The 144,179-nt window shown below is 39.1% G+C and overlaps 3 protein-coding genes, 1 non-coding gene and 1 pseudogene across 11 annotated transcripts; 2 read left to right on the top strand and 3 right to left on the bottom strand.

Annotated features, from left to right (window-relative positions):
- Window positions 1–21,865: 21,865 nt before the first annotated feature.
- On the bottom strand, window positions 21,866–21,970 carry LOC133243571 (U6 spliceosomal RNA). Its single transcript, XR_009735126.1, has one exon. It is a non-coding gene; the product is annotated as a U6 spliceosomal RNA (small nuclear RNA).
- A 10,972-nt stretch (window positions 21,971–32,942) lies between these two features.
- Window positions 32,943–35,386, top strand: LOC133242703 (uncharacterized). The gene is made up of 3 exons (XM_061408843.1): window positions 32,943–33,146; window positions 33,426–33,775; window positions 35,097–35,386. Exons 1-3 carry the CDS (start codon window positions 32,943–32,945, stop codon window positions 35,203–35,205), a joined length of 663 nt encoding a protein of 220 aa, XP_061264827.1. The 3' UTR covers window positions 35,206–35,386.
- A 6,286-nt stretch (window positions 35,387–41,672) lies between these two features.
- On the top strand, window positions 41,673–82,459 carry ZFX (zinc finger protein X-linked). 8 transcript variants are annotated; one of them, XM_061407822.1, is made up of 8 exons: window positions 41,673–42,126; window positions 58,709–58,797; window positions 61,982–62,551; window positions 74,071–74,220; window positions 74,439–74,582; window positions 75,034–75,186; window positions 75,716–75,856; window positions 76,702–82,459. In XM_061407822.1, the coding sequence occupies exons 2-8, from the start codon at window positions 58,737–58,739 to the stop codon at window positions 77,883–77,885; spliced, it is 2,403 nt and encodes an 800-aa protein (XP_061263806.1). In that variant the 5' UTR covers window positions 41,673–42,126; window positions 58,709–58,736; the 3' UTR covers window positions 77,886–82,459. The 8 variants fall into 8 exon arrangements, with proteins under 8 accessions (XP_061263806.1, XP_061263805.1, XP_061263809.1 ...); XM_061407821.1 differs by lacking the exon at window positions 41,673–42,126 and adding an exon at window positions 42,266–42,676; XM_061407825.1 differs by lacking the exon at window positions 41,673–42,126 and adding an exon at window positions 42,570–42,676 and having other exon boundaries at window positions 62,051–62,551.
- LOC133242702 (basic salivary proline-rich protein 2-like) lies at window positions 42,709–43,470 on the bottom strand. Its single transcript, XM_061408841.1, has one exon. The coding sequence runs from the start codon at window positions 43,468–43,470 to the stop codon at window positions 42,709–42,711; it is 762 nt and encodes a 253-aa protein (XP_061264825.1).
- Window positions 82,460–114,792: 32,333 nt separating the features above from the next.
- Window positions 114,793–125,064, bottom strand: LOC133242701 (ferritin light chain-like; annotated as a pseudogene).
- Window positions 125,065–144,179: the final 19,115 nt, after the last annotated feature.

Raw genomic sequence — 144,179 nt, 5'->3', positions numbered from 1 at the left:
TGTATGTATCACATCTTTCTGTTTTAGAAAACGCATTTTTTTATTTTTTATTAAAACTAATTTTTCCTGGAGGATAGTTGATTTACAGTGTGTTAGTTTCAGGTGTTCAACAAAGTAAATCGGTTATATATATTCAATAATCCACTCTTTTTAAGGTTCTTTTCCCAAATAGGTCATTACAAAATATTGAGTAGAGTTCCCTGTGCTATTCAGTAGGTTTGTATTAGTTATCTACTTTATTTATAGTGGTGTATATATGTCAATCCCAAGCTCCCATTTTATCCCTCACTACCCCCCACCCCCTGCACGCTTTCCTCTTTGCTAACCATAAGTTTGTTTTCTACATATGTGACTCTATTTCTGTTTTATAAATAAGTTCGTTTGTACCATTTTTTAGATTCCACATATAAGCAGTATCATACGATATTTGTCTTTGTCTGACTTCACTCTGAATAACAGTCTCTATGTCCAAGCAACCACATCTTATTTATCCATTATCTGTTGATGGGCACTTAGATCACTTCCATATCTTGGCTATTGTAAATAATGCTGCAGTGAACATGGGGATGCATGTATCTTTTCTAGTTAGTGTTTTTGTTTTCTTCAGATAAATATGCAGGATAGAAATTGCTAGATTGTATGATAGCTCTAGTTTCAATTTCTTGAGAAATCTCCATCTGTTTTCCATAGTGGCTGCACAAATTTACATTCTCATCAACAGTGCAGGAAGTTTCCTTTTTCTCCACATCCTTGCCAACACTTGTTACTTGTCTTTTTCATGATGGCCATTCTGACAGGTGTGAGGTGGTATCTCACTGTGGTTTCGATTTGCATTTCCCTGATGATTAGTAATGTTGAGCATCTTTTCATGTGCCTGTTGGCAATCTGTATGTCTTCTTTGGAAAAACGTCTTTTCAACTCCTGCCCATTTTTAAAATCGGGTTATTTGATTTTCTAATTTTCACATGTTGCTCTTGTATTCTGTGGTCATCATTTATTCTAATCTTTTTTGTGTGAATTCCTTGGGATTTTCTACAAATAGGATCATATCATTTGCAAATAAAGACAGGATTACATCTTCTTTTCCGTTTTGGTTACCTTTAATTTTTTTCTTCTTTTTCATGCTGGATAGAATATCTACATCAGTGTTGAATAGAAGTGACAATAACAGACATCTTTGTTTTGTTCCTGGTCTTAAGAGAGAAAGCATTCAGTCCATCAACATTAAGTATGATGTTCATTTCAGTTCAGTTCAGTCGCTCAGTCGTGTCCGACTGTTTGCGACCCCATGGACTGCAGCATGCCAGGCCTCCCTGTCCATCACCAACTCCCAGAGTTCACTCAAACTCATGTCTATTGAGTCAGTGATGCCACCCAACCATTTCATCCTCTGTCGTCCCCTTCTCCTCCTGCCTTCAATCTTTTCCAGCATCAGGGTCTTTTCAAATTAGTCAGTTCTTCATATCAGGTGGCCAAAGTATTGGAGTTTCAGCTTTAGCATCAGTCCTTCCAATGAATATTCAGGACTGATATCCTTTAGGATGGACTGGTTGGATCTCCTTGCAGTCCAAGGGACTCTCAAGAGTCTTCTCCAACACCGCAGTTCAAAAGCATCAATTCTTTAGCACTCAGCTTTCTTTATAGTCCAACTCTCAGATCTATACATGACCACTGGAAAAAACATAGCTTTGACTAGACAGACCTTTGTTGGCAGAGTAATGTCTCTGCTTTTTAATATGCTGTCTAGGTTGGTCATAGCTTTTCTTCCAAGGAGCAAGCATCTTTTAATTTCATGGCTTCAGTCACCATCTGCAGTGATTTTGGAGCCCCCAAAAATAAAGTCAGCCACTGTTTCCACTGTTTCCCCATCTATTTGCCATGAAGTGATAGGACCAGATGCCATGATTTTAGTTTTCTGAATGCTGAGTTTTAAGCCAACTTTTTAACTCTCCTCTTTCACTTTCATCAAGAGGCTCTTTAGTTCTTCACTTTCTACCATAAGGGTGGTGTCATCTGCATATCTAAGGTTATTGATTTTTCTCCCAGCAATCTTCATGCCAGCTTGTGCTTCATCCAGCCCAGCATTCCTCATGATGTACTCTGAATATAAGTTAAATAAGCCGGGTGACAATATACAGCCTTGATGTACTCCTTTCCTGATTTGGAACGAGTCTGTTCCATGTCCAGTTCTAACTGTTGCTTCCTGACCTGCATACAGATTTCTCAAGAGGTAGGTCAGGTGGTCTGGTATTCCCATCTCTTCCAGAATTTTCCACAGTTTATTGTGATCCACACAGTCAAAGGCTTTGGCACAGTCAATACAGCAGAAATAGATGTTTTTCTGGAATTCTTTTGCTTTTTTGATAATCCAGCGAATGTTAGCTCTGGGTTTTTTTCAAGTTGAGGAATTTCCTCTTGATTCCTTGTTCATTGACAGTGTTTATCATGGATGCATGATGAATTTTGTGAAATGTTTTTTCTGCATGTATTGAGATGAATGTGTGTCTTTTTGTCATTTATTCTTTTTAAACACAGTGTATTACATTAATTTTTGGATGTTACATCAGCCTTGTATTCCCAGGTTAAATCTCATGTGGTTATAGTGTATGATCCTTTTTATATGTTGCTTAATTCAGTTGGTTTATATTTTGTTAAGGATTCTTGCATTTATGTTAATGAGGAATATTGATTTTTAGTTTTCTTGTGATGGCTTTGTTTGGTACGTACCAAGCAATGGATGGAGAAGGCAATGGCACCCCACTCCAGTACTCCTGCCTGGAAAATCCCATGGACCGAGGAGCCTGGTGGGCTGCAGTCCATTGGGTCGCTAAGAGTCGGATACGACTGAGTGACTTCACTTTCACTTTTCACTTTCATGCATTGGAGAAGGAAATGGCAACCCACTCCAGTGTTCTTGCCTGGAGAATCCCAGGGACGGGGGAGCCTGGTGGTCTGCCGTCTATGGGGTCGCACAGAGTCGGACACGACACAAGCAACTTAGCAGCAGCAAGCAATGGACAGGGAGGCCTGGCATGCTGCGATTCATGGGTTCGCAAAGAGTCGGACACAACTGAGCGACTGAACTGAACTGAACTGAAGCAATGATAATGCTAGTCTCTTAGAATTAATTGGTCAATGTTCTCAGCTCCTCTATTTTCTGAAAGAATTTGAGAAGGATTGTTAATACTTCTTTAAATATTCAATAGAATATTGATTTGAAATATTCTTTTCTCACATAGACATTTAGAGCTATAAATTTCCCTCTCAGCACTATTTTCTCTGTATCCCATCCTATTTTTAATAGTAAACTTTCTACTATGAGATAATTGTGAATTCACATTCTGTTCTAAGAAATCATGCAGAGAAGTAACCAGATACCCTTTATCCAGTGTCCTCTGATGGTGCATGCATGCATGCTAAATCGCATCAGTCGTGTCCGACTCTTGGCGACCATATGGACTGTAGGACTGTAGCCCTTCAGGCTCTTCTGTCCATGAGAGTTCCCAGGCAAGAATTCTGGAGTGGGTTACTGTGCCCTCCTCCAGGGGATCTTTCCAACCCATAGATCAAACCGCATTATGTCTACCTGCATTGGCAGGCGGATTCTTTACCACCAGTGCCACCTGGGAAGCCCATCCCCTGATGGTAAAATTTTATGAAACTATAGTACCATGTCACAACCAACATATGGACATTGATACAGTCAAGATACTGGATTTCTCCATCACCAAAGATCTCTCATATTGCCCTCATCCAGTCATACCTGCTTTTTTCTTGTTCTCCCTCAGTTCTTAAGCCCTGGTGACCACTAGTGTGTTCTCCATTTTCATAATTTTGTCATTTCAAGTATGTTATATAAATGGAATCATATCTTAGAGTACTGGCTTTTTTTTTTTTTAACTCTTCTTAGTTCTCTGGAGATTGATCCAAGTTGTGTGTATCAATAGTTCACTCCTTTTTATTATTGAATAGTATTTTGTGGTATGGATGTACCATAGTTTAACTGTTTACCCATTGAAGGACACTGGTTGTTTCTGGTTATTGCCTATTCCAGTTAAAGCTGCTGTAAATATTCATGTACAGTCTTTGTGTGAACTTAAGTTTTTAGTCCTCTGGAATAAATGCCTAAGAGTGCAATTGCTGAATCATGTGGTAGTGGCATGTTTAGTTTTTCAAAAACCTGCCAAACTCTTTTCCAGAATGATTATACTTTTTTACTTTCCCATCAGTCAGGTAGCCAGTTTTTGCATATCCTCACCAGCATTTGATGCTGTCACTTTTTTATTTTAGCCATTTTGGTAAGTGTATAGTGATATCTCGTTTTAATTTGTATCTCTTATGGTAATGATATTGAACATCTGTTCATGGGCTTATTTGCCATCTGTATATCCTCTTTGGTGAAATGTCTGCTCATGTTTTTTCCTCATTTTGTAATTGGATTATTTACTTTCCTACAGTTGAGTTCCATGTATGGATGTGAGAGTTGGACTGTGAAGAAAGCTGAGTGCTGAAGAATTGATGGTTTTGAACTGTGGTGTTGGAGAAGACTTGAGAGAGCCTTGGACTGCAAGGAGATCCAACCAGTCCATCCTAAAGGAGACCAGTCCTGGGTGTTCATTGGAAGGACTGATGCTGAGGCTGAAACTCCAATACTTTGGCCACCTCACGCGAAGACTTGACTCATTGGAAAAGACTGATGCTGGGAGGGATTGAGAGCAGGAGGAGAAGGGGACAACAGAGGATGAGATGGCTAGATGGCATCACCGATTCGATGCACATGAATTTGGGTGAACTCCGGGAGTTGGTGATGGACAGGGAGGCCTGGCGTGCTGCGATTCAGGGGGTTGCAGAGTCGGACATGACTGAGCAACTGAACAAACTGAACAGTTGAGTTAGAAATACTAATCCTTTGTCAGATGTGTGCTTTGCAAATATTTTCTCCCAGTCTGTAGCTTGACTTTTCATCTTGTAGTTAAAGTTTTTCACAGAGAAAAATTTTACATATTGACAAAATTCAACTTAACCCGTTTTTCCTTGTATGGTGATTTTAGTGTTAAGTCTGTGAACACTATGTGACCCTAAGTCCTAAAGATTTTCTCCTGTGTTTTTTTCCTGAAAGTTTTATGTTTTATATTTAAGTCCACAGTCCATTTTGAGTTAATTTTTGTATTAATATAAGATAATGAGGTTTAGGTTGAGGTTCATATTTTTGCCTCAGTGTTCGGTTGATCAAGCGGCATTTGATTAAAAGGCTCTCCTACCTCCACTGAATTCTTCTAGCACCTTTGTCAAAAATCATTTGGGCATATTTGTGTGGGTGTGTTTCTGGGTTCTCTATTTTGTTTATTGATCTATGTCTGTTGTGTTAGTTGCTCAGTCATGTCTGACTCTTCGACACCATGGGCTGTAGCCCACCAGGATCCTCTGTGCGTGAGATTTCCCAGGCAAGAATACTGGAATGGGTTGCCATTTCCTCCTCTAGGGGATCTTCCCGACCCAGGGATCAAACCCAGGTCTCCCGTATTGCAAGCAGATTCTTTACCGTTTGAGCCACCAGGGATTTCCTTGATCTATGTCTATCTGCAAATATCACACAATCTGGATTGCTGTAGCTATTCATTAAGTCAAGAAGCCATGTAGACTGATTCATTCTATTGTATTCCTCTTTTCCCAAATTAATTTAGCCGTTACAGTTCCTTTTTCTTTTTTTGTTCTAATCTTAGATTTTATTTTATTAAATGTATTGAAAGAATACCTTTAGACATACTTAGACATATATGTTTTATCAAACCATATTTCATCAAATCTAAAATACCATCTGTCTTAAGATGTGTCCTGATTCAGAGGTTTGTATTTGTTTTTAATGTGTATCTTTTATTTTCCATATAAATTCTAGAATAAACTTGGTTATATCTATAAAAAATATTGCTGGGATTTTGATGGGAATTGCATTAAACTTGTACCTGAACTGGGGGAGAACTGACATCTTTTCTGTTAAATCTTCCAATCCATGAACACAGAATGTCTCTCCATTTATTTGTCTTTTCTTTCTTTCATCAGTGCTGTGTCATTTTCAGTATACAAGTCCTATATACGTTTTGTTAGACTTACACCTAAGCATTTCAATTTTTTTGGACAGATTATAAGTCATATTGTCTTTTAAGTTTTGGTGTCCATGTATTCATTGCTAACATAGAAATGCAGTTGATTTTATACATTTATTTTGTCTCCTACATCTTTGCTGGACTCATAAGTTCAAGGAGTTCTTCTGTAGATTGTTTTTACATAGACATTTATGTCATCTGCAAATAGGGACAGTTTTATTTCTTCCTGTACAAACAAGTTGCCTTTTTTTTCTTTTTGTCTTGTTGCACTGACTAGGGCTTCTAGTACTGTGTTGAGTAAGGTGATTAGAGCAGATGTCTTTGCCTTGTTCCTGTTCTTAGTGAGAAAGCCGTCTTTCACCAATAAGTATGCTGCTGCTACTGCTAAGTTGCTTCAGTCGTGTCCGACTCTGTGCGACCCCATAGACGGCATCCCACCAGGCTCCCCTGTCCCTGGGATTCTCCAGGCAAGAACACTGGAGTAGGTTGCCATTTCCTTCTCCAGTGTATGAAAGTGAAAAGTGAAAGTGAAGTCGCTCAGTCGTGTCCGACTGGTAGTGACCCCATGAACTGCAGCCCACCAGGCCCCTCCGTCCATAGGATTTTCCAGGCAAGAGTACTGGAGTGGGTTGCCATTGCCTTCTCCGACCAATAAGTATAGTGGTAGCTATAAGTGTTTTTTGTAGATTTTCTTTATCAAGTTGAAGACGTTACCTTCTATACCTAGGTTTCTGAAATTTGCTAATGAGAAATGGGTGTTGACTTTTGTCAAATACTTTTTCTGCATCAATTGATATGGTTATGTGACTTCTCGTGTTTAGTTTGTTGATGTGATGTTTGAATATTAAACTAGATTTGCATCTAGAGAATAAACCTCACTTAGTCATGGTGTATGATTCTTTTGTTGTTAAAAGTTATTATGGCAAAATACACATAGCATACAATTTACCATTGTAGCCATCTAAAAGTGTATGACTAATTGTTGCTAAGAACATTCCCAGTGTTGTGCAGCCATCACCACTGTCTAATTCCAGAACATTTCATCACCTCGAAAGGAAACCTCATTCTCATTAAGCAATCACTTCCATTCCCATTTCCTCTAGTCCCTGGCAACCACTAATCTGCTTTTTGTTTCTATGGATTTGCCAACTCTGCATAATTCATATAAATGGAATTATACAATATGTGGCCTTTTGTGTCTGGTTTCTTTCACTTAGCATAATGTTTTCAAGGTTCATCCATGTCATAGCATGTGTCAGTACTTCATTCCTTTCTATGACTGAATAATATGCCATATTTTGTTTATCCATTCATCTGTTGATGGATATTTGAGTTGTTTCCATCTTTTGGCTATTGTGAAGAGTGGTGCTGTGAACTTTCATGTACAAATTTTTGTTTGAACACCTGTTTTCAATTCTTTTGGGTATATACCTAGAAGTGGAATTACTGGGTCATATGGCAATTCAATATTTTAAGTTTTTGAGGAGCTGCCAAACTCTTTTCTAAAGTGGCTATACCATTTTGCATTCCCAGCAGGAATATACGAGGGAGGGTTCAAGTTTCTTCACATCCTCATCAATACTTGTTATTTGATGTTTTGCCCTTGTTCTTATGGCCACCCTAATAGGTGTGAAGTGATTTTGGTGAGACCCTAATGGTGTCTCATTGTGATTTTGATTTGCATTTCTTTATTGTTAATGATGTTGAGCATTTTGTCATATGCTTGTTAGCTATGTTTATATCTTTGGAAAAATGTCTGTTACAGTCCTTTGTTCATTTTTTAAGTGGGTCTTCTGTTGTTGAGTTATAGAAGGTTTTTAAATATAATCTAATTACAGAACTTACATAATTCTTTTTATACATTGCAAAGTATTGTTAGTGACTTTACATCTGTATTCATGAGAGATATTGGCAGTAGTTTTCATTTTTTTGTATTGTCTCTCTGGTTTTGGTCAGGGAAATACTAGTTTCATAACATGAAATGGGAAATGTTCCCTGTTTTGTTTTCTGGAAAAGATTGTGTGTAGTTGATCTTAAGTCTTCTTTAAAAGTTTGGTATAATTCTCTAATGGAAGCCATCTGGACCTTGAGATTTCTTTTGGGGGATTTTTAAGATTAAAAATTCAATTTTTAAAGACTTATAGGACTATTAAAATTATATATTTCATATAGGGTGCATTGGGGTAATTTGTGTTTTTTAAGGAATTGGTGCAGTTGCTCTTAGTTGTCAAGTTCTTGTGTATAGAAATATTTGTAATATTCCCTTATCATCCGAATTTCTATGTCATCTGAGCCATCAGGGAAGTTGTTCATAGTATTACCATATGTTATTAAAAATATCTGCTATTACTTTTTGTTATACTTTCTTTTCTAATACTGTTTTTTTTTTTTTTCTCGTCTCTCTCTCTGATGAGCAGACTTCCTGGAGATTTTTTTATGTAGTATTTTGTTACAGAACAACATTTTAGTTTTATTGTTTACCATTTTGTTTTCTATCATTAATTTCTGTTCTTACATGTATTTTTTTTTCTTTTTTTTTCCCCCTGGTTCCCTGACCAGGGACTGAACCTGTGCCCTCAGCAGTGAAAGTGCAGAGTCCTAACCAGGAAGCAGGGAACTTATATTTTTATACTTACTTTTCTACTTTTGGGGGGTTTACTTTCTTCACCCCAGGGTCCTGAACTGAATATGGAATTCATTTATTCTTAGGCTTTCCTGTTTTCTTCAACTTTTTTTTTCTTAAATCAAGCTCCTTGCCCAGGAGCAGCCACAAGAACTGTCTTGTCCTTAAGGCTCAGGGTGTTTATTCTTACTGAAATATAGTTCACATATTGTTAAACTCATTCATTTAAAGTGTGTGATTCAGTGGGTCCTAGTATATTCAAGAAGTTGTGTAACCAGCACCACTTCTCATTCCCAAACCTGAAGCCCCATACCCCATATCCATTAGGCAGCCATTTCCTGCCTCAACCCTTGGCAACCACTAATCTACTTTCTGTTTCTATGAATTTGCCTGTTCTAGACTTTTAGCATATATGGAATCATATCATATATGGCCTTTTATACTTGACTTTAATTTAGTGTAATGTTTTCAAGATTTGTTCATGCTATAGCGTGTATCAGTACTAGTGTTAGCGTCCTAGGGCTGACATAACAAATTACCACAAAATGGATGACTTAACAGAAATTTATTGTGTCATGATTCCAGAGGCTAGAGGTCTGAGATGAGGGTGTCAGCAGGAATGGTTCCTCCAGAAGGCTGTGAAGGAGAATCTGTTCCAGGCTGCTTGCCACGCTTCTTGTAGTCAGGTGACAATTTTTGATGTTCCTTGACTTGTAGGAGGAAAGCACTTAATCTTTGTACACCAAGTATTTGTTACCTAGGTGTTCTCAGTGCTACCTCTCCATTATAAAATTCCCCTTTCACCTCTCATCTAGAGGTTTTAACCTCTACTGATAACTAGAATGTAAATACATAATTTCATTAGAGGTGGCAAAATGTTGATTTTCTAATTCTCTTATTCTTATTGGCCAGTGGGGCCCCTTCACAGTGACTCCTGTGCTCTCCTGGTAGCATCCTTGCAAGTTGTCCCAGGCTTACCTCATAGATTTCTTTCCCAGATTTGGAATCAGCCATTTTGGAATTTTCCTTTCTTATTTAAAATTAACCCATTTAAGAATCAAAAAGTTATCTCAAAATACTAATTTTGCTAAACCCTGTACATTTTGGTGTGTAGTAATTAAATTCTAATTCAGCTATAAATACTTTATAATTTTAAAAATTAAGTCTTTTTAAAAAAACATGGAGAAGGAAATGGCAACCCACTCCAGTATTCTTGCCTGGGAAATCTCATGGAGAGAGGAGCCTGGTGGGCTACAGTTCACAGCATTGCAAAGAGTTGGATACAGCTTAGCAACTGAACAACACCACCACACAATCAGGCAGATTGTGATTTGGGGAAATAGTTCTTGATGGAAATGTGGCATAAAATGGAGAGTGAAGTGACCTAGTGATATGGAATATAGAGCTTTGTAGGAAATTAAAATTTGTGTATAGAATAATGATTTCAAATATTCAAACAATAAAGTCGGGCTAAAGGAAAAAAACAGCTTTATTGAGATATAGTTCACATACAATACAATTCACCCATTTAAAATGTACAATTCAGTGGTTTTTAGTATATTCACAGAAATGTGCAACCATCAACCACAGTAAATTTTAGAACATTTGAATCGCCTCAAAAAGAAACCCCATACTCTTTACCTATCACCCACCCACTCCCATTCCCTTGTTCTTCAACTTTCTAGCAATAATAACTGCTGATCTCCTTTCTGGAGCTATAGATTTTTCCATTCTAGACATTCATGTGAATGGAATTATAAGTAGTCTTTTGTGTCTGGCTTCTTTCACTTAGCATATGTTTGAGATTCATCCATGTTGTAGCATGTATCAATACTTCTCTTTAAAAAACTGCTTTATTGAAGATATAATTCATGTACCATACAGTTTACCCATTTACAGTATACAATTTGGTGGTTTTTAATATATTCATACATATATGCAATCATTACCACGGTAAATATTAGAACCTTTTCATCACTTCATAAAGAAACCCTGTACCCTCTAGCTATATCATCCTCTCCTCCTGATAGGTCCCTCCCCGCCATCTCCTGCCACAGTACTAAGTAACCACTAATGGACTTGCTGTTCTATAGATTTCCATATTCTAAACTTTCATATGACTAGAGTCATAATATGTGGACTTTGGTGACCAACTTCTTTCATTTAGCATGTTTTCAAGGTCATCCATGTTGTAGTACCTATCAGTAAGTACTTAACTCCTCTTTATTGTTGAATAACTTCCTGTTGTATGAACATGACACATTTTGTTTATTCATTCATCTGTTGATGGACATTTGGGTTTCCACCTTCTGGCTCACTTGAACAATGTTGCTATAAACTTGTATGCAAGTTTTTGTGCAGACATATGTTTTTGTTTGTCTTCAGTATATACCTAGGTATGGAATTACTGGGTCATAATTTTACATTGTTTACAACAGGTTGGTTTTAACTGAAGTCTATGCTTTATGATTGGAGAAGGCAATGGCACCCCACTCCAGCACTCTTGCCTGGAAAATCCCGTGGACGGAGGAGCCTGGTGGGCTGCATTCCATGGAGTCGCTAGGAGTCGGACATGACTGAGTGACTTCACTTTCACTTTTCACTTTCATGCATTGGAGAAGGAAATGGCAACCCACTCCAGTGTTTTTGCCTGGAGAATCCCAAGGATGGCAGAGCCTGGTGGGCTGCCGTCTATGGGGTCGCACAGAGTCGGACACGACTGAAGCGACTTAGCAGCAGCAGCAGCATGCTTTATGACTCACTCTTTTTGTTATACATTATATGGGTTTTGACAATTGTATAATTACATATATCTGCCGTTATGCTATCATACAGAATAGTTTACTACCCTAAAAATCCCCTTGCTCCACTACTCATTCTTCTTTTCCTCTGTCCCCTCCATCCCCTGGCAACCACTGATCTTTTTACACTCTCCATAGTTTTGCCTTTTCTAGAATGTCATAGTTGGAATAGTACAGTATATAACTTTTTCAGGTTAGCATCCTTCACTTCAGCAATATGTATTTAAAGTTCCTCCATGTCTTCCTGGCTTGATAGATTATTTCTTTTTATCACTGAATAATATTCCATTGTGTGAATGTAACACTTTGTTTATTCATTCATTTATTGAAGGATGTCTTGATTGTTTCCAGATTTTGGCAATTATGAATAAAACTGCTGTGGATACTCATGTGCAGATTTTTTGTGTGTGAGCATAAGTTTTTGATTAATTTGGGTAAATACTGAGGAGAGAAATTGCTGGATCGTATGGTAAGAGTGTGTTTAGTTTTGTATGAAACTGCCAAAGTGTCTTCCAGAGTGACTGTGCGTTTTACATTCTCACCTGCAATGAATGAGAGAGTTCCTGTAGCTTGTTAAGGCTTTTTGATTCTAGTGATCCTGGTGGGTGAGAAGTGGTATCCCAGTTTTGTTTTGATTTGCATTCCCTCATGGCTAATGATGTTGAACTTTTTTTTCATGCTATTCTTTACTGAGGTAACATTGGTTTATAACATTATATGAGTTTCATGTATACATTATATTTCAACTTCTGTATACACTATAGTGTACTCACTACCAAAAATTTAGTTTTCTTTCATCACCATATAGTTGACCCCCTTTATCCATCTCGTCCTTACACTCTTCCCCTTCGGTCAACAATACTCTGTTCTCCGTATCTATGTGTTTGTTTTTGTTTGGTTTGTTCATTTATTTAGTTTTTTTTTTTTTTATTCCACATGTCTGAAATCATGTGGTATTTGTCTTTCTCCATCTGACTTATTTCACTTTGCATGATACCCTCAAGGTCCATCCATGTTCTCGCATATAGCAAGATTTCATACTTTTATGGCTGAGGAGTATTCCACTGTCATATATGTGTGTGTGTATCATGTCGTTTGTCCATTGATGGGTGCTTAGGTTGTTTTCATATCTTGACTATTGTAAATAATGCTGTGATGTACATAGGGGTTCATATATCTTTTCAAATTAGTATTCTTGTATTCTTTGGATAAATAACCAGAAGTTGGATAGCCAGATCATGTGATAGTCCTATTCTTAATTTTTTGAGCAATCTCCATCTTTTTTTCCATAGTGGCAGTGCCAGTCTACATTCTTACTAACAGTGTACATGGGCTCCTTTTTCCTAACACCTTTGCTAGTACTTATTGTTTCTTGCCATTCTGATAGATGTGAGATGATATCTCATTGTGGTTTTGATCTGCATTTCTGTAATAATTGATGATGGTGAACATCATTTCATGGGCCTATTAGCCATCTATACGTCCTCTTTGGAAAAATGTCTGTTCAGCTCCTCTACCCATTTTTGTTTGTTTTATTTATTTTTTCATTGGAGGAAACTTGCTTTACAATATTATGTTGGTTTCTGCCATATAACAATGCGAATCAGTCATATATATATATATCCCCTCCTTGTTGAGCCTCCCTCCCCTCCCCCTATCCTACCCATCTAGGTTATCACAGAGAACCAGGCTGGGCTCCCTGTGTTATACAGCAATTTCCCACTGTTTTACACATGATAGTGTATATATGTCAATGCTACCTTCTCAATTCATCCCATCCTAACTTCCCCCACTGTGTCCACAAGTCCTTTCTCTACTAGGTTCATCAGTACCATTTTTCTAGATTCCATATATATGCATTAATATACGGTACTTGTTTTTCTCTTTCTGACTTACTTCACCCTGTGTCAGAGGCCCTAGTTCATCTACCTCACTATAATTTACTCAAATTCGTTCCTTTTTATGGCTGAGTAATATTCCTTTGTGTACCACATCTTCTTTATCCATTCATCTGTTGATAGACATCTAGCTTGCTTCCATGTCCTGGCTATTGTAAATAGTGCTGCAGTGAACACTGAGGTGCATGTGTCTTTTAGAATTGTGGTTTTTTTCAGGGTATATGCCCAGTAAGTGGGATTGCTGGGTCATATGGTAGATTTATCCCTAGTTTTTTAAAGAACCTCCATAATGGTCTCCATAATGGCTGTATCAATTTTCATTCCCACCAACCTTGCAGGAGGGTTCCCTTTTCTCCACATCCTCTCCAGTATTTATTTGTTGTAGATTTTTGATGATGGCCATTCTGACTGGTGTGAGCTGATACCTCATTGTAGTTTTGATTTGCATTTCTCTAATAATGAGTGATGTTGAGCATCTTTTCGTATATTTATTGGCCATTTGTATATCTTCCTTAGAGAAATGTCTATTCATATCATTTGCTCATTTTAAAAAGTGGATTGTCTTCATATTATTGTGTTGTAATAGTTCTTTATATAGTCTGGTTACAAAGCTCTTATCAGATTTATGATTTGCAAATACATTCTCCCATTCTTTGAGTTTTTGCATTTTCTTGATGGTATCTTTTGAAGCATAAAAGGTTTTCATTTTCATAAAGTCCAGTTTATCTGTTCTCTTTTGTTGCTCATGGTTCTGCTGTCATACCTAAGAATCCTTTGCCAAATCAAGATTTACTGTTAAACCTATGAGTCATTTAGCAGCACTGTAGCATTCTAAACATTTTTTCAGCTTAATTGAGTTATAATTGGCTAAATTTTTTTTTGACTTCTAAATTTTTTAAAATTTCTTTTTATAGTTGTTTTCCATCAGAGTTAAGGCTAATACTGATGCTTTGAAATTTGTTGAGACTTCATTTGTCATTTATATCTGATCATTCTTTATAAATGTTCTATATGTAATAGAGAAGAATGAACAGAATTTTTTGTTGGTCAGTTTATCTTGTTGTGGGTTTTTCCTTATCTTTATATATTTATGTCTTTCTCCAAATCTGGAGAATTTTCAACCATTATTTCTTCAAATATTTTTTCTGTACTAATCTCTTTCTGCTTTTCTGGGACTCCAGTGGTACAAGTGGTATACACACACTCTTTGGTATTTTTTCACAGTTCTGAAGTTCTGTTAAATTTCTTCAGTTTTCTTTCTTTCCATTTTTTTGATTGGATAATTTCTGTTAGTCTATTGTCAATCTCACTAATTGTTTCCTTTGCCATCTGTAATGGTTACTTTTATGTGTCAACTTGGCTAGGTTATGGTACCCAGTGTTTGGTCAAAAACTGGTTTAGATGTTGCTGTGAAGATATTTTAAAATATGTTAACATTTAAATAAGCAGACTCTGAATAAAGTAGGTTATCCTTTATTATGTGGGTGGGCTTTATTTAATTAGTTGAAGGCCTCAAGAGAAAAGATTTCCCTCTCTTAAGGAGAAAGAATTCTGCTTCTAGACTGCTTTTGGACTCAAGACTGTGACATCAATTTTTCCTTGGGTCTCCAGCCTCCTCTTGTGCTCTGAAGATTTTGGTTTTCGCAGCCTCCACTATTACATTGGGCTTCCCAGGCAGTGCAGATGGTAAAGAATCCACCTGCCAGTGCAGGAGACATGGTTTCAATCCTTGAGTCGGGAAGATCCCATAGAGGAGGAAATGGCAACCCACTTCAGTGTTCTTGCTTGGAAATTTCCACAGACAGAAGCCTGGCAGGTTTTAGTCCATGGGGTTGAAAAGAGCAGAAAATGACTGAGCACACACACACACTAATGCATTAGCCAGTTCTTTAAAATCAATCGTTCTCTCACCATATATATATATATATCTTTATCACTAATGTTTTGCAGTTTGATGCCAACGTATCAAAAAAAGAAAAAGTACCCACTAACTTCCAAAATGACCCCTAGAGGGCAGTATTGCCCCCATTGAGCCCATAGCACTTTTGAGGTAATTGCTATCTCATTTGATTGAGGTTGCTGTTTGGCCAGAGACTGGCTGGGTTGTGAGATCTGGGCTGTAGATCTCCAATTTCTCATGTGCTCAAAGACTAGACTAATCCCCTTTTTATAGACAAAACAATATGGATTCCAAAACTTTAAAGTAAGAATATATCCCATATAATCCTCATTTTATATGAACATAATGCACGAGATGAGCTCAATAGAAGTAAATATGTGATTATATATATAAAATGACTTTATACATATATATATTATATAATATATGTATTACACATTTACTTCTATTAAACTTATCCTGTGAATTTTTAATTTCATATATTGTATTTTTGTCATCTAAAATTTCCAATGGTTAGTTTTTATAGTTTCTTTTTACTGTGCTGTGAACTATCTTTTTATTTATTTGAAGGGTGTGTTTACCTCACAGAGCATAATTATAACAGCTTTAAAGTTTTTGTCAATTTCAACATCTGAATCATCTTGGATTTGTCAACCGTTGAATGTCTTTTCCCTTGGCAATTAGTCACATTTTCTTAATTCTTAGTATGTCAAGTAATTTTGGATTGTATACTGAATATTTTGAACCTAAAGTAACAATCTGGGTCCTGTTAAAGTCCTCTGATGGGTGAGAATTTTTTACAGTGATTCCTTCTACAGTCTCCAGCTTTGAGGGGCACATTTTCTCAGACCTCTGGCCCAAACTATGGGGTTCCTTGGATTTTTTTTTTCTCCTTGTACTGTCTATGGTAGCTCTGCTAGAGACTTTCCTTCTGATCAGTGTTGGGACAGAATGTAGGTAAAAATTTGGTAACTCACCCCTGTATGAGTCACTTCCTAAAGTTTTTAGTTCTTTTCTCAATTCACCTCCTTTGCTTACTTTTCAGGATTCTCAAGTAGTTGCTTGTTGTGTTCTGTTTTTACCCCCAGAAATTTTAGTTGTTTCAAGTGGAAGAGAGAGATTTTTGTGGGCATACTCTTTTCTTGTCTGGTACCAGAAATTGGTACATCCACAGTGTTTCTTTTAGTGAAAGCCTGTGAGTGGTAAATTACTTCTTTGTATGTCTGTAAATGTCTCTATTTCGCCTTTACAATGGTAATTTACCTAGGTATAAAATCCTACATTACTAATAATTTCCCTTTTTCAGTTTGAAAATATAATGCCACTGTCTTCTGGTATCAGTTGTTGGCTGATACAAAGTCTTCTGGTATTCTGATTTTCATTTCTTAGTGGTTTTTTTTTCTCTTGTGACTTTTAAGATCCCCTTTATCATTAATGTTTTGCATCTTCACTTCAATGTGTCAAGAAAAAATACCCACAAACTTCCAAAATTCTCCCTAGAGGGCAGTATTGCCCCTGTTAAACCTGTGCTCTTTTGCGATCATTGTCACTTGACAGAGGTTGTTGTTGGCCAGACACTGGCTAGGTTGTGAGATCTGGGCTGTGGATTGTGGTCTCAAAGGCTAGACTAATTCCCCTTTTATAGATAAAATAACATGGATTCCAAAATTTCAGAGTAAGAGTTGTATCTATAGACCACATAATCCTCATTTCTGGGTTTATAGCCTATTAATCCCTATTTAACTGACTCATGGAAATCTGCAGCTTTCACTAAGGTTTTGGCTAGCTTCCTTCAGTCCTTGTTTTGTATTTCTTTATCCCTTTTAAGGTGTTTAAATATATTTCAGAGTAACTTAAAGTCATTTAAGGCCATCTCATTGGATCATTTGCCTGCCTTCCTTCCTTCCCCCAACTATCCATTCATTTATGTAATGTTAATTAAGTTAATATGCCAGTTTCTATACCAGACTAGGGAACAGAGATAAGTAAAACCCATACCCTTTTCTCAAGGTTAGCCTCTTCAGTTAGTTCAGTTTAGTTGCTCAATCGCGTCTGACTCTTTGCAACTCCAGGGACTACTACATGCTAGGCTTCCCTGTCCATCACCAACTCCTGGAACTTGCTCAAACTCGTGTCCATTGAGTCGGTGATACCATCCAACCATCTCATCTTCTGTCATCTCCTTCTCCTCCTGCCTTCAATCATTCCCAGCATCAGGGTCTTTTCTAAGGAGTCAGTTCTTCACATCAGGTAGCCAAAGTATTGGAGTTTCAGCTTTAGCCTCTTCAGTGCATTATTAATCCAGATAAAAATTTCATGATGTAAAAGAGTGTTTTAAGGAACATGTGAAGCTGTGCCAGAAAGGTCTTTGATTTAAATAACAATTTTTTTCTTGGTGGGTATGGTATTTTTAGTCAGGAGAAACTTGTTCCTCAAGCTTTTATAAAGCCAGTACTGCTACTTTATTTAAAATATGTTATAGTAATATTGATCTGTGTGCCAAGTGGTTGTGAGATATTTTACAATATTTGCTGTCAATTTTATTCAGCAGAGAAATTGTTACTGGAAATAGTACTTTTGGGAAATGTTATTTTGTCAGGATGAATTATTCTATAACATATTGTGTTGAACCTGAAAGTAATCGACAAGTATTCAAAATGAATCCAAAAGACATTTGCTCCTTGGAAGAAAAGCAATGACAAACCTAGATTAAAAAAAAAAAAAAGCAGAGACATTACTTTGCCTACAAGGTCATAGAGTCAAAGCTATGGTTTTTCCAATAGTCATGCACAGATGTGAGAGCTGAACAATAAAAAAGGCTGAGCACCAAAGAATTGATGCCTTTGAACTGTAGTGCTGGAGAAGACTCTTGAGAGTCCCTTGGACAGCAAGGAGATCCAACCAGTCAATCATAAAGGAAATCACCCCTGAATATTCATTGGAAAGGCTGATGCTGAAGCTGAAACTCCAATATTTTGGCCACCTGATGCAAAGAGCCAACTCATTAGAAAAGACCCTGATGCTGGGAAAGATTGAAGGCAGGAGGAGAAGGGGATGACAGAGGATGACATGGTTGGATGGCATCACCCACTCAATGGACATGAGTTTGAACAAATTCCGGGAGATAGTGAAGGACAGGGAAGGCTGGCGTTCTGCAGTCCATGGGGTTGCAAAGAGTTGGACACGACTGAGTGACTGAACAATAACAACAAATAACATCATTTCAAGAAGACATTTGACAGCATTTAATTTTTGAGCAAAAATAATAGAAATATAAATGTGCTTGTATAATTTTATGAATTAAGTATTTGTTACTAAATATTCCAAGAAAGAAGTGATTGGTTTAGATTAGGGACCTCTTTATTTATCATAAGTATTTGTTCAGAGTTTGGACTTTGAATTTTTATTTAATATGTGAGTTAAAAATATGAAGAATCAAACAGTGTATTAATTGTTAAAACTCTGTTTTTTGAAGAGAAGATATACCTTGTTTGGGGAAATAAACATCGTTAGGGAGAAGTAGATAATTTGTATGATAATTTTACCTAAATCAAATGGCTGTTAATTGAATGCTATTCCAAAATTTATTATAGAAACTTATACATGAGCAAATTTGTTTTAAACCATAAAGTACTATATTTACAGGAAATATTATAATTTGTAGTAACAATTTAAAGGAATCCCAGGGCTAAAAGTATTAGTTTACTTGATGAGTAAGGCCATAAGAAAAAAAATATGAGTGAATAAATTTTCCCATTGGAAGAAAGGAAGAATGGAAAGGAGATCCCTCATTTTCAGTTTTTCATTCACAATTTAGTGTGCAGTCCTCCAGAGGATAGGACTAGTGGTTCCATTATTGGTAAAAATATTAGGATAAAATCCAAGAAATTGAGGAAAACATTGAGATATTAAAATGGAATTGAAAATATTCATGTATATCCATGATTAAATAGTGTGCTAGTTATCTATTATACATAACAATATTTCCACCAACTTAGAGGCTTAATGCAAGATACATTTATTATATTACACTTTCTGTGGGTCAGGAGTCTGGGCATAGCTTAGTTAGATGCCCTGCTTCAGGGACTAAAAAGCTGCAATCGAGGTGTCAGCCAGGGCTGCGGTCACATCTGCTTCCAACCTCACATGTTTGTTGGCAGCCTTTCATTCTTTGTAGGCTGCTGGACTGAGGGCCTCAGTTTCTTGCTGGCTCTCAGCCAAAGGCTGTTCTTAGTTCCTTACCCAAGTGGCCTTCTCCATAAGCAGCTCACAACATGGCAGCTGGCTTCTTTAAAACCAGCAAGGGAGATAGTGTCCTTGCAAGACTGGTGTTAGTCATACATACTATAGTCATATATGTATATATATATGATCATGTGCATCCTTTCACCTTTGGCACCTACTACTGACCAGAAGCAAGTCATAGTTCTTCCCACTTTTCGGAGAAGGTAGCTACATAAAGGTATGAACACCAGAAGACAGGGATCACAGTGGCACCATAAAGTCTGTCTGCCACAATTATGTATTTTTTTTTTAGCTCTGTCCATTAAAATGACCTAAAAGCAATGTCTCCTCAGTACTAATGAACACTCCCTCGTGCTCAGGTTGTAGCTTCTGAAGACCATTCCCCTTAAAGGGAAGCTGGGTCCTTTTGGAGAAAGAGCTTACTGCAGGGCTGGGACAGGGAAAGTACAAGGAGATCTAGGGACATCTTTTATGCTCACAATCCATAATGTTCTCAAAAATCAGTGGGGTTATGTCCCACTGGCCACAGTCATAACATTCAGAACATTATGAAGACTAATGGTGGCAATTAATGGAAACAAATGAGTTCTGTGAAAACCCATGATTTGATAATGATGTTCAAAATAGAGAAACTAAACAAACTCAGAAGGTGGCAGGTTGCTCTGAACAACTGTAGGACCATCTCTTCAATAGTCAACATCATAACAAAAGATACCTAAAAATTAAATGCTGTGGGTGGTCCTTGAACAGATCATGATTTGGATGAAACAACTGATTTTTTGTTTTTTATGTTATTTGGGAAATTTTTAATATGGTTTAGGTATTTGATGAAATGGAAAGATGGAGTTTGTTGACTTAAAAAAGGAGGTTATAAAATAGCGTGCACACTGTGATACATCCTTGCAAAAAGTACACACACACATACACATAATAATGTAGGAAAATCTCTTCAAGTACAGGCACTGAGGTGTTAACAGTGGTGGATCTCTGTGACGGCTGGCAGGGGGTGTTTATGAATTTCTTCTTATTTCTGAAACAAATTAGTAGCTTAAAACAATACAAACTTATTCTCTTGTAGGTTTATGAGGCCTTCTGATTCCCCTCCTTCCCTTTTCTAAGAATCCTTGTGATTACATTGAGTGCACATGGATCATTCAGGGTAATCTCTCCATTTCAAGATCTTTCACTTATGGTGGGGGTAGAGTGGGAGGGAGGCTCAAGGGGGAGGGAATTTATGTACGCATATAGCTGATTCATGTTGTTGTATAGCAGAAATCAACCAAAATTGCAAAGCAATTATCCTCTGATTAAAAAAAAATCCTTCACTTAGTCACATCTGCAGAATCCCTTTTGCCATGTAAATGGTTCCAGGGATAAGGTCAGGGACATCTTTGAGGAGGGCCATTATTCTGTTTGCCACAGAGTATGATGTTTTTACTTTTTATTTTTTTGTCTAGATTTTGTAATTTTATATAACATGTGTGTGTTACTTAAAATGTGTAAGTTAAAGGACTTACCTGGTGGTCCAGGGGTTAAGACTCCATGCTCCCAAGCAGAGGATGCAAGTTAGACACCTGGTGGAGAAACTAAGACCCCACATGCACCACAGTGCAGCCGAAAAAAGAAACAAAACTAAAAAAAAATATGTAAGTTAAAAGTAGAAAAATGTTAGTTTAATTTCAAGTGACACGAATGTGGTTATTTATAAACTTTACCTGGCTGCATGTGAAGTTTGAGCTTTGCATCCATTTATTTTCTTACTTTTTATTTATACCAAATCATAAAATTCAAGTTCACAATTCCATGTTGCTAGAAATTGCAGCAAGTGTTTGGTAGCTGGGTCAGAGACTTCTGTATATCGGACTGAACAAGGAGCCATGAATCGAGAAGTCATTTCTTTCATTTGTTGTCTCCCCCAGCCACTAAGGGATGAAGTATCAAACTCAAATTCTGTAAGGATGAATGTTTCGCCTTAGGAGAGTGGGTCTCCCCGGGGGCAGTGCCATCAAGGGTATACTTTGAAAACACATGGGGCTATTTTGGTTGTTACAGTGATTGACAGGAATCCCCTGGCAGGGATCTCCTGGCAGTTAGAGGGCAGGAGCCAAGAATGTCATGTGTCCTTCAGTGTCTGTGACATTTGTACAGGGATGAATGTTCCTCCGTTTTACATAATTTTTGAATGTCCCTCTAGCCATCCATTTGTATGAAAAACCTATCTGTGGTTGTCCAAGCCTAAGCCTAACCTTATTTACATGTAAAGTTAAAGTACTTTTTTTCTAAAATTTACTTTTAAAAATATGGGATGCTTTCACAAATGTGCATGTCATTCTGTGCAGGGGCCATGCTTATCCTCTCTGTATAATTTTAATCTTAGTATACTGCTGCTGAAGCGAGCATAACTCAAAGTATTTTTTGAGCAGTTTTAATATCCTGGAATTTTCCAGGAACGGAACTACTGTGTAAATTGAAAGGAGTATGTGTTGTTTTGTTTGGAACCTTACCAAGAATGGTTTAATGTTTTAGAAAATCACACCAATGACATCAATGCCATTTATGGGCTGTGCTGGATATCTTCCATTGCCCTTCCAGATTCACTCCGCCCTCTCTGCCTCTGCTGTACCCTGGGAAGGGATTGGATCAATAGATTTCCTTGCTCTCTGGCTTCTGCGTAGGTTCACTCATTCGAGAGCATGGACAGGAGATTTGGAAGGCAAAAGGAGAGTGAGATATGGCACTTGAAAGGACCACTAGAAACGAGATGTTATCTAATCCATGGAAGCATAAAGTTGGATATGACACCAGTATTCTGTTTGAAAATGATAATGTTATATATACGATTGAGTCCAGGCTAGTCAGAAGGCACCAGTAAACTGCCTGGAGAGGTGTCTTAAACTCCTATGGTACTTGATCCTATCAATTCATTTCTCACTTAATCCACATTTATGGCTTCCCGAGAGTTCTCTATGACTGGTTAACAGAGAAAAAGCACAGGCCTGGTTTTTGCAGTTTGCTGCCCAGCCAAAGGCAGAAGGTATTTCTAGGGGCAAAACTGTGGGCAGTACGTCTTACTGTTCACTTCAAGTGGGAGGAGAGATGGCCTCTTTTCTCTCTGGGCATAGTATAATTGGGAGATACAATCTGACACAGCCCAGAGTGTCCCTGCTTATTCTTGCTGTATGTGCCAAGAATGCAAGGCCCTGACCACTTTACCTGACTCATTTCTCTGGGCTGTATGTGCAAGGAGCTGCCTTGAGGGGGGAGGTGATATTTCCTTCTGGGGTAAAGAGCAAGCTTGCTATATAAGATGTCAATTCCCCACGGCCGGTGTCCTTTGGCTGTGATGCAGACATGCGTTGTGTACATAGTATGACCACCTGGCCCCTCTGCATGGCCTCTTTTTGGGCTTAGGGCTGTGGGGAACCCACACAAATATGCTGATGGTGCTGCTACTGCTTACTGTGCTGCTGGCATCCAGGAAATGTTAACAGGCTAATTTGTTAGCTTGTAAATAGGAGAAAATCCCATACCCTGACAAATATTTGTTAAATGCTTTGCAGTTGGTTTTATAAACCTTTTGCAGATTATGTGACATGAACCTGATTTTGCATTGAGTGTTGCAATTCAGAGTTCTTCCTCTGTGGCTTTGGTGCCTTAGGGGAAAATGTTGCCACTTCTACATTTGAATGTCTTATTTTTTTCTCTATTCAGGCAAAACTCCCTTGGCAGAAGTGTCACTGCATATCTGTTGGAAAAAGAACAGGTACATTTTAATGACTTCATGAAACCATTTGACAAAGTTTCATAGCAAACAATACTAAGGACGAGGAGTGAATGGATTGCCAATATTGTAAATCAGAAATTCAAATATTTGTTGTTAGGTTTTTTCTATTTACACCGTAGATAGATAACATTATATGTTCCTATTCCAATTGTTTGTAATTCTGTTTTGCCCCTTTCTTTTCCATAGTAAGTTTAATCTTCTTAGAATTGTCCTTATTTCTCATAGTTCTAAATAATGAAATTTCAGCATTTAGTCTGAAAAAATCATAGGCCCTCCTAACTGCTGTTGTAAGAAATCCCAGCAACAGAATAAGAAGACAATATTCTGGTTTCTTAAGATGTCCTTAAAATGTTATGTCTAACAAAGGGGTCTTGTAAGACATCTGGAACTGAGAACTTATGGCTTATTCTGTGAAAGTAACCGTGGCCTTAAAAGCCTGGTTTTTTTGTTTGTTTGTATTATTTAGTAATATGTTTCCCTGGTAATGCTATTTAAATCTACATCTCCATGTCCTAAAAGCTATGAATACCTATGAGTTGGTTTTAATAGTCAAGTGAAATGAATATTTATGTACACACACAAACGTGTATGCAAATATTTATAGCATCATTATCAAACACTGGAAACAACCAGATGTCCTTCTGCAGGTGAATGGATAAACAAACTGATTGCTGCTGCTGTTTAGTTGCTAAGTCATGTCTGCCTCTTTGTGACCGCATGGACTGTAGCCCATCAGGTTCTTCTGTTCATGGGATTTCCCAGGCAAGAATACTGGAGTGGGTTGCCATTTCCTTCTGCAGGGGATCTTTCCGACCCAGGGATCAAACCCATGTCTCCTGCTTGGCTGACAGATTGTTTACCACTTTGGCCACCTGGGAAACCCATAAACAAACTGGTGCATGCATACAATGGAATACTAGTCAGTAATAAGAAGGAAAGATCTATTGATTCACTCAACAAAATGAATGAATCTTTCTTTTTGTGGTAAAGTATGTATAATATAAACATTGGTGAATCTTAAATTCATTTTGCCAAGCAAAAGAAGCCAGACTCCAAAGACCCAAAAGTACTGTATGATTCTATTGATATGGCTTTTTTTTTTTTTTTTTGGTTGCACTGGGTCTTTGTTGCTGTTCAAGGGTTTTTTTCTATAACTGTGGAGAGTGGAGGCTACTCCCCAGTTGTGAAGCATGGGCTTCTCACGGCAGTGGCCTCTTCTGTTGCAAAGCATGGGTGCCAGGGCATACAGGCTTCCATAGTTGCAGCACTTGGGCTCAGCAGTTATGGTTCACGGCTTAGTTGCCCCATGGCATGTAGGATCTTCCCGGACAGGTCTCCAACCCATGTCCCCTGCATTGGCAGGCGGATGCCCATCCACTGTACTACCAGGGAAGTCCTCATATGGCATTTTGAAAAAGGCAAAACTAAAGATAGGTGTATTAGTTTCCTATTGCTGCTACAAAAATTTAACACAAATTTATTCTCTTACAATTCTGGAGGCCAGAAATTTGAAATCAGTTTCACTAGGCTAAATAAAGTCAAGGTGTTGTAGGGCTGGTTTCTTCTTGAACCTCTAGAGAAGAATTCATTTTCCATGACTTTTCTAGCTTCCGGAGGCAGCCTGTTTTCCTCAGCTTGTGACTCCTTCCTCACATCACTCCAACCCTTTGCTTCCATTCTCAGGTCTCCTACTATCTCCTTTGACTTTCTTGCTGCCCTCTTTAAGGACCCTTGTGATTACATTTAGGACCCACCTGGATAATCCAGGGTAGTCTCTCAATCACGAGATTTTTAATTTAGTCACATCTGCAAAATCCCTGTGGGGATTAGGACATGGATGTCTTTCCATATCGCTGTTTTATTTATGTATTTATTGCTGTGCTGGGTCTTCGTTGCTGCACACAGGCTTTCTCTAGTTGTGGCAAGCGGGGCCACTCTTTGTTGCATTGCACGGGTTTCTTATTGAGGTAGCTTCTCTTGTTGTGGAGCATGGGCTCTAGGGCTCAGGCTTCAGTAGCTGTGGGACCTGGTCTCAGTAGTTGTGTCTCACAGGCTCTAGAGTAGTTGTGGCGCACAGACTTACTTGCCTTGTGGCATGTGGAACCTCCCCAGACCAGGGATCAAACCCATGTCCCCTGCACTGGCAGGCAGATTTTTTACCACTGAGCCGCCAAGGAAGCCCAATCTATTAATGTATTTTTATCTTTGATTTCTCTTAATTTGCATTTGTTTTATATATTTCCACTTCATTTACATGAATCATTTTGTGCTTCATTTAACAATAGTTCAGTACTATATTTCATATTTGAAAGTTGCTAAGAGAGTCGATCTTAAAAGTTCTCATCACAAGAAAAAAGATTCTGTAATTATGTATAGTGATGGATGTTAACTAGACTTATTGTGGGAATCATTTTGCAATATATACTTATATTGAGTCATTATGTTACATACCTGAAACTAGTATAATAATGTTTGTCAATATATTGTTTTTAAAAGCCCATGTTTTAACTAATGTAAGACTGTCAACAAAAAGAGCTATACATAAATATTGTACTCCAGTTGGTAAATAGATACAGAAATATAGATAGGTCTATAAATATCAGATAGTATACTTAGATATATTTTCTGGCTCTGGCTGCTGAAATGGCCTAGAAACAGTTACACCCCAAAAGTAGGAAGCACACCTCTCATCCAGATCTTTGTTTCTAAACACCATTCTCCCATAAATGGAATCAGGGCTCCTTGAAGAAATGGCTGATTCTAGGCACTGGGGCAGGAAGATACAAAATGAGTACAAAACATCTGGTGGGACCAGAGGGGGAAAAACAATGGAACCCTACACTTGTTCTTTCTAGACCCCTGCTATGAATCATACACTGTGATGTATTTTTTAATATTTATTTTTATTTATTTATCTGGCTGTGCCAGGTCTTAGTTGCAGCATTTGGGATCTTTAGTTGCAGCATTCAAACTCTTAGTTGTAGCATGTGGGATCTAGTTCCCTGACCAGGGATTGAATCTGGACCCCATGCATTGGGAGTGTGGAATCTTAGCCACTGGACCACCAGAGAAGTCCCTGTGATGTATATTTTGACTTTCATACCCTTGCTATACAGAGTGTGTGCTTTCCCTGTAATAAACTGTACATTTTTAAGTTTTTCTCATTTTAGGGTCCTATGATTACAGGACACGAAGTGATGCAGTTTTTTTTCAGGTTGTATTCCATTACAAGTATTACAAGGTTTTGAATATGATTCCCTGTTGTTTAGTTACTAAGTCATGTCCAACTCTTTTGCCGCCCCGTGGACTGTAGCCTACAAGGCTCCTCTGTCCTCGGAATTTTCCAGGTGGGAATACTGGAGTGGGTTGCCATTTCCTCCTCAAAATATTGCTGCAAATGGCAATATTTTATTCTTTTTTATGCCTGTTATACTCCATTGTCTGTATATACCGCACGTTAAGCCAATCATCTGTTGATTGGCACTTGAGTTGTTTCCATGTCCTGGATATTATAAATTGTGCTGCTATGAACATTGGGGTACATATATCTTTTTGAATTAGAGTTTTCATTTTTTTCAGATATATATTCAAGAGTGGGATTGCTAGATGATATGCTAGCTCAATTTTTAGTTTATTAAGAAACCTCCATTCTGTTTTCTTTTACTGACTGCACCAGTTTATATTCCCACTAACAGTGTAGGAAGTTTCCTTTTTCTCCACACCCTCTTCAGCATTTATTTATTTGTAGACCTTTTAATGGTGGCTATTCTGACTGGTGTGAGGTGATACCTCATTGTAGTTTTGATTTGCATCTCTCTAATGATTAGCAATGTTGAACACCTTTTCATGTGCCTGTTGGCCATCTCTGTGTCTTTTGAGAAATGTCTATTTAAGTCTTCTGCTGATTTTTTGACTGGGTTGTTTGATTTTTTTGACATTGAACTGTATGAACTATTCATTTATTTTGTATAGTAACTCCTTGTCAAAAGCATTGTTTGCAAATACTTTCTCCCATTCCACAAGTTGTCTTTTCATTTCGTTGATCGTTTCCTTTGCTATGCTAAAGCTTTTAAGTTTGGTTAGATCCCATTTTGGAGAAGGCAATGGCAACCCACTCCAGTACTCTTGCCTGGAAAATCCCATGGACGGAGGAGCCTGGTAGGCTGCAGTCCATGGGGTCACACAGAGTCGGACATGACTGAATCGACTTAGCAGTAGCAGATCCCATTTATTTTTGCTTTTGTTTCTTTTGCCTTGAGAGACAGATCTAAGAAAATACTGCTATGATTTATGTCAGAGAATGTTTTGCCTATGTTCTTTTCTAGGAGTTTGATGTAGTCATGTCTTATACGTAGGTTTTTAAACCATTTTGAGTTTATATTTGTATATGGTATAAGGGAGTATTCTAATTTCTTTATTTTCATGTAGCTGTCCAGCTTTCTCAGCACCACTTGTTTTAGAGGTTCTCTTTTCTCCATTGTATAGTCTTGACTTCTTTGTCATAGATTAATTAATTGTAGGGATGTGGGTTTATTTCTAGGCTCTCTATTCTGTTCCATTGATCTATATGTCTGCTTTTTTCCAAGACCACACTATTTGGTTACTGTAGTTTTGTAATATAGTCTAAAGTCTGGGAGGGTTATGCCTCCAGCTTTGTTCTGTTTTGGTGGGGAACAGGCACTGCACAGTGTGGCATGCAAGATCTTAGTTCCCTGACCAGGGATCGAACCCATGCCCCCTGCAGTGGAAGGGCGGAGTCTTAACCACTGGACTGCCAGGGAAGTCCTCAACTTTGTTCTTTTTCCTCCGACTTGCTTTGGCAATTCTGGGCATTTTGTGGTTCCATATAACTTTAAGGAGTAGTTTTTCTATTTCTTTGGAAAATGTCATGAGTATTTTGACATGGATTGCATTACATCTGTAGATTGCTTGGAGGTAGTGTGACCATTTTAACAGTATTAATTCTTCCAATCCAAGAGCATGGGGTTGCTTTCAATTTCTTTGAATCATCTTCCGTTTCCTTTATCAGTGTTTTATCTTTTTAAGTGTAGAAGTCTTTCACCTCCTTGGTTAAGTTTATTGGTAGGTATTTGATTTTTTTTTAATGTGATTTTAAATTTGATTTTTTTTACTTTCTTTTTGACACTTCATTATTTGTATAAAGAAATGCAGCAGATTTCTGTGAATTAATTTTTTATCCTGCTCTCTTGCTAAATTCATTTGTTAGCTCTAATAGATTTTGTGTGGAGACTTTAGGGTTCTCTCTACATATATCATGGCATCTGCAAATAGTGACAAGTTTTACCTCTAACCTTCCAATTTGGATACCTGTAGTTTCTTTTCTGATTATTGTAGCTGGAACTTCCAATACTATGCTGAATAGAAGTGGCAAGAGTGGGCATCCTTGTGTTGTTCCTGAACTTAGAAGGAAGGCTTTCAGCTTTTCACTGCTGAGTATTATGTTGGCTGGGGGTTTGTTGTAAACGGCTTTCCTTATGTTCCTTCTATACCCATTTTGGTGAGAATTTTTATCAGGAATGGATATTCAATTTTGTCAAATGCTTTTTCTGCATCTGTTGAGATGATTATTTGGTTTTTGTCTTTCCTTTTGTTAATGTGCTATATCACGTTGTTGAATTCATTTTGCTAATATTTTTGAGGATTTTTACATCTGTATTCGTAAAAGATACTGGCCTATAATTTTTTTTTTTTTTTTTTTGTAGTGTGTTTGTCTGATTTTGGTATCAGAGTGATGTTGTCTTCATAATATGAATTTGGCACTGTTTCCCACTCTTCAGTTATTTTGCAATCATTTGATAAAGGTAGGTATAAGTTGTTCTCTGTATGTTTGGTAGAATTCCTCAGTGAAGCTGTCTGTCTTGGACTTTTGTTTGCAGGGTAGTAATCATATTGTTTAGTGTTTCTCTATCCTTCTATGTATAAATTTCTTTTTAAATTTCAGTGTCATTTTTTATTTTTTTTATTTCTTTTTTTTTCCTTTTTTTTTTTTATTCTTCCAATTTTATTTTATTTTTAAACTTTACATAATTGTATTAGTTTTGCCAAATATCAAAATGAATCCGCCACAGGTATACATGTGTTCCCCATCCCGAACCCTCCTCCCTCCTCCCTCCCCATACCATCCCTCTGGGCCGTCCCAGTGCACCAGCCCCAAGCATCCAGCATCATGCATCGAACCTGGACTGGCAACTCGTTTCCTACATGATATTTTACATGTTTCATTGCCATTCTCCCAAATCTTCCCACCCTCTCCCTCTCCCACAGAGTCCATAAGACTGTTCTATACATCAGTGTCTCTTTTGCTGTCTCGTACACCAGGTTATTGTTACCATCTTTCTAAATTCCATATATATACGTTAGTATACTGTATTTATGTTTTTCCTTCTGGCTTACTTCACTCTGTATAATAGGCTCCAGTTTCATCCACCTCATTAGAACTGATTCAAATGTATTCTTTTTAATGGCTGAGTAATACTCCATTGTGTATATGTACCACAGCTTTCTTATCCATTCATCTGCTGATGGACATCTAGGTTGCTTCCATGTCTTGGCTATTATAAACAGTGCTGCGATGAACATTGGGGTACACGTGTCTCTTTCCCTTCTGGTTTCCTCAGTGTGTATGCCCAGCAGTGGGGTTGCTGGATCATAAGGCAGTTCTATTTCCAGTTTTTTAAGGAATCTCCACACTGTTCTCCATAGTGGCTGTACTAGTTTGCATTCCCACCAACAGTGTAAGAGGGTTCCCTTTTCTCCACACCCTCTCCAGCATTTATTATTTGTAGACTTTTGGATCGCAGCCATTCTGACTGGTGTGAAATGGTACCTCATCAGTGTCATTTTTTAAATGTCAAATTCTACTAATATTTTTCATATTAGATTTCTCTTAATTTGTATTTGTTTATATATTTCCTCTTCCTTTACATTAATCTTTTTGTTTCATCTTGTGCTTCATTTAAATTATATAAAATTGAACTTTAATTCAATTTGTGAATACTAATTTTTAATAAGGGAGTAGATTCCATTTATATTTATCATGATCACTAATACATTTGTTTTATTATTCATTTCATTTTTCTATGCTACTTTGTTTTCTCATCATTTTTTGGTGGCACAGTGGTAAAGAATCCACCTGTCAATGCAGGAGACATAGGAGATGTGAGTTCAATCCCTGGGTCGGAAAGATCCCCTAGAGAAGGAAATGGCAACCCACCCTAGTGTTCTTGCCTGGAAAACCCCATGGACAGGGGAGATTGGCAGGCTACAGTCCACGAGGTCACAAAGAGCTGGACATGACTTAGTGATTGAGCATGTGCGTGATCATTTTTTATTTGCTTTGTGGTTTTTACATTTATTTTTCTCTTTTGAGTGTTTACTTTTATCTTCTTTGTTTCTTTGGAAGTCCTATGTGTTCCTTTTGATACTGGTAAGCTTGACTTTTTTTTTTTTTTGGTGGCACCATGTAGCTTGTGAGATCTTAGTTCTCTGACCACAGATTGAACCCTGGGTCCTCAACAGTGAGACTGTGGAGTCCTAACCACTTGACCGCCAGGGAATTCCCTGGTAACTATGACTTTTAAGTTTTTCAGAAGCATTCTGTGGGTCTATGGAATGTCGTGTACCCTGTATTGTAATAGCAAGAAAGTTCTCTGTGACTGTTAGTGTCACTTCAGAAGAAATCTGAAGGCAACTTTTTAAAGCAGTTCTTTGTAGCCAAGAATAATTTGGGATAATTTGAACATCAGTAAAAGTAATTGCATCAGGGAATTCCCTCACAGTCTAGTGGTTAGGACTCTGAACTCTCACTGTGTTCAATCCCTGGTCAGGGAACTAAGATCCTGCAGCCTAGGTGCTGCTGCTGCTAAGTCGCTTCAGTCGTGTCCGACTCTGTGCAACCCCATAGACGGCAGCCCACGAGGCTCCTCTGTCCCTGGGATTCTCCAGGCAAGAATACTGAAGTGGGTTGCCATTTCCTTCTCCAATGCATGAAAGTGAAAAGTGAAAGTGAAGTCGCTCAGTCCTGTCCGACTCTTCTCGACCCCGTGGACTGAAGCCTACCAGGCTCCTCCGTCCATGGGATTTTCCAGGCAAGAGTACTGGAGTGGGGTGCCATTGCCTTCTCCGGCAGCCTAGGTGCAGCATAGCTTAAAAAAACAAATAATTGCAGTGAATTGAGACACACTGAATATGTTTGAATCACGAATATAAGACTACCAAGAAAACTTATTTTTGCCTTAAAAAAAAAACCTGATTATGGTAGTTGACTTTTAAAATAGTGGGATAAAGAGGTCAGGAGATACTCTCCTCAATGAAATAACCATTTAACTGGTAAAAATTATTTTAAAAAGTCAATCATTTTAAGTATCTGGAATTTGTTTTAAGGACATACAGCAAATAGAGAAGCATTTATTCAAGAAAATCTACAGACCTTAGTGATGGACCGGGAAGCCTGGTGTACTGTAGTTCATGGGGTTGCAAAGAGTCAGACACGACTGAGCAACTGAACTGAACTGAACTGAAGAACAATGGGAGTCAGTAGAATTTAAGCCAAGGACTGCTTCCCATCCCCCAGCTCAGTATGATGGAGGCTCTGCTCTTAGAACTCTTAGAAAATAGAACCAGAAAGATGAGGCCCCATTCCCTTACATCTCCTGGTCTAGAGCTTTGGTTTCACTCCAGGGAGGCAGGCCAACACCACCTCTCATCACAGCCAGCTCTGTGTTGCAGAAGGTATATATCCAGGCAGGGGCAGGGCAGATGACTGGCGATCTCTCCCCTGCCCAGGTTTCACGGTAGGACGGAAGGTCTGCACACGTGCGGTAGGCTGTGTAGTACTGGGTTCCATCATTCCTGCTCCTGTTTGCTCAGAGGGCAAAGGTTCCATATCAGGAAGAGCGAGATGATAAGACGAGGGGCTACAATCCCTGCCCACTTACCCTCCTCCAGAGCAGACGTGTCACTCTGGGAGAAGTGGGCCACCAGCCTCCTCTTCCCTCAGCTCAAGCAGAGGAATACAGAGGTCCCCTTAGAACTTAGAACAGTGCCTGTCACACAGTGTGAGTGTGTGTGTGTGTGTGTGTGAGAGAGAGAGAGAGAGAGAGAGAGAAAGACAGTTTGGCAGAGCACACAGATCTTTTCAGTTACAGTCTTTTTCCCCCAAAAGTTGGCCTGTTGCTTCATTTTCTTCTGAAAACCAATATTGTAGAGAAGTCTGAAATCAAACTGGCTTTGTTGCCTTCGAGCACAGTGGTTAAGAGCTCTGGTCAGACCGCCTCGCTTTGTGGCGCTCTGACCAGAGCTCTTTGACTTGCCCCGTGATGTGTGACCTTGAGCAAAGTGACTTGACCTCTCTGATCCTCTCTGATCCTTACTGTTGTCCTTTGTAAAGTGGGGCAGCTCCTAGACCTCCCTGTCATGGACCCTTTGGATCTGTTAGCCAGACCAGCCTTCCTCTCTTTTCTTTGTCTGTTTCTTCTCGCTCTAACCTTTTAGTTCTGGTGGGACTTCTAGTCATAGTACCCTCAGCCCCTGCTTGAATATCTCACTCCATCCTCTTGCCCACCGTCATGGATCCAAGGGTGAGCACAGAACATAAACAACCGGTGTCCTTCTGTGGGGAAACCAGAAGAGGGACTCTGTCTTCTTTTGGGGCAGCTGAGTTGGGACACTGTGAGCCCAGAGCTGCAAGTGCATCTGGGGGAAGCCTGCCTGCTCCCAAGCGCAATGAGAGAGCTGAGGCAGCTGGAGGGCAGAGGGATCCTGACAAGATGGTCCCAGTCGCTGAATCCAGTCCACTTAACAGCCAGCACCACCATTTTATTGGAAGGCTATGAGGGTTAAATGAGAGAATTCATGGAAAGTACCATGTGGCGTGTGGAACTCAAGCCCTCCATTAATGATGACTTGTTTTCTCCTCCCAGAATGATGGCAGGGCTTCCCCCACCCCACTCCCCACCCCCGCCTGCCCCTTATTAAACATTGTTGCCAAATATCTCTGTGGGCAGGTACTTAATTTCCTGTGAACCGTGGTGAGTTCTTTCAGTCCACAGATACAGATCTTCCTCCAGCTTAGGAAGACCTTCTCTAAGCTTTCATCCTACGCCTTGGTGGGAACAGCGAGTCCCTGGGTGCTGGGGCTGACGCTCTGTTCTTCCTATCTTTATCTTTGTCCTCCTCTGCCTGATGAGTTCCTGGAGGCGAGGACGTGGTCGGCAGTGTTAATCTCAATAGCTATTGACTTCTTCCTTGTTCTACCCCCAACTCCCCAGGCCACAGAAGGTCCAGGTGGCAGAACTCCTTGCTTACAGAAAGCCAGCTCCTTTATGCTGGGTGGTTGTGGAGAAGGCTTCAGCTGTTTCCCGGGCCAGGGCTGCTGTCTTTCTAGCAGCAGTACCAGCAGGTACCTGCCATACACTACTTCTCAGTGATAGACTTCAGGCAAAGTTATGGGGACAAGGGCAACTATGCAGGTTCCACAGACCCTTGATGTGCAGGCCTAGCCTGGGCGCTAGTAAGAAATGCAGAATCTCAGGCCCCAAACTGGACTCACTGCGTCACAGGGAGCCTTTCTGACAACATTCCCAGGCAATTTGTGTACCCATTTGAGAAGCTTGGCTCCAGAGCACAGGCCACTTTAACCCTTTTATTCATAGTCCTTTTTTTTGGAGTGGGGAGATCTACTCACATGTCATTTTTCATAGCAAAATCCTTCCCAGACTCCTCACCAGACCACATCATGTCATGTTCTTTTTACTGCTTACTTCATCTTCATGTGAAATTTCCCTTAATGTCACTACCATAAAGTGGGGGCTCTATTACCAAGGACTAGGAATCTTATATGCACAATTCACACTTTATTGAAACTTTAATTTTACTAGGTCAGATTTCTGCTGTGTCTTTGGCTCGCCTCACCTTTTGGAGAATTACGAAACTTGCCACATTTCTGCCAGATGCTTCTTCCTGTTTTGTTCTCAGTTTGGGCTGTTTGTTTCTATTTGCTTGATGTTTGTATGCAAAAACAATCAAAAAACATTTGTGGTTTATGTAAACACTGAGCACAATTCAAATTTGTTCCATGTGAGAGTCTCTGACTAATAATTCTAATGTCCTGTAGTTGCTCTAAGGTTAAGGTTGAATTATCATTTCTTTTTAGCATATTTATTGAATGTGTTTTCGGGTGAAAAGCCGTTATGTCATTAAAAAGAAGTCTTTGTTCAAAATGTGGAAAATTTTTCAAGAGCTGCTTTAACAAATGTTGCTAGCTGAAAGGTCATTCTGTAAGATAGTTATGTTCTTGGCAAAAATTGAAAAGCACAAGCACATTAAGAGTTGGCCAAGGAATGGGGAACTGGGAATTCTCTTCTGCTGGAGGGAATGTATATTAGTACAGTCATTTTGGAAAGTAATACTGAAAATGTGCCACATCTAGCAATTTTACTTCTTTGATACTCAAAGAGAAAGTTTTTATAAATGTGGGCAAAGAGGTATTAAAGGATGTACTAGAATTTCTTAAAGTGCTATTGGTGTGTGGGCCACTTGTTTATGTATCACCTGGGCTCCTGGATAAACTGCAAATTCCTCAGCTGTGTACTGTACCTACTAAAAATAAGAATTTCTAGGAACTGAGGCCCAGGAATTCACATCTTTAACAATGTGTTCCCTTCCAAATTTGAAAGGCATTGCTGTTTTCCTAATATGTAGTCTAATTTTATTTCTTTTAGTGCTTATTCTTATTGTTTTGAAAAGAAGTGGTATTATATGGTCCACAGAAAAGTGAGAAAAGAAACAACTAGTATCTGTAATGCTTGCCCTTCTCCAAAGATTCTTTGAAATTTGAAGGTAATTTTTTTCCTTCTATGCTTATATATGTTTGTTTTTTAAACTTGCTACGGAAAATTTCAAATATATACACAAAGAGAATAATGCATCAAGCACCCATGTGCGTATCCTACAGCTTCAACGATTGTCTGCTCAATTGCAATCTTCTTTCAATTCTATCTACCACTCAGCCTCAACCTCTTTTCCACTCACCCTCTTTGAAGGCCATCTCTGACAGCATATCATTTTATCTGTAAATATTTTGACAATGTATCTCTAAAAGATAAGGACTCAAACATATGATCACACCATCTTTACACTTAAACCAGATTAACAATAGTTTATGTCAGCATTTATCTGGTTAGTGTCGATAGCAATCCAGTCAGTGTTCACATTTCTCTAATTGTCTGATTTTTTTAATACTTAACTTGACTTAAGATTCGGATGAAGTTCATACAGTTCAATTGACTGAGATATCTTTTGTTGCTTTTCTCATCTGTTGGTTTCCCCTCCAATGTTTTTCGCCTTATAATTTATTTATTGAAGAAAGAAGATCCCATAGTGTTTCCCACCATCTAGATTTTATCAATTACATCCCTGTTGTTTCATTGATATGTTTCTCTGTTCTTTTATTTCCTGTAAATTGGCAGAGAGAGCTAGTGGGTTGATTAGGTTCAGGTTTCATTTTTTTCCATCAATGCACTATGTATTTCCATCATGAGGCATATGTCTGCTTGTTACTCTGGTTAGCAGCTATTGATGATCATTGTTCAGATCCATTGATTTATTAGTGGTTGAAAAATGGTGATATTCTATCAAGTCTTCTTCATATATTGTAGGGATGCTTCTTCAGTTCAGTTCAGTCCAGTTCAGTCCCTCAGTCATGTCCAACTCTTTGTGACCCCATGGACTACAGCATGCCAGGCCTCCCTGTCCATCACCAACTCCTGGAGTTTACTCAAGCTCATGTCCATTGAGTGGGTGATGCCATCCAACCATCTTATCCTCTGTCGTCCCCTTCTGCTCCCACCTTCAATTTTTCCCAGCATCAGGGTCTTTTCAAATGAGTCAGTTGTTCGCATCAGGTGGCCAAAGTATTGGAGTTTCAGCTTCAGCATCAGTCCTTCCAATGAATATTCAGGACTGGTTTCCTTTAGGATGGACTGGTTGGATCTCCTTGCAGTCCTAGGGACTCTCAAGAGTCTTCTCCAACACCACAGTTCAAAAGCATCAATTCTTTGGCGTTCAGCCTTCTTCACAGTCCAACTCTCACATCCATACATGACTACTGGAAAAACCATAGCTTTGACTAGACAGACCTTTGTTGGCAAAATAATGTCTCTGCTTTTTAATATGCTGTCCAGGTTGGTCATAACTTTTCTTCCAAGGAGTAAGCGTCTTTTAATTTCATGGCTGCAGTCACCATCTGCAGTGATTTTGGAGCCCAAAAAATAGTCTCTCACTGATTCCATTGTTTCCGCATCTATTTCCCATGAAGTGATAGGACCAGAAGGCATGATCTTAGTTTTCTGAATGTTGAGTTTTAAGCCAACTTTTTCACTCTCCTCTTTCACTTTCATCAAGAGGCTCTTTAGTTCTTCTTCACTTTCTGCCATAAGGGTGGTGTCATCTGCATATCTGAGGTTATTGATATTTCTCCCAACAATCTTGATTCCAGCTTGTGCTTCATCCAGCCCAGCATTTCTCATGATGTACTCTGCATATAAGTTAAATAAGCAGGGTGACAATATACAGCCTTGATGTACTCCTTTCCCAATTTGGAACCAGTCGGTTGTTCCATGTCCAGTTCTAATTATTGCTTCCTGGCCTGCATACAGATTTCTCAAGAGGTAGGTCAGGTGGTCTGGTATTCCCATCTCTTGAAGAATTTTCCACAGTTTCTGGTGATCCACACAGTCAAAGGCTTTGGCATAGTCAATAAAGCAGAAGTAGATGTTTTTCTGGAACTGTCTTGCTTTTTTGATGATCCAACAGATGTTGGCAATTTGATCTCTGGTTCCTCTTCCTTTTCTAAATCCACCTTGAACATCTGGAAGTTCACAGTTCATGTACTGTTGAAGCCTGGCTTGGAGAATTTTGAGCGTTGCTTTGCTAGCATGTGAGATGAGTGCAATTGTGCAGTAGTTTGAACATTCTTTGGCACTGCCTTTCTTTGGGATTGAAATGAAAATTGACCTTTTCCAGTCCTGTGGCCACTGCTGAGTTTTCCAAATTTGCTGGCATATTGCGTGCAGCACTTTCACAGCATCATCTTTTAGGATTTGAAATAGCTCAACTGGAATTCCATCACCTCCACTAGCTTTGTTCGTAGTGATGCTTCCTAAGGCCCACGTGACTTCGCATTCCAGGATGTGTGGCTCTAGGTGAGTGATCACACCATCGTGATTATCTGGGTTGAGAAGATCTTTTTTATATAGTTCTTCTGTGTATTCTTGCTGCCTCTTCTTAATATCTTCTGTTAGTTCCATACCATTTCTGTCCTTTATTGTGCTCATCTTTGCATGAAATGTTCCCTTGTTATCTCTAGTTTTCTTGAAGAGATCTCCAGTCTTTCCCATTCTACTGTTTTCCTCTTTTTCTTTACATTAATCAATGAGGAAGGCTTTCTTATCTCTCCTTGCTATTCTTTGGAACTCTGCATTAACATGGTCCACTGGAGAAGGGATACTTCTATTAAAAGAATATTCCCTTCATCAACTATTTTTTTTAACTTATAGTTCATACAGGGCTTCCCTAATAGCTTATTTGGTAAAGAATCTGCCTGCAATTCAGGAGACCCCAGTTTGATTCCTGGGTTGCAAAGATCTGTTGGAGAAGGGATGGGCTACCCACTCCAGTATTCTTGGGCTTCCCTTGTGGCTCAGCTGGTCAAGAGTCCACTTGCAATTTGGGAGACCTGGGTTCAATCCCTGGGTGGGGAAAATCTCCTGGAGAAGGGAAAGGCTACCCACTCCAGTATTCTGGCTATTTCAGTATAGTTTATACAGGATAAATACTTGATCTTTCCCTTTACTAGTTTTTAAAATAATGGTTGGTTCTCTGCATGGCTGTGTGCTAAGTTGTTTTAGTCGTGTCCGACTCTTTGCGACCCTATGGACTGTAGCCCACGAGGCTCCTCTAACCATGGGATTCTCCAGGCAAGAATACTGGAGTGGGCTGCCATGCTGTCCTCCAGGGGATCTTCCCAACCCAGGGATCAAACCCATGTCTCTTGCTTCTTCTGCATTGGCAGGTGTGTTCTTTACCACTAGTGCCACTTGGGAAGTCTGGTTGGTTCTCTAGTATTCTCCAAAGGTGATCATATTTTAGATGTCAGGATATAGTTCACATGCTATAAAATTCACTAGTCTCTAGTATATTCACAAAGTTGTGCAACCATCACCATTAGGTGATCATTTTTAAAAGCCTCAGTATAAACTGAGGGACATATTTGATGTATTTTGATCCAAAGCAATTATTCTTTTAACATTCAATTGTTTTTCATCTTTAGCCAGCTGGAGCCTCTTTAAAACTGGCTCCTGAGACCTTCTGACACTTTCTTTTTTTGCTTTCTTTTATGAGAAGATATCGCTGGTTCATCTTGTACTGTTCTGCTCCAGCCCAGGAATCAGTCATTTCTCCCAGAAACCCTGGTCCTGTAGTGGGAAATTATATATAGAGATCCCAGTCTGGGTGCCTGGGGTGCTCATTATTACTGGTTATTGTTTCTAGACCTCATATATTAATTTTTACCTCTTCATTGGGGCTAATCTGTTTGCTTTGTCCTGTGATTTATAATCCATGAGGTAGAATTTAGCTATTAGTAATTCTCAGGAATTAAACTGTCTTATTCAACTAATGATTTGTGTGAAAAATACTGTTTGAAAACCACCTAATTGTCAGTCAGTGTTTATTTTAAAATTATTTCCCTTGGGTAGGGTGGTTTAAAGATTCAGAGTAAAAATTCTTACTTGGCATTAATTATAGTCAGCTGAATTCCAACGTGACGCAACGTGTTCATATTAAGTATAACAAGTATCAAGTACCAGATAAATGATAAATTTTTATAGGGCATGCTTAGTTCAGTAAAACTAGGTTCTTGCTACGGGAAAGTAAATGCTTTTTTAACCTTTGGGATATAATATAATGAATTACCACAACTTTATTCAAGAAGGTCTATATTTCTCATAAGCTAGTAATTTATTGTTTCTTATTTGGATTTCTGTCAGTGATGAGAAATGAAAAGCAACAGCTTCTTTTTTTCTTTTTTTTAACAGCTTCTTTTCTGAATAATCTTTTTCTGAAGAGATGATTGAAAGGCCTTGTATTATTCCTGGCTCAAGGACCCATAAACATGTCAGGGATTTTTAGTTAAGTTATTAAAACACTGTCAAAACCTTGAGTAGTTGCTTTTAACTATCTGATATACATTAACAGCCCTGAAGGAACAAATAAATTTTAGCACATAACCAAAATCCCTTTGACTGCTTTGAAACCATCTAGTTTGTATTCACAGCATATGCCTTTGAAATGTTCTGCTCTCAATCTCCCTAAATAAAATTTCACTTTATTGTGTGTTTATTTAAGTGAGAAAATGAAAGCACTTAAGAATGTTTGTATTCAGCCATACACAGGCTCCTTATTCTTAGTTCCCCAAGGGCAAGCACCATCTTTTTACTCCCTGTGTCCAGAATTCTCTAGGTCCCTAATACTAAAACAACAAAAAAAAGTATCAGTGCAAGAGAGGCTGTAGTAGGTCCCTTAAATGCAAGGTCTCAGGTGCTTAATCACTTAGTGCTTGATTATCAAATGCTTTCAGTGATTTTAGGTGTCTTCAGGGTCCTACTGTGAATATTTTCACAACCTGTAAATTGTGTTTTATACAATATGGAACAATCTCCTTTTTAAAAAATATATTTCTTTTTTTCGGCTGTGCTGGGTCTTAGTTGTGGCATGTGGGATCTAGTTCCCCGATCCTGGGCCCCCTGCATTGGGAGCATGGAGTCTTAGCCACTGGGCCAATATCGAACCATTGAACAATTTCTGATCTCTGCTGTTCATACTTCCTTTGCGACTTCACTTTTATAACATGAGAATTTTGTATTAAATGTAGTTCCAGTGAAATTTTTATCATATACTGTTTCTTACAGCTTTCCATAAATGGATTTGAAATACCTTTTTAAAAAACGCAAAAAAAAAAAAGATTATAGCTGACCTCATCTGTACAATCATCCATAGACTAATCTTTGTTGGACTTCAATAATGGTTTGTTAAATATAATTAATAGGACTCGGCCATCCTTTCCTTGTTTCCCATCAAAGTTAACAGTCTTTTAAAAAATATATTTATTTTTGGTTGTGCTAGGTCTTAGTTGCAGGCATGTGGGATCTAGTTCCCTGACCAGGGATTGAACCCATTCCTCCACATCTGGAGCAGGGAGTCTTAGCCACTGGGACCACCAGGGAAGTCCCCTAACAGTCTTTAAAAGTGTCTGTACCTAAACTGCTTTTGGCTTTTTAAATTGAACAAACATCTTTTTTATGTTCCTTGACACTTTTTCCTCAAGTGCTAGTGGACTTAGAAGTATTGGAGGGTAATTATGGAAGAACTAGAACAAGAATATTGACATTAGGTTTTGTCCTATGTTGCTTAGTTACATGATTGATGAGACCCATTCTTGACATGTCATAGCATTAAAAGGAGGCCCTTGGAAAGTACCTATTAAATGCTGGTTACCAATATTTTGAAATCATATTAGTGTGGGTATACAAGCTATTTTTCACTTTTTTTTTAAACTTGAAAAAATATTAGTTTTATTTACCTTTCTGTGAATAGTCAGTATCTCAGCCCAGTGGAATTTTCTATAAATGATGACATGTCATCTATCATTTAATTGCTTGAAAAAAATCAAGCTTAAAGCCTTGAGAGGAAATTTACCATCAAGTACATTTTCAGAGAGTACTTCTTACTGTACCTTTGCTTTTCCTTTTTGAAAGCAACTTTATAGTTTTAAGAGGTCTGAAGGAAAGGACAAATTGCATTCTGGGAGTTTTAAAAAATCATCACGGGATACTAAAATAGAAGGCCTCTATATTTGAAGAGATTTCACACTAATATGCTGTTTGCTTTATAACTTTTGTGTTCTTTACTGTTTAGAAATATCTTTAACATTTAGTGAGCTGAACAAAGAAATAAAGCATATCAGATTCGAATTAATGTAAAGGCTACATTATTTAGCATTTAACTAGGAAGTTTTAAACATAGTTTGGGTTCACTATGAAAAAAGCATACCAATTTCAGTAGCGAAATTGCAAAATACACATTTTTGGAGTTGATAAATGTTTTATTTACTCAAATACATATTTTACTAAGTCTCTTTAAACTTTGAAAGGCTTAAGGACTTTGTAAAAAACACCCATATCGCCATTCTGCTGCTCCTTCTGTATTTATTAAAGAATGTGAAAAATTCTTTATGAAACAATCACACAAGACATATATTTCAGACTCCCCAACCGTAAAACACAGATATAGAGAAAATATACGTTACAAATTCCTGTTCGTTGCAATGTGCGAAACAAGTTTCAAAATGTAACACGTAACACTTTTTATTTTTTCTGCCGTAAACTAATCAATTAGGTTCTCTGAACGTTTATTAAAAAGAAAAAATTAAACGGTTGTTACGTGCTCTAGGATAACCCTTCTCCCCCTCCTTTTGGCCACACACCCATTTAGACTGGCAAGTCTATTTTCATTTTATTTCAAAGTTGCTTTTTTTGTTTTTTTTTAAGCGAAGGCAGGGGATAGTGGGGGTTGCTAAATTTATCTTCTTCTCCAGCCACAGGGATGAAGAAAACACATTTACTGCGGGCGGGGGTCTGAGGGCCTGCAAACAACTCAAGCAGGCGCCTGGGCCAGGACCGGCGCGGAGAGGCGGTAGGTCTCCGGGGAGGGCCCGGGGGCCGGCCGCGGCCCTCGGGAGATGGTGGGGGGCGGCCGGGCCGGTTGCGGGCCGCTTGCCTCGCCACGGGGTCGGCAGACCACGGCCCCGCGCGGGCTTTTACGGCCCAGACGGCGGCAGCGGCGCGTGTGTAGCGGCGGCGGCGGGCGGGAGCGCGGAGGAGGTGGAAAGAAGGGGGGCGCTGTCACGGAGACTGCGGCCGCCGGAGACCCCGCCGCAGCGAGGCCACTGGGCTCCCCGGTCGCGGAGCGTGAGCGCGCCGACCGGGGCGCCAGGGGGACACACCGGGCAAAGGAGGGGGCCTATCTATCCTTCCGCATTTTCCTGGGTCTCTCTCCCGGGCGGTGACGTGACGTGCTGACGGCGGGCCCGTGCCGGGGAGCTGGGCCGCTTTTTGTCAGCTCCGAACTCGGCCCCTCCTCCCTCCCTCCGCCCGCCCCACCAGCCGGAGCCCGGCCCAGTGCTCCAGAGAAAGGCCGGCCTGCAGCACCCGCCACCGTCGCCGACCGCCCGCACGCCCGTCCGGTGAGTTCCGGGCGCCGCCGCGGCCGTAGGGCCTAGCCTGCGCGCAGGGGCCTGGTCCCGGCCTGGTCGGCGGCCCGCGTGGCGCCCTTCCGCGCTAGGCCGGGCGGTGTGGCGCGCGGCGCCGAGCAGGCCCCAAGGAGGCCGCAGTTAGGCCCGGGGAGGAGCCCGGCTGCCTTGAGCGGCGGCGGAGGCGCGCTCCGCAAACGGGCGGGCGTTGGGGGAGGGTTGCCCGGTGGCCCTGGAGATGGCCGAGGGGCCCCGGGTCGGTGTCGCGGCCGGCCTGGGGCATCGCGCGGGGGTGAGGCCTGGCAAGGAGGCGAAGGCTGCAGGCGTGAGGTGAAGGCCGCAGGCCGGCCGGGCCGATTTTCGCTATGTAAATATCGACGGGGGGGGGGAGGGACGGGGGACAAGATGGCGGCACCTCGGCGCTTGCTACTGGGGACGGTTGAGGGGGTTGCCGGGAGGGGGAGCCGCCATCTTGAAGGCGGCGTCTGAAGAGAAAATTCCGCTACAGCCCGTGAGGGGGGGTCGGAGAGCGGGCGGCGGCGGCTGCGGCTCCGGTGACGGGTCCCGGAGGCCCGGCACGGCAGCGTGTGCGTGCGGAGGGGGCGTGCTCGCTCCCCACAGCGGCCATTGCCCTCGCCGCCATGATGGGCGCTCGGGCTCCAGGCGCTCGGCGGCAGCGCCACCTTCCTGCCCTGCCTCCCGCAGCCCCGTGACTGGCTCCTGCTTCCGCTGTATTTTAACTGAGCTGCCGCAGGCGGCCATAGCTGGCGCCCGGGTGCCGGTGCCATCTCGTCCCTCAGGTCCCTTCCCCCGCGCTGGTAGTCATTTGAGGGTCGTCCGGACGGATGGCCGCCGAGGCATGTGGACTCATCACGCAAAAGAGACCCCAAGACATTTTTTAATTTTTACCACATCGAAGTCACACGTGACTGTTAGGGTGCCCTAGATGCAGTTGTTTTCCAACAATCACCGTCTTCTCGAGTAAAAAAATTAAGGAGTTAAAAAAAAAAAATTGATAGGTAAGAAGTTCTTAACCACTTTTATGCTATAAGGGAAAAATGCAAATTGCACAGCACGCAAACGGAGGAATGAAAAATCTTACGGAGTCATTTGAATTTCATTAATTCGGCAACAGCTTTCTAGAAAAGATACATTTAAGCTCTTAGCGATCTGTTGGTAGCATTTTTTTTTCCGCCAGGAGTAAGAAAAGGGCAGAAGTTTTATATTCTTACTAAAGGACAGCATAAAGTGATGCAGTGCTGTTCCTGTGCCTGGTATGGTATTCAGTTTCTCTATTTGATGTGAAAAACTCTACGGTGCAGTTCCACCTTGTAAGTAGTTTTGATTGCATACTCTACTCTCCCGTGAACTCGGAGCCCAGTGCCAGGTGGTGCTCCGAAAGAGTAAAAAGATTCTTGTAGTGCAGACGGCGACTCCAAGAAGTTCGTTGTTCAGAGGCAGATGAGGTGAGATGGACTGAGGTGGTGCGGGGAAGGTACAACCAGTTATTGGGGTTTCAGAGGAAAGCAAAGTTAGGTCACATTTTGAGGTTACTGAAGGATGGGTAGGACTTTGTTTGATGGGGGTGGGGAAAGGGCGTTTCAAGGGTGAACGCTTCCTACAGAAAACAGCGAGTGTGTATAATTTGGCTGGTGGGAGTGGTGGCTAAGGTAGATCGAGCTTGCTTTGCAGGTAGAGAGGCTTATACTTGATGGGAAAAGCCCAGAGAGCCCTCAAGTATCAAGAGTGATGACGCACCTGAGCCCGGCTTTATAGTCTCTTGGACCTTCCGGTGGCCTCAGAAGAGTTTCAAAGTTGAGATATGAGAGTAGCAAGTTAACCTTGAAAAGCAGTGTTTCACTACAGGAATGATTATCAAGAATGTTCGAAAGTAAAGCCAATTTTGCTACTTTTAAAAAATAATCTGTAAAAGATAACTGCTCCTTTTTCTTGTCCTAATTTCTCACTTCAAGTAACCTTTTGTTCAAGAGTTGCTATAATTTCTGTAATAAACCAATGGGGAGGGACTTCTAGCTTTTCATTTACCGTGGTTGAACATTACAGGATCAGTGCTGTGGGTTACTTTACCAAAAGGAGGAATGAACCTGTAAGTATCCCCATGGTAATTTTTAAAGAAGTCAGTTTTAATGATGATTAAAAAGGCAGCAGCCTTCAGATGGCTTTTTTGGAATCCCTATTTTTCTGCTTGTAAGAGGAACCACCTTTTTGATTAAGAGGGTAACTAAGGCTGTTCGCTAAACTAAGCCTTCTCATGTTTTGATTAATATTTGAACTGGTCTAGATGCACATTTTGGGAATGTGTCTCCTAGAATTTTATGATAACGTAAATTTATAGGTAGCATAAATATTTATTAGAAAGTTGTTTCACTTTTTCCATTTTTTTTTAAAGAGTCTCATGTTGATTGTAAAGGGCCATGGGTTAGAAACGTTTGAGACAGTGCGTTGTAGGAGGCTGACTCTTAAGCAAGATACTAGGGTGGGCTGTGGTTGTTGGGATGGTAAAGGTAAACGTAAACTTGAAAGAACCAGTTGCTTTGTATCTTGACAACTGGGAAATACATAGAACTCTAAAAGAATTGTTATTGCTGCACATGCAGTGCAGCAGCAGTGGATGTTCCAGTACAGCAAGAGTGGATGAATAAGATTCAGAGTTAGACTCAAGTTGTATAGTTAAGAGGACAGACATCTATGGTTTAAAACTGGTGGAACACTGGCCATCTTGGATAAACGAGGTGTTGATTTTCAATTTGTGTATCTTTCAGATAGATGCAAGTTTGCCTTTTTTAAAAAGCATGCGCATAATGCATTGAAGAAAAACTTTTCTTTCGCATTGCTGTTTGTAAATGCTTCTTTTCTAAACCCATCTAGACTTTTATTGCCACTGATGTCCTTGTTTATATCATTTGTGTTTGTGTACACTGGCAATTCCAGACTTTTCTTTTTTACTTTTTAACTCCTAAACCTGTCCTTGAAACCACTCAGCCTCAGCAGAGATTACCTAATCGTTTACTTAGGCCAGAAAGATAGACGACTATCAGATATAAGCAATTGAATTTCCTTCCTGCCACTTCAAGCTCTTCCTTTGTCTCTCCCTAGGCTGTCCTCCTGTTCTTCGCTTGCAGGAAGAATTGGCCTCCTTCAGGCCCAGACGCTCTGCCTGTGGGATCCACTGGTCCCAAAGGATGGAGCTCTCTGTCAGTGTGGTTCTGCCACTTGCATCATTGCCTTCTAACTGCTGGTGCCTTTCCCTGTCCTTAAAAACATTCCTGGGTTTGCTCATCTTAAAAAAACTTCAGCTGTTTTTCCTTTCACCAGCACGTTTATTTCTGTTCATCCCACTTTTCTAGATCCGATACTTCCCAAATTGGGAAACTTTCCCACAGCATGTCAGCAGGTGTATCTCGTAAAAGTATTCTGTGTTTCAGAAACTCTGTGCTTCTCTGTCTTTTGGCATGGGATTTTCCTCCAGGTCAGTCATCTATGCTGTTTTCTTGAATCTTCTCCCGTGGTTTTGGTGCCATTTACGATGTCCACCCTCTTTTCTAGTTTCTCATCTAGCATTTCCAGTTGCCTATTAACCACCTCTATTCAGGTGTCTAACATGGCCGAAACCAAATTTATCTGGAACATAGTAGATGCCCAGTACTGTTTATTTGGGGGGAAATTGCTCTTTAAACCCAGAGCCCCTAAAATAACTCCTGCTTCTAGCTTGTTTTCTTTCTTTTATGGCACCATCATTTTTCCAGGTTTATTCTTCTGTCTCATATAGCAGTGTCGGTATGTTTTAATTTAGCATTTAACCTATTCTGTTTTAGCTGTGTATTTATATTTTTGTTATCTTTTCTAAACCTGTAGAGACAGGTTCTCATTTATCCTTGTCCCAGAGCATTACCTGGCACATAGTAAAGACAGTTACCTAAAAACAATTATCTCAATTATTGGGTGCAGAGAATTGTATGTAGTTGGATAGTTTTCAACTATTAAAGTATCTGTCTAGTCACCGTGTTCTTTGACCAAGGGGTGTATGTAGTAAGACATACCACATAAGCTGAGTAACCCCCACTGCTTAAACTTGGGGTTAATATAGCCAGTCTCCTCTTATTCCTGTCAAATTATTTTCCAAAGAACTTTTTTTTTTATAAAATCCAGGAATCTTGTAACTATAATTTACTCAAAGGGAGGTACATTTTGAGGAAGCTACACGATCTTGAAAATACAACCATTAGGATTGAAAAAATATTTAAAATTTTAAAATTATGAAATATCTCCGAATTGCTAAAAAACAAGTGTCGCTCAGATTTAACAGATCTTAAATATCTTACACTTATTTGTTTCATAACTTGCTCTGTGTTTAAAGAAAACATCACAGATTATAAAGAGTGCCTCCCTATCCCGTTCCTGTCTTTTCTTTGCCAGAAATAACCACTGTCTTAATCCGTATGTACCAGAAACAATATCAAGTACTGCTTTGTGTGTTTTAACTTTACATATATGGTATCGTACTGTGTTTATCATTTTACATATGTTTTTTCACTTAGTAAAGTGTTTTTTGAGATTTTTTTTATGCTTGTATGTGAATCCGGTTTAGCGATTCTCAGAGTGCTCCAGGAATTCCCAGGGATCCTTGAGATTCTTCCAGCCTCATTCTTTTGTGCACTGCACAAGTACTGTACAAAGGCGCCACGAAACATGATGTCATGATAGATGGAACACAGACGCAGTTATGGGAATCCAGCTGTCCTCTATTAAGCCTGTCTTTGAAGAGATTTGCAGAAATGTAAAACAGTGCTACTCTTTTCACAATTTTTTTGTTTTGAAAAATAGTTATTTAAAAATCAGTGTTCATGTTTACATACAGTGGGTTGATTTTCTATGAACTAATAAATCTTTTTAAGATGTCTCGGATTTAATTTTTAACATAAACATGTCTAGATAGAACCCACATAAACAAAAACTCTTTGAGGTCTTCAATTTTTAAGAGTGTAAAGAAAAAAAAAAAGTGTAAAGAGGTCCTGAGTCCAAGAAATTTGAAAACCACTGATCTACCTCATTCATTTTACTTATATTTTAATGTGTAAATATACTGCAGTTTATTTATCTGTTCGTAGGGAGGGGCCCTTAGATTGTTAGCAGTTTTCTGCAATTTCAAACAACGTGGCCCTGAGCATCCTAATAGGGGGTTCTTCTCTCTTGAGATTGTAGAAGTCGAGTGGCTACGTTCAAGAGTCAGTGCATTTGTCAGTTTTATTGGGAATTGTCGACTTGTGCTCCATTTGACATCCCCACCAACTGTATATGAGCCTCTATTTCTCCAGACCACTGCCAAAAGATTAGACTTTGCAGTTTTCTCCAGTCTTTGGGTAAAAATGGTACCTCATTGCTGTTTTCATTTTGCATTTCTTAGATTACTCATGTTGTTGAACTTTTTTTCCCATGTATTTATTGGCTGTATGAATTTTCTGTGACTTACATGTGCCTAACCTTGGTCCATTTTTTATTGGATTGTTGCCTTTTCCTCATTGGTTTATGGTTATTCTTTTTATATTCTGAATATTAATGATGTGTAGTTTTACACACTGAAAATACCATTTTCTAGCCTGTGGCTAATCTTTTAGTTTTGTTTGTGGAATGTTTTTTGTGTGGGACTTCTTGATGTGAAAGTAGTCAGTTTTCTCAGTTTTTTTTTTTTTTTTTAAATACATGTCTTATGTTTTCTCATATCAGCAAGAAATTATTCCCTTGCCCCAAGGTCATAAATGATATTGTACTTTTTTCATATTTAGGTCATTGATTCATCTGGAATTTTTTCCCTATTGTGTGATGTAGGGATCTAATTTTATCTTTTTAATATGAATTTGCTGAGTAGTTTGGCCTTTCTCCTCACTAATTTGTAACACTACTCTTGAAGTTTATCGTGTACTCATATATATATCTGTTTCTACTTTTTTCTGATTTCATTGGTCTGTTTGACTATAATACCTTTACCACTCTGATTTAACAATGATAGCTTTATAATTAAATCTTTTTTAATATAAATTTATTGGAGGTTAATTACAATATTGTATTGGTTTTGCCATACATCAACATGAATCTGCCACAGGTATACACATGTTCCCCATCCCGAACCCCTCTCCCTCCTCCCTAATTAAATCTTAATAAGTGTTCTTTTTCAGAGTTTTAAAGCTGTTTTCCTTCCTTTATTTTCGGGTCAGTTTGTTGGTTTGTATGAAAAACTATTGGATTTCTATTGTATTTTCATCAAATTTACAGAATAATACATAGATAAATACAGATATATGCTAAATAGTGGAGCTGGGATTTGAGTCTTGGTTGTATTCTACTGCTTTTCATAAAGCTCTTGCACAGCTTTTATTAGATTTTTTGCTAGAAAAAATTTGTATAATTTTTGTTATTGTGAATATTTTTTAGATATTGTTTCTATTTATTGCTGATATATAGGGAGTACTATGGACTTAATGTATTGATAGTGTAACCTTGTTGAACTTGCATATTACTATATTTCATAGATTCTGAAGTACATTCCCCCCCCCTCCATTACATCTTACATCTCTCCCCCTCAGAGAGTCACATAGATCTTCAGTTGATAGTGTTCTTTAATCATGGTTGTCCATGTCTTGATGTTATCGTCTTTATATGCATCACTTAAATGAGTATGTGGATTGTTGTTTTGTAATTTCTTGCTCAGCAATACAACTGAAGGCAGAGGAATTGTGAAGTGAGTGTCTTTACCTGAAAGAAAATCCCATAGATAATAATGGAATATTTTGCGAAATGCTGTATCACCAATACTCTTGTTGGTAGAGGAAAGTATTGTTAGAAAAAATTGAAGAGCTTTAAGTAGAAGAGCATTCCAGAGTAGGACCCTGAATGTGAAGTTTTAGGAGTACTCCTCTATCAATTTCTTTTGCTTCTATTTTTTTCTTCTGTATATGCACAGGCTATGATGGAAATACATCTAAATCAGTCTAAAAGAATTGTCTTGATAAGTCTAAAATGAAATTTCTAGATGTTAAAGTGTAGTATCAGTTTAATTGACAGTGTATTTTCCTTAGTTGTAGGTAGAACAAGGATGCATCTTAAAACAGGTGGTATTTTTGGATTCAGTGAAATGTGGGAGTTTATAATTCGTTTGTATTTTCTAAATACATAAGTGTACGTGAATAAAGATGTTTCATTTCTTCTTTTGATTCCTTTTTGCCTCTGTTTTTTGTTTTCTTTTTCTTCTACTTCATTGACTAATGCCTCTAGCACAGACTTGTATGAAAACATTGATAACAGGCATTGTTGTCTAGGTACTTTAATGTTTAATGGAGTGCTTCTAATATTTTATCATTAAAAATGATATTTTGGTGGGGTTTTTTTTTTTTTTTTTGGAGGGGGGATATATTGAGTATTTCTTCCTGAAACAAGTTGTGTTTAATAGAGATGATCTGTTTCTAGAAAGTTAGAATTCATCTGTGAAATTGTCTTTGCCTGGTGTCTTTTTTTTTCTGAATTGTTTTTTGATTAATAGTTTTTTTCATAATGATAAGTCTTTTGGTTTTTCTTGAGTTTTCTTTATACAAAATAAAGTATTCTAGAAAGATATAACATTTCAAATATATTGGTATAAATATATAGTCTTCTCTAATGACTTTAAAATGTCTAACTTCATTAATTTGTTCCTTTTTTGTACTGCCAATAACTTGCCTATATTAAATACTGCCAATAACTTGACTATATTAAGGCTTTTAAAATAGTTCTTTTTATTGACCCTTTTTGTTTCTGCTCATATGGTTAATATTTCTATCTTATTTGCATCTATTCTGACATTTTAAAAGTTTAATTTGAAGTTTAGCTCATTAGTTTTTAATCTCTACTGTTAAATGCCTTTAAAACTATAAAATTTATTCTGAACTGTAACTGGATACTGTGAATTTGATATGAATTGATTTTTTGTTATTTCTAAATGTATTGTGATTTTTATAATTTTCCTATTGCCCATTGAATTACTGAGACTTTCAAATTTATGGGAATTTTTTTGGGGGGTGTTATTATCTCTGTGACATTTATTTCTGTTTTTACTACTTTATAGTTGGGGGACATTGATTAATACACAAAAATTAATTGTATTTCTCTATACTAACAACAAACAATTTGAAAATCAGATTTAAAAGCCAGTACAGTTGATTGATTGTTTGATATTTTTGTTTTAAAAGCCAGTAGTACAATTTATAATAATATCACAAAGCATTCAATACCTTCAAATAAACCCAGCACAACTTACTAAGACCTTTAGTTAAAAAGCATTACTGAGAGGAAATGAAAGACGAGCTAATAAATGTAGAGAGACACAATGTTCATGGATCATAAGTGTCCATATTATAAATATGTCAATTTTGACATACAGATTCAATGAAGTCCCAATCAAAACCCTAACAGGTTTTTTTTTTTTTTTTATAGACCATATCAGATTTATATGGAAATGAAAAGGGCCTGGAATAGCAAAGCCAGTCTTGAAAAAAAAGTTGGAAAACTTACACTACCATATATCAAAGCTTATTATAAAGTTATAATGATTAATATAGTGGGTGCAAGGCCGAATTGGTCAGTGGAACAGAATAGTCTGAAAGTAGACCTACATATATAAGGTCAGTTGATTTACAACAAAAGTGTGTTGGAATTTTAACTGAATGTAGTAATCAAAGAGAATTAATATTACTGATCCAATATATTGAAGAGCAAGATTGATTTTTCTTTGTATTTGTATTTTTTTAAAAAATCCTTTAGTAGAGTTTTCAGTTATTCTTATCAGTGCTATTTTACATTTTTAACTATGGCATAAACAAGCTTTTGTCTTAAAAAAGAAAAACCTTTGCCTTCAAGTATATTAATTTTGTATCAGCACACTTCATGAATTCATTCTGAAATTAAGATTTTAGTTGATTCTCTTGAATTTCCTCGGTAAGTCATATGTAAATAAATATAATTTCTTTCAAATAATAATTATATCTTGCATTTCATTATCTTACTGCTATGGCTATCAGTTCCCATACAATCTTAAGTAATATAGTGGGCATCCTTGTCTTAAGTTTGACTTGAGAAGAAATACTTCTAGTGTTTCATCTAAGTTTTAATATATTTCTTTTTGTTATAAAGTGATACTGATATCAGTCTCCTATCTAAAAATACATATTGTAACATGAACTAGTTTTTGATTTGCGTGTACTTGTGTGTTTTTTTAAACAACTTTATTGAGAGAAAGCTGTTACAAAATACACCCTTCAAAACTGTACACTTCAGTGAATTTTTTGTAGATTGAGTTGTCCTCCTATCACCTGTAATTTTAGAACATTTTTATCACCTCAGAAAGCCTGTACCCAGTTAGCAATCAGTTTCCACCCCCTGCCCCTGCCAGTCTACTTTCTGTCTGTATGGATTTGCCTTTTCTTCCCATTTCATGTTAGTGGAATCCTGTTGTTGTCTTCCTGTTCTTCCTTTTTCTCTTCACCACCTCCTTCTTCATAGTAAGAACACTTAACATATGATCTACCCTTTTAGGAAATTTTAAGTGTACACTACAGTATTGTTAGCTATAGACACTATGCCATATAGAGGATTTGCAGAACTCTCTATCCTTTACCATTATCTCTCCAACATCTCCTCCATTTAACCCCGGGGAACCACCATTCTACTCTCTGCTTCTCTGAGTCTGACTGATGGGATTTTGAGACTGAATACTATCCCACTGTATTTATATATTACATTTTCTTTATCCATTCATCTGTTAGTGGACGTTTAGGTATTAATATTTTGGCAACTCTTAATCTGAACATGAATAGGGGCTTTGGAAAAATAAGATTTTAGGAAGACTTGTCATTTTTAGGTCTAATTTTTTTTTCCCGTTTAAAAGCTTTTTTTAAAGAAAAATTTTTTAATTGAAGTATAGTTAATAGGCAGTGTTGTGTTAGTTTTAGGACAAAATTTTAATAGATTTTGAAAGTTTGAACTCTTAGACTTTAACCAAAAAACCTTGAAATGACTGATTGGCACAAATGGTTTTATGGGAAAAATTATAATCTGTAACAACTTGGCATTAAATTTTTGAGCAAAATGTACAGAATTCTGAGTAGGACAGGACAAGGAAGGACAGGCTCTGACATTTACAACAGGAAGCATTTTTTTTTCCTCTTAACACAGAGGGTGGCAAGGTTGTTTAGAATATTCTGTTAGTGGAATTTGAATTAAACCTTTTAGCTTAATATTACTTATATATATTTTTACTTATTTTTTGAGTGTTTGATCTGTCAGGTGTTGATAAAAGTTGTAAGTTTTTACTACTATTGATTTTTTTGGTTCCGTTTCTATCTCATAGTTTTCTTTCTTTTTCCTTTTACATATTTCCATGCTGTTTTATTTGACACATACAAATTAATAATGACTTGAAGGTAGACTAGAGAACACACATTTATTTTTACTTTCTTTTGAAATCACATTGAGGAAGAAGTATACAAATTCAAAGAAAAAAGAAAACCTGAGGGATATGCCACTTGTAGTCCAGAATATGATGAATTTCTGGTTGCATAAAGCAATTGGGAATCAATGACAAGGCCCTAGAGAGCTTAGCTTAATGAAATGTATCCCTATTTGAAAAACTGGAAGGACCGTCCCCAAATTGTCATTTTGTGTTATCCCCAGTGTCAGAAGTGGGGACATCCTAGGAAAAAGAGCAAGCCATGGGCACAACCAGATAATTAAAGTTATGGAAAGCCAAGCCATTTACTTATCCGTATAGATGTCTCTAGTAGTTGTCCTTCTGAGCTAATGCCAGAAATTTGGCTTTTTGAATTGCAAATTCATCCATAGGAAATTCCAATGTGAGTATTGTGGGGAGAAAGCTAAAAGGGCAGTGCTTTAGGTAGCTTATAGCTATCCTGAGGATATTGGACCTCCAGTACCTGCGCTATGGGATACTCATCCACCATAAAGGAAAGTCTGGCTAATTACATGGTTCCTTTCTCTCCCTTGGCCTTATTCTGGACAGGACTCCTTTGGTCAGAACTTGGGTTCATTGCTAGGCAACCAGGGATTCTCACTTGGGCTGAGAAAATACAGAATATAGCCCAGCTATCAGAATGTAGTCTAGACCCTCATCCACAAATATACGTGGAGAACCTGTAAGAACAATGCTTTTGAGGAATACCATTTGTCTGAAAGAGAGGCACCAAATTCAACGTATTGAATAATGAAACAGCAGAGGGAACAGTTTAATATAGAGTACAGAATAAATTCTCAGAGATATTTGAGAAGATGCAGTATCCACTGAAAAAAGGTTACTGTGAAAAAGAAAACTAAGTTTATTTTGAAATTAAAACTTTTTAAAAAAGCTTTTTGGCCATGTTACTTGGCGTGCTGAATATTAGTTCCCTGACCAGGGATCAAACTCATGCCCCCTGCATTGAAAGCACAGAGTCCTAGCCTCTGGACCGCCAGAGAAGTCCCAAAACATATTTTAAGTAAAAATCAGTGGATGGGGTGAAGATCAAATAGCTAGTTTAGAAGAAAGGGTTTAAGGATTCTGAGAATGTAATAGAAAAGGATAGAAAATACAGGAGAAAAGGTTAAAGCAATGTGGAAGCTAGATTTAGGAGTTCTAGCATTCTGTAATAGAAATTCTAATAAGAATGAACAGAGAAAATGGAAGAAGTGTAGAAACAGAAGAAAATTTCTTCAATTCAAAAAGGGCTCAGACTTTTGATTGGAAGATTGCCACTGGGTTCTGGAGGAAGCCCACCAGAGCTTGTTAGAGTGGTAGCGATGAAAATAAAGGGAACATGATGAATTTAAGACTGGCTGGCTGTGAGACAAATTTAAGGGCTGAATTGGTGAGAGAAGTGAAATAGCATTCCAGATTTGAAAGTTAGATATCTGAAGAAATGATAGCTACATATCCCACATTGAAAAATATGGGAAAGAATTGGTAAAGAAATGTAGCTTAAGAGAGAACATATTAGGCTTTAAATGTAAATTTTAAGCAGTTTCATTTTCTTTTTAAGAAAAATTCTGTTACAGATGGGTCTGCTTTTGTTTGTGTTTCCTGTGACTTGAGCGGTTGCATCTAATATGTATAATACAGTTTGAGTCTCTGAGCATGTCTTAGGGAGAGGAACTAGAGTTATATCATGAAATTAAAAGGCACTGAGTTTTTGGAAGACCAGAAGCAGACAAGTGATTCTTGTATGCTTATGACAAAAAGCAGAGGGAATACATAAGTACCCTGTTAATCTGCCTGAGAGGAAGACTGTGAAAGTGTCTAGGTATCACAAGATATAAAACAAATAAATTATATTCTTTATCCCTAATTTAAGACATAAATGCCACCGCTATACTTATTAACTTGGCATGGTATTTTTATTGCTTTATTTTAAAGGATGGAAGAAAGTTATTTGAATTTCCTGAGTTTAGCTCAATCCATTATTTCTCTTAAAATGGTATGTTTTTCTGCTGTGAATTCTTGCATAGCATTTTTAAGATCATGCATCCAGGAAGGGAATATTTTACTGAGCTTAAGGTGACAGTGGGGTCCTGGAATTATTTTGAGGGCATTTGATAGACTAAAACTATGTGTTCACCCAAATCGTTGGGTTCTTGGTTCTCTGAACCATTCTGCTGATTTGTCTTCAGATTCAGCTGGTCCCTGGACATGGTTCTTGCAGCAAAAGTAGGGGCACTTTCAGTTACATTATCAGTGTGCGCCCCCTACCACCCCGACTTTGTCACAATCCATAGAGGTGTCCTAGTCCCATTCTAAGAACATTGGTTTCAGTCTGATGATCAGAGAGGTTTCTAACCCAGAGGGGTTACAAAGTACAGTAACCTCTGCCTGGAAGTTCAAAACATGTTTTTTTCCTGATTTGAGTTTTTATAATGACAAAATAGAAGGAAAAATAACCAGTCAAAACTGTTGAACAGTTACTGCTTACCTGAGTCAAAATAAGGTGAGTGGACAGACACCCTCCATTTGGACCAGAGTATCTGAGGAAATGGATATGATGTGAAATATAGAGAATAATAGCAAATAAGTTTAATATGGTAACTTGGGTTAATATTTTAGAGCACCCTGAGTTTTGGGGAACTGCTGGAGCTTTCTGAGCAGGGAGTGCCTTGAACAAAACAGTACTTCTGAAAATTAGTCTGCCCACAGATGGCAGGAATGCCCTGGCAGTTGGCACCAGCCCTTACTTGGAGGTTCCTGGTCATTTGTTGTGGGAGTGGCAGAAAGTGAAAGGCCAGTTGAGAGGCTATTTTTGTCCCTTGGGGATCAGGAAATGTGAAACCGAGAGTGAATGGTGACACTAGAAATAAAAAGGGACAGATTCCAGGGAACCTGTGGAGAAGGAAGGGACACAGTATGACAACCTGGTGGAATATAAGCAGGGAAGAAGGAAAAGGCCTTAGTGGTCATATCGGGAGAAAGCAGGATTTTCTCCTGATGAAAATCTTCAGCAGACAGCCTGGTGGAAGTGTTAGGAACTACCCTGAGTATTGGATTTGGGGAATTATCTTTGTGTAAATCGTAATTGAAACTCTGGAATAAAGAGAAAGAAGAGAATAGGGCTAAGTGTCCTATCCTGGGCATGACTGAAGTAAGGGGAGAGGGCCAGCAGAGTAGACAGAAGCTGGGAAGATAGGGAGAGACAAGAGTGTCACTTAAACTGAGGAAGGAGAGAATGAGGGGATTAGCTGTCAAACTCTTTAATAGAAAAGCTGAGAAAAGGGGTTACTGTGCAGATGGAAAATTCTTAGAGCTGATGGGTTTGGGTTTATGTAGGGAAATTGGGGAGAGGAACCTTAATACCTTAAGGAACCCTATTTATTACCTTCTAAATTGGCTTAGTTTCATGTTTTAAGACTATGTCATTATGCTTAGAAAATTAGCTTACATTTATAATTTTGTAGTTACATTTTTAAAACGGGAGAATGGACTATGGCCAGAGGTGATTTTGTTGGGGAGAGAGCAGTGACAATTTATTCAGAGCATTTATGTTTTACTTTTTTTTTCTTTTTCACATTTTTTTATAGTTGAAATATTTTTGTTTTTGGTCCGTTTAATTTGAACAACTTCAAATAAATAGCATGAAACATTCACTTTCCTGAAAATGGATAGAATACATCTCAGAATTGACAAACTGAAAATCTGTTTATTAATGTTACTTGAGTTTCTCATGGATATTTCATTAAGGATTATATATGTGTATATAAATGCAAGTTTAGCATCTGAAAATAATCATAATTTACAGCAAACAAGTACAGTCAGAAAAAGGGAAAAAGGATAAAATGCTGTAGAAATTCAGAGGAGGGGGGATATTATTTTCATCTTTTTCTTTTTTGGGTGTGGGGAAGGGGGTTTGGGGGAAGGTGTTCCTGGTAGAAGAAATTCTGAGCCAAGTATAGAATTTGGATCTTATGTGCATATTGAGCATTTTTGTTTGGTTGAAGTGTGTGAATGTGGTGTTCGGGGATGTTGCTTGAAGGAGAGAGACTTAGGAAGATAATGAGAAAAAGATAATTTGCAACTGGCACTTAGAAGATGGCAGAAGTTTCATCTTTATTTGAAGGAAACAGGGAGCCATTAAACATTTTTTGAACAGAGGCCTGATATCACCTAGCTGATGCTTTAAAAAAAATGACTCTTGTTTCTGTTGTTTGAAATTTTAGCAAGCTCCTGTGGCACTTTTATCATCAGCAAAAGATGATAAAAGTAAAAGAAAGATGTGTTTAATACTACCATTTAGGTTGGATTAGAAAGTGAGAAAGTAGAGATAAGGAAACCAGTGAGGGAGGAAGTTTATGTAATACTTGTAACATGAGTAAGCCCTAATCCCTGATGTCTGCTCTTTTGAAGCAGTGATTAGTATTAAGTAGTATATTATTTGATTGGTTAATTTTTTTGTTGTAAATTTTTGGCTTAAGTAGAAAAGGGAGCATTAAGGTCATTGGGGTGGCTTGCAAAACTCAAGGCAGACTGTAGCTGGACCTCAGAAAGATCTAGAACCAGGAGCTAAAAAGCTATAATTGGTAAGCTTCCCTTCCCTGCTCCCTTTTCTCTATTTCTCAAGGTATTCACTGGATTCTTTTTGTTTTTTATTTGTAAACTTTTATCTCACTAGTCTAAGCTGAAGTTGGTAAATAGTCTTCCTCACCTCCTATGTTCCAGCCATGAGGAGAGGAGAGAGAGAATGATAGACTGAGTGACTTTTGCTCATGGTTCAATTCTAGGGATAGGACTTTGATTTTATTGTGCTCAAAGATGAACTTATTTGTACTGTTTTATAGTTAGTGCCAATCAGCTATGGCCAGGAGAGTATAAATTCACTGTGGGAATTTACTTCTCTAGACTGGAGGGTTAGTTAAGAGGTCATTTTAAGTTAGGCAGAGATCCTAAAGGGTGTTTGCTACACACACTTTGAATTTTTAACTGTTGTTTAATGTATTGGTTGGAAGATAGCAGACTGCGTTAAATTTAGAGAAGCAGTAAGAAAATTGTGCAGGAATTTCCTCCCAGTAAGCTACAGATTGAGTCTTAATAAAGCCAGTTGACCTTGTGTGAGTGAGGAATATTACAGACTGAGAGGAGACAAGAGTGCTGGGATGCTGGAAATGTTCTCTATCTTGATGTGGGTAGAATAGTGATTACCCAGATTTATGCATGTGTCAGAACATCAGGATGTTTGCTGTATGTATGATGTATGTAAGTAGTATCTCAGAAAGTCTAGGCAAAGTTGATTTTTTGATTTATCTACCTTTGCTTGTCATATAGATGCCTATATATCATTATGGTTTTGGCAATTTAATTTTAACTTTTTTATTTCACCTAGATACATTTTTGATAGATATTCATTTGTCACATAATTTTGAGTGTTTCAGAAGTGTAAATATTATATGATATTTTTAATACATGATATAAAACACCTAATGCTTGGTTTACTTTCTCCCCTAATTTAGGAGCTGTGACTGATGAAAATTAAAGGCCATGGATGAAGATGGACTTGAATTACAACCACAAGAACCAAACTCATTTTTTGATACAACAGGTATAACTATTTGGATTGTTCCGCTTCCCAACTACCAGATTTGGAGTTGGTTGTCAGATGGACAAATTGCTAGATGCTCTCATTGATATTCACATTTAGGTATCTTATTATCCTGTCAAACCTACAGATGTTGAAGTGAGTACATTATTATTTCCCTGCCTAAAAATATGGCTCCCTCTTAACCATCACTCATATTCTTGTCAGTAACAGCATGGAGAAGGCAATGGCACCCCACTCCAGTACTCTTGCCTGGAAAATCCCATGGACGGAGGGCCTGGTAGGCTGTAGTCCTTGGGGTCGCTAAGAGTCGGACACGACTGAGCGACTTCACTTTCACTTTTCACTTTCACGCATTGGAGAAGGCAATGGCAACCCGCTCCAGTGTTCTTGCCTGGAGAATCCCAGGGACGGGGGAGCCTGGTGGGCTGCCGTCTATGGGGTCGCACAGAGTCAGACACGACTGAAGCGACTTAGCAGCAGCAGCAGGAGCAGCAACAGCAATAGGATCAAAACCTTAGTGTATAGTTCAATTATAGCATTAAGTTCTATTAAAGTTCTTCCTTTGAAGATATTCCTTGTTTACATCTCTTCATTCTACTTTCTTCCACATAGACGAACTCTATCATCTCATTCTTAGTCTTCAGTAACTTTTAAATTCTTTTCCTTCCCATTAGTCTTTTTTGCCTAGCCCAGCAGAGTACTCATCATAAAATAACATGTGGATCTTGTCATTTCTCTGTTTCCCATTATCCAGCAGGTAAAGTATAAACCTAAGGCAGTCTGTTTTCTGACACCATCCTACTTTTAAAATCCTCTCTCTCACAAGGTAACAAAAGGAGCCATTTGCTTCAGGAAGATGGAGTCTTACCTCACTCCCCAAACTGTTCAAGAAAAATTAAATTTATGAATTTCTAAAAATAGAAGAAAAAAAGTATTCACAATTTTTAATTACTCATGGTTCCCATTATATAACATAGTGAAGTTATTATGCTAGGTTTTGTAATGTAAAATGGTTTTATATAACATTAACTAGGAATCCTTATAAATAAAATGTTAATGAGTTTTCCATTGGACTTGAAATGACTATTACAGTATATTAAGGAAATAGTAATTAACTATCAGGAAATTAAATATTAATGATATTTAATTTTAACTTTTCTTTAATCTCTAAATCTAATGGGGGTTTGTGTATTTTTCTTAACAATATGGGATAGTCTTTTGATTCACCTTTGGTAATTTCAGCTTGATAATGATAAATGCAAAGTTATGATTCTTTCTTCTTTAGAACATGAAGTATAATTAATGTGCTTGAAGGAGAGACTAAGCTCTTTGAGAAAAACGCACGCTATTTACTAGCTTAATCTTGCTGCATGCAAGCCTAGATCATGGGCTGAGGGGTAAATTGAAGGGCTGTTGCATTTTAGCCCTGATTGTTAACACTTATGGTGTTTGTTTATCTTTGAGCAAGTCACTTAATCTGCCAGGGCCTCCATTTCCATATGTCCTAATAATAATGAAACCTTTCATTACAGTTTTTCAGAACACTTCCCATATATTCCCATTTGATCATCACAACAGTCCTGTGAGGTATGCATGGCAGATACTACTGTCCTCATTTTACTGATGAGGAAACCTAAACTCAGAGGTTAAATGACTTGCCCAAGGTCACAAAACTAATAAGTGTCCAAATCCTGCCCTGTGGTTTAGATTTTTTAACCGGTACTCTTGCCACTAAATGCTTTCATCTTCATGCCTGCAAAATGGAGATTACAGTGCTCTATTACTTGATGTTACATTGAGAATATTGAAAACAGTATAAAACATTTTGTGTGAGTTCTATGGGAATTAAAGCAAACACTTTGTTATTTCTAGGAATAATTAAAATTTAAATGAATATTAACTGGCTTTAAGATGTCTTACATTTTTAAAGGTTCTTTGGCCCTTGTTGATTATTTGTGTTTGTTAAAAAGTTTTTTTAAAAAGCCCTGTGTGTCTCTGTGGGCCTGGCCATTGATACAGTCATTGAGTTAGGCAGCTGCTTGGACTCAGCTTGGTCTGAGTCACATCCAGAAGTGCTAATCGACTGAATAGCTTTTTAGGTAAGACTTTTATAAAATATGTTTGCTTTTTTCTGGATCAGGAGCCAAGATACTGGATTTGTTTTGTCTTACATTATGTTTTGGCAAGGATATCTGATTTTGATTCTCATTTGTGGCATTCATTCAGAGTAATATTTACTGAGCACCATAATCTGTGCAAACTGTGTGATCTTGGTGAAGTCATTTAATCTCACTGGGCTTCAAATGATTCAACCCTCTACCTTCATTCGTTAACTGCAGAGTGGACTAGAATAGGGTTTCTTATATTCTTAAGAACTGCCTGGGGGATTGGGATATGGGAAGATGGGAGGAAGCTGGATGGAGGCAGACTACCCTGGTGAAGTTGGATCAGGCCCTGCTCCAACTAACTTTACCCTCCACTGCTGCAGAGCAGCTACACTTCTATTCATCTTACCTTTCCACAGAGGCTCCTTAACCAATTGTCTTTCCTCTATAACTGTGGCCTTCTAGCCCTGGTTTTATTTATGGCCCAATCCTTTTTATATTCTAGATTCAGAAGATAGTTTCTGAATTTCCATAGTCATAAATGGAGGATATTGGTGGGATATTGTCCTCAAACAAAACAGGAGAAAGGGGAAAAAATGGAAGGGAAGTAAAAGAAAACATGGGAGAGATGAAAAGAAGAAAAAACATGAGAGAGACATGGAGCAAGAAGGGAAAGAAGTGAAAAACATATAATGAGGGAAATGGTATATTTACCTCCTGAAGTTGCTTTACTTACTAATTTTTATAATCATAATCATCCCTCAAGTACCTATACATGTGGGTTTAATCTTAGCCTAGGAAATTACTTTCATGAATATATTTTTTTGTGTGACTGTCTCAATTTTTCTATTATTTCCTTATCAGTTGATTTGGGATGAGTATAAAAATTCTTGTGTTAAGAATTTCTAATTTGATTCAAAAATAGAGTTCCTCTTTATTTCTTTAATCTGTCTTAATGTTTGAGACAACTGAGGCGCTCTAGACTGTTTTCCTGGTAGAACTTAAGTAACATTTGTATTAATTGAGGTAGTCATGCAGGTCTACCTGAAATTTGTGATTTTAATTTTTGTTTTTTTAAGGAGCTGATGCTACACACATGGATGGTGATCAAATTGTTGTGGAAGTACAAGAAACTGTTTTTGTTTCAGATGTTGTGGATTCAGACATAACTGTGCATAACTTTGTTCCCGATGACCCAGACTCAGTTGTAATCCAAGATGTTATCGAGGACGTTGTTATAGAAGATGTTCAGTGTCCAGATATCATGGAAGAAGCAGATGTATCTGAAACAGTCATCATTCCTGAGCAAGTGCTGGACTCAGATGTAACAGAAGAAGTGTCTTTAGCACATTGCACAGTCCCAGATGACGTCTTAGCTTCTGATATTACTTCAGCCTCAATGTCTATGCCAGAACACGTCTTGACGAGTGAGTCCATACACGTGTCTGACATTGGACACGTTGAACACGTTGTTCATGATAGCGTAGTAGAGGCAGAAATCGTCACTGATCCTCTGACAGCCGATGTAGTGTCAGAAGAAGTATTGGTAGCAGATTGTGCCTCAGAAGCAGTCATAGATGCCAACGGGATCCCTGTGGACCAGCAGGAGGATGACAAAGGCAACTGTGAGGACTACCTTATGATTTCCTGTAAGTCTTGTGGTACAGTGATTGTCAAAGGTGTTTTCAAAGGTTGTCTTTCCTAACTTAGGTTGGGAGGATATTTTCTTGACTTCTATAAAGTTAAATTAAATCTCATTGACCTTTCTTCATTGTTGTTTCAGTCTGGACCCTGTAAGATAACTCAAAATTAAGAAAACTGAAATGATACAGGATAGAGTCATTTCTTTTTAAGGACACAATAGAAGGATGAAATTTCTTTCGTCTAGAAAGACAAAGGTGGAAAGGAATAGAACTGAACTTTGAAATCATGAAGGATGTGATTAGGCTGTTACAAGCCTTTATTAGAATTAGGAACCCTCTTGAAACTTAAAAGAAAAATGTGTAATCAAACTACTTATATTCTTGTATATGGATGTACTACTTACATAATACTTATTTACTTGCTGCTGCTGCTAAGTCGCTTCAGTCGTGTCTGACTCTGTGCGACCCCATAGACGGCAGCCCACCAGGCTCCCCGTCCCTGGGATTCTCCAGGCAGGAACACTGGAGTGGGTTGCCATTTCCTTCTCCAGTGCATGAAAGTGAAAAGTGAAAGTGAAGTCGCTCAGTCGTGACCAGCTCTTAGCGACCCCATGGAGTGCAGCCCACCAGGCTCCTCGGTCCATGGGATTTTCCAGGCAAGAGTACTGGAGTGGGGTGCCATTGCCTTCTCCGACTTATGTACTTATACAGTATGTAAAGTGCTGTTTATTATAACAGCATGGAAAAGAGCTCTGGCATAGTATTTAAACAAATGATTCCAAAACATGATTTCAAATGTGACAGACTCATACTAGATTATCGAAGAAAAGTAACTGTTTTGGAACACACCTCTAACATCTGGGAGGACAGCTGTGTCGTCTTACAATCTGTTTCTTCGTGCCTCTGTCAGAGATAAAATCCACAGTTGAATAGACCACAGTTCTGACCCAGTCTGGAAATTCCCATGCCTTTAGGAACTAAATTCAAACAAGACTCACAGACTGTTTGCTCATACAAATTTACAAGACTGTTTGCTTTGCTTGAATACCTGTTACAGTTAATTTAATAGAACATGTTGGAGTCCACCAGCATTTTAGGAAATAACCTTTTAAAAGTTCTTAAGATTTTGGAAATCAGAGAATTGTTTGTGAAAAGAAGAAAAATGCCTTCACTCCAACACGTTTATTGTGCCTCTACTGTGTTTCAGAAATTTGTGTAGATAGTGCAAATATAGACTATAGCCTGCCAGGCTCCTCTGTGCATGGGATTTCCCAGGCCAAATTACTGGAGTGGGTTGCCGTTTTTTCTCCAGGGGATCTTCCCAACCCAGGGATCAAACCCGCATCTCTTGTGTCTCCTGCATTGGCAGGTGGATTCTTTACCACTGCACCACCTGGGAAACCCAAGAATATGGATATATGCTAAATAAAAAAACACAAAAAACCATTGTTCTTGGAGAGCTTGCAGTCTACAATGGGAGAGAAAGATAGGTCACACTATGATGTAGAGGTATGACTAAATTAATCTGGAGACAGAATGGAGTTGCTGACCTTTGAACTCAACGATGAGTTCCTAGTTTAACAAGATGAAGAAGGTCATGGATGAGGAGGAGCCATTCCAGGAAAATGGTATAGTATGTCAAAAAGAGTCTTGGCCTCTTCTGAGAATCATGGGAACTTTAGGATGTACTTGTATCTTTGTGCACTTTCTGTTTAATTACTTAGAATGCATTCCTAGAACTAGTATTGATGGATCAAAGGGTACACATATTTACAAGTCTGGTTATATTTGCCTTGATAGTTTGCCTAATCCTAGTATTAACTCCACCCACCAAGTTTATGAGAATGTCCATTTCCCTACATTCTGACCAGCGTAGGACATTGTTTCCCCTTTTAATTTTTGCCACTCTGACAAGGAAAAATATTAATACCCTGTTTGAAACTTGGATTTATTTTAGGAAGATAATCCTAGTAGTAATATGGAGTAAGAATAGGTGAGGAGAGTTAGTGATAGAGAGTAGTCGAAATGGTTCCTAGATGAGACAAAGAAGATCTGAGTACCTACATAATAGTGGGAGTATAGAAGGGGAGTTCAATTTAAGAGAGTTTAGGAAGTAAAATGAATGTGATTTGGTGATAGATTTAGGGGTAGGGATTTAAGGAAGAAAGAATTCAAGGAGGACCCTAAGGTATTCTACCTTGGGAGATGACTGCCTGGTTATGCTGTTACCTGGGAGGAGAAATAAATTCAGTGGAAAGAAAGTGATTTAGGACCTGTTTAAAGTTTGGGTTGTTTGCTGGGAACAATCTGGTGGATGTTTCTGTGGAAGTTAAAAATATGAATTTGGTGCTTTTGAGAGAGTTTGTGACTAGAGAGGAAGAAATTTGGGACAAGAGGTTGTATAGCTGGTATCCTGTCCTATCTGGAAATGGATGGTGGGCCCCAGAAAGTGCTTATCAAATAAGAATGTCAAGTATTGATCCTTTGGGAATTTAAGAAGTAGGCAGAGAAGAGCCCATGAAAATCAGAAAGGTTTAGGAAAAAGAGGAAGAGAAAAATCTTTAACACTGTCAAAGATAAGAATTTCTAAGAGTGTCAGTCACTGAGGAGGGAGTGGCCTTTTTCTTTAGGCAGTTAAGAAGTCATTGGTATCTTTTTCAAAAACAAAGTGAGCCTTTGTTTTTGTGGAAAGGCAACTTTATTTTTTAATTAAAATTTTTTTTCTTTTTTTCTTTTTTTAAATTAATTAATTTATTTTAATTGGAGGATAATTACAATGTTGTGATGGTTTTCTCCATACATCAACATGAATCAGCCACAGATATACATGTGTCCCCATATCCTGGACCCCCCACCTCCCTCCCCATCCCATCCCTCATGTATATTACCGTATGTTAAAAAATTTTTATTTTAACTATTGGGTATAATACAGGCTCAAGGATGTATAGTACAACATGAGGAATATAGCCAATGTTTTGTAATAACTGTAAGTGGAAAGGAACTTTAAAAATTATAATAAAAAGTTATTGGTATCTTAATTAGAATAATTTCAATAAAGCATGGGCCAGTGGAGAGGATGTAGAGGAGATAAGCTATAATGGGTTGAGAAGTTGGTGGAAGTGGTGGGGTAGGTGAAGCAGTTTGTATAAATTGCCATTTTGGTCACTGAAGGGATAGAAAAAGCATGAGTACAGGTTTTGATGGTTGGCTGGATGGTGGAAGTGTGTTGAGCATTTATAGGTTTATAGGTGCAGAACAGAAACTGTTGAACAGTCATCCCTTTTCCCTTCAAAGTAATAATCATATTAAACTGTTGGCTTTGGAATCAAACCAGTTGAATGCCTTGTAATTAATTAGCTTTTCTCTTGTTTCTGCCTCCCAGTAAAGACACTTCTTTTATGCTGCATTTTAAGTTAAAACCTATATTGATTTCAGAAGTTTAGGATTGAGAGGGCTTTGTGCCAAACATACACAGGAATGGCCTGATTTTATCCGTGATAGAGAATGCCGAGATGCCATTATTAGCACTCAGCTTTAATGCTCTTCATAACATGAGAGAGATGGTATCTCTGAATTCCTGTGATGTTTATTCATTACTTGATAGGTCAAAGAAGAATATGAACAGATGTTCAAATATTCTTCTCATTAAAAATTTCAGGAAATCATTGAATCGAAAGAAAGAAAGATAGCGCTAAGTCGTGTGCGACTATTGCAATCCCATCAACTGTAGGCTGTCAGTTTCCTATGTCCATGGGATTCTCCAGGCAAGAATACTGGAGTGGATTGCCATTTCCTTCTCCAAAGGAATTGAATCGAAGAGACTGCTAAATAGCTTTTAGAGTCTTTAGTGTCCATCTTGGCAGATTTCTTCCCTCTGAAGGTCTCATTTAAAAAGATGATGACATAGCAAGTAGTAGTGTTGTGGGTAGTGTACATTGGCACACTCTTTCACAGTATAAGCTGCCTTTGAAGTCAGAATGATCTCTATCTTTGCTGTCTAGATGTTGTGATTGCTTCTAAAGTGTTTCTTGAGGACAAGAACTATCTGTTGCATCTTAGCTACTTACATATCTTCCCCATCAAACCCTTTGGCATATTAGATGTGAAATATTTGTTGAATATATGAATGCTATAGCTGAAAATCTGTGGACATTATGCCTCATCTAAGGTATTAATGACACATTTCTTCCCTTCCAGTAGCTGTGGCTCTTGGTTCTGGTCAGGCTGGGTTTGGTAGCTTTGCTTTATGGCACTTAGGAGGTTTTTGTCTCTCTGAAAGTGGAGTGTTTGAGTCATCCACTTGTTACTCAAATTGTTCCTTAAGTTCTCCATTAATTTGAGACAGCTTCCAGACATCCCTAATTTCTTTGCAGTGATCTTCACCCTCCTATAGTTTCACTGTGCAGCTGCATGGTCAAGATGCTACTTGGTGAAACATCAGTTTGTACAATAGGGAAAGTTAGAGAAGATCTGGTGATGATGAGTTAGGCACTACCTTGCAACAGCTGCAGGAAACAAAATATTCTCTGGGTGCCTCTGATTGATCAACGAGATGTCACTCTAGGTCTTGTTGACATCTTTCATGTCTTTTAATTAGAACAGTTAGATCGGAGATGAATAGGAGTTAGATACTCCTTTCTAATCCTATATTCAGTTTAAGTTTTGAAATAAACTTTTTTTTTTATGGTAACAGCTTTGTACACATACTGTACCATTCACCCATTTAAAGTGTGCGATTCAACAGTTTTTAGTATATTCATAAGCTTGTGCAGCTATCCTCACAATTAGTTTTAGAAATTTTTTTCATTTCCCCAAGGAGAAACCCCATGTTCTTTGAAGTATCACTCATATCATCCCTCTCCATCCTCTCCAACTCTAAGCAACCATTCTGCTTTCTTTATTTGCTCATTCTGGACATTTCATATAAATGGTATCCTATAATATGTGGTCTTTTGTGTCTGGCTTCTTTTACCTAGCATAATGTTCTCAACATTTATCTCTGGTTTTTATCTAAATGTGGTTTGATTGTTATCAGGTCAATATGAACAATTTTTAAAACTTATTCTAAGAGATTTATCCTCTTGTCCTAAGAGAGATTATTTAGTTGGAGATTTGTAACAGGTTGGTAACAACAAAAATAGGTAATAGTAAATCTTCACTAAATAATATCTTTGTGCCTAAGCTTATACTTTGTTAGTGTCAGCAACCTTATAATGTTGGTGTTATCACTGTTTTACAGATTGGGTAACTGAGACTCAGTGGAAGTAAATTGTCCAAAGTTACATATACAGCTAGCATTAGGGTGAACATTTGAAATCAAGTGTGTTTTATTCCACAGTTTCTAGTCCCTACTCTAATATTGCGTTTCTTCGTGTGTGTGTATATACAGTTAATACTACAAAGCAGTAGAGTTTGGGATAAGTAGTGTTTATTGGTGGATAGTGGAGGCAAATAAGAGTTGCAATGATTTACTAAAACTTACCATATTACTGCCAATATCTACGTTAGGAAATAATTTAGAGGGGGCCCAAATGCTTTCTTAATTATTAACCCATTATAGCAGAATCTACCCAGACAGCGCTGATGCCCTATTCCATTGTTTTTCTACTACAAAAATGTTATTTCAAATGTTATATTCAAAATATGTTTACATGAGATAAGTGAATTGTATGTGAACTATTATTGTTTTACTCTTGCCCATGTTTACTTTTTTTGTATATATTTATTTACAAACATTATTGATAAACCATGATAAGCCAAGAACCATGCTAGCTGTTAGAAATAAACAGTGAAGGTCTCTGACTTTTTAAAGTTCACAGTCATGGAGAGAAGACAAACAGAAACAGGTAACTACCATTGAGTGTGTATATAACTGGATGTACCAAGTATTTTGGAAGCACTAAGTGAAAAGATGTTAGGAAATTTGGGGTGCACTTGATTGAGCTAAATGCCATAGAAGTGTTATAAGCCCAAGTTCTGTGGAAGCTTGCTTGAAGACATATCTTAATTTATTTCATCTCTACTCCTATGCATTTCCTTCCTTCCTTAAGTTGTTCTGAAGCAAATTCTACCTATCATTTCATTCGTAAGTATTTGAGTATATAGTTTGCAAAGACAAGGATTTTTAAAAAATGAAACAGTAACACCATTATCACATCTTTAAAAAATAGTGTATGGTGAACTTAATTTGAAAGAGGAATGAAATGTTCAGTGGGCAGCCAAGAGGGGAGGAATGGAGCATGCTTAAATGGAAGGAGCTGGAAAAGATAAGTTCAGAGACTTTTGCTTGGGGTACAAATAATGCGTTTGCTGAGGCAAATGAAGGAAGTGGTGAGAAATGAGTGGTAAGATAGGGAAGGGCACAAATCGTACAGGCTCTTAAATATCTTGTACTAAGAGGGGAGTTGTTAGAAGGTTGTAAGTAGATTAATAATAACATACCTAGATTTACAGTTTAGAAAAGTAACCTTAATGGTAATGTTGAGAGCAGACAAGGTCAGCGTAAAATCAGAAACAAAAAAAAAATACACTATAGGAGGAGGTTGTAGAAGTCCATGTGAGGAACAGCTGATGATGGTTTGAAATAAGGTTCTCTCAGTAACTGAGTTTGGCAGAAGCAGCTTTGTGACGTATGTAGAAAGTAGGATTTGGATTAAATTTAGGGTTGAGGAAGAGGGAGGGTTTGAAGCTCCCTCTCAGGGAGCTTTCTGTGCAACTGGGCAAATGGCAAAGCCATTGCTGGAGGTGGAGCATGTAGACAAGCTGAGGGTCTGTCTACAGGGTTGCTGCCTGCCACTGTTCACTGTCTAGCCACAGTGTCAACTGCACCCCTGAGGATGTGGAGTGTGGTGGCCTTGGCCTTCTGGTTTAGGTGTTTTGACCAGTTGGTCTTGTGTTAGCTCCTAATTAAGAACAACTTCATAGTGAAGACATCCAACTAAAAGTTGTTTGGGGAATGGTTAAATAAATCCAAACCCCTTTATGTTTGATGCATAAACTCTGAGGATCAATACAGTCAAAGGACTTGTTTATTGATTCTAGGAGTTACTAGCACAGGAAACATGATAAAATATTTATTTCTTTGTTCTACGGGCTGATTCTTGAATGTGTATGTATCTTACCATTTTTTAAAATATATGTGCTCTATCAGTTTTCTTCCTTAAACCATTTGATAAACCACAGCAAAATTTCAGAATTTAAAAAATACATATCCACATGGGAATATTTCTGAAATGTGAGAAAAGTCTTATTTATTGAACTATTATAGAGAAGATGCTTGTTTTGATAAAATTCAGAAAGGTTTGTGTTAATCCATAGAAAATTATTATCTTTACTGTAGGCATTCTGAAATTTACTAAGAAATCACAACACTAAAATTACAGTGAATTAAGAGCTTTCAGTTTAATGTCCAGTCTGGATATCAGATAGATTTGTATTAGGAATGAAAAGTGTTAGTCACTCAGTCATATCTGACTCTTTGCGACCCCATGGACTGTAGTCTGCCAAGCTCCTCTGTCCGTGGGATTTCCCAGGCAAGAATACTGGAGTGGGTTACCATTCCTTTCTCCAGGAGATCTCCCTGATCCAGGGATCGAATCTGGGTCTTCTCCATTGCAGGTGGATTCTTTACCGTCTGAGCCGCCAGGGGATAAAGTGCTCAAATAAGATAAAGATGTTGTAGTTCCTTCTCCCCACCACGAAAAAGATTGGGTTAAAAGTTCTACATCTTGAAAGTGTTAGATACAATTGGAGCTTCAGATTGGGCTTGTGATTCATATTTACTGTTTATCTGCTTGAGCCCTAGACAAAAATTGTCTGATAGCTTGCTCTTGGGACAGATCTCTGCTTACTTGATGGGATAATGGGAGTTGGTTAGTGGAGAGACAGGAGAGAGGGAGAGAGAACATACCTGTCCTTTCATAGGGATGATAGAGAAGCAGCATGGTGTATGGAAATAGCACATGTAGCTTAGAGTCAGCCAGCCTTCAACTTGGATGCCATGCCTGCTGCCTATAAGCTGTATGAATTTGAGCAAATTACTAATTTCACTTTTTTGAAGTTTTATTTGTGAAAAGGCAGTAATACTACCTGACCAGCAGTGTGGTTGTGAGAATTACAGGTCATGCACACCAGGCTTCCAGCACAAAGCATGCCTGTCAATAACTACTAGCCATAATAATCATCCACACAGAGTCTCTCTGTTGGTGACATCCATTGGGCTAGCAAGACTAACCCTGGACTGGCTTCATTTAAAACCTTCCTGTTGTCCCATCAGGGCATTTTTGGGTAAAGGCAGGCATAGGGTAGAATTCGAAGAAGGCAATGGCACCCCACTCCAGTACTTTTGCCTGGAAAATCCCATGGACGGAGGAGCCTGGTAGGCTGCAGTCGCTACCTAGAGTTGGACATAACTGAGCGACTTCACTTTCACTTTTCACTTTCATGCATTGGAGAAGGAAATGGCAACCCACTCCAGTGTCCTTGCCTGGAGAATCCCAGGGATGGGGCAGCCTGGTGGGCTGCCGTCTGTGGGGTCGCACAGAGTCAGACATGACTGAAGCGACTTAGCAGCAGCAGCAGGGTGGAATTGGAGCAATCATTCCTCTTCCCTCTGAATTTGTGAAGAAAGCAGTTCTTGGTTAACAAGGTTTAATTAACTGTGTGTTTTAGGCCAATTCAGTGTAATTTGGCCTATATTTTTCACTAATTATATCTCTGATGCCAAGTTGGAGATCACTGTAACTTAGGTTAGGCATTGGAATGGCTCTGATCCTTTAAGTCTCTGTCTACAGAGACTAAGTAAGCCTTTGAACCTCTCTAGGAAAGTTTCAAGAATTAAAGGAGATCAGATTATAACCAATTCTTTGAAATATTTTATAGGCTATATAATAGAATTAAGTTGAAATTTTAACCTCAAAAAGAGGATTCTTGAGGAAGATAAGAGAGGGAAGTCTAAAAGTGAACTTCTAAGTTAACTGATAAACTTGGTTAGGTATGGAAGTCTAGGTTGAAATGAATTTTCCCTGAGAATTTGTGATGGCATGTTTCATTGTCATCTAACGTTTGGTTTAAGAGCCTAATGCCATTTTGATTCTCGTTTCTTTGTAGATATTTCTTTTTCATCTGAAAGTTTTACGGATCATCTTTTCATCCCCATTGGTCTGAAATATGATCATAGATTGTATTTAGTTAGGTGTGGACCTTTTTTCATGTGTTGTGTTATCATGCATGGTGAGCCTTTTGAAGATTCATGTTCTTCAGCTCTCTGAAATATTTTATTTAATATTTTGCAAGATGAATTTAAGTACATAGTTTCTAAATTGCACCAACCACATTTCAAGTGCTTAGTAGTCAAATGTGGCTAGTGCAGATATATAGAACATTTTCGTCGTCACAAAATTCTATTGGTTAGCACTGACCTGCAGGCTCAATGAAACTGCAAACAATGTGATCTCTTAAAACTCAGAGAAGAGATACAGAGGTTCAAAAATGTATTACAAGACATTAGAGGTAAATAGTAAACTGACAGAAGTTGAAAAGTAAGAATATGATCAAGATAAAAGCCACCATAGAAGTAACTACAAGAATAAATATGCCTCAGTATATAACCAGGGAGGGGCAGAGGGATACCTGGCTTAAGAAAATCACAAAAATGAAATGGTTAAAAATAAAAAGATATAAATGATTATGGGGAAGATGGATAGATATGGGAGACAGATAAAGGAGACAAGTGCACATAAGTGAAATTCCAGAAGAAGGGACTAACTGAACTAGAAAAATACTTAATAATGGAAAAAATTTTTCCGAGATAAAGATTAGAATCTTCAAGGAACTTTCTTGAAATAAAGATTAAATCTTTCTTTCAAGTTGACCAAATGATAAAACTACTAAGTCATAATCACAGTGATGTTTAGGGAACTTTGAGGATAAAGTATTATAGGGACATCCACACAGAAATACTCAGTGCTAGAAGACAGTGGAACAGTATCTACAAAGTTCTGAGAAAATGTAACCTAAGGATAAAGTGTGCCTGTATTTTGCTGTAGTTTTGCTTTTGCAAATGAGATTGTTGATAAGTCAAATTTTTCTTTAGCTTTTAAGATACTAAATGGGATGTAATGATGATTATTACATAAGACTTGACAATATTGTAAAGTAATTAGCCTCCAATTAAAATAAATTAATTTTAAAAAGAAAAAACTAGGAAGAAAATTTACTAATGATGCGATCTCTGGTTAGTGAGACTATTGGTAATTTTTTTTAATACCAAATTTTATATAGTGAACATACATTTCTTTAAAAATCTGAGGATGAGGACAGAAGTCTAAGTTCTAAATACAGGCACCTCCCCACTTTCTCTCCCACCCCTTATTAACTGATGGGGCTAATCACATATCATTTCAGAGCTTTCCTTTCTTTTTCTGGAAAAGGTAAGAATCGAATGGAATAAAACTATATAGAAATGCTAAGGAAATTGCAAAATGCTATGCAAATGATAGTTATTATTAGAAGAGGTCTTAATTTCCAGAAATTATGCTCTTCTGTTTTGGAGAGGCCTTATTCTGAAACTTTAGTTCTTCATTACAACATTAGAAGGAGGCACTTATGCAGAAATCATATGTGTGATGACTCAATGTTATGAAAGTCTTCTTTGTCTGTTTTTAGAAATTCATTTCTAATGGAATCTTTAAAATCACAGTGAAATTTTTAGTACTTAATAGGACCACCAAAGTGTTTTCTTTTTAAAGTAAATCACTTCTGTAATATTTCATATTCAGAATAATTTCGTAGTTTAAGTTAGTAGACACATTTTCAAGATGAAAATCTGAAGGTGAATTCTACTTTTGTAAAAGACTGAATAATGAAAATAGATTCTGCTTTTATCAATGGAAGAGATCCATTTGTTCAGTTTTTATTTGGGCTTCAGGTTCTGCAATTTTAGTCCTAGATACAACTCAAGGATAGCCCTCTTCCCCATGCATCCTACCTCTGTCCTGATTTTTGAGGCCTTCTTGCAGTAGACTCAAAAGTGGTATCTCTGCTTTGTGTCTTGATTCCTTTGAAGCTACCTTTCTCAAGGCCAGCTCTGTGAGACTCATGCACCATCTACAGCAGAAGTTCTTGAACTGCTGATCAGAATCCCTGGGGCAGGGCACCTCTAAATCTGTCAGGCCCCACCCTTGGCAGTTTCTGATTCTGTAGAACTGCTTGGCCGTGCACGTGTTTTTAAGTTTCCTGAGAGATTGTCATACCTGACCAGACTGTGAAACCACCTGTCTATCAGAGTCAAGTCTGAACCCCTCTGCCTGGTTGTACAAAGCCTTCTGTGACCCTGCTCTATCTTAACAGTTAGCCACATTTCCAGTACCTGTTACAATCAGTTTTGCATGTCTACTTGTTGAGGTAAAAATCGTCCAGTTTTATGTGAATCAAGTTAAGAGATTATATTTGTAAAAAGGGTGTTTGAAAATGGTAACATTTTATTTAAATATCTGCTGTTATTATATATTTCCTGCCGTTTTTAGTGGATGATGCTGGCAAAATAGAACACGATGGTTCCTCTGGAATGACCATGGATGCAGAGTCAGAGATCGATCCTTGTAAAGTAGATGGCACTTGCCCTGAAGTTATCAAGGTGTACATTTTTAAAGCTGATCCTGGAGAGGATGACTTAGGTAAGAGAAGACCTTCAGCATAGTATCCATCCTGATCAAACACTTCACCCTAATTACTGTTTGGTGGTTTAGACAGTGAATATTTGTAATCTTTTCTGAAAATAACCTTTTAAGCGAGGATTCCAATATAGCAGTAGAAAAGTATGCAAATGTAATAAGTAAAACAAGTGAAAATGAAGTTTTCACATAGATTCTTGAGCTGTCATCTTCCCTGATAGGTGGGACTGTAGACATTGTGGAGAGTGAGCCTGAGAATGATCATGGAGTTGAACTACTTGATCAGAATAACAGTATTCGTGTGCCAAGAGAAAAGATGGTTTATATGACTGTCAACGACTCTCAGCAAGAAGATGAAGATTTAAGTAAGTAGGTGGCCTTTTTGTGGGAGAGAATTTTTGTTCTTGTAGCTCTTTTTTTTTAAAAATATGACCAGTAACTGGAGGAAACAAGTAGCAGTATTATAGAGACTATGATTCTGCTGTATTCCAAGAGAAACATCAATGACTTACTATGTGTGCTTAGAATATGGCTTTAAAAACAAATTATGGAACTGTATTCAAAATCGTATAATAAACCATAATGGAAAAGAATATGGAAAGATAAAATTAAAGAAAGCAAATTATGTTAAAAGCCAAGAAATACATGATTCATTCAACAAATATTGATTGAGTGCTTACTATGTGAAAGCTGTGTTCTAGGTATATAACATGTGAACCTTCTTTCTACTTGTCTGTTAACCGAATTCACGTGAAAATATCTTTCCTGTGATCTCTGTAAACGTGGTCACAGAAGTTTCTAAAATTTTCTACTTAGATGTTGCTGAAATTGCAGATGAAGTTTATATGGAAGTGATTGTAGGAGAGGAGGATGCTGCTGCCGCTGCAGCAGCCGCTGCCGCCCATGAGCAGCAGATGGATGACAACGAAATCAAAACCTTCATGCCGATAGCATGGGCAGCAGCTTACGGTAAGTCCTGTTGCAGCTCTTGGGATTGAGTTGGTTCTTGAACGTGAATTCATGATTAAAAACAGTTTCTGTGGTCTTATGTTTCACAAATCTGAAATACCAGCATCCTGTAAGGGTTATTTGATTTGAATAAGAATAGAGGAAGATTATAAAGTCTACTTTTTGTCTTTATTTTTAAGGAATTTCCTTCATGTGTATATCATGTAGAAGGAAGTAGTGCAAGAAGTACACAAGCTTTCAAGCTGAAACTTTTCATCTTGATTATATGTGGCCCATGACTTTACAGTTTGGGGAGACAACAAGAGAGTCCATGGGGCAAAATGCTGACATATGTTTTTTAGATATGGAAGCTAGGCATTTCTTACAGTCTTGCTATAATAGATGTGGTCATAAAACCCATTACCTAGAATGGGGAATTTCCGTCATTCATGAGTATCATGGCTTATTTTCGTTGTTATAGTTAATAGAGTCCCTAATTCTTTATAATTTATAATACTTTATAATTTTGTTTTTTAATGCACATTGTTAGGTAATAATTCTGATGGAATTGAAAACCGGAATGGCACTGCAAGTGCCCTCTTGCACATAGATGAGTCTGCTGGGCTTGGCAGACTGGCTAAACAAAAACCAAAGAAAAGGAGAAGACCTGATTCCAGGCAGTACCAAACAGGTGAGGGCATACGAGTTCCACAGCGCAGCGTGCTTTGCGAGCTCTCAGATGAAACTCTAGTATGTATCCTTAAAGGTGTTGTGATGGCATTTTAGCTGCTAGACCACATAGAGTTTTTGTGTATTGAATTTAAAAATATAATTTTAAGAATTCAGTGATATTCATGAATGATTTCCTTGGATTAAAAACAACAGTGAGTGGATCAAATGTAGATTTAAAAAATTCAAAACTTGGGTGATTTTTATGTGGCTATGCAAAGAAATCCCTGAGATATGTTATAAGCATTAACTTTTTTTTAAAAAATGAACGTATTTAAAGAATCTGATTATGTCAGCATAAAGCAGGAATAATTTACAGAGCAGCAGGACAAGTACTTCAGTTCATGTGGCATATTCCTGTCTATTCTTACATGCTGATTTGCATACTAAAATTTTTTAGACATCTTTAAGCTTTACTGTAAATTGACATGTTATGTTGTTAAGAATAACCAAAACAGCAATTGTGATTATGAAACTTTTTTATCAATAATTTTCCACCGATTTCTTAATTGGTATAGCTTCAGTTGCTAGTTGGTAAAAGTTACATATTTATTTCATTTATTTTTTCCAAGCTGAAGGGAGTGAGATTGGTACAGTCATACTGAGTGGAGTTTTCAGACCAGGTACCCTTCATGATGAGGCTGCTAATCTCTTATGTTGAAAAATTGTAAAAGGAATGTTAAGCAGCAAGTAGCCTAACATAGGAGTACTTGCCCAGTAATGTTCAGAACACACACTTTAAATTCTTGAAGAAACCAAAACAGAACTTGGTTTGATCACTCATGCTCCTTTCTTTTCCTTTCTTAGCAATAATTATTGGCCCTGATGGACATCCCTTGACTGTCTATCCTTGCATGATTTGTGGGAAAAAGTTTAAGTCGAGAGGTTTTTTGAAAAGGCACATGAAAAACCATCCTGAACACCTTACCAAGAAGAAGTACCGCTGTACTGACTGTGATTACACTACCAACAAGAAGATAAGTTTACACAACCACCTGGAGAGCCACAAGCTTACCAGCAAGGCGGAGAAGGCCATTGAATGCGATGAGTGCGGAAAGCATTTCTCTCATGCTGGGGCTTTGTTTACTCATAAAATGGTGCATAAGGAAAAAGGAGCTAACAAAATGCACAAATGTAAATTCTGTGAATACGAGACAGCTGAACAAGGGTTACTGAATCGCCACCTTTTGGCGGTCCATAGCAAGAACTTTCCTCATATATGCGTGGAGTGTGGTAAAGGTTTTCGTCATCCATCAGAGCTCAAAAAGCACATGCGAATCCATACTGGCGAGAAGCCGTACCAGTGCCAGTACTGCGAATATAGGTCTGCAGACTCTTCTAACTTGAAAACGCATGTAAAAACTAAGCATAGTAAAGAGATGCCATTCAAGTGTGACATTTGTCTTCTGACTTTCTCAGATACCAAAGAGGTCCAGCAACATGCTCTTATCCACCAAGAAAGCAAAACACACCAGTGTTTGCATTGTGACCACAAGAGTTCGAACTCAAGCGATTTGAAACGACACATAATTTCAGTTCACACAAAGGACTATCCCCATAAGTGTGACATGTGTGATAAAGGCTTTCATAGGCCTTCAGAACTCAAGAAACATGTGGCTGCCCACAAGGGTAAAAAAATGCACCAGTGTAGACATTGTGACTTTAAGATTGCAGATCCTTTTGTTCTAAGTCGCCATATTCTCTCAGTTCACACAAAAGATCTTCCGTTTAGGTGTAAGAGATGTAGAAAGGGATTTAGGCAACAGAATGAGCTTAAAAAGCATATGAAGACACACAGTGGCAGGAAAGTGTATCAGTGTGAGTACTGTGAGTATAGCACTACAGATGCCTCAGGCTTTAAACGGCACGTTATTTCCATTCATACAAAAGACTACCCTCACCGTTGTGAGTACTGCAAGAAAGGGTTCCGAAGACCTTCAGAAAAGAACCAGCACATAATGCGACATCATAAAGAAGTTGGCCTGCCCTAATAATACTTCGGCAGACTTTTGTAGAGATGTTGGCTTTGAAGCAGAAAAATCATTTTAAAAGCCAGTCAGTCTCGTTCACATACAATACTGTATATTGATTTATGCTGTGTACAAATAGATTTATTGCTTTTAGTTGACTTTTTTTTTTTATATTTTGTTCAATAGTGTGTTCTGAATTCTATTCAGTTTGTTTAATAAATGGGGAAAAGCAGCAACAAGCAAGTTGCTTTTAATAAAGTAATCCCTGATTCTATACTGAATTTTTCTATCTTAGAAGTTTTATATTTATTTAAATATTTACCTTGCTTACCTTGATGGTACTCTTCTAAGACCATTTAACTTAAAGTTGAGGTAATTTTAGATTGGTAACTCTGAAAGTACTCATGTTGACTTATTTTTTCCCATAAATTTCTCACAATAAAATTGTCAGAGACATCTACTAACATAAACGGGAGATTTTATGGTCAGGTCTAATTATCCTAACATGGAAGTCATTTACTCTTCTTGTTTAATATTTTCAGACCACGTGACAATGAAAGTTTTCATTCGAGCTTTTGCGTCCCTGGCATTGCTGAGTGAAGAGCAGTGGCTGGGTTCGGGTTTACCTTTCGTTTTGTTCAGCAGACAAAATATCCTTTCAGGGGGTGCTTTCTTTGGAGTATTTACACCTTTTGTCAGCATAGCAAACTTTTAGAAAGCTTTACTGAAAATTTTTGCCTGATCCTGTTGTATTTTGTCTGTGCTGCTTTGTGTTGGAATGATTGTGTGCTACAAATGAGACTTACTGAGGACTGCATTTGGAATCTCCTAGAGGTAATTCGTGGCTCATAGGATCTTTTGCAACTTTATATATGTAAATGTACCCTGACTTATGTATATGCACATATATATGACATGTATCATGTGTATCGTGTGTATTGCTTATTTTACATATTTATACACACAATCCCAGTTAGTAGTTGTTTAAAATCTATAATAATGAGAAGTATTAAATTTACAATAACATGAAAGATGCAGGGATGCATGAGAGAGCATTTTGTAAATCATGCTCTTTGGAGAGACTACTCAGGTGAAGAATTAGAAGGAAAATAAGGACACTAGTATTTTTAAAGAGTAAAGGTATTTTCTTTTAAATATCTTTGGTAACTGAAAAATAGAACTTAAGATGTTTCTACATAGAATGTTTTCATATAACTTCAGCTTCATGCCTTTATATTTTTCTGAAAAGCTAATGAGTATCCAGATATATACTCCCTCAGTTCTCTCTGAGAAGCCCGTGAGGGGACTCTGTGTCACCAAGTGAGGGGACTAAGGAAGCAGCGGTTCCATGTACCACAGAATGGGTGCTAATTACGACTTCAACTTGGCAAGTTGAGACTGCTCGTTACTTCTCCGTTACAGCTAGCAGCCTTTCAAAAACGTAACACTCACGTTGGCTTTGATTAGAAGGTAAAGGTGTATTCTCAGTGCATGAGAAAATTTTGAGGCCTTATTTGGAATATCACCAAGTCTTTCACAGTTGTGTTTTTCTTTAGCAGTTAACTTTTTTTTAACAAATAGATATGATTCAGGGTCATAAATACATAGAATGTACTTGGTTACTTAGAATTTGGTTAAGGTGAATTTTGGAGAATAGAAAATAGGTTTTGGGGTCTCGCTTCCCTGGTGGCTCAGAGGTTTAAGCGTCTTCCTGCAGTGCAGGAGACCTGGGTTAGATCCGTGGGTCGGGAAGATCCCCTGGAGAAGGAAATGGCAACCCACTCCAGTACTCTTGCCTGGAGAATCCCATGGACGGAGGAGCCTGGTGGGCTACAGTCCACAGGGTCGCAAGGACTCGGACACGACTGAGCGAATCCTTAGTACATTGGCTGTTGACACATGAGTATCTGGCACATTGTGGGAGATTTTGGAATTTCTTTCCCCACTTGTTAGCTGCCTTGCCACTTCATTATGGTGCTCTATCCCCTTTGTGCTATTAGGTTTTTAGCTTTCATCTTTGTCTTTGCCATTGATACGTCTTTGCAAGAGTTATATTTTTAGGGTTAGAAATCTAATAGTGTTTGGCAAGCCTCTGAAGTGCTAGACTGATTGAGTCCATTTCTAAATCAAGTGCTTTAGGCTGGTACAAACACCATCCTTGAATGCCAGTGAAAGCCAAGGCATAGAAACGCCTGTGCCCTTTTGCCCCCCGTAACGTGCTTTTTTTTTTTTAAGTAACTAACAATTTCGTGATTCATTGCCCTGCAGTACAGTTGAAAGCTCTGTCTGTTTTTTTGTGAGAACCTTTAAAATCTCCCTTAATTTCTATTTTTCCCACAAATAATGTAAAAGAAAACACTTAAAGTAGAAATTTGTTAATTTTAAAACATCCTGTAAAAATTAATACAGAAAATATAATTGGTCATTTATATTTTTTTAAACTAACTGAAAGATAAAGAACACAACAATTTACACACTTTATATTTCTCTTACACGGTCTGGAATCATACACCATTCTTTTCTTTTTAAAGCACAATATTGAAACCTTTAAAAGGTATTTAAGGGTTTGGTCAAGTGAATATGATAAAGTGTATTTGTCTGTATAAAGAAAAACTGAAATCGTAGTCACTGTTATGTACTGACATTAGTTACAACCTAGTTTTAATTCTTAAAATGATTTTGATTAGCAAAGCTAAAAGGATGTTTCAGTTAAATGTTTTAAAGAGGTACAGATTTTTACAAGGACATAATATAAGTTATTGTTCTGTAGAAATATCCTATTAAATATTGTATGTCCCTCCCTCTGTACACTTTGTAAAAAAAGTAAAATACATAAAAAGAAAATCATATAGGGATGTGTGACATTATTGTAATTGTGTACTTGAGAATAACGTGCAAAAATAAAAATCAGAATATTTTCCTGTTAATGTTTAGTCTATTTGATACCAGTACTAAGTTAATGCTTTTTCTTAAGGGAAAAAAAAAATGTACAGTTTTTGTAAACCCAATAAACATCAAAAGCAGTGGATTATTTTCCTTTCCCCATTTCTTAATTCCTTACATGCCGCAGCAGAATGCACAATGCTTGATCGCTTTGAATTTTGTTACTTGGATTTAAATACTACTAATATTTCAGGTCTGCAAATTTGCAAGTAACATTTCAGAGAAGTTAAGAGGTGACTGGGAAGTCTTTTGATGAGCATGTCCTTGAAATTCTTATTTACTTTTATCTTCATAAAGGATTTGTTTTATTAGCATCTCTAATTCCCCCAAGATAAATTTCCCCACGCACAAAATGGTTTTTGAGAGCACTTAAAGTTTACTTCAGCATCAGTCCAATAGCACATTTAGTCAGTGGGGTTGTCCGCACCTCCACAGCAGAATCCCTGCCCTAGAGTTACCCCTTTGTACACAGTTGGAAGGCTTTAGTAGACATTAACATCCTAGAGAACAGTCATTGTTATAATAAAAATCAGAAGTCAGGTAAAAGTTATCAGGAGTCAGAAGAAAATAAAACAGATTTGAGTCATCTTTGATTTTTAAAGATGAGAGCTTATGTAACTGTTGGAACAAGTGTTTCTCTAATAGTTGAAACACTAATCAAAATTTGAGGTAAATGATTAAGAAGATAGGTGAATGTTACTGTCTAGAGCCATAAAAAAGACAAAACCACGCCATGCTGAAAACTGAATCACGATAGAACCCCTGATGGATAACATCTTACTTGTCTGATCCCAACCACAGACAATGTATTGCTCTCTTCTCTGGGAACCTCAGTATTAACAATTTCCTTTATTTCTCACAAATTCTAGGATTCATGTAAGGAAAAGCTTTATGAGTAGTTGAAATCTTAAAAGGGTGATAGTACAGGGCAGTGGTTTTGAAAATGTGGCCTGGTAGCAGTGGTGGCATTATTACCTGGACTTGGTCAAAAAGATGCAAATTCTCAGCCCCACCCTAGATTCACTGAATCAGAAACTGGGTGTGGGACCCAGTCAGTGACTTGTGTTTTAACATGTCTTAACATATGACTTTGATGCATGCTCAAGTTTGGAAGCACTGCTTTAGAGCACTTGAGGAACTTTATAAAGATTACTGGTGCATTAATTTTATATAGCAGACAACACACACACATGCCCTAGAAGGAAGCAGTGATGGTGAAATGGGACTCAGTTTATACGTTCACTTTCATACCACTTTATACCCCTTTTGAAATGTGAGCCTGTCAGTAAGTCTATCTTTTAGTATACATGTAAATATCCTGTATGTACTTCATAAATCTTGTATGGCCTCCCCAAAGTTACATTCCTCAAAAGTAAATAGAATTCACAGGAAGGTTCAGCAAGTAAAAAAGAAAGGCTGAAAAAAGTGTGTTGAATTGGCCCAGCAGTACTTACGTAATTCATATCTGAAAAACCATTTTGCCACATATGCAGCTGTTAAGGTCACATTAAGTTTGCCCTTTTGGATTTTGTTTTATCTTTTGTGTATGTATTGTTTGCCTTTTTCATAAAATAACTCTTGGATTTGTTATATATTGTTCCTGTTATTTTTGACACCTTTGCTATTGTAAATAAATTCCTATTTTTAAGTTACTCTAGTGGAGTGTTGCCTGTAGACAAGGTCTACACACACACATACATGGACACGAGGCTTAAATCACACAGTTAATAAATCCCCAACACGGTACTAGATGGAAGTAATGTGACTCCTTCAGTAGTTCATCACTTCTAGGCCCGATGAAAGTACCACTGTTAAACCTACATATAGCATCTGTACCTGCTCAGACTTCAGAATCTTTTTCATGGCCTCTGATGGAAATTCTTAGTCAACTAAGTTTGAGGTCAAAGTAAAAAAAATCAAGAATTATTTTCCTTGATTTTTCCTATTCTCTTGGTCTCAGGTTACTTGTGTTGCTGATACTGGTGAACACAAAGGATTTGGCGTTGTAGTGATGTGCTGATACCATAGAGCCACAAGGGAAGTTCACCGCAGAAAACCTACATAGTACTTCTGGATGGTCTTTGTTCACTGATGATGTGAATTACTCAGAAATAGCTAAACCCATTGACAAAAATGGAATAGTTAGCTAGACCTATATTTTACTTTTCAAGAGAGGCCAATTTCTGCTTTTCTTTCATGCTTGTGTTTGACTTTAAATGCAGAACCTATTTCCCTTTGCCTGAGCTCTGAAATGAGGGGAGGTATTCCAAAGCTATCTGATGGAGTTTGGGAGGTTCTAATCACATTGAAAATAGAAGAAACCACCCACACTGGGTATGTGGCTTCATATCGTAAAAGCTGGATTGAGAGACCCAGAGGCTGAATCTTTTCCTCCATCCAGTCTAGGCCTTGAATAATGCAGCCAGTCACTTGAAAGTGTGGGGTTCACCTTACCCTCTGAGCTATAGAGAGACGGCTTGGTCCTCTACCAAAGAAATGGAACAACCATCTTCCCCACCCTCAGGGGAAGCAAAGAAAAGTTCCCTTAAGCCAGTCTCATAAAGTAAGGGTTAGTCCAATTCTGGGTTGCCCTCTGGCATTAGCCCACTAGCAGAGATCTTTGCTTTTGGCCTTGCATATTCCTGTTGGTTTTTCCTCTCTTGAGGTAGTTGTGACAGACTTTGAAACATTTAGTTCCTATTTCTCCCAGGCCGGTATGCTTCAAGTTCTCTTCAGAAAAAAAAAATAGCTTTTAAAGGGAACATGTATTAAACTATACAAAGATGGATATCTTGCAAGTTATTTTTATTGTATGTGACCCACAATACACTTGCTTTATTAAAGGGCTGGTCTTTGTTTTCTTCCAATCTCAGTTGGTAACGCATAAATCTTGTGTTTTGTAACCACAGCATTGATTCTGTTGTATGTTTAGTGATTTTCTTTTCAAACATCAAGTATTTCTGTAACTGTTGTTTGACTTAAAAGATTTTTTTTAATGCACATTCTTTTTGGAGAGACTATGGAAAATTCAGAATGGTACAGAGAAGAAAGTAAAATGCCTTTCCCTCTTACCCTGTTACCCAGAACATTGGTGGTGGTGGTTTAGTTGCTTCAATTGTGTCCTACTCTTGCGACCCCATGGACTGTAGCCTGCCAGGCTGCTCTGTCCTTGGGATTTCCCAGGCAAGAATGCTGGAGTGGGTTGCCATTTCCTTCTCCAGGGGATCTTCTCCACAGAGGGATTGAACCTGCAGTCTTCTGCATTGGCAGGCAGATTCTTTACACTGAGCCACCTGGGAAGTCCCACCCAGAACATCCTTTAAAGGAATCTTTACTGTGTGATTTCCCTGGTGATCCAGTGTTTAAGAATCTATGTTCAGTGCAGGGGATGAAGGTTCAGTCCCTGGTCAGGGAACTAACATCCACATGTCCTGGGGGCAACTGAGCCTGCGTGCTCTAGGGCCATGTCGTCAGTCGTATCCGACTCTTTGCGACCCCATGGACTGTAGCCCACCAGGTTCCTCTGTCCCTGGGGGTTCTCCAGGCAAGAATAATGGAGTGGGTTGCCATGCTCTCCTCCAGGGGATCTTCCTGACCCAGGGATCGAACCCAGGTTTCCCGCATTGAGGCGGATTCTTTACTCTGAGCCACCATGGAAGTGCGCTAGGGCCGGTGCAGCGCAGCTACTGAGCCAGCACACTCTAGAGCCTGTGCGCCACGATGAAGACAAAGCACAGAAAAGAAAATCTTTACTGAGTTTTAGTTTTGTTAAATTTTTAAGTTATAAAACACATGTTATTGTAAAATGCCGTACAGTACAAAATAAGTATAAAGGCAGCTTAATGATGTCATCTCTACACTTCCTTCAAGCCAATTTTCTTGAGGTAATCATAGTTAATAGACTATATGCCTTCCCTTCATGCTCATACAAAACTGTACAAAGGTAAATATGTTAACAGAGCAAGAGGACATTTGGAGGAATGTAAATTTTTTTTTGACCGAAATAAGACTGTGCATCTCTATAAGTCACATAATATATCTGTCCCTTTGGGAAAATAGACTGAGCTCTATCTCATTCTCTTTAACAGCTGAAAGACTTGCCAGAGATTGTACCCACCATAGTTTAGTCAACTTAGATACTATTAAAGCACCTATTCATCTTTATATATTTTTCATAGACCTAGCTACTTTACCACATGACAGTCTCAACTCTAATTTGTTTTAGTAGTCTTGAATTTCTACGTTTGCAGTCATATTGCAAAAAGATGTCAATTATTTCCATTTTCTATTTTATGTTAGCTAGAACTTCTAAAACAATGCTGAATACTATATATATTACAGCAGACATTTCTGTGTTACTCCTGCTTCTAATGGCAACAGTCCAGCATTTAACCACTTAGTATAATGTTGGTTTTGGAAAACATGTTTATCAAAGTTAGTTTCTTTCCACTATTATTTTACTTAGAGACTTTATTAGGAATAACTAATGTTATCAAATATCTTTTAGCCACATATTGATACAGTTACTGATTTTCTGTTTATTTGTTGATGTAATGAAGTATACTGAATTACATTGATAGGTTTCCTAAAGTTAAACCAAATTTGCATTTCTAGGATAAAAGTACCCTACTTATGAAATTTTTATTGTCCTTTAAATATATTGTTACTTAAAATTGGCTAGTATTTTTTAAAAGAATTTTTGTATCTGTGTTCATAATTTTGGTGTTTCCTTGTTTTGTATTGTTGTCATCAGGTTTAAATGTTAATGTAAAACTAAGTCCATAAGATAAACTTGGAAACTTTTCTATAATCTCGATAGAACTGTCGTGAAAGCATTTGGGTCTGCTGCCTCTTTGTAAAATGGTAGGTTTTTACTTTAATGATCTCTTCTATTTTAACTGGCCCACCAACTTTTCTTCTTAAATGAATTTTGATATCTGTATTTCCATGGGAAATCATCCATTTCTTCTAAATCAGTACTCTGCAAACATTAATGTGCATTCACATCACCTGAGGGAGGTTGTGAACATGCTTATTCTAATTCTGTGGGCCTGATGTGGGGTCCAAGACTCTGCATTTCTTGCATGCTCCGTGGAGATAGTGATGCTGGTTCATGGACCATATGGTCCAAGCCCACTAAGAATTCAGTGGTTCTCAATTTTGGTCAAACATCAGAATCACGTGAGGCAGCCTTTGTCCCACCCAGTGCCCAGGCAACGCTCCAGACCAATTAAATTGGAATCTCTGGGAGGGGCTTCAGTTCAGTTCAGTTCCGTCGCTCAGTCGTGTCCGACTCTTTGCAACCCCATGAATTGCAGCACGCCAGGCCTCCCTGTCCATCACCAACTCCTGGAGTTCACTCAGACTCATGTCCATCGAGTCAGTGATGCCATCCAGCCATCTCATCGTCTGTCGTCCCCTTCTCCTCCTGCCCCTAGTTCCTCCCAGCATCAGAGTCTTTTCCAATGAGTCAACTCTTCGCATGAGGTGGCCAAAGTACTGGAGTTTCAGCTTTAGCATCTTCCTTCCAAAGAACACCCAGGACTGATCTCCTTTAGAATAGACTGGTTGGATCTCCTTGCAGTCCAAGGGACTCTCAAGAGTCTTCTGCAACACCATGGTTCAAAAGCATCAATTCTTCGGCGCTCAGCTTTCTTCACAGTCCAACTCTCACATCCATACATGACCACTGGAAAAACCATAGCCTTGACTAGGCAGAAGGACTTAGGCATCAGTAATTTTCAAGTTCCTCAATTGATGACAATGTGTAGCCATGGTTAAGGACCACTTTTCTAGATTTTTCTATTTATTACCATAAAGATGTATGTAATATTCTCATAATTATTTTATTCTCTTGCATTTCTGGTAATATCTCCTTTCTAGTGTTGATCACTAGTTTTATTGGTTTGGGTTCATACTGTGTCCCAAATATCCTCTACATTTTTTGGAATTTTATAGTTTTCTTTTTGGGCAAGGGATAATAAGTTTTTTTAGGGGGAACATACAGTACAGGAAAATTAGTACAATGTATATTTTTCCATTTCTGATATAAATTTATAGATAAAGTTGGACTTCATTATAATTTCAAATATATATTATACTGTTTTAACTATCTGATTTTTAAATTTTTGAAAAAATATTAAAATCTCCCATCATATTGGTGTTTTATTCAGTTTCCTTGTATTTCAAGTTTTGCATTATGTATTTGGCATTTGTACATTTCTGTTACATAGATGTATGACATATCTTCTTTATGATTGTACAGAGCATCTGTTTTTGTCCTTTTTAGTGTGTGATCTTGAATTCCGCTTTGTCCGATACGTGTTTTCTATTTCAACAATCCTTTCTTATTGCTTGTATTATAAATCCTCAGTCACGTTATCATACTCTATTTATATGTAAGCATATATTGCAAGATTTATTGCTACTATTGTTTCTTATTCATTTTATCTCTCCCCATTTGACATCTCTGTGCTGAATAAATTGTTGTTTGATTGATGCATACCAAATGTTTATTCCCTCATGCCTGATATGTGGGTGTCTTATATTCTTTCTGAGGCCTTGACTACCCCAAAAATCTACTTTTGCCTTCCCAACTAATGTCTTAGGGTTAGGGTTAGGGTTAGGGTTAGGGTTAGGGTTAGGGTTAGGGTTAGTTGGGAGGTATAAACTTTTGGTCACAGTCCCTTAGTTGGGAGGTTATAAATCTTTCACCGTTGATAGATGTTATTTCACTGGTTCTCTTTTCTATATGTTTCCTTTGTTTTCTAAAATTCATATGATTTTTAAAATATCTTTGGAATTCAGAAATCTCATTAAGATACATCGTGTGTGTGTGTGCTGTTTTAATCATGTCTGGAAGTTATTTGTTGAATACTTTCTTGGTGATGGGTCAAGTCTGTCTTCAACTGAAGAATCTCTTTAATTTCACATCCCAGCATGTGATTGTTATTGTACTGAAAAATTTAAATATTTGAAACCTATGTCGCTTGAAGAGCAAAGCAAGAGAGTGGTGATATTTGTAAATGTGTAGCTTGTCCTCATGGACTAACAGTGCTTCTGAGTTATTTTTATGTGGTAGAAGGAACTTCAGCCAGAAGTTTCCTGTCATAGAATAACAGCAGTCTGGGTACCCCTTTTGCTTCAACTTTAAGAAGCATGTGAAAAGGTCTTAATGCTTAGCCTATAGATGGTGCTAGATAAGAATTCTCCATATCCTTCTTTCTCAGTATATTATAAATCTTGTTAAGCTAGCAAGGAGAGCATTTATTGTTGCAGACATAGCTGTTATTTCTGAATGTGTTTTCTCACATTATTCAAATTTAACATGGAATGCCAAGCTTTGTTTCAAAATGAACCCATTTACACTCTGACAGGTGCAGCAATGTATGAGAAGTCCCACTCCTACCCATTCTCACCAAAGCATATTCTCAGACTTTCAAGTCTTGCCAACTTTGTACATGTAAAAAAAAAAAAATTTACATTGAGGCTTTAACATATCCCTAAATATGAATAATATTGAGCATCTTTTCACACACTTGCTGATCATTTGTGTTTCTTCTGTGAAAGCCTGTATAGATTTTTTTTTTTTTGCCCATTTTGGTTGGATTGTTTACCTTTTCTTTGTTGATATTAGTCCTTTGCCAGTTATATGTAATTTAGCAGTCTCTGCATGTATCTTCTCTTCCTCTATGGCTTGCCATTTTACTCTTTCTATTGCTTTGTTTAATGAACATAAGTCTTCATTTTAAAGAACCAAAATTGAAGTATTTTCATTATGTTTAGTGCTTCATGTGTCTTAGGAAAGCCTTCCCTTCCCTACTCTAATGAAGATACTCTCTGGTGTTATCTTCAAAAGCTTTGTAGTTTGACTTATCGCAACTAAGTCTTTAATCCACAGAGTCAGTTCTAGAATATATATGCCTAAGAATTAGGCATCCAATTTAAATTTTTTCGATTTCAAATGGATACAAGTTCAACTGTTTATTGAAAAGCCAGTACTGTCTTCACTGATTTTCAGAGCCAGCTGAAAATATTCCTATGTATATGAGTCTGTTTCTAGGTGTTCTGTGTTGTTCCATTTGTCATTTGTCTTTTTCTGCAACTATACCACCCTGTTTGAATTACTATACTTTTTAAAAAGCATCTTTATTAAGATATAATTCACATACTATAAAATCCATCCATTTAAAATACACAATTGCATGCTTTTAGTATAAAGAAAGAGTTTTGCAACCATCACCATGATCTAAGTTCAGAATATTTCATCACCCCAAAAGGAATCTTGTACCCACTAGCAGTTACTCCCTGGTCCCCCTCTCCTCCCAGCCTCTGGCAACCATTGGTCTACTTTCAGTCTCTATAGATGTGCTACTCTGGTAATTTCAAATAAATGGAATCATATGATATGTGCTCTTTTTGACTGGCATCTTTCACTTAGCATAGTGTTTTCAAAGGTCATCCATATTGTAGTACATGCGAGTGTGATTAGTCACTTCAGTCATGTTTGACTCTTTGTGACCCCATGAACTGTAGCCCACCAGACTCCTCTGTCCATGGGACTCTCCAGGCAGAAATACTGGAGTGGGTTGCCATGCCCTCCTCCAGGGGATCTTCCTGACCCAGGGATTGAACCCAGATCTCCTGCGTCTCCTGTATTGCAGGTGGATTCTTTACCCACTGAGCCACCTGGGAAGCCCCCCATATTGTGGTATGTATCACTAATTCATTCTTTTTATGATAGAATAATATTCCATTGTATGGATATACCACATCTGTTTATCCATTAATCAGTTAATGGACAGTTGAGTTCTTCCACTTTTTGGCTATTTAGTTTTTTTTATTTTATTGAAGTATAGTTGATTTACAATGTTATGTTAATTTCTGCTATACAGCAAAGTGATTCAGTTATACATACATATATATATTCTTTTTCATATTCTTTTCCATTATGGTTTATCACAGGATATTAAATATAGTTCCCTGTGCTATACTGTGGTATCTTGTTGTTTATCCATCTTATATATAGCAGTTTGCATCTGTTAATCCCAAACTCCCAATCCATCTGTCCTCTACCCTGCCTCCCCCTGGGCAACCAGAAGTCTGTTCTCTATGTCTGTGAGTCTGTTTTGTTCATTCACATTGTATTTTAGATTCTATTGGTATATCATATGGTATTTGTCTTTCTCTTTCTGGCTTACTACATTTTGGCTATTACAAATAATGCTGCAATAAGCTTTTGTGCACAAGTTTTTGCACGTACGTGTGTTTTCATTTCTCTTGGGTATGTATACTTAAGAGTAGAATTACTAGGTCATATAATAATTCTATGTTTAATATTTTGACCAACTGCCAGACTATTTTCCAAAGCAGTTGCATGATTTTACATTCCCAACAGTAGCATTATGAGGGTGCCAATTTCTCTACTTTGTTGCCAACACTTGTTATTGGCTGTTGTTTTGATTATAGTTATCTTAGTGGATGTGAAGTTTTATCTCATTGTGGTTTTGATTTGTGTTTCCCTAATGACTAAGGAATGCAATTTCCAACTTACTGTGACATTAGAACATTATTTCATTATTAGAACATTATTTCAGTGGGTTAATTCTACTTTATTAAAATTTAATGGGGTAAATAGCATACTTACTTAATACATTATTGAGCTTCCCTTTTGGCTCACCTGGTAAAGAATCTGCCTGCAATGCAGGAGACCTGGATTCAATCCCTGGGTTGGAAAGATCCCCTAGAGAAGGGAAAGGCTACCCACTCCAGTATTCTGGCCTGGAGAATTCCATGGACTGTATAGTCCATGGGGTTGCAAAGAGTTGGACACGACTGAGTGACTTTTACTTAATGACTAAGGATGTTGAACACTTTTCATATGCTTACTGGCCATGTGTATGCCTTCTTTGGAGAAATGTCTATTAAATCCTTTGCTCATTTAAAATTGGGTTGTCTGTCTTTCTATTATTGAGTTGAAAGAGTTTTTATGTTCTCTGGATACTAGTCCCGTAACTTACTATAGTTTAAGAATAATTCTTATATTTCTTTTTAAAAATTTATTTATTTATTTGTTTGACTGCACCACATCTTAGAAATGGCATTCGGGATCTTAGTTGTAGCATGTGGGATCTAGTCCCCTGACCGGGGATGAAACCTGGGCCACCTGCATTGTGAGCACGATTCTTAGCCACTGGACCACCAGGGGAGTATCAAGAATAACTGTTATATTTCTTAGGGAAAGTCTACCCATTTTATTCTTCTTCAAGGATGTCTTGAGTTTCTTGGTTCTTTGCAATGACCATATAATATAAATTTGGGGAGCTTATTATGTACTTACAAATGTATCATTCAAGAGACACTGATGTATAGATCAGTCTTATGGACTCTGTGGGAGAGGGAGAGGGTGGGGAGATTTGGGAGAATAGCGTTGAAACATGTATAATATCATGTATGAAACGAGTCGCCAGTCCAGGTTCGATGCACGATACTGGATGCTTGGGGCTGGTGCACTGGGATGACCCAGAGGGAGGGTATGGGGAGGGAGGAGGGAGGAGGGTTCAGGATGGGGAACACAGGTATACCTGTGGCGGATTCATTTCGATATTTGGCAAAACTAATACAATATTGTAAAGTTTAAAAATAAAATAAAATTTAAAAAAATAACTATTAAAATAAAAAAAATAGAATCATTTGATGATATCAATGTAAAATACATAAATTTTTTTCTTTGATAAATGGGGCCTGCCTATATACTAACAGCCATAACTTTGTTTCTACACATCAAAAAAAAATTATTTTTACTTATAGCCTTATGGTGTCATCATGCTTTAAAATTAATCTCTTGTAAGTAGTACATAAGAAAATTTTAAAATATTCATGATATTTATCAGTGATAAATAAATATTCATGATATTTATCAGTGATAAATATTTCGTATTTGTCTGTACATTAACCTGTACATTTTTAATATTTTTCTTATAAAAATTCAAGTATAAACAAAAGCAGTCAGGATAGGATAATGGACCCCCATTTACCCATTATCCATATTCAATAATTATCAACATTTTGCCAATCTCCTTCATCTATTCCTCCCATCCCATTTTATGCTGCAGTATTTTAAAGCAAATTCTAGATATGTAGCTTCACTGATAAATACCCAAGTATGCTTCTCAAGCAGACGGCATTTAAAAAATGTAACTACTATGCCATCACCATTTACAATAATTGCTTATCTTATATTACCCAATCCATATCCAAATTTCCCTAATTGACTCTTTTATTCTTTAAGAGTTCTTCACCCACTCAGCCGCCCATTTTTACGGAATTAATTTTTCAGAGAAATCAGGTCATTTGTTATATGGAATGTCTCACAGACTGCATTTGGCTGGTTGCTTCCTCTTGATGTCATTTAACTTGTTCTTCTGTTGCTCTTATTTCTTGCAAATGAGTAGTTAGATCTGAAGCCTTGATTAGATTCATATTCAGGTTTTTGGCAGGAATACTTAATAGGTGGTTCTTCATATTGCATCACACGCTTGGGCACAGAAGACCTGGTTTTCGCACTTTTAGTGATTGTTGAGTAAATTTAGATGCATATTTACCTTTTACCTATTTAATTGCTTTATTTTGGATTTATTGTTTTTTCCTGCTTCACTTTTCCCCTTCTGTTGGTCTGCAAATAAAAGAAATTTCTTTTGCTGTTTTAATAATTGTTACCCTATACATTATAATATGACTTCTTAACTTATCAAAGTCAAATGTTAATTGGTACTTTTATACTTCTCTGAGAAAATGTAAGGACTATAGATTAGTCTTCCTAACTTAAATGCTACTGTTGTCATATATATGTTTTTCTGGAAAAAAAATTTTAAATATTTTATTGAGATGCAGTTGACATATAACATGATATTAGTTTCAGGCATTTAACATAATGATTCAGTATTTGTATATACTGTGAAATGATCACCACAAGTCTAGTTAACAACATCTGTCACCATATATAGTTACAAGAACAATTTTTTTTCTTGTGATGAGGACTTTTGATTTACTTTTTTAAAACTGGCTTTTTATTATAGTTGGTTTACAGTGTGTGTTTCTGCTGTACAGCCAAGTGAATCACCCATACATATACATGTATCTACTGTCTTTTAGACTCCATTCCGATATAGGTCATTAGTGAAAGTGAAGTCGCTCAGTTGTGTCCGACTCATAGCGACCCCATGGATTGCAGCCTACCAGGGTCCTCCATCCATGGGATTTTCCAGGCAAGAGTACTGGAGTGGGGTGCCATTGCCTTCTCCTGATATAGGTCATTACAGAGCACCAAGTAGAGTTCCCTGTGCTATATAGTAGGTTCTTATTAGTTATCTTTTATATATAGAAGTCGGTATATGTCAATCCCAGCCTCCCAGTTTATCCCCCCTTCCCCCTTAGTAAACATAAGTCTGTTTTCTAGATCTGTGACTCAGTTTCTGTCTTGTAAATAAGTTCATTTGTATCATTTATTTATTATAATTTTATTTATTTGGCTGTGCTGGGTCTTTGTTGCTGGCACAGGTTTTCTCTAGTTGTGGTAAGCAGGGGCTACTCTCTAGGTGGGGTGCATGGGCTTCTCACTGAGGTGGCTTCTCTTGTTCTAGATCATGGGCTCTAGGCCCATGGGAACGTGGGCTCAGTAGTTGGGGCTCCTGGCCTCTAGGGCACAGACTCAGTAGTTAAGGTACATGGGCCTAGTTGCCCCATGACTATTGTCATATGTTTTAATTCTCGGTGTGTTGTAAACTCTAAATTAGAATACTATGTTAGCAGTTATTTTCATTATAGTGTTTTCTGGATTCCGTTGTTCTCATTGAGAAGTCGGCTACTGAGCTAACTATAGCTCTTTGGCAAGTGATTAGTTTTTTCCCTTGTGTGTGCTTTCCCCACCCTTGTAATTCTGCTGTGATATGTCTGGGTGTGAATTTCTTTTGATTTTTCTTGCTTAGGATTTGTTGGGTTTCTTGAAACCAGAAATGAATGACTTCTGTTCTCTCTTCAAATGTAGCTTCTTCATTCTCTCTCTCCTCTCTTTCTGGGAGTCCAGTGAGATCTATTTTAGGTCTCTATATTGTATCCCGTGTCTCATACTTTTTAAAATACATTTTTCATCCTTTAAATCTCTCCATGCTTCATTTTTGGGTAGTTTCTTGTGATATACCTTCCAGTTCAGTAATTCTATCATTGGCTGCATATCAGTTCAGTTCAGTTCAGTCGCTCAGTCATGTCCGACTCTTTGCGACTCCATGGACTGCAGCACACCAGGCTTCCGTGTCCATCACCAACTCCTGGAGCCTGCTCAAACTCATGTCCATAGAGTTGGTGATGCCATCCAACCATCTCATCCTCTGTCATCCCCTTCTCCTCCTGCCTTCAATCTTTCCCAACATCAGGGTCTTTTACAAAGAGTCAGTTCTTCACATCAGGTGGCCAAAGTATTGGAGCTTCAGCTTCAGCATCAGTCCTTCCAATGAATATTCAGGACTGATTTCCTTTTGATCTGACTGGTTTGATCTCCTAGTAGGCCAAGGGACTCTCGAGTCTTCTCTAGCGCCACAATTCAAAAGCATCAATTCTTTGGCACTCAGCTTTCTTTATGGTCCAACTCTTACATCCATACATGACTACTGGAAAAATCATAGCTTCAACTAGACAGACCTTTGTCAGCAAAGTAATTGAAGAAAGTAGGGAAAACCACTAGACCATTCAGGTATGACCTAAATCAAATCCCTTACAGTGGAAGTGACAAATAGATTCAAGGGATTAGATCTGATAGACAGAGTGCCTGAAGAACTATGGACGGAGGTTTGTGACATTGTACAGGAGGCAGGGATCAAGACCATCCCTAAGAAAAATAATTGCAAAAAGGCAAAATGGTTGTCTGAGAAGCCCTTACAAATAGCTGAGAAAAGGAGAGAAGCTAAAGGCAAAGGGGAAAAGGAAAGATATGCCCATCTGAATTGCAGAGTTCCAAAGAATAGCATGGAGAGATAAGAAAGCCTTCCTAAGTGATCAATGGCTGCATATAGTCTGCTCTTAACCCTGCTATTCTTTTTCTTTTCTTTCTTTCCTTCCTTCTTTCTTTGCTTTCTTTTGTTTCTTTCACTCAGCATGATTATTTTGAATTTCCTCCATATTTGCACATGTACTAATAGTTCATTCCTTTTTATTGCTGAGTGTTATTCCATTGTATGGATATACTACAATATTTTTATACATTCACCTATTGATGGATAATTGGATTGTTTGCAGTTTTAGGCTATTACAAATTAAACTGGCATGAACATTTATGTATTTGTGTGGATATAAGTTTTCATTTCTTTTGGGTAAATGGAGTGAGTGGTTTGTATGGTCTACGTTTAACATTTTAGGCACGAACTTTTTTTCCAATGCAGTTGTATCATTTTAAATTCCACTAGCAGTATTAAGAGTTCTAGTTGCCTCACATCCTCACCAAGACTTATGATAATTCTTCTAAAAATTGTCCCCATTTTAGTGCTTATGTATTGATATTAATATTTTTCTTTTTTGAAATTTCATTTTATTTTAAAATAACAGTGCAGTTGACTTTCTGGTATAGAAGTTTATGAGCTTTAGAAATTAACATAAAGTAAAAATGATTCCTTTTTTGTTTTTGGTGTACAGTTCCATGAGTTTTAACAAATATATATGTTTCTATAACCCCTGCCACAAACTGATTGCAGAAAAATTCCATCATCCTAAAAATCTCCCTCAACCTGCCCCTTCACATCCTACCCTCATCACATCCCTAATCCATGGCAACCAACAATCTTCTATAATCTCTTTTCCAAAATTCCATAGAAAAGGTATCTTACAATATATAACTTTTGAAAGTGGCTTCTTTCACACAGTATAGTGCCATTAAACTCATCCATGTAATAGTTTGTTCCTTCTTATTGCTCAGTGGCATTCCATTATATGGCTGTACCACAATTGTTTATTCATTCACCCATTGAAGATCATTTGGGTTGCAATTATGATTTGAGTTGCTATAGACATTCACGTTTTTGTGAACATAAGTTTTCATTTATGTAAGGTGGTTTCCTAGGAGTGGGATACCTGGGTAATGTGGTAAGTGTATGTTTTACTTTATAAGAAACTGTCAAAACATTTCCTGGAGTGGCTGTACTATTCTGTATAACTATCAGCAATGTATGAGACTTCCATTTGTCCTGTGTGCTTGTCAGTACTTCGTATTGTAAGTTTAATTTTTTTGTTTTAGTTTCTATTAAGTTTGTAATGCTATCTCATTGAGATTTTAATGTACAGTTCCCTAATGACTAGTAACTTTGGCCATCTTTTCATATGCTCATTTACCATCCATATATCTTCTTTGTTTTAGTGTCTATTAATGCAGTTTGCCCATTAAATTTTTTAAATTTCTTTTTTCTTCTAATTAAAAAAAATTGAAGTATAATTGATATGCATTGTTGTGCTAGTTTCTGGTGTACAGCAGAGTGATTCAGATAGATATATATATATATATTCTTTTTCAGATTCTTTTCCATTGTAGTTTATTACAAGATATTGAATATAGTTCCCTGTGCTGTACAATAGTCAAGTGAAGTCACTCAGTCGTGTCCGACTCTGCGACCCCGTGGACTATAGACTACCAAGCTCCTCTGTCCATGGGATTCTCCAGGCAACAATACTGGAGTGGGTTGCCATTTCCTTCTCCGGGGATCTTCCCGACCCAGGGATCGAACCCAGGTCTCCTGCACTGCAGGCAGACGCTTTACCCTCTGAATCACCAGGGAAGCCCGTGCTATACAATCAGTCAGTTCAGTCGCTCAGTCGTGTCCGACTCTTTGCGACCCCATGCATCGCAGCACGCCAGGTCTCCCTGTCCATCACCAACTCCCGGAGTTCACTCAAACTCACGTCCACTGAGTTGGTGATGCCATCCAGCCATCTCATCCTCTGTCGTCCCCTTCTCCTCCTGCCCCCAATCCCTCCCAGCATCAGAGTCTTTTCCAATGAGTCAACTCTTCCCATGAGGTGGCCAAAGTACTGGAGTTTCAGCTTTAGCATCATTCCTTGCAAAGAAATCCCAGGGCTGATCTCCTTCAGAATGGACTGGTTGGATCTCCTTGCAGTTGAAGGGCCTCTCAGGAGTCTTCTCCAACACCACAGTTCAAAAGCATCAATTCTTGGGTGCTCAGCTTTCTTCACAGTCCAACTCTCACATCCATACATGACCACTGGAAAAACCATAGCCTTGACTAGACGGACCTTTGTTGGCAAAGTAATGTCTCTGCTTTTCAATATAGTATCTAGGTTGGTCATAACTTTTCTTCCAAGGAGTAAGCGTCTTTTAATTTCATGGCTGCAGTCACCATCTGCAGTGATTTTGGAGCCCCAAAAATAAAGTCTCTCACTGTTTCCACTGTTTCCCCATCTATTTCCCATGAGGTGATGGGACCGGATGCCATGATCTTCATTTTCTGAATGTTGAGCTTTAAGTGAACTTTTTCACTCTCCTCTTTCACTTTCATCAAGAGGCTTTTTAGTTCCTCTTCACTTCCTGCCATAAGGGTGGTGTCATCTGCATATCTGAGGTTATTAATATTTCTCCCAGCAATCTTGATTCCAGCCTGTGCTTCTTCCAGCCCAGCCTTTCTCATGATGTACTCTGCATATAAGTTAAATGAGCAGGGTGACAATATACAGCCTTGACGTACTCCTTTTCCTATTTGGAACCAGTCTGTTGTTCCATGTCCGGTTCTAACTGTTGCTTCCTGACCTACATATAGGTTTCTCAAGAGGCAGGTCAGGTGGTCTGGTATTCCCATCTCTTGAAGAATTTTCCACATTTATTGTGATTCACACAGTCAAAGGCTTTGGCATAGTCAATAAAGCAGAAATAGATGTTTTTCTGGAACTCTCTTGCTTTTTCGATGATCCAGCGGATGTTGGCAATTTGATCTCTAGTTCCTCTGCCTTTTCTAAAACCAGCTTGAACATCTAGAAGTTCACGGTTCATGTATTGCTGAAGCCTGGCTTGGAGAATTTTGAGCATTACTTTACTAGTGTGTGCTGCTGCTGCTAAGTTGCTTCAGTCGTGTCCGACTCTGTGCGACCCCATAGACGGCAGCCCACCAGGCTCCCCTGTCCCTGGGATTCTCCAGGCAGGAACACTGGAGTGGGTTGCCATTTCCTTCTCCAATGCATGAAAGTGAAAAGTGAAAGTGAAGTCGCTCAGTCGTATCCGACTCATAGTGACCCCATGGACTGCAGCCTACCAGGCTCCTCCGTCCATGGGATTTTCCAGGCAGGAGTGCTGGAGTGGGGTGCCATTGCCTTGAGATGAGTGCAATTGTGCGGTAGTTTGAGCATTCTTTGGCATTGCCTTTCTTTGGGATTGGAATGAAAACTGACCTTTTCCAGTCCTGTGGCCACTGCTGAGTTTTCCAAACTTGCTGGCATATTGAGTGCAGCACTTTCACAGCATCATCTTTCAGGATTTGAAATAGGTCAACTGGAATTCCATCACCTCCACTAGCTTTGTTCATAGTGATGCTTTCTAAGGCCCATTTGACTTCACATTCCAGGATGTCTGGCTCTAGGTGAGTGATCACACCATCGTGATTGTCTGGGTCATGAAGATCTTTTGTGTACAGCTCTTCTGTGTATTCTTGCCACCTCTTAATATCTTCCGCTTCTGTTGGACCTTGTTGTTTATCCATCCTATCTATACTAGCTTGCCTCTGCTAATCCCAAACTCCCAATTCTTCCCTTCCCTCCCCCACTTTCCCTGTTGGTAACCATAAATTTGTTTTCTAAATTTGTGAGCCTGTTTCTTTTTTTGTAAATAAGTTCATTTGTATCATATTTTAGATTCCACATATGAGTGATGTTGTACGATGTTTGTCTTACTCTGACTTCCTTCACTAAGTATGACAATCTCTAGGTTTATCCATGTTGCTGCAAATAGCATTCTTTTTATGACTGAGTAATATTTCACTGTATATATGTACCACATCTTCTTATCCATTCCACTCTTAATCAACATTTAGGTTGCTTTCATGTCCTGGCTATTGTAAATAGTGCTGCTATGAACACAGAGTGCATGAATCTTTTTGAATTATAGTTTTCATCTTTTCTGGAGAGGAGTGGGATTGCTATATTATATGGTTGCTCTACTTTTAGTCACCATGCTACACATTAGATCTTCAGAGCTTATTCATCTTGCATAACTGAAACTTTGCACCCTATGACTAACAGCTCTCTATTTCTCCTACCCTTAGCTCTTGGCAACTACCATTCTGCTTTCTGCTTTTATGAATTTGAGTTTTTTAAATTCTACATATAAGTGAGATTTTGCAGTATTTGTTTTTTGTGTCTGGCTTATTTCACTTAGCATAATGTCCTCCAAGTTGACCCATATTGTTGCAAATGGCAGGATTTCCTTCTTTTTAAAGTCAGTAACATTCCTTTATGTGTACAAATCACATATATTCATTATCCATTTATCCATTTTGTTTCCTTTAGTTTTATACACAGAAGTGGGATTGCTGGGTCATACGGTAGTTCTAGCTTTCATTTTTTGAAAAACATCTATACTGTTTTCCATAATGTCTGCACCAATTTGTATCCCCACCAGGAAAGTACAAAGGTTCCCCTTTCTTCCTTTCCTCCTTGCCAACACTTACTGTATTTTGTCATTTTGGTCAACAGCCATCCTAATGTGTGAGTGATATTTCACTGTGGTTTTGATGTGCATTTCCCTGATGATTTGTGATGTTGAGCACTTTTCATGAATCCATTAGTCGTTTGTGTCGTCTTTGAAAAAAATGTCTGTTCAGATTTTTATCCATTTTTAAATTGGGTTATTGGCTATTTTGCTTTTGAGTTGTATGGATTTCTTATATATACTAGATTTTAACTCTTACCAGTTATACGGTTTACAAATATTTTCTCCTATTCCATAGGCAGCAGCATTTTGTTGATGATACTCTTTACTGTACAGGACCTTTTTAGTTTAACATCGTCTCACTTGTTTATTTTTGCCTGTGCTTTTAGTATTATAGCCAAAAAATCATTCCAAAGACCAATGACAAAGAGATTTTCCCCGATGTTTTCTTCTTGGAGTTTCATGATTTCAGGCCTTACATTTAAATCTTTAATCCATTTCAAGTTAATTTTTGTGTATGGTATAAGATACAGGTCCAATTTCATTCTTTTGCATGTGGATATTCAGTTTTCCTTTGGTATTGGAAAAGACTGTTGTTTCCCCATTGTGTGATGACTTCTTTCAGCTTTTGTAAATCTGAAAAAGTCTTTACTTCCCTTCATTTTTGCAAGATATTTTCACTTGGTATAGAATTCTCGGTTTACTTTTTTTCTTTTAATATTCTAAAGATGTATCTTCACTGTTTGCATTGTTCCAAAGAGAAATATGATGTTCTTCTGTTAAGTAACATTTTTTAAAATTGTCTGGCTGCTTTTAAGATTTTCTCTTTATCACTAGCTTTGGGCGATATGATTATGATGTGCCTTGGTGTAGTTTTCTTCATGTTTCTTGTGTTTGGGATTCACTGAGCTTCTTAGATCTGTGAGTTTATAGTTTCCATTATATTTGGAAAACTTTTGGCTATTACTGATCACTATAAATCCTGTCCAGTGTAATTTCATATCTGACATTATAATTTTTATTTCTTAAAGCTCAATTTGAGTCTTTTTTTTTTAATACATATCTCCCATGTCATAACTTCTGAGGACATGAAATACCTTTTAACCCTTTTTAATGATCTTGTCTACTAATTCTAGCATCTGTGTCATTTTGGGGTTTGTTTGATTGATTGATTCCCCCTCCCCCTTCATTTTGGGTTGTATTTTCCTCCTCCTTTGCATGCCTAGTAATTTTTTTAATTGGACACCAGACATTGTACATTTTACCTTGTTGAGTGATGGATAATTTTGTATTCCTATAAACATTCTTAAGCTTTATTCTGTGACATAGCTCCTTGGAAACAATTTGATCCTTTCAGGTCTTGTTTTTAAGATTTGTTAGACAGGATCAGAGCAGTGTTTAGTCTAGGGTTAATTATCCCCTCAACTGACCTCAGATTCTTCTGAGTACTCTGCCAAATTCCCTGTGAATTTTGAGGTTGTCCAGTCCGGTTAGTGGGAACACGCAGTATTCTTGGCCCTGTGTTAACTCTGAGTCCTGTTCCCTCTAATCTCTTCATTTGATTCTTTCCCTGGCCTTGGGCAGTTTCCTGACATGCCTGTGTTGATTAGTACTCTGCTGAATACTCAGGGGAGGCCCTCTGCAGAGAAGCTGGACTTCTCTCTCTGCGGTTCTCTCCTCTTGGAAACTCATTCCTGAAGATTCTAGCCATTTTGATCTCCTCAGATTTTCAGCTCTGTCTCTTCGGCTTGGGGAGGTCACTGGGCTATTTCTGAGCTCCCCTGCCCTGCCCTATGACCTGGGCACCCAAGGCCGTAATGTGGGGTGCTCCTAGTGTTCACCTTGTTTGTTTTCCAGCTCTCTCCATCACTGTCATCTGTCGCCTAATGTCCAGTGTCTTGTAACCCAGTGTTGCATGTATTTTTTCATCTTTTGGTTGTTTCAGATGGGAGGGTAAATTCAACCTTCTTAGTCCATCTCAGCCAGAATTCTCCTAATAATTTTTGATGGAATGTTTGACATATATATGAAAAATTATAGAGATAATTTGATTCTCTGTAACGAATTGTTTTCTTATAGAATTGTTTTACTTTAGTTTCAGGCTGGCAACTGAAAGAGGCAGTTCTCCTTAATGTAATCAGGGATTAAACTGATTTGAAGCGGAGAGTAAGTCTTTCTGAGTGCTTATTCATTTCTGATTCATCCTTGTTCCTAAGATAAGGCCCTTCAGAGATTCTAGCTGAAAACACGGAGTATTTATCAGGGTCCCTTTTCCTTGGTGGACCCTAAACTCTTAATTTCTCCCATCCCTTTGGGACTATTGGAAGCACTGCTCAGCTCCTCAGACTATGAGTCATTGCTTCTGCTAAGCTTCTCAGCTTTTCAGCTGCTTTTAAAAAAAATCAGTAAATGCCTTGAAGGAAAAGCAGCCAGCAATGAATGTTGGTCTCCTCTTTGTGTGTTTCTCATCTTTTATCTTGGCTCTCAAGACCTCATTGCATTGGCTCTGATACCTTCAAACAGATTTTTAAAAATATTCTACCTAGTTTTTCCAGTTGTACTTGATGAGAGCATTGGTATGCAACAAGTTATTGCCGGAAACAGAAAAGCTACCTTTCATTTTTTTGTTGGTTACTTTCCTTCATCAAGGTGTTTGAAATTTGCTTTATATTCTATAATTACAATTCCCATTTGTTTAGTGTAAGTTCTAAATTTACATACATAGAATATTCATCACCAGTCATTTCACCATTGCAGGCCATTTTTGAGCTCTTTATTTTATTTAGCATTAGGTTGCTTGGATTTTATTCCCAGAAGTTTTTCTCTGGAAGCCTCCTTTCCCTGTTTCAGCTGGCTTGGTTTCTTTCCAGGTCTATTTGTACAGCTGCTATCCTCAAATTATTTCTACTTATTATTTTCCTGGTTGTATGTACTCTTTATTTAATATTATGTCTTTCTCTTTCTAGGCTTAAAAATTACACAGTCACATGCTCTAAATTCCTGAAAAGGGTTTGGGAACGTAAACTTTTGAGTCTTTGCATGTTTGACTATGTCTGCCTTCTGTTTTCACTCTTGGTACTTGAAGCTATATTATTTCCTTTTTTATAGCACATAGAGGCAGTGATGAGAATTCTGAAAATGATATTATTCTAGTTCCCTTGAAGGCAATGTTTTTCCTCTTTGGGAATTTAAAGAATTTTTTTTCTTCATTCTTGGTGTTCTGAGATTTCACTACAATAGGTCCAGATAAATATTTAAAAATTTGTCATACCTTAGCATTTGCTTCATTCTTTAAATATGAAAACTGTGTCTTTTTTTACCTCTGAGATTTTCCATCTCATTAATTTTATTATAGTCTCCCCTCTATTCTCTTCAGCTACTCTAGAACTTTCATTTGGTCAAAGCTGATACTTCTGAATCTGTCCTTGTTCTTTTAACTTTTCTTTAATATTGTAATCTCTTTTGTTCCCTGTTTGCACTGTGTTCTAAGAAAATCACTCAGAAAAACTTATTCTTCAGCTGGAGTTTTTTCCAGTCTTTAATTGGTTTGTTTTTTAACATCCAACTCTTGTTTTATGAATGTGATAGCCTCTCTCATCTTTCTCCAGATATTAATAATTAATTTTAAGTTATTTTCTGTATGCTACATCTACTCTTAATAATTTTAAGTCGAGGCCTTATGTGATCCATTTATTACAAGTCTGACATCCAAAGAAATCTAGGGCAGCAGCCAACATTAATGATGAGTAATTTACAGCTTTACTTGGTCTCTTGAGAAAAACTGAAGAGGAAATGCATTTTAAATACCTACCTGACATCTTAAATATGCCTTTTCTCCACTGCTGCTTCCCAATACACTTTATACTGCTGGTAAAAGAGCTCTGAAAGTCACCTTCCAACCCTCTCAAATCCTCTCCAATATCTTGTCCATACAACTTTTTTTTTTTTTTTATTAATTTTATTTTATTTTTAAACCTTACATAATTGTATTAGTTTTGCCAAATATCAAAATGAATCCACCACAGGTATACATGTGTTCCCCATCCTGAACCCTCCTCCCTCCTCCCTCCCCAACAACTTTTTTTTTGTACCCCCTCCTTTCCAACTTGGATTCTCTATGTTCTCTACTTAAAAAAAAAAAATCTCCTTATGCCTCACATGTGGATTCTCCACAACAAATAAAAACCCAAGAACTGCAACATGCAGAAGAATTTTTCTCCCTTAGAAACTGGACATAGTGAGGTAAGATCGTGAATACTCACACTCTAAGGGAATTCCCTGGTGGTCCAGTGGTTGGAACTCTGTGCTTTCACTCACGAGGGTGTGGGTTCAACCCCTGGCCGAGGAACTACGATCCTGCAAACTGCGCAACATGGCCAATACATAAATAAATAAAATTGTTGTTCCTGTGACAGTTTTCCCAAGGAAGTATTTGAAAGTCTCTGTGAAAAGAATCCTGGTATTTAATACTGGCAGCCAGAGATTACTCCTCCAGTTCTCTCTCCATCCTTCTCTGTCAGTTTAATTACTTTTTTGGCATCCTAGAAACCATGCCAGGCTGAGCCTGAGTGCATCATGATTTCTTCTCAAAAACCTTAGAGCCAGAGAGTGGCACACTTCACAGTGTAATGTGAAAAAGAGGAGATACTCACCGAGTAGCTGTCACCACGTTTGCTGGCTGCTGCTGGATGGCCATCTTCCTTAACAACTTGAAACAAACCCAGGCCATATAAACCTCCCAATGTTTGGAGGTAGCATTTTCAGTTTAATTTCCATTTGTCTCGGTTTCCAAAATGCCAGGGTATGGATGGTCCAAAACTCACTGCCCCTGCTCTTCTGAATCATCTTACTCAAATGAAAGCAAATGAGTGGGTGTAGTCTCCCAACTGAACTCTGGGGAAGAGGGTCCTTTTCGGGTTTCAGACTCTGCTTTATTCAAGCCACTGGGATCTTGCTTATCTTGGATACAATTTCATATTTTTGAATAACTTCTCCCCCTAGATCTACACTAGAATCTTTAGTCTGTGCTTTATTGTTGAATCTTGCTTTTGGAAAACATGTATGTTCTTCCTCAGATTAGCTTCACCAACAATGAGAATTCTGAAGTTTAATGAAATCTAAGATGACTTCACTTTGCTGACAAAGTTTCATACAGTCAAAGCTATGGTTTTTCCAGTAGTCATGTACGGATGTGACAGTTGGACCATAAAGAATGCTGAGCACTGAAGAATTGATGCTTTCGAACTGTGGTGCTGGAGAAGACTCTTGAGAGTCCCTTGGACAGCAAGGAGATCAAACCAGTCAGTCCTGAAGGAAATTAGTCCTGAATATTCATTGGAAGGACTGATGATGAAGCTGGAGCTCCAATACTTTGGCCACCTGATGCAAAGAGCTGAGTCATTGGAAAAGACCCTGATGCTGGAAAGGATTGAGGGCAGGAAGAGAAGGGGACAACAGAGGATGAAATGGTTGGATGGCATCATCGACTCAATGGACACAAGTTTGAGCAAGCTCCAGGAGATAGTGAAGGACAGGGAAGCCTGGCATGCTGCAGTCGTCCATGGGGTCACAAAGAGTCGGACATGACTTAGCCATTGAACAACAACAAGATGACTTATTAAATCTTGACTATAAATTAGGATTATCATTGCTGTTGTTTAGTTGCTAAGTCATATCTGACTCTTTTGGGACCCCATGGACTGTAGCCTACCAGGCTTCTCTGTCCATGAAATTCTCCAGGCAAGAATACCGGAATGTGTTTCCATTTCCTCCTCCAGGGCATCTTCCCGACCCAGGGATCAAACCCTCATCTCCTGCATTGGCAGGTGGGTACTTTACCACTGAGCCACCAGGAAGCCCATCGATTAGGATTACAAACCCTTATTTCAGGTCAGAGGTTCTCAACCCTAGCTGCATATGAGACTCATCTGGATGGTTAAATGAGTTCCTGTGCATAGGACTCAGCCCAGGCCAACTGAACATGGATCTCTGAAGGAGGGGCCAAGGCATCAGGATTTTTAAAAAGCTTCTGGGTGACTCCATGTACAGTCACGGTTGAGAACCCCTCCTCCTGGTGCTTCTGGTCCTTCTAGCCTTGATGTCTCTCCCAGGAGACACCTGCTGTAAGAGGTGGTCCAGTCTGAAGAAGTAAATAGCACCCTTTCCCTTTTCTCACTAATGCATACTAATAAATTGGGCCTATGAATTGAGGCCATCGTCCATTCTGCTATTCTCTCTAGGGCTGTGAGGCAGCTGTCAGACACAAACAAAGATTTGGTGACCTAGGGTCCGTGAACAACCCTAACGTGGGAGCTATTTTACTGATGCTCTGTTCTTGCAGCTTCTGCCCTTGTTCCATTTCATTGGCATTTCTAATCACAGATCAGTGTTTTGATCTGGTACCCTGAGGTACGGCTCACCAACTGATCATGTTTCTGGTAGCACATACTCCACTTCAGTGATGTCAAAGTATACATCATCACTAGCTTCATAGAGGCTGCTAACTCCCAGTGGACTGATGGAACCTAGGAGGACCCTGAGCAAATGCAAACTGCAAACACATTAGTCACAAGACCCCTACTCCCATCCAGAAACAAATTACATTTCTGAAGAAACTGGTCATCCGTGGAGGTTATGTTTTAAATGACCTGTCATTTATAACTGCATGCTTTCTGCATTCGGTAGACTTAAATAATCCTGCATATGTTTGGTTTTTCTCTCCAGTATACACACTTCTAACAGCATATTCTCCACCAAATTTGCCACTTTGACTTCAGACCTCATCCTGTCCCTCTTTTGGGTCATCTGGAGTAAATGTCAGGTCTGTCACGGCCTTGGTTTGTCTGGGTGACTCCTTTTCTTTACCATCTTTGATCTGATTTTTCTCGTTCAACACAAAAGTTTTGACGTGGAGTCCAGCTGGATCTCACACTTTGGAACTCAAAGATGACTTATAGCACACTAGAATGTAGTCCAGGCACTGGGCCCTTGCTATGCTGGGGAGGGGACAGGACAGTCAGGAACTACTTCGTGCATGACCTGACCTTTCCCTCTCTTTGTCTTCTACTCAGGAGAAAGCAGAGTTTTTTTAAGTGATCAGAGAGGTGAAAGATGTAGCATATCCACACCCTCTGCCAAACAATCACACAGAATTGGTTCTTTACTTTATAATCCAAACCATCTGGAGGGTAAAGAAGAACTTGGCCGGTTGTCCTCTCCATTCAACTCATTTTGTGCGCCTGTGTCCAGTCCTTCTGCTGGTAGAGATCCACCTCCTGGAACCATTTCCCACATCTGCGCCCCTTCCCCGTGTCCTTTGATCTTTTTAGCACCCCCGTACTCCACACAGTTCCTGTTTTTGGATGGGAGTGGGAGAAAGCTTTAAGTCCTGAAGGTGGAAGTGGACAGTGGAAGAGTTCATTGTGCTGCTGTGACCTGTGGGAGCTATAGTTCCCAAACAGCCGGATGTTGCTGTGGAGGATAAGTTTCTGTTGGTGTATATTTTGAATCTGATTTTGCTGAAAGAGATCATGTCTCTTCACTTTTAATTACACTTTTAAAAAGCCTCCTCCTATGACCTCAGCCTTGAGATGTTTTAGGCTCCTCAAGTGGAGTGGAAAGGAACACACACACACACACACAACTATTCCTCCATTAATCCATTAATACCAGAGGTAACTCTGGTATTTCTTGTGTTGGCTGAGCTTGGTGACTGTCTTTTACAGCAATGAATTTCCTCAGATGGTCTGTGATTTCTGTGTGCTCATGTTTTTGTTTGAGAAATTCTGTTTGTATGGCTGTGATGCTGGCTCTGATTATGGAGCTTGTTTGGAGGATTATGGGGCCGCAGTGGAGTGGGGGATGTTTGGCTGTGTCTCTCCCTGATGGGGATTGCTGGCTTCCTGAGGCAGTTTTAGGGGGAGAGTACACATTGCTGCTGTCCGCTGCTCAGCACAAGCCCCTGGAGAACACGTGATGAGAGAGAGCGGGAGAGAGGAGAAAAACACTCCAAATGTGTACATGTAGTCTTGAAATCACCCACCCAGAAGATTGTTCAGCTCCATTGGGAATGTCCCTTCTGTTCCACTAATAAGTCGTATTGTGCTCATTGTACTCAGTCACTCAGTCGTGTCTGACTCTTTAGGACTCTATGAACTGTAGCCCCCAGGCTCCTTTGCACATGGGATTATCCCAGGAAGAATACTGGAGTGGGTTGCCATTTCCTCCTCCAGGGGATCTTCTCGACCCAGGGATTGAACCCGAGCCTCCTGCATTGCAGGCAGATTCTTTACCACCGGGGATTCTGAGCCACCGGGGAAGCCCCTGGTAATAAGTCACATACTATAGGTTGAAAAATAGTGACAGATGACCCTTAATTTTTATAACAACCCAGAGATTTTAATCTTTTATGAAGAAATATTTAAAAGTCAATTGGAAGTATAATATTTTGTTAGGCACAAATGGCCACATGTTAATCAAATTTATCAGTTGATTCTGACTTGAGGTGCCCTTAATTTAAAATGACTACTCTCTTAGTAATACACAGATCATGGCTTACATGCAAAAACTTTACTCGTGGTTATGATATAGTTTTGAATTCCCAGGTGGCACAGTGGTAAAGAATCCACCTGCTAATGCCAGAGATGTGAGTTCGATCTCTGGGTCAAGAAGATCCCCTGGAGGAGGAAATGGCAACCCACTCCAGTGTTCTTGCCTGGGAAATCCCATGGACAGAGGAGCCTAATGGGCTACAGTCCATGGGGTCACAAGCGTCAGACAGGACTGAGTACACACACACATATACATGATATAATTTGCCACAGTATGTGTCAAAATCTACAACAAAATTTTCTTTTTAAAAAGAAAATCACAGATACCACTTAGAATTGTAGAACTGTGTTACTTCCTTTGGAAAATTAATCATCAATATGGCATATGTGATAATTCCCTATAAACAACATTCAATTGGCTTCAGTCTCTTTATACTCAGAATAGGCTGTATTAGAAGGTGCTGTTTCTAAGGGAATGGGTACCAGCTCATAGCGAAGGGTGCCATCTACTGGATTTACTAACATTCCCTCTAACACCACCAGGAATTCCCTTTCAGGACTCTTGGGTACTAACATTTCCTCCATTTCTGGGTTACTCCGTCCTTCCCCACTAATAGCCCACTTTCACACAGCATAAACAGAGCACAGAATTCCCATGGAGCTGTGTAGCAGCTTCTGAACTGAATCCCAATGATTTTTAAAAATTTTTTTGGCTGCACTGGGTCTTCATTGCTTTGCACAGGCTTTCTCTAGTTGTGGTGGTGGGGCTTCTCATTGGAGTGGCTTCTCTTATTGCAGAACATGGGCTCTAGATTTTCGGGCTTCAAACTGAATCCCAGTGATGCTTGTGTCTTCTTGAGTGTGCACTAGTCACTTGCTTCTAATCAATAGAATGTGACAAAGGGGATGGGGTAGCCCTTCTTTACAAAAGAGTGTGACCTCTTGGGCACAGCCTCTCTGGTACCTCTTACTGGCCTGTTCTGATGAAGCCAGCTGCCATGACTTGTGAGCTACCCTATGGAGAGGTCCAGATGGTAAGGAACTGAGGGTAGCCTCTGGCCAGCAACCAGTGAGAAACTGAGGCCCTTATTGGAAATGAGACCCTTAGCCCAACATCTTGTGAGAAACACAGTCCTGCCAACACTTATGTGAGTGAGCTCAGAAGTAGGTCCTTCCTCATGGAACCTTCAGATGAGGCTGCGGCCCCAGTCAACATCTTGACTGCAGCACTGTGAGAGACCCTGGTTCCTGACCCACAGAAACTGTAACCAAATGAATGTTGTTTTGAGCCATTAAGTTTGGTGATGTTTTGTTATGCAGCAGTAGATAACTAATTCAAAGGCCAATGATGGCTCAGTAATTTTGATGGATTTTCCAAAGCTTCAAAGCTTCATGTGTTTTTATCATTAATTTTCAGTTGGAAGAACAAAACATGAATATATTCTCTTGGTGAAAATAAGGACATTATAGATAAAGTCCTCTTCAACAGTAACCTGATCTAGGTCTCTCTCCTCCCCACCTCTCCACTCTTTATTATGAGTTTGGAGTAAATCTTTCTAAAACTTTATATAAACACGAATGTGCTTATTTTTACAAAAATAGCGCTCCCTTGCAATATCATTCACTTTTTTTACTCTCCCTTGCTTTTTTTTTTTTTTTTCCACTCAGCCATCTCATTCAGTTTTGAAATCCACATTTTGATATATGTGGATCTAGTTCATTCTTAGCTATGAAATGAAAACAGCACATTTTACTTTTCTGTCTTGATTTTCACTGTTAAACACACTGCTGCAATGAACATCTCCTACCCGTCTACACCAGAGCTTGTTTTTCTGGGGCAGACACCTCCAAGGGCAAGTGGTGTGGGGTGGGGGCACACCTTTAGGCTTAGCAACATTGCCAAATTGCTCGGCAAAATGGCTGTGTGAATTTACACTTCCTGTAGTAGCAAATGTGCCTGTTTGCCCTAAACCTTGCCAGAATGTCATATTTTCCAGTCTGGTGGGAGAAGAACGACTTCTCGTTGTTTTAGTTTGCATTTCCTTAGTTATTAGTGAGGTTGAAAAAATTTTTATACATTTATTGGCAGGTTTTCTCCCTTTTTTATAGGGTTCCTATGAGAGCAGTTGTGTGTGTGTGTGTGTGTGTGTGTGTGTGTGTGACAGGGGCTGGGGAAAGGGTGTGAATTTGAGCTTGGATGCCAACTATCCAGCGGAGCTGCATTCCAGTTTTGAGAACGTGCACTGCCCATTACTGATAGCACTGGGAGAGCTTGTGGGAGATTGAGATCACGTACAGCTTCTTTGGGAGTGAGATAGAGCCACTGGTTTCAGCTAGGAGGTTAATCTAGACAGGCTTGGGGGTTATCCAGCACTCAAACTCTTCCCAACACTATTGTGTGAAGGCAAAAACAAGGGGGTTATGATGTTGGCTTAATTAATTGCCTCTGATTCAGCGCAAAATAGGTTGCTGCCACAGTATGGGGGCAGGCAGAGGATGAATGGAACTCAGGAAGCTCTCCTCGGTAACAGTTAATAAAAGACGACCGCATGCCTAAACAGACAAAACTGACAAGGGCAGAGACTCTCTGGAATTCAAGTTTGGGATGCCTCACACCTGTCAGGCAAGAGGAGTTAGGACTGTATGATGTGAGGAGGGATACCTCATAACTAGTTGCAAAAACAAAGGCAATTGCTGATCCTCAAATTCTATTCCTTGCCCAATATATATATTTATATATTTTAAAGAATTTCTCATATCTTTGACTGACTTCTCTCTCAGTATAGATGAAGAGGGATAAACTTGTGCTATTTAGACCATAGGTTCCAGAATTTTGTTGGAATTAGAAGAGGATCAGATCTGATCCAAAGATCTTTATCTTGCAGCTGCATGCAGAAACTGAGGAGACCTTGGTCTCTCTTTGGAAAGTGTGAGTTCATTTTATGTTGAAATGGGAAACAACCATGTTATTTTCGACAACAGAATTTTTGGAAGGGTACATATGGGAAGATGGCGTATGTGAATAATTAGTGACCAAAGGGACGGAATGTTTTGTGATGGATGTGAGGGAGATACTACCCAGTATTCATTCAGCCCTCCTGACAGCAAGCACGATTACTTCTGGGCAATTCCCTAGGTGTGTACAATCTTGGTGGAATGACAGATTGAGGATCTGGTACAAATCCTGCTCCAGAGGCCCCTGAAGTCTCCATCTGCCAGATCTTTCCTCTAATTTCTGCAATAGAGCCAAAGTGTCAGCATGTTGCCCAAAGTATGTGAGGGTGACTCAGTCTTCTGGAACTTTTAATCCTTTAATCCTCAACAGAGTGAAGCAAATCAATTCATTCATTCCAGTGACTGTGCTGGGAAAGATTGTCAAGCTACTCGAGTTACAGAGCCTCTCTGGTTCTGTTTTGCTCCACTGCATGAATATACTTCAATGTATATATCCTTTCTCTATCCACATCTGGGACTATCTCAAGTATTGCAGCTGTGAGGATTCTTTTTTGTTTTTTCCCCATTAATTTTACTTCAGTAACTTCAACTTTCTGTCCCTAGCTACTGAGTGAATAGATTTTTGTCACAATAGTGTTTATTTATAATACATTTAAATATATACATTTTAATTTCTTTTCATTGCTTTTACTAGACACATATTTCTAGGAAGAGACAAAGCCAGTTTATACCCCACTAAAAGAGAAAGTACATCTTAAAAAAATTTTTTTTAATTTAAATTTATTTATTTTAATTAGAGGCTAATTAATTTACAAAAATATCTAAAGTTTAAGTAAAAGAGAAAAAATACCAAGCTACAAAAAATGCAAAGTTGGGAAAATGTTCTAATAACCATACCTAACTCACAAATTGTCTTTCATTGCCAGACATTGCACTTAGCTAAAACATTTAAAATTTAGTAAAAGTGAGATTATTTGATAAGATTTGTTTTGTTTATGTAATTAATGTTAAGAATAAAAACAAAAATTGTAAAGAAAATACACAAAGCAATGTTGGAGTACTTTTATAGCTTTTGATTGCATCACAGACCAAAAAAAAGAATCAAGGTCCTTTGTTTTGTTGAGCGACTCAAACATTTGGTCAAATGCATTGCCTTTGGAAATGTCTAAACTGTCTTTTCTATCTCTTGGCTTGTTAATCTTTAAACTCACAGGCATTTCAGGGTAAACTCAATCAGTATGCTTCTGATTTATTGTCAAGTCACTGAAAAGTTACTTCTAAAATGTTAGTTCATGACAAATGAGATTTTTGAACCATTTAAAAATACTTTCAGGACCTTGTATTTAGAGACAAAAAAGTCATATTTCTCTAGATGTCATTGGACTGAAATCCCAGCGAGGAGAGGTTTAACTTTAGAATTCTAAGAGTAAGAATAGATCTTCAACTTGAAAAAGCACATCTTCTACCACTACTCTCCAGTGTTGTCCAAGCTTATCTCCCGTTCTGTAGATTTGATATTTGAACTTTGACTTCAATTTAAAAGCTATCTGAGTGCTCCTCTCTTTTTTAAATTGAAATACAGTTGATTTATATATGGTGTTAGTTTTGGGTGGACAGCATAGTGATTCAGTTTTGGGTTGTTTTTTTTTTTGCAGATTATATTCCAGTGTAGGTCATTACAAGAAAATGCTGTGAAGATTCTTGCACTTCACTTTTGGTGCAGATGTTCACTCATTTCTCTTGGGTATATACCCAGGAGTAAAATTACTGTACTTGTAATAGAGATTAAACATGCATCTTTGACTTATTAAATCTAATGTTAAATGACAATTTTGCCTGTTCCCAGGGCCACAGGAGCCATAGAACATCCCACTATACCCCATCCTGGCCTATGTGCCTTTGTAGTTGTGTCTATTAAGCCTCTCAAAACATAATTATTATTGTATTGTGCAATCAATATTTTTTGCCTTTTATTTAATTTATTTAAGTATGGCGTATTTACAATGTTGTGTTAGTTTCTGGTGTATAGCAGAGTGATTCAGTTATATATATTCTTTTTCATATTCTTTTCCATTATACTATACTGAATATAGTTCCCTGTGCTATATAGTATGATGTTATTGTTTATCTATTTATACATGGTAGTTTGTATCTGCTAATCTGAAACTCCTAATTTATCCCTCCCCCCTTTCCTGTTTGTAATTATAAGTTTGTCTTCTGTGTCTGTGAGTTTGCTTCTGTTTTATAAACAAATTCATTTTTATTATTTTCAGATTCTACATATAAGTGGTATATATGATATTTGATTTGCTTCACTTAGTATGATAGTCTCTAGGTCTATCCATGTTGCTGCAAATGGCATTATTCTTTTTTATGGCTGAGTAATATTCCACTGTGTGTATGCACCACATCTTCTTTATCTGTTCATTTATCAATGGACATTTAGGTTGCTTCTATGTCTTGGCTCTTGTAAATACATTTCACATTTATTCTTAAAGGATACTTGCACTGGGTACAGGTTGTTAGGTTGGCTGTTATTTTCTTTCATCTCACTGAAATTAACTTCCTCTTTTCTTTAGGCCCCTACTGTTTTTGTTGAAAGGTGCACTGTCTGTTTCTCCTCTGTAGGTAATATATTTTTCAGCACTTTTACTGGCTATGTTGACCTTGATTACTTGATTGACATAGTGCTTATCAGGTTTCTCTAGTATAAAGTGACTTCCCCCCACCCCCTTGTACTCTTTGGAACAAGACTCTAAGAACAGCCCATACTTAAGGGGTGGGAGTTAAGCTTCACTGTCTTGAACTTTGACTTCAATTTAAAAGCTATCTGAGTGCTCCTCTCTTCTACATAAATTACTTCTAATTCTTCAGTATAGGAGATTTCTCTATTCTCCCTCATTAGTTTTTTTTTTCCAGTTGTTTGTATGGACTCATGGATATTTATTTTATAAATATAACTTCAGATTGTAGTTCAGTATTATATTATTTGTTTTGTTTCTCTTGCCCAAATTATTCCAGTTTTGACAATTCATAGCTTATTCAGGTTGTGTCCTGTGTTCCACTGACTCCCATCATTTTCTTGGAGCACTTCCTTACTTTCTGGCACTTCCACATGCTTCAGGCTCACATTGTATTTTTCATCCCCCCCCCCATTTTTTTCTTGCAGATATTTTTAATGATATATTTTATTTATTTAAAGTAAGCTTTTTTTTTTTTTTCAATTAATCTCTGAAGTTTTGCTAAGTCTGATTCTGCAGTCAGTTGTTTCAACTGCTTCCCACTCACAGTGACTTGTTTTCTTACATGTTTGGTTATTTTTTTGTGTTGTCATTTAGTTGCTAAGTCGTGTCCAACTCTTTGCAACCCTATGGACTAGCCCACCAGGCTCCTCTGTCCATGGGATTCTCGAGGCAAGTATACTGGAGTGGGTTGCTTCACCAGGGGATCTTCCTGACCCAGGGATTGAACTCACATCTCCTACATTGGCAGGCAGATTCTCTACCACTGAGCCACTCTGATTATTTTTACCTTTTACTATAATAATTACTGAAACTGAAATTTTATTTTGAAGATTCACTGAAGCCTAGGATGAAATTGATTTTCTCTCTAAAAAAAGTTTTCCATTTGGTTTTTTTTTTTTTTGGAGTAGACCCAGTCTGGAACCATTTTAAATCAGGTACACAGCTCTAATTTCCCAGAACTACTCAGGCAGTGGGAACCTGAGCTGTAAGTTCATGGTCACAACTTTGCAGGGAAGAAATTTTTTTCCTGCTCTAAATATCATCAAGCCAGTGGAGTCCCAGCTTACCATGGGAAAGACCTCCTATTACTTTGTCTACCTTGGGTTGTTTTATGTCCAAATTTCCCTATTAAGCTGCTAAAATTGAAGCACAAGTGTTCCTTATTAGCAAATCCCTTGGGGTAAAGTGATTCTGAGCTTTGAAACTGTTTCTATAGACTCCTACTTTCTTTTGGATTTTGGCCTGGTATTTCCTTGCTTTTTCATTTGCTTTTAAGTGCTCTTCAGATTTTTAAAAAAATCTATTCATGTGTTCAATGGTTTCTTATTTATTCATATTTTTTAGTTGATTGGTACAAATAATACAGCCCATCTTTCCTAGAAATAGCTTTTTCAATCTAGGGACACTTTCTTCAGTTCATAAAAATTCTCAGACATTCTCTCCTTAACTATTGTCACTTCCTGATTCTTTTTGGTTTCACTCTCTGGAACTTTCATTAAATAGGTTTTGGTTCCTTTCACTCTAGCCCCCTAGCTCTTAATTCGTTTCTCATATTTTAAATCTTATCACTGTGTGGCCTCTGATGCGTGATCTCCTCAGCTGTCCTCTAGGTCATGAACTCACTTTTTGCACCCATTCTCTTGTTTATCTCATCATGTTGGGCGTTCATCAGTTTGTTCTCAGATTCATTCCCCATCCTGTTGTGCTCTATTCCATCCATACTGCAAGGACCTTCCTATCCTACCATCCCTTTTATGTAAGTTTGTGTATTTCTCTCCCTTTGTCTGGGCTTTGAGCAACATCACCAGAGGGGCTCCTCCAAGCCCGCTGGGCTCAGGCGGCTCCTGGTGGTGCTTGCGGGTGAGCCCTTGGAAGAGAGCCCCGCCCAGCTCGGCCTGGGGACCAGCCAGCCTGCCGAGGTCAGTCAGGTGGTCGCCCATCTTCCTGATAAGTTTCACGTGCTCACCTAGGACGCGGCTCTCTCGGAAGTGACGGAGGTGGGGGCTGCGCGCGCAGAACCCCGGGCCTGCAGGTCCGCGACGGCCCTGTTCGGGTGCTTGTCCCCGAGCTCGGTGGCCTCCACGGTGTCCTGGCTTGACCCCACTCATCCTGAGATGTGCCTGCGGTCCTGGGAGACGGCGCGGCCGCCTTGCTGGTCTTGCATTTTCAAGAGACGCTGGGCACCCTCGTGCTTCTCCTGGGCCAGTTCGCGGACAAAGTGGCCACTGCACTCCAGAGCCACGTGGTCACGGTGGAAACAAGCCCAGAGACAGGTTGGTGCACGAGGCCTGCAGATGCAGGGTGACTAGGCGGTGACCGGGGTCTCCACCTCAGTGGAGTCATTCTGACGAATCTAGGAGGTCAAGGTCAAAAATGGTGGTGGTCCCAGTGGCTGAAGGTAGCTGAGGGGCTGATTCTGAAGGTTGTGACTGGAAAAGAGGTTGGAGGGTGGTCAGAGCCTGGAGTGAGGGGCATCCCTGGGTCTGTTCCATCCAAACAAACACTGTTGTAGCAAGAGACACATCCACGGACCGCCCAGTGCACTGCCTCTGTGTTATTTTTAAAATTATCAAGATTTCTGTCTGTTCTTGATTCATAGCACCTGCTTTTGTTTGTTGATTTTAAATACGCTTATTTTAAAATTCTTTCCAAACTGTTCTATTATTTCTTTTATATGATTCCTCTTAGATGTCGGCTTCCTTTTGTGGTGTTGGGCCTTTGTATTTTTTTTTTCTTTTTTTGAATGCCTACCGTCATGGTGGCTTTTTTTCTCTCCCACTGACTGTCCCTGAAAAGTGCTTTTGTGATTGCTTCAGCCCAGTGTCTTGAGGACCAAAGTCAGTGGCTCAGGGATTTTGCTCTGTGGACATATACCACAGTTCCAAAGCAAGAGCTCACACAACGTGTCTACCTGGTGGCTGGCCGTGCACATCTCTGCTTTCTTTCTCTATCACTGAGCAGTTGGTTTCTAGCTCCACTCCCCAGTGGATAGCTAGGATTTGTTCACCTTCAGATATAGCTGGGGGGCCATGAGCAGTTTCCCCATTGGGAATGGGGGTGTGGTGGAGTCCTTACTCCTGGGTTGGATTTGAAATTCCAGACTTGTGGTCAAAAGGTACCAACTTACAGTTGTAAAATAAGTACCAGCGAGGTAACATACAATGTCATGACTGCAGTTAACATTGCCGTGTGATATATTTGAAAGTTAGTAAGAGATTAGGTCTTAAAATTTCTCATGACAGAGCAAAACACATTTCTTTCTTTTTTTGTATCTATATAAGCTGATGAATGTTAACTAAATTTATTGTGGGAATCATTTCACAATTATGTAGGTCAAGACATTATGCTGTACACCTTGAATTTGTACAGTGCTGTATGTTAATTATATCTCATTAAAACTGAAAAAATGAAAAAACATAGAACAAAACAAAGCAAAAAAGCAATCCCACACTTTACTGTCTGGGTTGGGTCCTTCCTTACTTACTGCTTGCTTCCTTACTGCTGTGGGCTTCCACTTCCTTTCTAGTCCATGATTTAAAAAATCATGTCCCCTGAGTATTTTTGAAACACTTTATCTATCATTTTTACATTTTGGAAACAGAGTGCAGGAAGTTTAGCATATTTTCACCCTGAGTCAACACAGTTTTTAACCAAAATGTAGTCTAAAGCCTTGCTGCTCAAGTGCCTTCTGTGGAGTGTGTTTATTTTTTATTTTTATACAATTTTAAAGGTTCCTTACCATTTACAGTTATTACAAAATACTGGCTATATTCCCATGTTGTACAGTATATCCTTGTAGCTTATTTTATTTTTTAAATTAATGATTTTTAACTGTGTTGGGTGTTCGTTGCTGTGTACTGGCTTTCTCTAGATGTGGAGAGTGGAGGCTCTGCTTCGTTGCGGTGTGTGGGCTTCTCCTTGCAGTGGCTTCTCTCACTCTTTTTTTTAACTTTTTATTTTGTATTGGAGTATTGCCGATTAACAGTTTTGTGGTAGTTTCAGGTGAACCGTGAAGGGACTTAGCCATACATATACGTGTATCCATTCTCCCCCAAACTCCCCTCCCATCCAGGCTGCCACACAACATTGAGCAGAGTTCCATGTGCTATACAGTAGATCCTTGTTGGTTATCCATTTTGAATATAGCAGTGTGTACATGACCATCCCAAACTCCTTAAGTTCGTTTTCTAAATCTATGAGTCTCTGTTTTATAAGTTTATTTGTATCCTTGCCTTTTAGATTCTACATATAAGGGATGTCATATGATAATTTCTCCTGCTTGACTTCACTCATTATGACACTGTCCAGGTCCATCCATGATGCTGCAAATGGCATTATTTCTTTCTTTCTTATGACTGAGTAACATTCCATTGTATACATGTACTACATCTTTATCCATTCCTCTGTCGATGGACATTTAGGTTACTTCCATGTCTTGGCTATTATAAACAGTACTGCTAGAAACATTGGGGTGCATGTATCCTTTCGGATCATGTTTTTCTCAGGCTCTATGCCCAGGATTTGGATTGGAGGGTCATATGGTAGCTCTATATTTAGTTTTTTAAGGAACCTCTCCAGCATTTGTTGTTTGTGGATTTTTTGACGATAGCCATTCTGACTGGTGTGAGGGGATATCTCATTGTAGCTTTGATTTTCATTTCTCTAATAACGAGTGATATTGAACATCTTTTGTGCCTATTAGCCATCTATCTGTATGTCCTCATTGGAGAAATGTCTGTTTAGGTCTTCTGCCCATTTTTTGAGTAGGTTGTTTGTTTTGATGCTGTTAAGCATCATGAGCTGTTTGTAAATTTTGGAGACTAATCCCTTATAGGTCACAAGTTTACAAATACTTTCTCCCAATCTGTGGGTTGTCTTTTCATTTTGTTTATTGTTTCCTTTCCTGTGCAAAAGCTTTTGAGTTTGAGTAGGTCCCATTTGTTGATTTTTGTTTTTTATTTCCATTATTCTGGAAAATGGATTGAAAAAGATGTTGCTGTGATTTATGTTGGAGAGTGTTCTGCCTATGTTTTCCTCCAAGAGTGTCTGGTCTCACATTTAGGTCTTTATCCGTTTTGAGCTTATTTTTGTGTATGGAGTTAAAGAGTGATCTGATTTCATCTTTTTCAGTGTAGCGCTTCAATTTTCCCAGCATGCTGTGGCTTCTCTTGCTGTGGAGCGTGGATTCAGGACGTGGGCTCAGTCATGTTGGCACACAGGCTCAGTTGCTCTGTGGCTTGTGGGATCTTCTCAGACCAGGAAATCAAACCCACATCCCAGCTTTGGCTGGTGGATTCTTATCCATTGGCCCACCAGGCAATTCCCCATGTAGCTTATTTTATTTCTAATAGTTTTTCCTCTCACTCACCCACCCCTATATTGCCTCTCCCTACCCTCCCCACTGGTAAACACTGGTTTGTTCTCTCAGTCTGTGAGTCTGCTTCTTTTTTGTTGTATTCACTAGTTTGTTGTATGTTTTAGATTCTGTGGAGTGTGTTTTAAATTCAGAATCTCAGGCCTCCCTGAGACCTGGTGGATTAGAAATGGCTCTTTGACAAAAGGCCCAGGTTCAGGTTTGAGGAGCGCTCCTCTAAAGGTCACTTAGTTTCTGTATTACCAACCAAGACAAGATGAGGAGAGAGGAAAGAAGCTTTTATTTACTTAAATTTCACCTCTTCTTCCCTTTCCTGCCACTTCCATGTTGATATATCTTGAATTTTTATTACAGTTTGCTATTAAAGGCCATAATGCTTATATGAAATAATAATTTTTTTTTTTTTTGATGGCTTGTGGGGTCTTAGATTTCCACCCAAGGATTGACCCCCCTGGGCCTTCGACAGTGAAAGCGTGAAGCCCTAACCATTGGACTGCCAGGGAATTTCCCCCATCACTTCTTTTAGTTTTATTTTTCTCCTTGTTGGGGTTCGCTCGGAGCTTCTGATATAAAATTTTTGAGTCCTTATAATATGAAAATGGTCTTTATTTTGCCTTCATTCTTTGACAGTATGAATATAGAATTCAAAGTCCAAAGATACTTTCCTTTGGCACTTTGCAGGTATTTATTATCTTCTTGAATCTATAAAAAAAAATAGAGAAGAAACCTTTTTATCATAAAAAAATAATTTTACAGGAAAGTAGAGGGAATTAAACAATGAACTCCATGTGTTTATCTCTTGACTTCAGCAATTAACAATATTTTTGCATCTGTTTTGCTGACAGGAAATCTCAGGTCAACCCCATTCTCATTTTTTTTTTCCAGATCTTTTTGTTCTGGTAGCTTTTAGGGACCTCTTTATCCTTCTTGTTCTGAAAGTTTGCTACAGTGTCTAGATGTATCTTTCAAAAATTATTATTACTGATTAGCTCTCAGAGGTTCTTTCAATCCAAGGCCTTGTGTTTGGATTCAATCCTGGGAATTTCTTGACTGTTACTATTCTTTGGATGTTGCTTCAGTTATCTCCTTTTGGAAATAACTTTTAGAGGAATCTTGTAACTTGTAATCTTGAATCATTCCTCCCATCGGCCTCTACAATTCTCTTCATTCTTTTCATCCTTTTATCTCTTTGTGTTGTGTCCTGGGAAAGTTTCTCAAGGTAACCTTTCAGCTTACAAATTTATCCTTCAACTGTGTACACACTGCTATTCACTATATAAGTTCAACAGCTACTTTTTTTGGTTCCTCAGCTTTTAGTATTTTAAGGTTACAATGCTGGGAGGGATTGGGGGCAGGAGGAGAAGGGGACAACAGAGGATGAGATGGCTGGATGGCATCACTGACTTGATGGACATGAGTCTGGGTGAACTCCGGGAGTTGGTGATGGACAGGGAGGCCTGGCGTGCTGCGATTCATGGGGTCGCAAAGAGTCGGACACGACTGAGCGACTGATCTGATCTAATCTGATCTGATGCTTGGTTGTGGACTTCCATCCTATAGGAAAGTTTTCCTGGGTGCATCCTGAGAGGAGATGACTTGCTAGCAGGCCTAATTTGCAGAGGGGCTGGCTACATAGGAGCATGGTGTGACTCTGGCCTTCCAGTGCTGAGGGCCACCATCCTTTTTAGGTGAGGAGGGCCTTAATTCCAAGCGACAGAATCCCATAGCTACTTTAAACAGAAAAAGACTTTATTTCTACTTTTTATTGAAGGATTTAATAAAGTGCTTAGCACTAGAACACTCTATACCTTGATTAGCTTTTACATATGAATACATTTGTGTAATTACCACCCAGCTCAAAATATAGATTATCCCCAGCCTTCCAGAAGTTCTTTGTGTCTCTTTCCAGTCAGTATTCATCCCATCCTCCCAGCAGAGGTAATCGTTTCCTCTATTTCTATTACCACTGATTAGTTTTTCCTGTTGTTGAACGTTACAGAGATGGAACTACTCCAAGTGTACTTGGCTGACCTCCTTTGCTGAGGGTGTGAAATTCATCCTTGTTGTGTATATGTTGTTTATCCTTTTATATTGCAGTGTAACATTCTATTGAATGAATAGGTCACAATTTATATATCCATTCTCCTATTTCTAGACATTTGTCTTTTTCCCTCTTTTCTAATTCTGCTGACTGAAGCTTCTGTGAACATTCTCATTTATGTCTTTGGTAAACATATGCATTTATTTCCTTTGGGTGACAAACCCAGGAAAGACAGTGTTGGATCATAGACCGGGCATATGTTTAGCATTAGTCAATACAATTTTGTGGAAAGTTGATTGTACCAATTTACATTCCTGTCGGCGACGTATGAGAGTTCCAGCGCCCCACATCCTTGCTGGTCCCTAGTGAGTCTTTTTATTTTTAGCCATCCTGGTAAGCGTGCTGTGGCGTCTTCTGGTGCGTTTAATTTGCATTTCTCTGATGAGTAATGATGTTGAGTGCTGTGACAGATACAGAGTTTTCCAGAGTTTCCACAACATCTCCCATCATCTTACAATGGAACTGTAACACTCTTCCCATTCAAGGTGGAGTCCATGTGCTCTCCTCTTGAGTCCTGTGACTCTGGTGGAAGTGGTAACATGTAACTTCTGAGAGTCAGTCCTAAAAGGCATTACAGGCGTACCTGTTTTTACTGAACTCTTGTTTTATTGTGCTTCATAAATTTTTGTTTTCAATAAATTGAAGGTTTGTGGCAACCCTGCAGCGTCAGATGATGGTTAGCATTTTTTAGCAATAGAGTGTTTTTAAATTATGGTATGCACACTGTTTTTTTAGACATGCTATTACACACTTAGTAGACTATAGTATAGTGTGCACATAACTTTTATATGCTATTGGGAAACCAAAAAAATTGTGTGACTCACTTTATTGCAATATTTATTTTATTGTGGTGGTCTGGAACTGAACCCCCAATATCTCTGAGGTGTGCCTGTGCCCACTTGTTTGGGACACCTTCTTGGAGCCCTGAGCTTCCACAGAAGCAGTTCAACTAACCTGATGTCACCATGCTGTGAGGAAGCCCAAACTAGTCCAAAGAGACCATGTGGAGAGATCTTGAGACTACATGAGAAAGATTCCCAGCCAACCTGCAGTTCTGACCACCATTTGGGTGTAACTACATAAGACACCCCAAGTCAGAACCTCTCAGTTCAAGACATTCTCCAATATTTGCTGTTCTCAACTGGAGGAGATTTTGCTCCCAAGGGACATTTGAGAATGGCTAGAGACATTTTTGGTTGTCACAACTTGGTGGGGGGCTATTCCTGGCATCTAGTGGGTAGAGACCTGCTGCTGCTGCTAAGTCCCTTCAGTCGTGTCGGACTCTGTGCAACCCCATAGACGGCAGCCCACCAGGCTCCCCGTCCCTGGGATTCTCCAGGCAAGAACACTGGAGTGGGTTGCCATTTCCTTCTCCAATGCATGAAAGTGAAAAATGAAAGTGAAGTCGCTGTCGCGTCCAACCCTCAGCGACCCCGTGGACTGCAGCCTTCTAGGCTCCTCTGTCCATGGGATTTTCCAGGCAAGAGTACTGGAGTGGGGTGCCATAGCCTTCTAAACATCGTACAGTACACAAGACATCCCCCCCCCCAAAGAATTATCTGGCCCAAATGTCAGTTGTGCTAAGGTTGAGAAACCCTACTTTAAGCCACATAATCCACTAAGTTTGGGGATGTTTTGTTCCACTGCAAAAGTACTAGAACAGGGACTTCCCTGGTGGTCCAGTGACTAAGACTCCGCATTCCCAGTGCAGGGGTCCGGGTTCCATCCCTGGTCAGGGAACTAGATCCCACATGCCCCAAACTAGATCCCAGATGCTGCAACTGAGAGTTCGCATGACACAACTAAAAAGATCCCACATGTCACAACTAACACCCAGCACAGCCAAATAAAAATAAATATTAAAAAAGTACTGGAACAAATACACAAACAGAAAGGGAATTTGTTAAAGAAAATTAGATAGTTCACAGATCTCTGAGAGGCCAGAGTATTGGGCTTAAAGGCTACTCATCCAGGAATAATGGTCAAGCCACACTACATGGTGAAAACTGCTAGACACAGACCCAGAGTTTTCTGTCTGTGGTGCTGAGGATGCCAGGACCTCTCCATGCTGGGAGCCAGTGCCACCCTCACCAGAAAGTGGGTTCCAGGTGTTCTCTGCTTCTTCACATTGCTCACTTTTGAATCAGAGTCTTACCTTGGCATGTCTGATGGACGAACCCTAAATCACGTGTAAATCTGCCTGACCTGTCTGCAAGAGAAGCTGACCAAGCAAGTTTTCTGGCTTCTGCTATGGACGCAGGACCAACTCAGGAAAGGTGTTCCAAAGATGCCGGGAAGCCACAACCTTGACAGAATTCCCTGATAATATGCTGTTTTAAATCTTGTTGTAAATATGATTGATGATGGCTGCAGAATAACACCCATGATGACTCTACCGTAAGTTCCCGATTCTTTTGTTAATACATTTGGATTATTTTTATGTTTTTTGTTGTTGTTGTTGTTAACTTATTTTAAATAATTCTGTGATATTATCAGACCTTTGGGCTGGAAATTTTGCTTTAGAGGTTTTTTTAATCCCAAAGAAATAACTTATAAAAACTGAAGTTTATTATACAAAGGTCCTTATGGCTTTATTATTTTTAACTACTGAAAACTGAAAATAGCGCAGACATCTAAAACCATGGAACAGGACTTCCCTGGTGGTCCAGAGCTAAGACTCTGCACTCACAGCGCAGGAGGCCCAGATTTGATCCCTGATCAGGAATCTAGATCCCACGTGCTACAAGTAAGCTTCCACATGCCACCCAAAGATCAAAGATCCCGCATGCTGCAACTAAGACCCGGCACAGCTAAATAAATTAATTAATTAAAAAATAAAACTGTGGAACAACGGACTGATTTGTAATATGATAACAAACTTCTACAATTTCCTGGGATGGTAGTAATTCTAAATGTTAGGCCACATTTGTCTCTGTTTGTTTATATTCGGTCGGACCGTGTGTCCAGTTTACTTTGAAAAGTGTAGTCACTGTGCCTGTGTAATTTTGTTATAATGGAATTTTACAATAAAAATAATGACTTTGTGTTCTGTTAGGCTAATACATGAAAAGTGGGTACAAAATGTTTTATGGAGAAAACCGAAATGTAAGAGTCTCGATATATTCATTACAGCCATGTAAAGTTAGTGTTTGCATAATGCGAAGAGTCAAGACAAGGTTGCCTTTTGTTTTGGGCTTGTAAAGTTGTTTAACTATAGAAAAATAAAAGGAAATTCCCCAGGGTTTGTATTAACCGCTCAGCATCTGGAGAGCTTGCCCAATAGGTGGCACTACTGGATAGGAGCAGATAGAAACTTTTCCAGGCTGCCTTCACGCGGTGTTTTGCAAACTTCCATTGGCATCAGAAAATGACCTACTTAAAACACAGCTTGCTGGGCCCTTCCCTTAGATGCTCTGATGTAGTAGGTCTCACATGTGGCCCAAGAGGTTGCATTTCTAACAATATTCCAGGAGAAGCTGACATTGCATGATTGAGAAACGTTGCCTTTGCATGGAGCTGCTTGGAGTGTAGAGAGTCAGAACAGGCTTCTTCTCTCCTTCTTCATAGCAGTCCCCAGCTCACCTCACTGCCACGGCCACCAGTGTCAACAGAGGAGTAGGGTGGCCACTCAGAGGTGGTGGGGGGCGTTCCTGCTTGACTCGCTCCATCCTGTCTTCCATTTGAAGGGAGCAAAATGGAGGGAAGGCTCTTCATCTGTTGCTTTCCAGAGGCACCGACAGACCTCACACTGGGGTCCTGCTCGGGCCAACACGGTGAATGACTGGTGGCCTCAGCTGCCACCCGATGGAGAGGATGGGGTGCCTCCTGTCCCTCAGCAGGCATCTTGGAGTCCTTTGCACCCCCACTTCCCCTACTTCTGTAAACACGTATCTTACTATGAACCTAAGTCTGGGTTAGCTCATTCCAGGCTTTGCATGTCTTTGCTCTAACTACTGAGTAAAGAACTTGTCCTCCATCTCATAGAAATTCAAGCAAAATTCACCACTATATTTTTCAAAAACTCTCCTCAAACTTTCAACCTCTCCTCTCCCTAGTTTTACTCTCTCCCCTGAGCTTCACCTTGCTTCCTACTTCACTAAGAACATGGAAAGAATTAGAACTTCCGTGAGTTCCCAGCACCAGAGCCACCCTCCCCACTGCATCTGGCCCCGTATACTGTACTTCCTCCCCAGTGAGATGGATGACTTGTTGATGCTTTCAGCCAAGAGCGCTCCCTCCCCTTGTGCACTGGATCCATCTCCTCTCAAGGTCTTGGCTGCTGCAATACTCCTCTCTCTACTGCATCGCCAATTTCCCTCTATTTACGGGACTGTTCCCATCAGCATACCCATGTACTGTTATTCCTTCTGTATTAAATAGAAGAGTTGCTTCTGTTCATTATCTCCAGTTTTTCTGTTACTTTTCTCACATGAGCCCACCCAGCCACGTTTTGTCCCCATCTCTCTACCAGAACTACCCTGGTCACAAATGACTCCCACATGGCTGAGCCCAATGGTCACGTCTCAGTCCTCAGCAGCAGCACTTGACAAGATGGTCACTTTCTCGAAACACTTGCTTCCTTGGTTCCCGCAATACCCCACTCACCTCTTACGTCTTCTCTCTTTTTTTTTTTTTCCAAACAACGTTTTATTGAAGTATAGTTGATTTACAATGTTGTGTTGCAGAAAAGTGATTCAGTTTTTTATATATTCTTTTTCAGATTCTTTTCTATTATACATTATTGAATATAGTTCTCTGTGCTATACAATAGGTCCTTGTTGTTCATCTATTTTACATATAGTAGTGTGTATTCCTGGTGGCTCAGACAGTAAAGAATCTGCCTGTGATGCAGGAGACCCAGGTTTGATCCCTGGGTCAGGAAGATCCCCTGGAGAAGGGAATGGCACCCCACTCCACTATTCTTGCCTGGAGAATCCCATGGACAGAGGAGCCTGGCAGGCTACAGTCCATGGGATTGCAAAGAGTAGGACACAACTGAGCAACTAACACACACAGTGTGTATCTGCTAATCCCAAACTCTTAATTTATTCCTCCCCACTTTGGTAATCATAAATTTGTCTTCTATGTCTGAGTCTGTTTCTGTTTTGTAAATAAGTTCAATGGTATCATGTTTTTAGATTCCATGTATAAGTGATATCATACGTCTTTCTCTGTCTGACTTCACCTAGAACAGGAATTTCTAGGTCCATCTGTGTTGCTGAAAAAGGCATTATTTCATTCTTTTTTATGACTGGTATCCCACTGTATAATACATATGTTCCACATCTTTATCCAATCATCTGTTGGGGGACATTTATTGTCTTTTCTTTTTGATCACTCTTTCTCATCCTATTTGCTGCTTTCTCTTCATCTTCCCAACTTCCAAATGCTGAAGTGCCAGGCAGTTCAATCCTTGGACTTCTTTTGTGTCCACTCTCACTTTCTGAGTGATCTTATTTAATGCCTCTGGGCCTTAAATACCACCTGCATGCTGATAACTCTCCAATTTCTGTCTCCAGCTTGGACCTCACTCCCAAACTCCGGATCCCTATATCCAGCTGCCCACATGATCTCTCCACTTTGATATGTGTTCAGTTCAGTTCAGTTCAGTCGCTCAGTCGTGTCTGATTCTTTGCAACCCCATGAATTGCAGCACGCCAGGCCTTCCTGTCCATCACCAACTCCCGGAGTTCACTCAAACTCATGTCCATCGAGTCGGTGATGCCATCCAGCCATCTCATCCTCTGTCATCCCCTTCTCCTCCTGCCCCCAATCCCTCCCAGCATCAGTCTTTTCCAATGAGTCAACTTTTCGCATGAGGTGGCCAAAGTATTGGAGTTTCAGCTTTAGCATCATTCCTTCATAAGTAGGGTTAAACTAGGATATCTCTAAGATCCTTCCATCCCTACCTACTTCACCTGGATTACTGAAACAGACTCCCAAGTGGCCTCTTCGCTTCTGTCCTTGTCCACCTGCATTCTCAACACAGCAGCCAGTAATCTCGTGAAAACCCCAGTCAGATCACGTCCTTCCTTTGTTGAACATCCCCCCTTCCATTTTATTCAAAATAACACCCAAGTCCTTAGGAAGACCTACTAGACCCCACGTGCTCTGCCCCCTAGGGTTCTGATCTCTTCTCCATTCCTCCTCCCCTTGTTCACTCCAGCAGCGTGCCTGCCATGCTTCACTTCAAGGCCTTGGAACTTGCTTCTCACTCTACCTGTATTTCTCTTTCCTGGATATTTATTTGTATGACTCTCTCTCTCGCACACATTCTGAAAGTTTTTCCCCCAAAGCTCCCTTCTCAGCAGACTTTGAACAGAGCATCTTGGTGTCGCAAGTGGAGGTGGCAGGATTGGGTCGGGGTGCGTATGAACTGGGTGGGCCTGGCCAAACTTAGTCTGGAGAGGCCAGCTGCGTGGAGGGAGGTTTTCTTGGAGCGAGTGTGCTAGACTGAAGCAAGAAAAGCAGCTGGGGCCAGACTGAGGTTATTCAGAATGTAGCTCTAGACTCTGATCATTCCTTTCAGGCCAGAGCCAGGAAAATTCAGAAGTTTTTTGGGGGGCGGGCAGGCCTATGTATTCTTTTTTTACAAGAGGCGGCATGGTGTTACCCAAGGCCCAGTGAACTAAGGGTCAAAATAACCGACATCAGAGCTTCAGCACTTACTCATGATGTGATATTGGGCAATTCACTAAGCCTCAATTTCTTCATCTGATAATGGGGAGAATAACGTCAACCAGCTACATTCCCTCAGGACTTGGATGAGGGCCATATGCAATGATGCTTGTGAAAAATGCCATAAATTCAAAATTCTGTTCAGCTTCTAAGGCTTGCTATTCTCATTGTAACCAGCATGAACTTCTCCACAAAGTTTAGCATATAAGCATGCTGCAACTCTTATTTTTTGCAAATTCAGTCGAGAGAGATGCAGGACCCTGTGTGCCAGGTGGACAGGAAATCCAACATCAGCCTCTCAGGCTTCTCCACAGCCCTTTGGGCGGTCTGAGAACACTGGGCCTCACACAGTCCGAACGGAAGATTCCAGCTGGCTGCTGCCTGGTGCTGGCCTTGCTCCCTCCAGGCGTTGCAGAGAACACCGGTCTTCTGTGGCCACTGGCCAGTGCTGTTCCTCCCCTGGGCCAGCGTGCTGCATTCCCTGGGTGATGGGCTCCTGGTACAGGCTTCCAGAGGTTACAGTTCTTAGTGTCCCATCCCATAGCCACACCAGTTAATCCTTTCCAGCGCCTGGAGGCCCTAGAAGTACTGGGCCCAGGCTGGCCCAGCGGCTCTTGCTTAGTGCAACTCAGAACGCTTGCCCTCTTTCCAGTCCCGAGGATCACCAGGCGCCAGAGGGCTCCTCGTATGTCCCCAAAGACAATGGAGGGGCTGTCCCCTCTCATACCCTCTCTCAAGACCTTCATGTTGTCTTCTGCATGCCCCCATCCCCACCCCACCAGGCAGCTTCACTCCTTTGATCCTGAAACACAAGAGGCTGATGACTTCCTTTTCCTGGACATCAGCAGTTGGTTTCCTCCAACAAGACACAGCCTTTCAAGACGGTAAGCTTATTTCTATCACATAGCCTCCCCCTCCCTGTTTTGAGAATTATCTTCCTAAAGGTTACTACGGGAACTAGATGACTGAGCCCAAACCCCAAGCTTATCCTCTTACAGAATGTTGTGACATATATAGACACACACATATAATATTATATATAATATAAACATATATCTATAAATTTTAGTCCTAACTAGTCTCTTTCCTCCCTCCCTTGTTATATCCTCTGACATTCTGTGCTCTCTCACAGATTTTGCTGCAGCCTTTCTTACTATAACAAAAGTAGACACCACTAAGAACCTGGTGTTACCCCTTCTCCAAGACCAGGAAGGGTTCAGAATTTGGCTCGAAAGAGAAGATCAATTTTCCCCAGAGTTAAAATGTAGGCTTTAAGCATTCATTTGTACACTTAAAAAATGACAACTTTATTGAGATAGAATTCACACAGCATACAATTCACCCATTTAAAGTGTACATAATTCAGTGGTTTTTAATATATTCACAGATAGGTGCAATCATCACAAGTCAATTTTAGAACATTGGAATTACCTTAAAAAGAAACCCTGTAATCCTTTAGTTATTACCCCCATCCTTCCTTCCCAGCCCTCAGTTCAGTTCAGTTGCTCAGTCGTGTCCGACTCTTTGTGACCCCATGAACTGTAGCACACCAGGCTTCCCTGTCCATCATGAACTCCCGGAGCTTGCACAAGCTCATGTCCATCAAGTTGGTGATGTCATCCAACCATCTCATCCTCTGTCGTCCTCTTCTCCTCCTGCCTTCAATCTTTCCCAGCATCAGGGTCTTTTCAAATGAGTCAGTTCTTTGCATCAGGTGGCCAAAGGATTGGAGTTTCAGCCTCAGCATCAGTCCTTCCAATGACTATTCAGGACTGATTTCTTTTAGGATTGACAGGTTGGATCTCCTTGCAGTCCAAGGGACTCTAAAGAGTCTTCTCCAACACCACAGTTCAACAGCATCAATTCTTCGGCACTCAGCTTTCTTTATGGTCCAACCCTCACATCCATACATGATTACTGGAAATACCATAGATTTGACTAGACGGACCTTTGTCGGCAAAGTAATGTTTATTTTTATTTTATTTTATTTTTTTAATATATTTTATTTTATTTTTAAACTTTACATAATTGTATTAGTTTTGCCAAATATCAAAATGAATCCACCACAGGCATACATGTGTTCCCTAACTTTACAATATTGTATGGTTTTGCCATATATCAACATGAATCCGCCGCAGGTATACACGTGTTCCCCATCCTGAACCCTCCTCCCTCCTCCCTCCCCGTATGCTGGCTAGGTTGGTCATAACTTTTCCAAGGAGCAAGAGTCTTTTAATTTCATGGCTGCAGTCACCATCTGCAGTGATTTTGGAGCCCAAAAATAAAGTCTGTCACTGTTTCCCCATCTATTTGCCGTGAAGTGATGGGACCAGATGCCATGATGTTAGTTTTATTAATGTTGAGTTTTAGGCCAACTTTTTCACTGTCCTCTTTCACTTTCATCAAGAGGCTCTTTAGTTCCTCTTCACTTTCTGCCATAAGGGTGGTGTCATCTGCATATCTGAGGTTATTGATATTTCTTCTGGCACTCTTGATTCCAGCTTGTGCTTCATCTAGCCAGGCATTTTGTTATGATGATGACCTGAATCAAATCCCTTACAATTATACAGTAGAAGTGACAAATAGATTCAAGGGATTAAATCTGATAGAGTGCCTGAAGAACTATGGACAGAGGTTCATGACATTGTACAGGAGGCAGTGATCAAGACCATCCCCAGGGAAAAGAAATGCAAAAAGGCAAAATGGTTGTCTGAGGAGGCCTTACAAATAGCTGAGAAAAGAAGAGAAGCTAAAGGCAAAGGAGAAAAGGAAAGATATACGCATCTGAATGCAGAGTTCCAAAGAATAGCAAGGAGAGACAAGAAAGCCTTCCTCAGTGATCAGTGCACAGAAATAGAAGAAAATAGAATGGGAAAGACTAGAGATCTCTTCAAGAAAATTAGAGATACCATGGGAACATTTCCTGCAAAGATGGGCACAATAAAGGACAGAAATGGAATGGACCTAACAGAAGCAGACGGAGAAGACAGTGGCACCCCGCTCCAGTACTCTTGCCTGGAAAATCCCATGGATGGAGGAGCCTGGTAGGCTGTGGTCCATGGGGTCACTAAGAGTTGGACATGACTGAGTGACTTCACTTTTACTTATCACTTTCATGCATTGGAGAAGGAAATGGCAACCCACTCCAGTGTTCTTGCCTGGAGAATCCCAGGGACGGGGGAGCCTGGTGGGCTGCCATCTCTGGGGTCACACAGAGTTGGACACGACTGAAGCAACTTAGCAGCAGCAGCAACAGAAGCAGAAGATATTAAGAAGAGGTGGTAAGAATACAAGAAGAACTATACAAAAAAGATCTTCATGACCCAAATAACCATGATGGTGTGATCACTGGAGTAGAGCCAGACATCCTGGAGTGCGAAGTCAAGTGGGCCTTAGGAAGCATCACTACGAACAAAGCTGGTGGAAGTGATGGAATTCCAGTTGAGCTATTTCAATTCCTAAAAGATGATGCTGTGAAAGTGCTGCATGCAATATGCCAGCAAATCTGGAAAACTCAGCAGTGGCCACAGGACTGGAAAAGGTCAGTTTTCATTCCAATCCCAAAGAAAGGCAGTGCCAAAGAATGTTCAAACTATCGCACAATTGCACTCATCTCACACACTAGTAAAGTAATCCTCAGAATTCTCCAAGCCAGGCTTCAATAGTACGTGAACCATGGACTTCCAGGTGTTCAAGCTGGATTTAGAAAAGACAGAGGAACCAGAGATCAAATCGCCAACATCCGTTGGATCATAGAAAAAGCATGAGAGTTCCAAAAAAACATCTGCTTTATTGACTATACCAAAGCTTTTGACTGTGTGGATCACAACAAACTGTGGAAAATTCTTAGAGATGGAAATACCAGACCACCTGACCTGCCTCCTGAGAAATCTGTATGCAGGGCAGGAAGCAACAGTTAGAACTGGACATGAACCAACAGACTGGTTCCAAATCAGGAAAGGAGTATGTCAAGGCTGCATATTGTCACCCTGCTTATTTATCTTTCATCCCTAAGCAACTCATATTTGTGTCTCAGTAGATTCGCCTATTCTCGATATATCAGTTAAATGAAATCATACAATATGTAGTCCTTTGTGGCTGTTTTTTTTTTTCACTCCACATAATATTTTGAAGGTTCCTTCACATTGTGCTATGCATCATTGCTTCCTTCCTTTTTATGTTCAGATATTGTTCCATTGTATGGATAGATCACATTCATCTGTTGATGGACATTGGGACTGTTTCCAGCTCCTGGCTATTCTGAATTATGCTGCTGTGGGCATCATGTACAAGTTTTCGTGTAGACATATGTTTTCATCATATGGCATACATTTTAACCCTTTAAATGAAGAGTTTTCTAAAACATACTCTGTCCAACTGTGTGTTCACAGACAAGACAGTGTGAGAACTCATTTGCTGTCTGCTTGACGGCTTAGAGTCTTTGCTCTTCGACAGTAGATGTCCCTGTTGCCTTTTATTGGCAGACCACAAACAAATATCTCACAATTCTCAATCTATATTTTTGCCTTCTACAGTCCTCTTCCAGCTCATGCTCTGCTATTTTCTGTGAAACTGGATAACACAATTTGTCAGAATTTTGTTTTTAAAAGCCTTGATAGGCATTGAAGTCAATAAATCTTTGTTAAATAAGTGGAAGAATAAATGAATGGTGTATTCAGTGATCTCTCATGGCCCCCTCAGGTGCATGAAATGTCTTGACAAAAATTTCAGTGGCTCTGGGGCCTCTTTTGCCTCAGCCAGATACAGTTGTGTTCCAGAAAGTTGAATTTGCCAGGAGAGTGGCTTTCAGAAAAGCACAGCATCGCAGTATCCATTGTTTTGCAAAAGGAAGAAGATTTGTACAAAAATTAAAAAGGCAGTTTTGGACTGGGAAACCGAGACCAGGATTCTGTAAACCAGCCAAGAATTAGCAGTGTGATCTGGGGAAATCATCTACCTCTCTGGGCCTCCATTTTCTGGTTTTCAGTAAGGTGAGATTGAATGAATGGTTCTTAACTATTTTTTGGTTTGCAAAATCCTTTGAAATTCTAATGAAAGAAATGAACTCTCCTTAGTAATGCCAACTATGAAAAAATCTGTGTATGGTTTCCATGGTCTCTCCGTAACCCCTCCCCAGATGCCAAAACTAAGACTCTAATATTATGCCCCAAATGAGTACCACAGTCACTTCAAATTTCAGAAATTGTAATGCCTATTTTAGGGAAAATTTGAAGACAATAGAGTCATTCCCAGTACTGTGAACCCAATTACAACTCTTAATTGTTTGAGGTAACTTTTACATAATAAAGAGGGATGTTGTTGTTGTTGTGTGGTCACTAAGTCATGCCCTGAGCCTTTGTGACCCCATGGACTGCAGCACACCAGGCTTCCCTGTCTTTCACTATCTCCCAGAGTTTGCTCAAACTCATGTCCATTGAGTCGATGATGCCATCCAACCATCTCATCCTCTCTCTCCTCTTCCTGCCTTCAATCTTTCCCATCATCAGGGTCTTTTCCAATGAGTTGGCTCTTCGCATCAGGTGGCCAAAGTATTGGAGCTTCAGCTTCAGCATCAATTCTTCCAGTGAATATTCAGGGTTGATTTCCTTCGAGATTGACTGATTTGATCTCCTTCCTGTCCAAGGGACTCTCAAGAGTCTTCTCACAAGGAAGAATGTGCAGCATATTTTAAAATGGTGATTCTAGAATAATCTAGTTCACATATTGTGCCTAAAAGAAAAACAAGATGATTAATTTACTTCTAAGGTGATATGTTTCAGAACCAAGCAAACTGAAGATGACTCTGAGTGGGCCTCAATCCCACAGGCTTTTCAGTTCCTTGTCCATCCTTCCCAGCCCCTGTCATCATCCGTCCCACTGTCCCCCATGCTCCAAACTCAACTGTAACCCATTTACGAGTGCCTTTCCAGGTTCACAGATCCACTACTGCCTGAGAATTTATGGTGCCCTCACCCCCTGGGCCCCCAGATGTGGCCTCACTGGCTTGGCAAACCAGTTGGTTTGGATAAAGCAGTCAAGTTTGACCAATAGCACCGCTCAAGCAGAATTGACCTCATCTCACATGGCACCTTCAGCTCTGGGGACAGTGCTCCTGGAAAGCCAGTGAGAGGCATTTCCATGGGCTACCAGGAGAATCTGACTGATTTTTGGCAGAGTAAAGAATGCCACTAGGTAAATCTGGCACTTACATTTCCGGACTCCAGCCAGCCAATGGGAGCCACAGCTCCTGTCTTTGGACCATTGGAGTGACAACAAGAAAACAAAGTTAACTGCAGAGAGGTAAATGTCTGTGAGTGGAGCCATTCCTCCGTAATAGGTGTTAATCAGGGCAACGTTTGAGTGGAATAATGTGGAATGCAATAGAAATGTACATTATTACATCCATTGGGAGCAAGACAACTTTATCACAGCTAATGTTATTACCATGAATATAAAAGGAATGAATGATTCACCACTGAGTTACTTTCTGCCCTTCCCCCAACACCTTTTCTGCAGCTTTAACAAACTGGTCTGGAGCCAGCTGCGACATCAGTTTAGTCATGAATTTAAGCACCATTTACGCTGCTATCATGGCAATTTAAATTGTCACTTTCTATTAAAAGGTCTAACTCAGAATGGTTTTAAGTGAAAGCATTCCACACTGACAGTACAATTAAACAAGGAAAAAAAAAAACCTTTCTTGGGATGTCAGTGCAAACGCATTTTAAATAGTGGTTCAGCAGCGCCTTGCTAATTTAAACTACAGTATTGCTTTCTATTAAAGAATAGAAGCTGATTTAGGCTTTTTTCCTTCCTTGTACTGTGACAGTTTGAATTGGCATGGTGTCCCAGGCAAAGCCCCGATATGCCAATGGGGTCCATGAGTGTTAAGTTTCTCCTCCTAAGGTATTAGGCGTTCAACAGAAATGATTTCCCCATGTGATGGGGAAGCATCACCTTTCACAGCATTGGCTTTTAAAATTGCCCTTTTCTGATCCAACCTGTCTTTTCAGACTGTGGTCCACTCGCTCATCAGGGAAAGAATTTTTAGTAACAGGGTGGCAGCAGAGGGGGGGTGTCAGGTAGAGGGGACAGCTTTATCAAGATGACAACATCCTGATTCAAAAGTGGACCATTAACTGTAGAGAAAATGTAGTGTAGAAAATAATTCTGAGCACAGGTGTGTGACTTTCTCTCTCTCTCTCTCAAATTTCTGAGTTGAGATCCCGAGGTGGTTTAAGCATTTCCCCAACCTCTTCTTCAATTCAGCTGAGGAAAGTCACTTCAGGCACTTTGCATCTTTGAATGCATTTTAACACAAATGGTAACGGAGTTCTAATGTTGAATGTGCCAGTGCAAAAAACCCACGTTTTATCCACCTCATTTGTCTTCTGGACTCCTGTAGCCCCAGTAGTCCATAATTCCCAAGCATTTGGCTTAGACAGATTCCAGCTCTCAGAGAGAATAACACAATTACATGCTTAGGTGTTGGTGCCTTAAATTAGAAGTTGACGAATATTTGAACAGCAGGAATGACTGGCATTTTATTTTAATGGTCTTGAAGTGTTTTCAGCCTCTCTGGGAGTACCTTATGTCGTGAGCAATAGTCTTACTCTGGAGCATATTAGCCTTCCCAGGAGTAAACGAGCCATAACATTTAAGTTGCTTCTCTTAACATTCTCAGTTGATATCGTTATTGCTCCAAAGGACACTGAAATAACATCTTGAGAAAAGTGTCCCAGTGATGGTTATAGAGATGCAATTTTTTATGTCTACACAATTACATTTCTAAACTTCACCACATTCCACACTTGACTGCCACGGAAAAGATGATCGATGTAAACCCAGTTCTTACACAAATAATACATAATCTACTGAGATCGAAACTCATTTTTATTTTACAAATTAGGCAGACTTTCTTTCAGTTCCATTTTCTTCTTCTTAATGTAACAGACATTTGTATTTAGCCCTAGGGCAGCTGGAAACAGAAGAAATGGCCTGCTTGATTTGGGGGCTGAGCTGGGGGCAGGAAAGACTTACCCCCCAAAGAAGTATTACTGAAAGGTGAAGAGAGAAGAGAGCCAGAGAAACTTTCTTTGGAACAATGTACACGAGAAAGTGGAGAAATCACTCAAGACCAAGAGAGGGACATAGGTAAGGCGGGGGAGTTTTACAGGCAGTGGAGTCACAAATCTTAGTTCTTTCCATTTCACTCACATTGTTATCCACAAGTTTCAGAGATTCTTAAGAGCAGATTCTGGGTCTGATTCATCTTTTTGGATCCCAGACAGCCCCCAGCCCTGGGCCAGGCATGTGACAGTATGCAAGATCAAAACAGCAGCTCTCAGCTGCCTTTTCTGTCGGTAAAAATGAGAGTCTGTCCCCTTTTCTTTGCAAGATTAAGTGGAGTTGAACTGTTTAGATGCTGTGGGAAATAGAAATAAAAATGTAAGTTTAAACAACAGTCTGGTGGTAATAGATGTCCCAAATTTTCATATCCTGTTGTGACATTGCAGGAATAATTTTGTGAAAATTTTAAGAACAGGGCCTTGAATTGTGTGTCAAAGTTGACCTGGGAAAAGAATCAGAATGCTTAAATGTGAATTTAGCTTTAAGGAATGAGGGAAGAGAAAACAGTGGGGTTACTCCAGCCAGTGATGACAGAGGGCTCAAAATTGAGCTAAGCCAAGATACACAGTGATGTCCTGACTGTAGATCAAGGAAGTCACTGTATTCTTTTTTTTTTTTTTTTTAAAGTCATTGCATTCTTAATGAGGGACTTCCAGATGCTGGGCAAAGAGTGCAAATGAAGACAACAGTGACTGTCAGTTCTCCCTGGTCCCCTTGGTCAGCTATGCCTCCTCCTCCCATGGGGAATTTGGGAAAGGGTGCTGGAGGGAGGGCCTGACAGTCTTTTCTTCTTTCCCAGCACAGGATTCCTTTAAGCTTTCTAGCAGCATTTATATGATGACATGCATAGGTTCTTTCATGACCCTGGAAATGTAATTTATTGAAGGTTAGAGGTGTAAACCTATTTAAAATGGCAGAGTTTCATTTGCTCATATTGTTTTTTGTAAATTTTATTGAAGTTTAGTTAATTTACACTGTTTTGTTAATTTCTCCTGTACAGCAGGGACTCAGTTTATATATATATATAGTTTTTCATATTCTTTTCCATTATGGTTTCTCACAGGGTATTGAATAGAGTTCGTTCACTGGGCTATACAGTAGGACCTTATTGTTTATCCATCCTGTATGTAATAGTTTGCCTCAAAAAAAATAGTTTGCCTCTGCTGATCCTAAACTCCCATTCCTTCCCTCCCCTCCCCCATCCCCCTTGGCAACCACAGGCCTGTTCTCTATATCTGTGAGTCTGTTTTTCTTTTGTAGATGGGTACATTTGTGTCATATTTTAGATTCCACATATAGGAGATAACATGTGGTATTTGTCTTTCTCTTTCTGACTTACTTCACTTAGTATGAGGATCTCTGGGTCCATCCATGTTGCTGCAAATGGCATTTTTTTTTTTTTTTTGATGACTGCATTTGCTCATTTTCTTTGCACAACTCTCACCACAGTCAATTTGAGAATATTTTGTCCTCCTTGAAAAGGAACCCTGTACCTATTGGCAGCAACTCCCCAGTCCCCGCTATCACAGCCCTAAGCAATCACTAATCTACTTTCTGTCTGTATAGATTTGCTTATACTGAATATTTTGTCTACATGAAATGATACAAAATGTGACCTTTTATGTCTGGCTTCTTTCTCTTAGAATAATTTTTTTTTGTAATTTTATTTATTTGACCGCACTGTGCAACATGTGGGATCTTAGTGCCCTGACCAGGGATTGAACCCTGGGCCTCCAGCATTTAGAACACGAAGTCTTAACCCCTGGACCACTAGGCAAGTCCCTAGCATAATGTTTTGAGGTTCATCCACATTGTAGCATGTGTCAGTAGTTCATTCCTTTTTATTGCTGAATAAGATTCCATTATATGGTTATATCAGATTTTATTTTTCCATTCATCATTTGACAAATATTATGGGTTGAGTTGTGTTGCTCCCAAAAAATGATATGTTGACGTCTTAACCCCTAATACTGAAGAATGTGACCTTATTTGAAAATAGGATCATGGCAGATACAATTGGTTAAAATGAGGTTAAAAGTGGGAGTAGGTGGGCCATTAAACAGTGTCTTTACAAGAAGAGAAGAGACACACAGGAAGAAGGCCATGTGCTGACAAGAGCCAGAGACTGGAGTGATGTAGCTGAAAGCTGAGGAACTTCAAATCTTGCCAGCCACCGCCAAAAGTTGGAGGAGCCAAGGACCAATTCTCCCCTGGAGACTTCAGAGGGAGGCTTCAGAGGGAGGCTGGCCCTGCCAATACCTCTCTTGAGAGACTGTATCTGTGTTTTAAGCCGCACAGTTTGTGGGATTCATTACAGCAGCCCTAGGAAAGCAGTGCAATGGGCATGTGGGTTGCTTCCACTTGACTTTCAGTTTTAATATTGTATGTGTAATATGTGTATAATAGTGCTTTCAGCCCATTCGGGCTCATTGCCTCAGTTCATCCACACAACAAACTAGTGAGGCAGGTTGAACCCTTCCCACTTTTTGGAGAAAGAAACTGAGGTTCAGAGGTGATGGGAAGGGCTCAAACTAGGTTTTAAACCCAAATCTTCTCATTCCAGCCTCAGCAATCAATCAATCAGGATGCCGAATAAGTAACTTCAAAAGGAGAGACAGCTATGTCAGATAGGCTATCTTTCCCTAAGAAAACTATCATCTACAGTGACAGTGGCTAGCATTTACTGAATATTTACTGAGTACCAAGCACTGGGCTCTCCAGTGGCAGGCACTGCTAGCTGCCTACACAGTATCTTCCTCACTAAGAGAAACCTAAGCTCGCTAGGGTTGCAGTGATATCCAGCTGAGAATTACATTTCCCAGCCTGTATTACAGGCAGGGATAATCAGATGCCACAGTTCTAGGCAATAAAATTTCTGTACAAATGGCTGTGGATCTCCAGTGTGACAGAGACAGCTGTGTCCCTAAAGATTCATGCTCCCTTTCCATGACAGAGAGATGTTGCTAGGAGGCATTGTCTACTTAGGGTCTTTATTTTCTGGCTCCCCTTACATTTGTGTGGACCCACGTGACTGAAGTCTGGCTAATGAAATATGCACAAAAATATAGTACCTCAATTCTCAATCTGATCCATAAACCTTCCTATTCAATTCCCCATATTCTCTTTTCCCTTGCCTGCTGGTGGGATATTCATGCCCAGTATAAACCTGGAAGCCTCATACTCTAAATTGGTCCTTACATGATTGTACTGAGCAGAGCTGCATCCCATCCTCTCCCTACAACCCCTGCCCTCTGCTATCAGTTGATGTTGGCAGAAGTGAGAAGTAAACTATTGTGCTAATCCACTGTGTTCCTAATGAGTGGGGATTTGTTTGTTAAAGCTGTTAGCCTGCCCTAACTTAAACATCTGGGAAAGTTTTTGCTCTCTTGATTCAATCACTAACCTTCTCTCCTTTTTCCTATTTAGGAATATGGATGTGATGGCTGAGGCTGCAGCAGCCATTTTGGGATCATGAGAGAAAAGTCATGGGAGCTGCAAAGACCTCAGCTCTGAAATCTTTGAACCCCTTAACCAAGGCCAGTGACTGACTACCTTCCTCTGGGCTTCTTGGTGAGCGAGAAAAACTAATCCCCTGGTCTGTTGAAGCTACTGTTTAGTCAGGGTTTCTGTTGTTTGTAGTCTAGCACAATCTCTAACTGATACAATCCATTATTTCAAGTAAACATCACCCAAATGCTATTACTACCCCTATTTTATGTTAAGTTAAATATTTTATTGAAGATCACACAGCTAGTAAAGAAACAGAAACCAAGATTTGAATCACTAGGCCACAAAGCCAGAATATTGACCGATGTACCATATGGCCTTTAAGGAAGACTTTTTCCTAAATATGTCTTATCATTCTGTCTTGCATGACATTGTTCCTATACACAAATTCAGCTACTTATTTTTCATCCAGCTATATTTACGGGTCTCTTTTATAGACTCAAGCATCAGTGTTGAAAAATGATGCTTCATAAAGTGAACCTAAGGACTTTATGGAGAGACAGGCTGCTTCATCATATAGGTATATTTTTCATATATGGAAAATATAGATATATTACAGCATTTAATCAGGAATACATCATTTGAACTTGCGCTATTAGCAATAAAGTAAGATTGATCATACAACAGAAGAATCTCTTAGTGGCTGAGTCATTTGGTTTGGAAAAAAAATGACTCAAAGGCAACAACTTAAAATAATCCATCAAGCTTTCACACTTAATATGTACTTATTCTTTTCTTAATCCAGTTCTCTTCTTAGAAATCCTTTGTCATGCCTTGATGCTTAAAATACACTTATTCTTTCCTTGATCTAATTCCCCTCTTTCTGTGACATAAAAGTGCTTCTCTTTTTCTCTTCTTTTTCTCCTATACAGGCCCAGTTCAAAGCCTGGCAGCTTCCAGGAACTACACAAATCAGCCCAAAACCTGGATCCTCCAGAGGTAAACTAGTCGCAGGGAGCAAACAGGAAAGACAGACAGGAGTGGGTGAGAACAGGCATGTCCCAGCAACTAATTGGAGTTTCTAGTGGATATATTTTGAGGTGTCCACTTAGCAAAAAATCAGTGCTTCCTCACCCTCTCCAAACTCCCTCACCCTCATCACCATTTTTCAACATGGTCCACTTAGAGGGAGTGTTTGTATGTGTCTTTCTGTCTCACTGGCTGCAGATAATTGTCCGAGGTTAAGCACCTTACCGAGAGCAATCAGAATCTCTTTCTCAGGAAATCTGAAGGTTCAATTCTGTGAGACTTGAGTTCCATTTGGATTCTAGGACAGCAGAGATATAAAAGCTCAGAAACTGTGAATAGCAAGTGTGCAGAAAGCTGATCTGCAGAGAAAGAAGAAAGAAATTGGTGCACAGAGCAAAATGGGGAAGAAAGAGTGGGAGAGATATCCCCAGCTTTTGAAGAATTTGAGTTCCTTGATTTTAGTCCCTTTCTAATCTCCACTTAGGTTCCATGAGGCACACCAGCAGCCTTAAAGTAGATTCTTGTTTTGGTTCAGTTGGCTTTGGTTGGTTTCTGTACTTACAGCCAGAGCTCTCCGTGATGCGTGTTATAAGAATGACTTGGGTGATACACGTGTCAACAAGAGCTAATGGCCATAGTGGACACATTAAGTAAAAGCTGACTTTCCTTTTCTCAAAACCTGCAGTGAACCCTGAATCATGCATAGATGTAGATTATCTCTCTGTGGATCCAGTTCAGTTAAGTTGCTCACGTGTCCGAATCTTTGCAACCCCGTGCATCACAGCACGCCAGGCCTCCCTGTCTATCACCAACTCCTGGAGTTTACTCAAACTCATGTCCATTGAGTCAGTGATGCCATCCAGCCATCTCATCCTCTGTCGTCCCCTTCTCCTCCTGCCCCAATCCCTCCCAGCATCAGGGTCTTTTCCAATGAGTCAACTCTTCGCATGAGGTGGCCAAAGTACTGGAATTTCAGCTTTAGCATCAGTCCTTCCAATGAACACCCAGGACTGATCTCCTTTAGAATGGACTGGTTGGATCTCCTTGCAGTTGAAGGGACTCTCAAGAGTCTTCTCCAACACCACAGTTCAAAAGCATCAATTTTTGGGCACTCAGCTTTCTTCACAGTCCAACTCTCACATCCATACATGACCACTGGAAAAACCATAGCCCTGACTAGACGGACCTTTGTCGGCAAAGTAATGTCTCTGCTTTTTAATATGCTATCTAGGTCGGTCTTAACTTTACTTCCAAGGAGTAAGCGTCTTTTAATTTCATGGCTGCAATCACCATCTGCAGTGATTTTGGAGCCCCAAAAATAAAGTCTGGCACTGTTTCCACTGTTTCCCCATCTATTTCCCATGAAGTGATGGGACCAGATGCCATGATTTTAGTTTTCTAAATGTTGAGCTTTAAGCCAACTTTTTCACTCTCCTCTTTCACTTTCATCAACAGGCTCTTTAGTTCCTCTTTACTTTATGCCATAAGGGTGGTGTCATCTGCATATCTGAGGTTATTGATATTTCTCCTGGCAATCTTGATTCCAGCTTGTGCTTCTTCCAGCCCAGTGTTTCTCATGATGTACTCTGCATATAAGTTAAAGAAGCAGGGTGACAATATACAGCCTTGATGTACTCCTTTTCCTATTTGGAACCAGTCTGTTGTTCCATGTCCAGTTCTAACTGTTGCTTCCTGACCTGCATATAGGTTTCTCAAGAGGCAGGTCAGGTGGTCTGGTATTCCCAACTCTTTCAGAATTTTCCACAGTTTATTGTGATCCACACAGTCAAAGGCTTTGGCATAGTCAATAAAGCAGAAGTAGATGTTTTTCTGGAACTCTCTTGCTTTTTCCATGATCCAGCGGATGTTGGCAATTTGATCCCTGGTTCCTCTGCCTTTTCTAAAACCAGCTTGAACATCTGGAAGTTCACGATTTATGTATTGCTGAAGCCTGGCTTGGAGAATTTTGAGCATTACTTTACTAGCATGTGAGATGAGTGTAATTGTGCGGTAGTTTGAGCATTCTTTGGCATTGCCTTTCTTTGGGATTGGAGTGAAAACTGACCTTTTCCAGTCCTGTGGCCACTGCTGAGATTTACAAATTTGCTGGCGTATTGAGTGCAGCACTTTCACAGCATCATCTTTCAGGATTTGAAATAGCTCAACTGGAATTCTATCACTTCCACTAGCTTTGTTCGTAGTGATGCTTTCTAAGGCCCACTTGACTTCACATTCCAGGATGTCTGGCTCTAGGTGAGTGATCACACCATCGTGATTATCTGGGTCATGAAGATCTTTTTTGTACAGTTCTTCTGTGTATTCTTGCCACCTCTTCTTAATATCTTCTGCTTCTGTTAGGTCCATACCATTTCTGTCCTTTATCGAGCCCATCTTTGCATGAAATGTTCCCTTGGTATCTCTAATTTTCTTGAAGAGATCTCTAGTCTATCCCATTCTGTTGTTTTCCTCTATTTCTTTGCATTGATTGCTGAAGAAGGCTTTCTTATCTCTCCTTGCTCTTCTTTGGAACTCTGCATTCAGATGCTTATATCTTTCCTTTTCTCCTTTGCTTTTCACTTCTCTTCTTTTCACATCTATTGGTAAGGCCTCCTCAGACAGCCATTTTGCTTTTTTACATTTCTTTTCCATGGGGATGGTCTTGATCCCTGTCTCCTGTACAATGTTACGAACCACCGTCCATAGTTCATCAGGCACTCTGTCTATCAGATCTAGTCCCTTAAATCTATTTCTAACTTACACTGTATAATCATAAGGAATTTGATTTAGGTCATACCTGAATGGCCTAGTGGTTTTCCCCACTTTCTTCAATTTAAGTCTGAATTTTCCAATAAGGAGTTCATGATCTGAGCCACAGTCAGCTCCCAGTCTTGTTTTTGCTGACTGTATAGAGCTTCTCCATCTTTGGCTGCAAAGAATATAATCAATCTGATTTCGGTGTTGACCATCTGGTGATGTCTATGTGTAGAGTCTTCTCTTGTGTTGTTGGAAGAGGGTGTTTGCTATGACCAGTGCATTCTTTTGGCAAAACTCTATTAGCCTTTGCTCTGCTTCATTCCATACTCCCAGGCCAAATTTGCCTGTTACTCCAGGTGTTTCTTGACTTCCTACTTTTGCATTCCAGTCCCCTATAATGAAAAGGACATCTTTTTTGGGTGTTAGTTCTAAAAGGTCTTGTAGGTCTTCATAGAACCATTCCACTTCAGCTTCTTCAGCATTACTGGTTGGGGCATAGGCTTGGATTACCATGATATTGAATGTTTTGCCTTGAAAACGAACAGAGATCATTCTGTCATTTTTGAGATTGCATCCAAGTACTGCATTTCAATCTCTTTTGTTGACCATGATGGCTACTCCATTTCTTCTGAGGGATTCCTGCCTGCAGTAGTATATATAATGGTCATCTGAGTTAAATTCACCCATTCCAGTCCATTTTAGTTCTCTGATTCCTAGAATGTCGATGTTCACTCTTGCCGTCTCTTGTTTGACCACTTCCAATTTGCCTTAATTCATGGACCTAACATTCCAGGTTCCTATGCAATATTGCTCTTTACGGCATCAGACCTTGCTTTTATCACCAGTCACATCCACAACTGGGTATTGTTTTTGCTTTGGCTCCATCCCTTCATTCTTTCTGGAGTTATTTCTCCACTCAT

Source organism: Bos javanicus, chromosome X (assembly GCF_032452875.1).
Source record: "Bos javanicus breed banteng chromosome X, ARS-OSU_banteng_1.0, whole genome shotgun sequence".
NCBI lineage: Eukaryota > Metazoa > Chordata > Mammalia > Artiodactyla > Bovidae > Bos > Bos javanicus.
This window is presented reverse-complemented; position numbering and strand designations above follow the sequence as displayed.

Coding starts and splice junctions, on each gene's coding strand:
- LOC133242703 (XM_061408843.1), top strand. CDS start 32,943: ATGGATCCAAGGGTGAGCACAGAACATAAACAACCGGTGTCCTTCTGT. Junction 33,147..33,425: donor AGAGGGATCCTGACAAGATG/GTCCCAGTCGCT, acceptor TTCAGTCCACAG/ATACAGATCTTCCTCCAGCT. Junction 33,776..35,096: donor TCTAGCAGCAGTACCAGCAG/GTACCTGCCATA, acceptor TATTTCTTTTAG/TGCTTATTCTTATTGTTTTG.
- LOC133242702 (XM_061408841.1), bottom strand. CDS start 43,470: ATGGCACCGGCACCCGGGCGCCAGCTATGGCCGCCTGCGGCAGCTCAG.
- ZFX (XM_061407822.1), top strand. CDS start 58,737: ATGGATGAAGATGGACTTGAATTACAACCACAAGAACCAAACTCATTT. Junction 74,221..74,438: donor TCCTGGAGAGGATGACTTAG/GTAAGAGAAGAC, acceptor CTTCCCTGATAG/GTGGGACTGTAGACATTGTG. Junction 75,857..76,701: donor TTCCAGGCAGTACCAAACAG/GTGAGGGCATAC, acceptor TTCCTTTCTTAG/CAATAATTATTGGCCCTGAT.